Source organism: Phyllobates terribilis, unplaced genomic scaffold (assembly GCF_046119375.1).
Source record: "Phyllobates terribilis strain yellow unplaced genomic scaffold, ASM4611937v1 Scaffold_3__8_contigs__length_932513732, whole genome shotgun sequence".
In the NCBI taxonomy this organism is placed as follows: domain Eukaryota; kingdom Metazoa; phylum Chordata; class Amphibia; order Anura; family Dendrobatidae; genus Phyllobates; species Phyllobates terribilis.
The window spans coordinates 884,831,128-884,975,306 of record NW_027362763.1 but is presented as its reverse complement, the minus strand read 5'-3'; the positions used below and the strand labels follow the sequence as shown (position 1 = coordinate 884,975,306).

Here is a 144,179-nt window from a genome sequence, read left to right as displayed (position 1 = left end):
GGAATGTAAGCAGATAGACAAGTCTCAGGCAGGTATCAAGCAGGAATCTGGCAGGTATCTGGTAACGGGACCTGAGGGCTGAAGCAGAGTGCTAGGCTATGCAACAACATTGCTCGGGCACCTCCATTTTGGAGGAGGTGCCTTATATATGGTGAGGTCCTCCGGCCATTGGCCGGGGACTCCTTAGGACGGCGCGGCCCCTTTAAGAGAGGGGGAGCACGCGCGCGCGCGCCCTAAGCACAGTGGCCGGGAAGCAGCGCGCGCTGCCAGCAGAGCGGGAGGAAGACGCCGGGCACGGAGCGGAGAGGTGAGGGGAACAGCGTCCCTGCCTAGCAGGAGGCAGGGACGCCGACGCTACAGTACCCCCCCCTTTAGGCCCCCCCTTTTTTAGGCCAGACAGAAATTTATCAAGGATGAGAGGGGCATGGATGTTCTCCCGGGGCTCCCACGTTCTCTCCTCAGGACCAAACCCCTTCCAATCCACTAGAAAAAAGGTCTTTCCTCTTACCCTTTTGGTGGCCAGAATGTTCTCTACCTCAAACTCGTTTTCAGCGGAAACCGGAGCAGGAGGCGTACCTGTAGACTTGGTAAAAGAGTTAAGTACCACGGGTTTGAGGAGAGATACATGGAAGGTGTTAGGGATCCGCAAGTTGGCCGGGAGTTTCAATTTATAGGCCACTGGGTTGATTTGTTTGATGACTTCCAGTGGGCCGATGAACCGAGGCCCTAACTTGTAGGAAGGAATCTTGAGCCGGACATACTTGGACGAGAGCCAGACTTTATCTCCACGACGGAATTGTGGAGGATCCAGGCGTTTTTTGTCAGCGTGTTTTTTCATCCGCTCGGACGACTGAAGGAGTGCGGATCGGGTACTCTCCCAAATGGAGGAGAATTCGCTAACGAGAGATTCCGCAGCCGGATTGTCCACCGAGGTGGAGACGGGAAATGGGATCCGAGGATGCTGACCGAAGACTACAAAAAACGGGGATTTGGAGGAAGATTCGCTCTCGTGATTATTGTAAGAGAACTCGGCCCAGGGTAGGAGATCCACCCAGTCCGAATGGTGGGCATTAACGAAGTGCCGGAGGTAACTGGTCAGGATCTGATTGATCCGCTCCACTTGACCATTGGACTGTGGGTGGTAAGCGGAGGAGAAGTCCAGGGTGACGCCAAGCAGCTTACATGTGGCTCTCCAGAAGCGTGAGGTGAACTGAACCCCACGATCCGACATGATGTGGAGGGGCAGGCCATGGAGACGGAAGATGTGGCGGATAAAGTCTTTAGCCAGCTCGGGTGCAGACGGGAGGCCCGGCAGAGGAATGAAGTGAGCCATCTTGGAAAAGCGGTCAGCGACCACCCAAATAACCGTACAACCGGCAGAGACAGGGAGATCCGTTATAAAGTCCATAGCTATATCCTGCCATGGGGCAGCAGGTACTGGAAGAGGAAGGAGGTGACCGGCCGGCAGATGTCTCGGAACCTTGTTGCGGGCGCAGGACACACAGGCTGAAACAAAGTCTATTACGTCCTTGTGCAGGGTAGGCCACCAGTAATGCCGGGTAATAAGCTGGAGGGTCTTTTTCTGACCGGCGTGGCCAGCTAGCTTAGACGAGTGACCCCAGTGTAGGACTGTTACGAACGTCTTACCGGGAGGGAGACGATTTAGATTCACGGGGGCCACCTGCATTACTCTGGCGGGATCAATGATGTGCTTAGGCTCCTCCTCTAGATCAGACACCAGGAAGGATCGGGACAAGGCGTCAGCTTTGATGTTTTTGTCTGCCGGGCCAAAATGAAGAACGAAATCAAAGCGGGCAAAAAACAAGGACCACCGGGCTTGGCGCGGGTTAAGTCTCTGGGCGCTCTGGAGGTAAGCCAAGTTCTTGTGGTCCGTGTAAATAATTACCGGGTGAAGAGCCCCCTCGAGAAGGTAACGCCACTCCTCCAGTGCCAGCTTAATGGCCAATAACTCTCGGTCTCCTATAGAATAATTGCGCTCAGAAGGGGAGAAGAGTTTGGAGAAGAAGCCGCAAGTTACCATTCTTCCGGAAGACGGCTTTTGGGTAAGTACCGCTCCGGCTCCAGAGGAGGAGGCGTCCACTTCCAGGAAGAATTGTTTGTTGCCGTCCGGACGATGCAGCACCGGGGCGGAAGAGAAAGCCTGTTTTAAGGAAAGAAAGGCTTCCTCTGCTTCGGGCGGCCATTCTCTGGGATTAGTGCCCTTACGGGTGAGAGCAGAGATTGGGGCAGTCCGGGAAGAGAAGTGCGGTATGAAGAGGCGGTAGTAGTTGGCGAAGCCCAGGAACCGCTGAATAGCCTTCAACCCCTCTGGTCGGGGCCACTTCTGGATGGCAGACAGTTTCTCAGGATCCATTCGTAGGCCGGTCTGAGAGATTATGTAGCCCAAAAAAGGAAGCGAGGTCTGCTCAAAGAGGCACTTCTATTATTTAGCGTAGAGGTGGTTCTGCCTGAGCCTGAGCAGGACCTGACGAACATCCCTCCGGTGAGTGAGAAGATCCGGAGAGAAGACCAAGATGTTGTCCAGGTACACCACTACGCAGGAGTAGAGAAGGTCCCGGAAGATGTCATTGACCAACTCTTGAAAGACGGCGGGAGCATTACAGAGACCGAAGGGCATTACCAGGTATTCATAGTGGCCGTCCCGGGTGTTGAATGCCGTCTTCCATTCATCCCCATGACGGATACGGACCAGGTTATACGCCCCACGGAGGTCCAGCTTGGTGAAGATTCTAGCCCCCCTCAGACGGTCAAATAATTCCGGAATGAGCGGAAGGGGGAATTTATTCTTCACCGTGATCTGGTTAAGGCCTCTATAGTCTATACAGGGACGGAGTGAGCCATCCTTCTTTTTGACGAAGAAGAAGCCTGCTCCCGCCGGGGAGGTCTATTTCCGGATAAATCCCCGGGCCAGATTCTCCTCAATATATTCAAACATGGACCGGGTCTCAGCAGCGGACAAGGGGTAAATACGCCCACGGGGAGGAGTAGCGCCGGGTATCAGGTCGATTGGGCAGTCGTATGGTCTATGAGGGGGTAATGTCTCTGCCTCCTTTTTATTAAAGACGTCCGCATAAGACCAATAGGGAACCGGAAGACCAGGTAGATTGGCTGGGGTAGGAGAAGGACGGACAGGAACTAAACAAGTCTTATGGCAGTCCTGTCCCCAGCGAAGGACTTCTCCGGTCTGCCAATTAAGCACGGGTGCATGTTTCTGAAGCCAAGGTAGGCCTAGCAAGAGGGCGTGAGAGAGTCCAGGCAGAACATGAAAGAAGATGCTCTCTGAGTGCAGCATTCCCACCTGCAGGGTTATAGATTCGGTGATGAGTTGGATGGGATGTGGTAAGAGGCCCCCATCTACGGCAGTGTCAGATAAGGGTACAGCTAGAGGTTTGGTGGGAATGCAGTTTTTCTCTAACAGGGACTGAGAAATGAGATTTCCGGCAGCTCCAGAGTCAAGTTGGGCTAGTTCAAAATAATGGTTCTCTCCGCAGATGATAGAGACCGACAGCAACAGAGATGTTTACTCTTATCTAGGACGACCTATCTGAGCGATCCTAGACACAGGCATTTCCCGACCTCTCCGGGCAGGAACGGATCCGGTGCTCCTTACTGCCACAGTAGAAGCAGCTCCCCTCGGCTCGGCGCAACTCTTGACGGGTCTTGACCATCTTGGTCTGGTCGACCTGCATAGGCTCGGGTGAGTGCGCCTGGGGAGTAACGGGAGAAGTGACGGGTTTCTGGAAGGTAAGGGCTAGACGTGGAAACCTCCTCTCACGGGTGACCTCTTTGGCGCGTTCCTGGAAGCGGATGTCAATCCGGGTGGCAAGAGTTATTAAGTCGTCGAGAGTGGTAGGAATGTCCCGACCAGCGAGTTCATCTTTAATACGGCCGGACAGACCCTCCCAAAAGACAGACACCAGGGCGTCGTTATCCCAGGCAAGCTCCGAAGCAAGGGTACGGAACCATATGGCATATTGGCCCACGGTGAGAGTTCCTTGACGGAGGCGTAGCAGAGATGATGCGGATGAGGTCTTCCGTCCTGGTTCGTCGAAGACTTTCCGGAAAGCCGTGAGAAAGGCTGGCAGGTTGGACACCAGGGGGTCTCCTCTCTCCCATAGAGGATTTAGCCAAGCCAGTGCCTCTCCCGTGAGATGGGACATGATGAAGGCTACTTTGGCTCGGTCGGTGGAAAACTGGTGTGCCAACAGTTCGAAGTGCAGAGTGCACTGGTTAATGAAGCCCCGTGCCTGGCTGGGATCTCCGCCAAAACGAGGAGGAGCGGAGAGGCGGGGACCGGGAAGAGATGCCATGGTGTTGATGGGCTGCGGCGGTGCCGGGGTAGTAAGTGTGCGTGTGGAGGCAGCTCCCGAAGAGGTAGACAATGTGTCCAGGCGGGAGTTAACACTACGCAGATGACTCAGGATGGACTCCTGTTGGGACCTCTGACGGGAAAGTTCATGACACAAGTCCGAGAGCGAGGGAGCTTGGGTGCCACCGGGTTCCATGGCCCGAGCAAACTGTAACGGGTCTGGGAGGTGGAACCTCTGAGCAACGATACAAAGGGGCAGTCCTTGTAAGGAAGCGGGTGGCTCCCAGGGTAGGCGGGCAGGTAGTCACGGCAAGTGACGGGGACAGTCTCTGGATAGAAGGGCAGGAGGTCACGGCAAGTGACGGGGACAGTCTCTGGGTAGAAGGGCAGGAGGTCACGGCAAGTGACGGGGACAGTCTCTTGACAGGCGGGTGGTCACGGCAAGTGACGGCTAAGCCTCCAGATAGGCTAGCAGGTGGGTAGCAGGCGGACGCTCCCAGGTGAGCGGGCAAGAGTCTCTGGACAGGCAGGTGATCACAGCAAGTGACGGCTAAGCCTCCAGATAGGCTAGAAGGCAGGTAGCAGGTGGACGCTCCCAGGTGAGCGGGCAAGAGTCTCTGGACAGGCAGGTGGTCACAGCAAGTGACGGCTAAGCCTCGAGATAGGCTAGCAGGCAGGTAGCAGGTGGATGCTCCCAGGTGAGCGGGCAAGAGTCTCTGGACAGACAGGTGGTCACTGCAAGTGACGGCTGAGCCTCCAGGTAGACTAGCAGGCAGGTAGCAGGTGGACGCTCCCAGGTGAGCGGGCAAGAGTCTCTGGACAGGCAGCCGGTCACAGCAGGCGACGGCAGAGCCTCCAGGTAGGCTAGCAGGCAGGTAGCTGGCGGACGCTCCCAGGTGAGCGGGTAAGAGTCTCTGGACAGGCAGGTGGTCACAGCACGTGACGGCAGAGCCTCCAGGTAGGCTAGCAGGCAGGTAGCAGATGAGCGCTCCCAGGTGAGCGGGCAATCAGATCCATAGACAGACTGGCAGGGCTGGTAGGCAGACTGTCGGACCGCAGGAATGTAAGCAGATAGACAAGTCTCAGGCAGGTATCAAGCAGGAATCTGGCAGGTAACTGGCAGATAACTGGCAGGTATCTGGTAACGGGACCTGAGGGCTGAAGCAGAGTGATAGGCTATGCAACAACATTGCTCGGGCACCTCCATTTTGGAGGAGGTGCCTTATATATGGTGAGGTCCTCCGGCCATTGGCCGGGGACTCCTTAGGATGGCGCGCGTGGCCCCTTTAAGAGAGGGGGAGCGCGCGCGCGCCCTAAGCACAGTGGCCGGGAAGCAGCGCGCGCTGCCAGCAGAGCGGGAGGAAGACGCCGGGCACGGAGCGGAGAGGTGAGGGGAACAGCGTCCCTGCCTAGCAGGAGGCAGGGACGCCGACACTACAGGGACATTCCTACCACCCTGGATGACCTGGTGTCACTAGCTACCCGTAATTGACATCCATTTCCTAGAACGTGCTAAGGAGACTACCCGGGAGAGATTTCCTCGTCTTGCTACTGTTTTCCAGAAACCGGCTTCCCAACCAACAACTCCCCGGGCACGCTCGCCCAAACCTATGCACATCGACCAGACAAAGATGGTCAAGTCTCGCCAGGAAACACGCCGAGTCGAGGGGAGCTGTTTCTACTGTGGTAGTAAGGAGCACCTGATCTGTTCCTGTCCGGTGAAGCCGGGAAACTCCAGTGTCTAGGACCACTCAGAGAGGTCGCCCTAGGCAAGTGTAAATCCTCTCCGTTCTTGACTTTGTCCGTCTCTATCTCCTGTGGAGAGAACCGCTTCTTTGAAACCGCACATCTGGATTCCGGAGCCACTGGGAATCTCATTTCCCAGTCCCTTGTAGAGAAGTATCAGATTCCTACCAAACCTCTGGCTGAACCATTGGCAGTCGCTTCCGTGGATAGAAGACTCCTTCCGGTGACCATCTTGCTTGTCACAGAGCCCGTAACCCTGCAGGTGGGAATGCTGCACTCAGAGAGGATCCCCTTCCATGTGCTTTCCGGACTCTCTCACCCCCTTTTGCTAGGTCTACCCTGGCTACAGAGACATGAACCCGTTCTGAATTGGCAATCCGGTGAGGTGCTCTGTTAGGGGCAGGATTGCCATGAGACCCGCCTGGTTCCGGTTCGCCTGGCTCAACCTCCATCTACTCCAGCTAATTTACCTGGTCTACCGGCACCTTACTGGTCCTAAGCTGATGTTTTCGACAAGAAGGAGGCAGAGACACTGCCACCTCATAGGCCATATGATTGCCCTATCGATCTGGTACCCGGTGCCATTCTACCCCGTGGGCGTATTTACCCGTTGTCGTTGGCCGAAACCCGGGCGATGTCGGAGTACATCGAAGAAAATCTGGCTAGGCGATTCATCCGGAAATCTTCCTCCCCGGCTGGAGCCGGATTCTTCTTTGTAAAAAAGAAAGATGGTTCACTACGACCCTGTATCAATTATCGAGGACTCAACCAAATTACTATCAAAAATAAATACCCCCTGCCGCTCATCTCTGAGCTGTTCCACTGCCTTAAAGGTGCGAAGATCTTCACCAAGCTCGATCTTCGTGGGGAATATAACTTGGTCCGGATCCGCCAAGGAGACGAGTGGAAGACGGCATTCAATACCGAGGACGGTCACTATGAATACCGTGTGATGCCCTTTGGTCTCTGTAATGTTCCCGCCGTCTTCCAAGAATTAGTTAACGACATCTTCCGTGACCTCTTATATTCTGGCGTGGTGGTGTACCTGGATGACATCTTGGTCTTCTCTCCGGATCTTCCTACACACCGGAGGGATGTTCGTCAGGTCCTGCTTAGGCTCAGGCAGAATCACCTATATGCAAAATTTGAGAAATGCCTCTTCGAGCAGACCTCTCTTCCATTCCTGGGCTATATTATCTCTAAGACAGGTCTACGGATGGACCCCGAGAAGGTCTCTGCCGTCTTAAAGTGGCCCCGTCCGGAGGGGTTGAAGGCGATTCAGCGATTCCTGGGCTTCGCCAACTATTACCGTCTCTTCATCCTATATTTCTCTTCCCGGACTGCTCCCATCTCTGCGCTCACCCGAAAGGGAGCAAATCCTAAGGAATGGCCGTCCGAAGCGGAGGAGGCCTTCCTCTCCTTAAAACAAGCCTTCTCTTCTGCCCTGTGCTGCACCGTCTGGATAGCAACTAACAGTTCTTTCTGGAGGTTGATGCTTCCTCTTCCGGAGCCGGAGCGGTGCTCACCCAGAAATCTCCATCCGGGAGAATGGAAACCTGCGGCTTCTTCTCCAAGCTCTCTTCTCGTCTGAGCGCAACTACTCCATAGGAGACCGAGAACTGCTAGCCATCAAATTGGCACTGGAGGAGTGGCGTTACCTGCTCGAAGGGACTCTGCACCCGGTGGTCATCTATAATGACCACAAAAACCTGGCATATCTACAGAATGCCCAAAGACTCAATCTGCGCCAGGCCCGGTGGTCTTTGTTCTTCGCCCACTTCAACTTTACCCTACATTACCGCCCGGCGGACAAGAACGTTAAAGCCGACGCCTTGTCCCGATCCTTCCTGTCTTCTGATCAAGAGGAGGAGCCTATCAATATCATCGATCACTCCAAAGTGATGAATGTGGCCCCCTTGGACCTGTCTTGTCTCCCACCCGGTAAGACGTTTGTAGTGGTTCCAGATCATAAGAAGGTACTTCACTGGGGTCATTCATCCAAACTAGCCGGCCATGCTGGCCAGAAGAAGACCTTCCTGCTCATTACCTGGCATTACTGGTGGCCTACCCTGCGCCAGGATGTGGTAGATGTAACGGGTCTGGGAGGCGGAACCTCTGAGCAACTATACAAGGGGGCGGTCCTTGTAAGGAAGCGGGTGGCTCCCAGGGAAGACGGGCAGGTAATCACGGCAAGAAACAGGGACAGTCTCTGGGTAGAAGGGCAGGTAGTCACGGCAAGTGACAGGGACAGTCTCTGGGTAGAAGTGCAGGTAGTCACGGCAAGTGACAGGGACAGTCTCTGGGTAGAAGGGCAGGTAGTCACGGCAAGTGACAGGGACAGTCTCTGGGTAGAAGGACGGGTACTCACGGCAAGTGACAGGGACAGTCTCTGGACAGGCAGGTGGTCACGGCAAGTGACGGCAGAGCCTCCAGGTAGGCTAGCAGGCAGGTAGCAGATGAGCGCTCCCAGGTGAGCGGGCAGGCTGGTCCATAGACAGACTGACAGGTGTCGGAAGGCAGACCGTCGGACCGCAGGCTTGCAAGCAGGTAAACGGATATCTGGCAGGTATCAAGCAGGAATCTGGCAGGTGACTGGCAGGTAACAGGCAGGAATCTGGCAGGTGACTGGCAGGTAACAGGCAGGAATCTGTCAGGTGACTGGCAGGTAACAGGCAGGAATCTGGCAGGTGACTGTCAGGTAACAGGCAGGAATCTGTCAGGTGACTGGCAGGTAACAGGCAGGAATCTGGCAGGTGACTGGCAGGTAACTGGAAACAGGACCTGAGGGCTGAAGCAGAGTGAAGGCTTTGCAACAACATTGCTCGGGCACCTCCATTTTGGAGGAGGTGCCTTATATATGGTGAAGTCCTCCGGCCATTGGCCGGGGACTCCTTAGGACGGCGCGCGCGGCCCCTTTAAGAGAGGGGGAGCGCGCGCGCGCCCTAAGCACCGTGGCCGGGAAGCAGCGCGCGCTGCCAGCAGAGCGGGAGGAAGACGCCGGGCACAGAGCGGAGAGGTGAGGGGAACAGCATCCCTGCCTAGCAGGAGGCAGGGACGCCGACGCTACAGTACCCACCCCTTTAGGCCCCCCCTTTTTTAGGCCAGAGAGAAATTTATCAAGGATGAGAGGGGCATGGATGTTCTCCCGGGGCTCCCACGTTCTCTCCTCAGGACCAAACCCCTTCCAATCTACCAGAAAAAAGGTTTTTCCTCTTACCCTTTTGGTGGCCAGAATGTTCTCTACCTCAAACTCGTTATCAGCGGAAACCGGAGCAGGAGGCGTACCTGTAGACTTGGAAAAAGAGTTAAGTACCACGGGTTTGAGGAGAGATACATGGAAGGAGTTAGGGATCCGTAAGTTGGCCGGGAGTTTTAATTTATAGGCCACCGGGTTGATATGTTTGATAACTTCCAGTGGGCCGATGAACCGAGGCCCTAACTTGTAGGAGGGAATCTTGAGCCGGACATATTTGGACGAGAGCCAGACTTTATCTCCAGGACGGAATTGTGGAGGATCCAGGCGTTTCTTGTCAGCGTGTTTTTTCATCCGTTCGGACGACTGAAGGAGTGCGGATCGGGTACTCTCCCAAATGGAGGAGAATTCGCGAACGAGAGATTCCGCAGCCGGATTGTCCACCGAGGTGGAGACGGGAAATGGGATCCGAGGATGCTGACCGAAGACTACAGAAAACGGGGATTTGGAGGAAGATTCGCTCTCGTGATTATTGTAAGAGAACTCGGCCCATGGTAGGAGATCCACCCAGTCCGAATGGTGGGCATTAACGAAGTGCCGGAGGTAACTGGTCAGGTTCTGATTGATCCGCTCCACTTGACCATTGGACTGTGGATGGTAAGCGGAGGAGAAGTCCAGAGTGACGTCAAGCAACTTACATGTGGCTCTCCAGAAGCGTGAGGTGAACTGAACCCCACGATCTGACACGATGTGGAGGGGCAGGCCATGGAGACGGAAGATGTGGCGGATAAAGTCTTTAGCCAGTTCGGGTGCAGACGGGAGACCCGGCAGGGGAATGAAGTGCGCCATCTTGGAGAAGCGATCAGCGACCACCCAAATGACCGTACAACCGGCAGAGACAGGAAGATCCGTTATAAAGTCCATAGCAATATGCTGCCACGGGGCAGCAGGTACTGGAAGAGGAAGAAGGCGACCGGCTGGCAGGTGTCTCGGAACTTTGTTGCGGGCGCAGGACACACAGGCAGAAACAAAGTCTATTACATCCTTGTGCAGGGTAGGCCACCAGTAATGCCGGGTAATGAGCTGGAGGGTCTTTTTCTGACCGGCGTGGCCAGCTAGCTTAGACGAATGACCCCAGTGTAGGACCTTCTTCCGATCAGGTACAGTTACAAACGTCTTACCGGGAGGGAGACGATTTAGATTCACGGGAGCCACTTGCATTACTCTGGCGGGATCAATGATGTGCTTAGGTTCCTCCTCTAGATCAGACACCAGGAAGGATCGGGACAAGGCGTCAGCTTTGATGTTTTTGTCTGCCGGGCGAAAATGAAGAACAAAATCAAAGCGGGCAAAAAACAAGGACCACCGGGCTTGGCGCGGGTTAAGTCTCTGGGTGCTCTGAAGGTAAGCCAAGTTCTTGTGGTCCGTGTAAATTATTACCGGGTGAAGATCCCCCTCGAGCAGGTAACGCCACTCCTCCAGTGCCAGCTTAATGGCTAACAATTCACGGTCTCCAATAGAATAGTTGCGCTCAGAAGAGGAGAAGAGTTTGGAGAAAAAAACGCAGGTTACCATTCTCCCGGAAGATGACTTTTGGGTAAGTACCGCCCCGGCTCCGGAGGAGGAAGCGTCAACTTCTAGGAAGAATTGTTTGTTGCCGTCCGGACGATGCAGCACCGGGGCGGAGGAGAAGGCCTGTTTTAAGGAAAGAAAGGCCTCCTCAGCTTCGGGCGGCCATCTTCTGGGATTAGTACCCTTACGGGTGAGCGCAGAGATAGGGGCAGTCCGGGAAGAGAAGTGCGGTATGAAGAGGCGGTAATAGTTGGCGAAGCCCAGGAACCGCTGAATAGCCTTCAACCCCTCTGGTCGGGGCCACTTCTGGATGGCAGACAGTTTCTCAGGATCCATTTGTAGGCCGGTCTGAGAGATTATGTAGCCCAGAAATGGAAGAGAGGTCTGCTCAAAGATGCACTTCTCATATTTAGCGTAGAGGTGGTTCTGCCTGAGCCTGAGCAGGACCTGACGAACATCCCTCCGGTGAGTAGGAAGGTCCCGAGAGAAGACCAAGATGTCGTCCAGGTACACCACCACGCAGGAGTAGAGAAGGTCACGGAAGATGTCATTGACCAACTCTTGAAAGACGGCAGGAGCGTTACAGAGACCGAAGGGCATTACAAGGTACTCATAGTGGCCGTCCCGGGTGTTGAATGCCGTCTTCCACTCATCCCCCTGACGGATACGGACCAGGTTATACGCCCCACGGAGATCCAGTTTGGTGAAGATTCTAGCCCCCCTCAGGCGGTCAAATAATTCAGGAATGAGCGGGAGGGGGTATTTATTCTTCACTGTAATCTGGTTAAGGCCTCTATAATCCATACATGGACGGAGTGAGCCGTCCTTCTTTTTGACGAAGAAGGAGCCTGCTCCCGCCGGGGAGGTAGATTTCCAGATAAATCCCCGGGCCAGATTGTCCTCAATATATTCTGACATGGACCGGGTCTCCGCTGCGGACAAAGGGTAGATACGCCCACGGGGAGGAGTAGAGCCGGGAATCAGGTCGATTGGACAATCGTATGGTCTATGAGGGGGTAATGTCTCTGCTTCTTTTTATTGAAGACATCCGCATAAGACCAATAGGGAACCGGTAGACCGGGTAGACTGACAGGGGTAGGAGAAGGACGAGCAGGATGAACGGGAACTAGACAAGTCCTATGGCAGTCCTGTCCCCAGCGAAGGAGTTCTCCGGTCTGCCAGTCAAGCATGGGTGCATGTTTCTGGAGCCAAGGTAGGCCTAACAAGAGTGCGTGAGAGAGTCCAGGCAGAACATGAAAGGAGATGCTCTCAGAATGCAGCATTCCCACCTGCAGAGTTATGGATTCGGTGATGAGTTGGATGGGATGTGTTAAGAGGCCCCCATCCACGGCGGCAACAGATAAAGGTATGGCCAGAGCTTTGGTGGGAATGCGGTATTTCTCTACCAGAGACTGAGAAATGAGATTTCCAGCAGCTCCTGAGTCAAGTTGAGCCAGTTCGAAATAGCGGTTCTCTCCGCAGGTGATAGAGACTGACAGCATCAGAGATGGAGAGGGTTTACTTTTGTCTAGGGCGACCTCTCTGAGCGATCCTAGACACAGGCGTTTCCCGACCTCTCTGGGCAGGAACGGATCCGGTGCTCCTTACTGCCACAGTAGAAGCAGCTCCCCTCGGCACAGCGTAAGTCTTGACGGGTTTTGACCATCTTGGTCTGGTCGACCTGCATAGGCTCAGGTGAGTGTGCCTGGGGAGTAACGGAGGGAGTGACGGGTTTCTGGAAGGTGGGGGCTAGACGTGGAAACCTCCTCTCACGGGTAACCTCTTTGGCGCGCTCCTGGAATCGGATGTCAATCCGGGTGGCAAGTGTTATTAAGTCGTCGAGAGTGGTAGGAATGTCCCGACCGGCGAGTTCATCTTTAATACGGCCGGACAGACCCTCCCAGAAGACAGACACCAGAGCGTCGTTATCCCAGGCCAGCTCCGAAGCAAGGGTATGGAACCGTATGGCATATTGGCCCACGGTGAGATCTCCTTGACGGAGGCGTAGCAGAGACGATGCGGATGAGGTCTTCCGTCCGGGTTCGTCGAAGACTTTCCGGAAAGCCGTGAGAAAGGCTGGCAGGTCGGACACCAGGGGATCTCCTCTCTCCCACAGAGGATTTAGCCAAGCCAGAGCCTCCCCCGTGAGGTGGGACATGATAAAGGCTACTTTGGACCGGTCGGAGATAAACTGGTGGGACAAGAGTTCAAAGTGCAGGGTGCACTGGTTTATGAAGCCCCGAGCTTGAGCGGAGTCACCTCCGAAACGAGGAGGTGCAGAAAACCGGGGTCCGGGACAGGATACCATGGTATTGGTGGGCAGCGGCGCTGCCGGCTTGCGAGTCATAACACTAGCGGTGGTTGCAGGTGGAGCAGACAGAGTGTCCAGGCGAGAGTTGACACTCCGCAGGTGACTCAGGATGGACTCCTGTTGGGACCTCTGACGGGACAGTTCATGACATAGGTCCGAGAGCGAGGGAGCTTGGGTGCCACCGGATTCCATGGCCCGAGCAAACTGTAACGGGTCTGGGAGGCGGAACCTCTGAGCAACTATACAAGGGGGCGGTCCTTGTAAGGAAGCGGGTGGCTCCCAGGGAAGACGGGCAGGTAATCACGGCAAGTGACAGGGACAGTCTCTGGGTAGAAGGGCAGGTAGTCACGGCAAGTGACAGGGACAGTCTCTGGGTAGAAGGGCAGGTAGTCACGGCAAGTGACAGGGACAGTCTCTGGGTAGAAGGGCAGGTAGTCACGGCAAGTGACAGGGACAGTCTCTGGGTAGAAGGACGAGTACTCACGGCAAGTGACAGGGACAGTCTCTGGACAGGCAGGTGGTCACGGCAAGTGACGGCGGAGCCTCCAGGTAGGCTAGCAGGCAGGTAGCAGATGAGCGCTCCCAGGTGAGCAGACAGGAGTCTCTGGACAGGCAGGTGGTCACGGCAAGTGACGGCGGAGCCTCCAGGTAGGCTAGCAGGCAGGTAGCAGATGAGCGCTCCCAGGTGAGCAGACAGGAGTCTCTGGACAGGCAGGTGGTCACGGCAAGTGACGGCGGAGCCTCCAGGTAGGCTAGCAGGCAGGTAGCAGACGAGCGCTCCCAGGTGAGCGGGCAGGCTGGTCCATAGACAGACTGACAGGTGTCGGAAGGCAGACCGTCGGACCGCAGGCTTGCAAGCAGGTAAACGGATATCTGGCAGGTATCAAGCAGGAATCTGGCAGGTGACTGGCAGGTAACAGGCAGGAATCTGGCAGGTGACTGGCAGGAATCTGTCAGGTGACTGGCAGGTAACAGGCAGGAATCTGGCAGGTGACTGGCAGGTAACTGGAAACAGGACCTGAGGGCTGAAGCAGAGTGAAGGCTTTGCAACAACATTGCTCGGGCACCTCCATTTTGGAGGAGGTGCCTTATATATGGTGAAGTCCTCCGGTCATTGGCCGGGGACTCCTTAGGACGGCACGCGCGGCCCCTTTAAGAGAGGGGGAGCGCGCGCGCGCCCTAAGCACCGTGGCCGGGAAGCAGCGCGCACTGCCAGCAGAGCGGGAGGAAGACGCCGGGCACAGAGCGGAGAGGTGAGGGGAACAGCGTCCCTGCCTAGCAGGAGGCAGGGACGCCGACGCTACAGTAGACTTCGTCACGGCCTGTTCGTCCTGTGCCCGCAACAAGGTTCCCAGACATCTTCCAGCCGGCCGTCTCCTGCCTCTTCCCGTGCCTGCTGCCCCGTGGCAATACATTGCTATGGACTTTATTACTAATCTCCCTGTTTCTGCCAGTTGTACGGTCATTTGGGTGGTCGCTGACCGCTTTTCTAAAATGGCCCACTTCCTCCCTCTGCCTGGTCTCCCGTCTGCATCTGTGCTGGCTAAGGACTTCATCCATCACATCTTTCGTCTCCACGGCCTACCCCTCCACATTGTGTCTGATCGAGGGGTCCAGTTCACTTCGCGCTTCTGGAGAGCTACATGTAAGCTGCTGGATGTCACCCTGGATTTCTCCTCTGCTTACCATCCGCAGTCTAATGGCCAAGTGGAGGTTATCAACCAAATGCTTACCAGCTTCCTCCGGCGCTTCGTCAACGCTCATCATACCGATTGGGTGGAGCTCCTACCATGCGCCGAGTTCTCCTATAACAACCATGAGAGCGAATCTTCTTCCAAGTCCCCGTTCTTTGTGGTCTACGGTCAACATCCCCGGATTCCGTTTCCCGTTTGCGCTCCAGTGGACAACCCTGCCGCGGAGTCTCTGATCAGCGAATTTTCCACTATTTGGGAGGACACTAGATCCGCAGTTCTTCAATCCTCCGAGCGGATGAAGAAACATGCTGATAAGAGATGTCTGGATCCGCCTCAATTCCGTCCGGGAGACAAGGTTTGGCTCTCCTCCAAACATGTTCATCTCAAAATACCCTCCTATAAGTTGGGTCCACGGTTCATCGGTCCATTTGAAGTCCTCAAGCAAATCAACCCAGTAGCCTACAAGTTAAAACTCCCGGCCACCTTACGGATTCCCAACTCCTTCCACGTATCTCTCCTCAAACCAGTTGTGCTTAATTCTTTTTCCGACAATCCAGGTACCTCCCCAGCTCCGGTCTCCGCGGAGGACGTCTATGAGGTAGAGAACATTCTGGCCACCAAGAGGGTAAGAGGAAAAACCTTTTTTCTGGTGGATTGGAAGGGGTTTGGCCCAGAGGAGAGAACTTGGGAACCCAGGGAGAACATCGACGCCCCGCTTCTTCTTAAAAAATTTCTTTCAGGCCTAAAAAAGAGGGGGCGTAAAGGGGGGGGGTACTGTAGTATTGCCGTCTCTGCCCCCTGACAGGCAGAGACGCCGTCCCTCTTACCGCCGCGCTCCCCGCCCGGCGTCCTCCGGCGCTCCTGCTTCTGCTGCTGCCGGCACGCGCAGCTTCCCGGGCACTGTGCTTAGGCCGTCCTAAGGAGTCCCTGGCAAATGGCCGGAGGACCTCTCATATAAAAGGGACCTCCTCCAAAATGGAGGTGCCCGGGCAAGGTTGTAGCTTTGTGTGTAAAACTCTGCTTCAGCCCTCAGGTCCAGTCCGCCAGCTTGACTACCAGTCCAGTTCGCCAGCCTGACTACCAGTCCATTCAACCAGCCTGACTACCAGTTCAGTCCGCCAGCCTGACTACCAGTCCAGTCCGCCAGTCTGACTACCAGTCCAGTCCGCCAGTCTGACTACCAGTCCAGTCCGCCAGCCTGCCTACCAGTCCTGTCCGCCAGCCTGACTACCAGTCCTGTCCGCCAGCTTGTCTACTCTCCAGCCCGACAGTCTGTCTACAGTCCAGTCCCCAAGTCGGTCTATGGGCCCTGCCCGCCTGCTTACCTGGAAGCACCTGCCTGTTACCTGCCGTGCATGCCAGCCAGCCTACCTGGAGGCTCCTGCTTGTTACTTGCCGTGTCTGCCAGTCCGTCTACCCGAATCACCCGTCAGCCTGCCTGCTGTGCTCATCTTCTGTACCGGTCAGTCCCTGCCTTCTGACCCGTGGGAGTCACCTGCTCTCATTCAAGGTCGGTCCCAGAGTAGCACCTGGTCCCTCTGCTCGGTCCTTCCCTGGTCACGGAGTCGATTGAGCCGCCGTACGACCTTGGTCAGTCCAAGTTGATACCTAGTTACGCCCCTTTGGTCCCTCCTTGCACCGCAGCACAGAGGTTCCACCACCCGGATCTGTAACACCATCATTCAGAGTGGGGAGCTTCTGAGGGCCATCATACAGTGTAGTGGTGTACCGGGGGTCATCATACAGAGTGGGGGCAGCTGGAGGCCATTATACAGAGTGGGGGGGCTACCACAGTGCAATCATAAAGAGTGGGGGATACAGGGGACCATCATACAGAGTGAGGGGCTGTTGGGAACCATCATACAGAGTGGGTGGCTGCTGGGGACCATCATACAGAGTGGGAGCTACTGGGGTCCACCATACGGTATGAGGGGCTACCAAGGGCTATCATATAGTGTGAGGGGCTACGGGGACCATAATAGAGCGTGCGGGTTACTGGACTCCATCATACAGTGTGGGTAGAGCTACTGGGGCCATTATGCAGTGTAAGGGGGCTACTAGGGGCCATCATACAATGTAGGGGAGATATTGGGGGCCATCATACAATGTAAAGGGGAACATGGGGGCCATTACACAGTGTGGAGGGCTACTGAGGACCATCACACAGTGTGAAGGGCTACTGGGAACCATCATGCAGTGTGTGGGGGCTATCATGCAGTGTATGGGGGCTACTGGGGGTCATCATGCAGTGTGGGGGCAATCATGCAGTGTGGGCGTTATAATACAGTATGGAGGCTACTGGGGGTCATTATACAGTGTGGGGAGCTACTGGGGCCATCAAGCAGCGTGGGAGGCTACTGGGGATCATCATGCATTTCAGAGGCTACTTGGGACCATTATTCAGTGTGGGGGCTACTAGGGGTCATCATACAATGTGGAGGGCTACTGAGGGCCATCATAAAGTGTGTGGGCTTTCATACAGTGTGAGGGGATTACTTGGGGCCATTAAACAATGTAGGGGAGCTACTGGGTAGTCATGCAGTGTGGGCTGCTATCATACAGTATAGGGGCCACCATGCAGTGTGGGGGCTATCATACAGTATGGAGGCTACTGGGGGCCATTTGTCATGCAAGGTGTGGGAAAAACTCAGTGCAAAATGAAGGGAAGAGGGGAAGGAAGCCCAAAAACTAGGGAAAGGGGAAGTGGACACCCCTAGGCAGATCTAATAACACCCTGCCTACCCTACCGTCCCTATATTAGTTCCACAAGTTTGTAAAAAAAAAAATGGCGCCATAAGATCAGCTGTTATGTGCCTGAAAAGATTCAGGCTCAGCGCCGGAGCCCGCATCAAAGCGAAGGAGGCGACCTATGACATATAGAGACGTCATAGGCCGTAAAGGGGTTAAGAGACCCTCCCCTATTGGGAGGTGCCTTAGCAACATTAACTATCAGTGCTTATTCCTGTTACCTAGTTGTAAGGTCACTATACCTGTGCTCCCTGAATCTGATCCTGTCCATCCTGTCTGCGCCTGATCCTGTCCATCCTGTCTGCGCCTGATCCTGTCTGTAGTGCTGTAACCTGTTCCTGAGCCCGTCCTTCCGCTACCAAATCCTGAGCCTGATCTGTCTGGTCTGCACCTGTACTGCTACCCTCACCTGTCCAGTCTGAACCAGCACCTGTGATCCTATGTGCGCACGGTGCATATTTGAAGCAGAAATTTCCTGAGCGTTTCTGCATCTCCTTGGCAGGAAAAACGCATGCACTTTTTGGTGCGTTTTTTACATGCGTTTTTTGAAGCCTTTTAAAGCAATTTTGTACATCAATGAATGCTTTTTGGAGCTAAATTAAGTTATTTGGTGGGACATTGCTTAAACCTTTGATTACCATCAGAACTGGGGTGAGTATATTGGTTAATTTGAATGATTAAATAATGTGTCTGTTGTATTTCAAATAAAGTGTTTACTCTGTGTCTGTGTGTTTATTTAACTCTTTACTTTACTTTAATTAGTTTGGTCATGAAAAGGTCTGATTGACACCTTCTTATCACCAAACAAAAGAGCTAGGTGTCAGCTGGTCCCATTCACCCAATCTTCATTAGCATTTCTATTCATGTAATTTATGCGGTTGCTGTGAGCTGCTATTTTTAGCCTGGGAAGGTGCCATTTGCAAACATTTTCCCTGGCAATAATTAACATCTCACAGCTGGTTCGTTCGCCCCTATGTCCCCACGAACAGCAACAAGCAGCGCTTTGGACGCAGAATATTTTTGTGAATGCGCCGCATTCAATCGGTCAAAATCTGCAGTGGAGACTAGCGTGTCTGCTACAGAAATTGACATACTGCAGGTGAGTTTGGGTAGGTCGCCACAATCAGCAGCGGCTGCAGGTTTAAAGATGCGTGTTTATACAGCGCCAAACACACAGCGGCCAAATGTTACAGCATAGTGGATGGGATCTCTAGAAATCCAATGTCCACTATTTGTGCATCAGAGGCTGCGAATCACCCGTGGACACTGACATGCGGCGCGTCTTTCAGGACCGCAGCATGTCAAATTCTCTTGTGGAGTTGCTAGTCTCCGCAACAGAAATTTGGCCACTAGAATGTGTAGAATGCGGTAAATACGCATGGTTCAGTGAACACGTGGATTTACCTGCATTCAATAGAATGCAACGTTTTAGATACAGCAAATAATGTGCGTCCAAAGCGCTGCTACATCTGGATCGTGTGCACAGAGCCTAAAATATAAAAAAAAAAAATGGCGTGGGCTCCCGCATCATTTTTTAACCAGCAGAGGGAAAGCTGACCACTGGGGCTGATATTAGTAGCCGGGGAAGGGGACATTAGCCAAAAATGTTCCCTGGCTATTAATATCAGCGTACAGATGTTTGTTTAGCCTTTACTGGCTAGATTACAGGGGGACCCCAGAAAAAAATTTACGTGTGTTCCCTCTTTAAAATCTAGCCAGCAAAGGCTAAACTAGACAACTGCGGGCTGATATTAATAGCCAGGGAAGGGGCCATGAATACTAGCCTCCTCCTCAGCTATTAATATCACACCTCAGCAGTCCAAGAAAAGGCGCATCCATAAGATGCGCCACATCTGGCGCTTATCCTCCACTCTTCCCACTGTCCTGTAGCGATGGCGAGTGGGGTAATGGGGTCGGGGTTCACATCAGCCTTGTATTGGCGGCTGACGTGAAGCCCAGGTTAGTCATGTAAGACGCCCCCATTAGTAACCGCGTAGTGAAATGGTCGCTGCTTTTTCAATAAAAGACACGGCCAGAATTATTTTAATGAAATAAAAAACACACACGGTTCTACAATTTTTTTATTACCCCGCAGCCCTCGATCTCCTGAAAAAAACATAAAATAACAAACAACCATATCCCTCACCTGTGAGCGGTCAACAACGTAGCCCACGTACCGCCAACGATTGTCCCATGACGATCTACGCCACTTCTACAGCAGTGACATCAGCCATCACTGATGTCACTGCTGTAGAAGATAGCAATGTATACTGACAGGGTGTGTAAAATCACCCAGTCAATATACATGCTGCAGGAGGTCACTGGGGTTGATCAGCTGATCAGCCCCGATGAGCTTACGATCAGCTGATGGTCACGTGACCATCTGCTGATCGGTGATGATAGAGATCAGCTGATGGTCATGTGACCATCAGTTGATCGCTGACGTCACCGATGAGCTGAGTGGTCTCGTGACCATCAGCTGATCGCTGATGTCACTGATCAGCTGATGGTCAGCCTGCTCCCCGTAGTATACCGCCAGGTGGAGAAGATTGCCTCCGGACAGGTGAGTATAGAGGTTTATTTTTAAATTTTTACTTCTTTTTACAGTGTGTGGTAGCTGGCATGGAGAGGAGGACAACTGCTCCTCCTATCCACGCTGCTCCCGCAGTTATCAGGGGGAGCGGCAGTCGGGATGAGAGGAGTTGGAGTCCTCCTCTCCAACCTGGGTACCACACGCACCGCGTTTCTGTCACGAATTTGTGGCCATTGACTTTAATTGAAACGCAGCAAATCCACATATACCTGTGGGTTTGCTGCGTTTCAATGGACTTTAATGGGCACAAATTCGCTGCGGGATCGAGCTAGAAATGGTCCTGCTGTGTATTTTAACGCAATGCGAATTCGGAGCGGAAATTTCCGCATCATGTGCACAGCACATCCGGATTCGCATTGCTATGTATGGCAGACCTATTAACCAGCGTTTTCGCAGCGTTTCCGCGGCGGGAAAACTGCTGCGAAAACGCATCAAAAACGCTACGTGTGCACATAGCCTTAGTCTGCCCTTTGTTCCTGAACCTATCCTGTCCGTTGCTGATCCAGAACCTGTTCTGTCTACCAGCCGTGCAGCCCTATCCTAAACCTGCTGTGTCTAACAAGCCGCACGGTCCTGCTTCCCTGCCCCTTTGGAGGTCAGCTGCTGCGGCTCCAGGGTCTGTCCTGGAGTGGCACCTGGCGTCCACCTGCGTTCAAGTCTAACCACACCATCAGAGGCTCTAGTGAAGAACCAGGTGGTCGCTTAGTTCCACCCCTTCAGGCTTTTCCTGGACTGTTGCACAGTGATTCCACAACCATGTGCGTAACAGCATTACTCCAAGCCTCCTCAGCCCACACTGGATCAACAATATGTGCTATTCCAGTGGGTCAGTTTCTGAGAATGAGGTGAATTTGTTCACCTGATCAATATTTTGAGGGTCAGGCTCTTGACCTTAAAGAGAGATTTCTTGCACAGGGGTACAGTAAAACGAATATTAAGCATTGTTATCATCATGAGAAATGTAACTTGGGGTGACATTTCAGTTCAAGCCATAAGAAACAACACAAGGATCTTGCTATACTTTATATTTCCACATATAACCATCAGTGGAGACCATGCACAATATCCTTGTAAAATATTGGCTTGTCCTTAAGACTGAGCTGAGCCTGTCCAGAGTACTTCCTGATACCCTGCCTCTAAGGACAGGAGAGGTAAAAATTTGAAAGACCTCTTGGTTAGAAGCCACTATGTGGCCAAACCCTTGAATGTATTTAATGCAGGCAGATGAAAATGGGAATGCTATCCTTGTGAGGACTGTCTAGCATGTAAACATATACTGCATGCAACAACATTTACTGAGAGAATTCATTCAAAATTACTGATTGAAATACGTCATTTGTCATCTATTATGCAACCTGTACATGCAAAATAATCTATGTGGGCCTCACCTCTAGGAAACTACATGTTCATACTCGTGAACATGAACGTGACATATTGGAAGCCCATGAGGTAGATGATTTGACCACACGCACATCCATCCCCAGGTATTTTAAGAATGGTCATGATTGCAATCCCAGTGACTTAAAAATTTGGGGCATTGACAGGCTATGGTGTGGCTCCAGAGGGGGTGATACCAAGCGCCTTTTAGCACAACTCGAATGTTGCTGGATCACTACACTGGGTACATTGGCACTCCCTGTCTCTGCGTTTGGATTTAGCTGTCTTTTCTGATGTCATGATGATTACCCTTCTACTGATATGTATGGCAGCCTAGACTGGCATGGCATGGACTACCAAATTACTATACAAAGCCATATGAAATTATCTTGTGTAATCGATTAATATTTTATATATTTTATTTAAGTTCTGCAAGTCTTCGTGTAGCTTGGGCAATTTCTGATTTTTTTTGGGGGGGGGGTGGTTTCTTTACAGCTTTGCATATTATTATGCCCCCATCCTTTTGATATGCAATTGTCACTTATCTTATCCCCGTCTCCTTCTTCTTTCATTTTTATTGTAATGATATGTTTACAGCATATTCATGATCTTTGTAGGGTGGGCTTTTCCTTCTCCATTCATATATTTATTATATTTTCGTTCCCCTATCCTTATAATTGTTTGATACAAAGTTGCATTGTTCTACACTTTATTTTGTGATCGCTCAAAAACTGGATATTTCGGTAGCCATAGAGGCGATATTCAGTGGACAATATACATTTTTTTAACACTTTTGTGGATGACAGTCAAATATTGCATAACCCTATTTCAATGTTTTTGACAGCATAAACACCTGTTAAGTGTACATAATTGTGCTATTTAATAACTTTGCACACATTGATAAAGTTTTACATAGTTTTTGTAGGTACTCCTTTATTTTTTTTCATTTATTTATTTTTTATATAATTTTTCCTTTAATATAGGGCAATTACCACCTGTCTCGTGGGGATTTTGCCTTCCGCTGGATCACCATATTAAGATTCTAGGTTGGATTCCATTGACTTGTGTCAAGAACACCGTCCAGTCACTGCACGTGACCTAAGTGTGCCCCATAGCCAGGTCACACATCCACACCGCACTTCTTGTCACCACTTGCTGTTTTGTTAGGCCAGCAAGACGCCTGCCCTGGGTAACACACTGTCACCCAGCTTTCCCAAGCAACTCACAGGTACACTTTATAAACTCTGGCATTCACAGGATAACACAACCAGGCTATACTTTATTTGAGCTTGTGGGTACGTTTGGTCAGCTGAGAGGGGGGTTGACAGATTGTATGCAAGGCAAGATCGTTGCAAAGACATAATTCTAATGTATGTTATATTTTACCATAGAAAGCTTCTAGTGGAATATGACCTATTTCCGAGCATACTTTCACCATCATAGACATTCCAAACATGACTATGATATATCCAGAATTTGGGTTGATATTACATTCCTGTGGTTACCCAAGGCCAAAAATCCTGGCGCTTGAAACCACAGAAGTGATATCTCCGTATCCCAGATATATTCGCGGATGGTGATGATATCAGTTTATTACAGGTATGGGATGGAAATACTGTAAATGTAATACAGGTGTCGGGATGCAACGCACAGAGATCACGAGGCGGAAAATGTCAGGGGTTGATATAACCCAATTTATATACAGCAATGACTTTAAACAATTAGTAATAGTAACAAGGAAAATCAACAGTAGAACTAATGACAGTAAGCTTGGACTAGCAAAGAAAGTTTTTCACTAATTAACGGTAATGTTCTTTCCACAACGGTGGTGCACCCAGCCGTGGGAGTAACAACGTAAGTTCTCTCTCCCGATCTGGCCTTAGCGGAGGTCACCGGTTTTTCCTGCTAGGCCGCGAGTCTCTCTCTGACAAAGTCTATCAAAGCCCGTTGAGGCTCCCACACACCAACCGGCCCCTCCCAGCCTGTAATCCTAGTCCCAGCCAACCCCACTACTGTAGGTGATAGCTGGAAGTGACGACCATGCTCACTCGCGCTATTCCTCTGCAATCACAGGCATGCCTCTCTTCTTATGGCTCTTCTTGGCTTGACCGTTGGCGGAAGTCTCTTAGGCTTTGGAGGCTTGACCAGCACAGGGGTGGATCCTGGTCTTGATCTCCTTCAGGGGATGTGGATCTTGCCAGGCAGTGATAGGCACCTGGGTGGCACAGACTTCAAGCTGAGGCCTGTCACACTGGTCTCAGCAGTGTCTCTGGCGCACATCTTCTCCGCTCTCTTGCTTGGCGAAAAATCTGCCTGCGGTTTGGCACACAGGGTTTTTATAACAAAGAAGTCTTCCTGTGGGTCACCTGATCAGGTCCAGCACCCGAAGTCACTCCCCCTGCAAATCTTTCAGCACACTTTGGTTCTGCTTGATTTCGCCGTGCCAGCAGATGGCAGTCTTTCCTTACCAATGGCACATCCTGCAAGGGCTCTTCAAGGAATTCACTGCTTCTTATTACAAATATCAAGAGATAACCCATCTGTATTTCCATGATCATTTTTCTTCTTGTGCTGGATGGTAAAGTCATACTGCTGCAAAGCAAGACTTAACCGCAGCAGTTTGCCATTGCCGCCAGTCACCAAATATAAGCAGCTAAGAGGTTTGTGATCGGTCACTACTCTAAAATTAAATCCTTAGTGATATGGTTGCAACCTCTGTAAGTCCTCACAATGGCTAGACCCAGTCCCTAAGTTCAAGGGATAGTAAAATATCCTTGCAATTACTGCTCTAAAAAATACTAGAGAATTAGAGAAGGTTTTATCCAATTAGCGACCACTGAATGGCTGCAGCGGTCACGTGAGTCCCCTAGTAGCTGTATAGGTGAAGGCCAGAGTATGGAGTGTGGATGCGCAGATTGAAATCTCGTCTCCCAGCGGCCATTTTCCCGAAGTCCACTGCAGTGAAAGTGCGGGGACACCTGATATTTTCTGAAAATACGAAGCCCGCCCAACCTTGCACCACCGAACACCCCCTCCACCCAGCCTTGGACCCCACTCCTGCCGCCGCCAGCCTCCTGCAGCAGCGCTCCTGTGCCTTGTAGAGGTTCACAAGTCTGCAGTCACAGATAATGGCAGCCATACTGTACCCCAAGGTACAACCCCTTTAATGAATAGAGACCTTTTTAAAGGGAGGGAAATCTTCAACTTTTTGAGGATTTTCGAGTTTACTTTGCTTCAAAAGCTTCTCAACAAGACTCAGGACCCGATTCATCATTTGTGATTTATTCATGTCAGTTTGTTTTTTCGCCTAAAAGCTTTACACCTCCAGAAACCTTACTTCAGGTTGGAGTTTAAACTTACATTTCATGAATTTGTCTAAAACTTCTGAAAAAACTAGAGCTATTGAGAGAAAAAGACTTAAAAAGTGGTGCAAAACGCATAAAGAATAAGCCACAAATACTAAAGCCGCAAGAAAGGAGCAAATTACTCCGGAGAACGGGACAAATAATGATTACTCTGCTTACTCGGGGCCTCAGTGTGAACACAGCCTTGGAGGTCTGCAATGCGCGAATGTGACTTATAACACTTGTTAATAAAGTTCCATGAAAGAAAAAAAAAACTAACCAGGAAGAAGTGGCGGTAAGGGAGGTGCCGAACCTTACGGCTTGTGGCCGTACGTGACGTCACGGCGCCGCTGTCAGAGAGGCAGGAGACCCGCCCAGGCAGCAGCTTCTCTTCCTTCGAGTGTGGGCGGCAGCGGAGCCCGGGCTGTGGGGCGCAGCACGGCAGTGGACGGGACTTATGTGACGCTACGCGGCCATTGCGGAGTCGTAGCATTAGCGCCAGTGTGAGCGCCGGTCCCTCCTCTCGGCTCCTCATTCTTCTCTATAGGGCTCGGTGGCGGCCGCTCGGTGGTAACCGCGGCCCCTGCTGCGAGGGCGGCCATGGACGAGCAGGCGGGGCCCGGCGTTTTCTTTAACAACAATAACAATTCGTTGCTGTCCGCGGCCGGTGCGGGGCCTGCGGGAACCGGCAAAGGATTTGAGGCCGGGGCTGGTGATTCGGCGGCTGGCGGTGCAGGAGGAGGCGGCACTGGGGCGGCAGGCAGGGCCCAGTACAGCATCCCGGGCATCCTGCACTTCTTACAGCACGAGTGGGCCCGCTTCGAGGTGGAGAGAGCGCAATGGGAGGTGGAGCGGGCCGAGCTGCAGGTAATCACCCCGGACCTGTCAGTGCAGGAGGCGAGCAGTGTATACTGTCATGTACATCTACAGCAGGGGCTGTATATACTGTATACTGTCATGTACATCTACAGCAGGGGCTGTATATACTGTATACTGTCATGTACATCTACAGCAGGGGCTGTATATACTGTATACTGTCATGTACATCTACAGCAGGGGCTGTATATACTGTATACTGTCATGTGCTCCTACAGCAGGGGCTGTATATACTGTATACTGTCATGTACATCTACAGCAGGGGCTGTATATACTGTATACTGTCATGTGCTCCTACAGCAGGGGCTGTATATACTGTATACTGTCATGTGCACCTACAGCAGGGGCTGTATATACTGTATACTGTCATGTGCTCCTACAGCAGGGGTTGTATATACTGTATACTGTCATGTGCTCCTACAGCAGGGGCTGTATATACTGTATACTGTCATGTACATCTACAGCAGGGGCTGTATATACTGTATACTGTCATGTGCTCCTACAGCAGGGGCTGTATATACTGTATACTGTCATGTGCACCCACAGCAGGGGCTGTATATACTGTATACTGTCATGTACATCTACAGCAGGGGCTGTATATACTGTATACTGTCATGTGCTCCTACAGCAGGGGCTGTATATACTGTATACTGTCATGTGCTCCTACAGCAGGGGCTGTATATACTGTATACTGTCATGTACATCTACAGCAGGGGCTGTATATACTGTATACTGTCATGTGCACCCACAGCAGGGGCTGTATATACTGTATACTGTCATGTGCACCCACAGCAGGGGCTGTATATACTGTATACTGTCATGTGCTCCTACAGCAGGGGCTGTATATACTGTATACTGTCATGTGCTCCTACAGCAGGGGCTGTATATACTGTATACTGTCATGTGCTCCTACAGCAGGGGCTGTATATACTGTATACTGTCATGTACATCTACAGCAGGGGCTGTATATACTGTATACTGTCATGTACATCTACAGCAGGGGCTGTATATACTGTATACTGTCATGTGCTCCTACAGCAGGGGCTGTATATACTGTATACTGTCATGTGCTCCTACAGCAGGGGCTGTATATACTGTATACTGTCATGTGCTCCTACAGCAGGGGCTGTATATACTGTATACTGTCATGTACATCTACAGCAGGGGCTGTATATACTGTATACTGTCATGTACATCTACAGCAGGGGCTGTATATACTGTATACTGTCATGTACATCTACAGCAGGGGCTGTATATACTGTATACTGTCATGTACATCTACAGCAGGGGCTGTATATACTGTATACTGTCATGTACATCTACAGCAGGGGCTGTATATACTGTATACTGTCATGTACATCTACAGCAGGGGCTGTATATACTGTATACTGTCATGTACATCTACAGCAGGGGCTGTATATACTGTATACTGTCATGTACATCTACAGCAGGGGCTGTATATACTGTATACTGTCATGTACATCTACAGCAGGGGCTGTATATACTGTATACTGTCATGTACATCTACAGCAGGGGCTGTATATACTGTATACTGTCATGTACATCTACAGCAGGGGCTGTATATACTGTATACTGTCATGTACATCTACAGCAGGGGCTGTATATACTGTATACTGTCATGTGCACCCACAGCAGGGGCTGTATATACTGTATACTGTCATGTGCACCCACAGCAGGGGCTGTATATACTGTATACTGTCATGTGCACCCACAGCAGGGATTGTAAATACTGTATACTGTCATGTGCACCTACAGCAGGGGCTGTATATACTGTATACTGTCATGTGCACCTACAGCAGGGGCTGTATATACTGTATACTGTCATGTACATCTACAGCAGGGGCTGTATATACTGTATACTGTCATGTGCACCCACAGCAGGGGCTGTATATACTGTATACTGTCATGTGCACCCACAGCAGGGATTGTAAATACTGTATACTGTCGTGTGCTCCTACAGCGGGGGCTGTATATACTGTATACTGTCGTGTGCTCCTACAGCGGGGGCTGTATATACTGTATACTGTCGTGTGCACCCACAGCGGGGGCTGTATATACTGTATACTGTCATGTGCACCCACAGCGGGGGCTGTATATACTGTATACTGTCATGTGCACCCACAGCGGGGGCTGTATATACTGTATACTGTCATGTGCACCCACAGCGGGGGCTGTATATACTGTATACTGTCATGTGCACCTACAGCGGGGGCAGTAAATACTGTATACTGTCATGTGCTCCTACAGCGGGGGTTGTAAATACTGTATACTGTTATGTGCTCCTACAGCGGGGGTTGTAAATACTGTATACTGTCATGTGCTCCTACAGCAGGGGCTGTATATACTGTATACTGTCATGTGCTCCTACAGCAGGGGCTGTATATACTGTATACTGTCATGTGCACCCCACATACATGGCTCATGTTTAAGTGATAAATTTACTGTAGTACAGATTCATCTCAGCTAAAAGTCTAGACCCTTAGATCAGGAATAGGACAGACATTTGTAGGACATTTCATAACTTTCCCAAATTCTTCTGAAAAAATATTCCCCACAAACTGCATTGAACTACTGTACCCAATTTATTACATATTTTAGGAGTTGGAGTCGGTCCATTTTATACCGACTCCACCAAAATGGACACAGACTCCGACTCCAAAGCCATGCTGTATATATGTGCCTGCATGTACACCAACAGTGAGGCGCTATATATCCTGTATACTGTCTTGTGCCTGCATGTACATTTACAGTGGGGGGCTGTGTATACTGTTGTGAGAGTACTGAAGGAGCTGCATATACTGTATACATTCATGTGACCATATACCTCCAGGCAATGGTATTGCAAGGTGCAAACATTGTTATTGATAGGGTCTCAATTAAAGGGATATTTGTGTGTAGCACCTTCTGGCTAAATAGCCTGGATAGGCGCAATCAGCCAAAAGTGAATATCAATTGTAAGAGATCATTGGTGCAGGTATTTCAGGATAAAGTGTGGATTTAAATATCCAGACCAATTACCAGAGGTTAAACCTTTTATGGCCTTTGTGCCTCCACTTATCTGTACATTGTTACGCCCCATGGAATAATCGGTGTCCTATTGTGCAGGAATCCATCATTCATCTCCAGTCTGTAATAATAATCCTTCATGCTTTCACTAAATGCATGTACACCTCTGGGATAATAGTTGATGACGTGCAGTGAACTGGTTAGCCGCTGTATATCAATATTTGCCCCCTGGTGCGGAATTTTTTTGGGCCGTTTTCTGTTGATTTTAGTGAAGTTCTTATTACTATGCCATGTAAATAGTGAATTAACTCATGAAGCTGGTGTCTTGTCTGCAGCATGTAGCCAATCATACATCTTCTCATGTACTGACTCCTGATTTCCCATAACCCCATGCAGAGTGCTGCAGATTGGCTGCATCAGTCATGTGACACAACAGTGTCGCGTCACACTCCGGGAACAGCAGCCGCCGCTGCAGGAGTTAAGTATATAGTGTTTTTATTTTCTATGGTTCCCGAACTGATTCAGCTAGGATTGTGCAGTAGTGGACAACTCTTTTAAACATATATGTAATTGCAGATTTATTCAAAACTATGCTCTAAACAGTTGGGTTTTCTGGGGGATTTCACCTTTACGTATAAGGTCCACAGCTACTCTCTAACTAACCTGCTACATACATGCAAGTCCTGCAGAGTTTAATCTCCGCACTACAAGTCGATTTCTGGACTTTAAGTTTGTGCTGTTGAGAGCTGTTCAGATGGTGTTTTGCTTTGCTCCTAACTGTGGGTTTTCCATCTGACAATTTGGATGGAATATCGCCAGTCGTTCCTGTACATGTAATTTTCCCCTTAGGTTAAGTTCAGATGAGCTCTGATTTTTGCAGACCAACCATGTCCACAAATTCTCGATGTGACAGGTTCTGTTGCAGCTTTGTACATGTCATCGCAGTGAACAGGCACGAGCTGCCTACTATTTACATGCACAATGCATGGGGACTTGAGGTATGTGTGGAAAATAGCTTGTGCTCTAGCACATCCATCCATACGCTGTCTGTGTAGGGTCCATTGCGCACATGGATCAAAAATACTTTTGTGTGAGCATACGGTTAAGGTGTGAAGACATGATGCTTGGCGTGACTTGATCGTACAGTTGTTTCTGGTGAGGAGTGTTTGGGTATGGTGTGCCTGGCATGCATTGATATGCAGCGTTGTATTCTCAGATGCATATTCATAGGTCTGCAGAGGGCTTGGTCCTTTTGGCTACTGCTCATGGTGTTATACAGGTTTGTCCAGAATAATATTTTAATGTATTGTTGTATATCGATGGCTGTGTCCAAATAGGTCATAAAATCACTGCGGAGAACTCATAGGAGCCGCGATGTCCGCATACTGGAGAAATCGTGGTACAGTGCTGGCAGTCTTCCCTTGGCTGTGTAGATGATCTTTCTAGATCAACGGTTTTACTTTCTGCCTTTTGAATTGTCCTATTATGTTCACATTGAGATACTGGCTTTAATGGTATAATTGGTTCTGATGCATTTTATGTACTAAAATTGACTACTGGACTAAGTTTAAATGAGTATTCCCATCTCCAAAATCCTATCCCAATATGTATTAGGTGTAGTAGTAGTAATATTATTATTAGCAAATACCTCCAATTAGAAATGTAATATGATTCTTCTGATTAGCTATGTCACTTACTCCATGTGCAGGGCATTGTAGTAGCTTAGGTATCCATGGTTATGACCACCAACAGATAATTGTCACTATGAGTGGTCGTAACCATGGATACCTAAGCTACTGCAATGTCCTACATGTAGTAAGCGACATAGCGAATCAGAAGAACCATACTACATTTCTAATTGGTAGTATTTACTAATATTATTACACCTACTACATTGGAGATAGGAATAGCCCTTTAAGGCTACTTTCACACATCTGTGTGACAGTCCTAATGCTGTCCTTTATTTCTCATGCAGCACACAGACCTATAGAATTTCATTGAGCCATACACACACATTTTAAAATGCTGTCCGTGAGACTCCAAGCATGTCCTATCTCATCTGTTTTTGCGGATCAGACTCTGCCATTAAAGTGTGTGACACTTATAGGGAACATGACAGCTGATACATGCTACCACATGCAGCATGTACCAGACATTGGCTGTATCATGTCAGCTTTGTATGTTTGACTCTGAAATGCTGCAGTCTTTCAGAGATAAATAGACTTTAAAAGCCGCTGGGGACCAAGCTGCACATGGTGACTAGTCAAAAAGGCTGGTCCTCCGGCGTCTTCTCCCCGCCCACTGCCAGTGACTGACAGGTCTCTCCCTATACACGCAGGGAAAGACCTGTCACTCAAAGGGAGCAGGTGGGGAGAAGCCGCTAGGGGAATCGCCTATGCGGCTTTTACAGTTTTTAGTTCTCTTAAATGCCGCAGTGTTTCAGAGTCAAACATGCATAGGTAAATTCATGCAGCACGTGTCAGCTGCCTGGTTCACTGTAAGACATGCTTTATACTACAGAGTTTCATCCGTTTATAACTGATAATTTGTTAACAGTCAAAGCATAAAGTTCAGACAGTCTACCTGCTTCAGAAAAAAATAAATGTAAGCAACTGCATTGACACCTGAGAAAAAAATTCTGCCTGTTTCTCTTGGATGGTGACACTCTGTTAGGCTGCATCATTAGTTAAATTTTAGTTTTATTTACACCTAGTTTTCTATTGCCCATTGACAGTCAGAATAGTGTAGCATTATTCTATATAGTGAATGTATAAAAGAAATTTCACAGAGCCAAAAGTAGTCAATATGATCCCTTGGCCTCCCAAAGATGGTTCATGGCTTCTCCAAAAACAAAACCAGAAACGTGACAAATTTACCCGTTATTAAAAATACTCTCCGTTTTCAAGAATGGGATTTTAAATTTTATAGTGTAGATTGTTTCCTTGGTTACGGGCCACCCTGCTGTCCCAGCCTGACCACTTACCTAGGCAAGGAGGATGCATAGTAAGCAGGCCTATGTGAAACCCACCCATGTGGTGTCCGTTTTTAACACTGAAATGGATAGATGAAGCTGTGCAATTTTTTTTATTTTATTTTTTTTGCAAAGGAAAAAATCACAGATTGTAAAAATGAAGCAAACGCTGATAAAGCTGGTCCAGCACACTGATGAAAATCAGTCAGTTTTTTTCATATACAGCCTAAAAAAAATTGGGTCTGAACGAAGGCTAATTAAGGATGTGTTCACTCTTCATTTACTATGGGCACTTAGCACATACTCCATGAAGATCTGGGTAGACTAGGCATTCCCCAAAATAGTGTACCATGTGATATAGGTTTTTAACATAGGAGCATATGGACACCAGGCCACTGTATATCAGTATAGTGGCATCTGTGGCAGGTATTTTCAAGAAATCTTCCCTATGCATAACTTCAATATACAATGTAGACACAGTGTGAATTCATGGTAAGACCCTGTGAGCGCTGCCATAAGTGTGGTATGGGATTCCCATGTAGTCAGGCTTTTTGCTGATTTTTCGTAGCAGGAACTGAGCGGAAACTCAGTTTTTGAATAGTTTCTGCTCCAAAAACTCCCTAGAATACCTGTGTGCTCATTGCCTAAGACTTTCCTTACATGGTGCAGTGTTACAGCCTTGTGCAGAGATCCTAATCCAGGTAGTTTTAATGCTATCCAAAGTCTAGAAGAATGTTGTTTTAAGTAATCCAGAATCAGCTATGTCCTTGGTTGTAAATTCTCCAATTTCGTTATCTCCCATGAGTCACACAGAAATACCACTCAGTTTAGCAGTATAATTTTCTAGGTATCCAAATGGGATCTCATCTTAGTCTCTACTCTGGTATATGCTTTGTTAATACCTGGGTGCCACAGTTTATTTCCAAAATCTACGCCAACAGGGCACCCTGCCGATCTGCAACATGTGCCACGTATTCCCAGTTGTTTTATATCTTATGTAGAGGTTCCTGTTGAATTCTGTGGCCGCTGTGCCAGCCTAGAAGAGGAAGCTGTGCTTACCTTGCTATATCACCCTCCTGTTATTTGCATATGATAGTTGGATATTTCAGCAGATGGTGCACACGCTGATTATAAATCGAGCTTGTAGAATTCTGCATCGTTGGCTTTTTCATGTCAAGGAAGCGGATCATTTTTATTTTTGTAGGGTTTTCTCCCTCCATTGAGATCATAATTAATTCAGAAGATGATGACAACACAGTGCAGCCTGTCAGAAAATTCATGGCAACAAAACAGAAGGAAGATTTCAACGTACAATGTTACATATCGCATAAAAACGCACCAGTGTCGGCCTGAAATCTGCGTTTATATGCAAATATATTTTGCCAGAATTTAGAAAGGTTGGTCCCATTTTTCCTTTTATTTCCTATTGTGGGGATTCTTTTCCCAATGGTCTCTGATCTAGTAATCACTATATGCTAGTTCAGCCCTATAAAAAAACATGAGCATTGTTTTCCTGTGGCCTTATTGAAGATAAGGTATTTTTCGTCAATGCTTAAATGGACTTCAATGTAAGAATTAAAGGACTGTTCTCTAATACTTTCTATTTCCAAGAACCAGCACCACTTTTGATCATGATATTGACATGGCAAAAAGTTTAATGTTGTGATAATAGAGCTACTCATGTAAATGCACCTTAAAGGGAATCTATCAGCATGTTTTGTTATTTGAAAGACACATAATGTGGGGGCAGAGACTGATTCCAGCGATGTCATTTACTAGTCTGTGTTTTTTCAATAAAATCAGTGTTTTATCAGCATGAGATTATCATTACAGAACTAGATATCCTGTGTCTTAGTCAACTGTTCTGTGTCCCCGCTCCCACCACTCAATAGCAGCTTATTGCCTGTGCACAGTGTACACAGAAAGCTGTCATTCAGTGGAGTAAATGGGGTTATACAGAGCTCAGTAATCTGAGCACTGCTAGATCTGCAGCAGAGAAAACTGATTTGTATCAAAGTGACAGCAAGCAACCCGGTAAGTGACACATTGGTGGAATCAGGCTCTCCTTCCCTACATCATGCCGCTCTCAGATTATATAACAAACATCTGGTAACTGATTCCCATTAAAGGGCTATTCTAGCTGCACTCAGATGCACGGTAGGGTGTGAGTAGGCAAGGTAACATCACTGGCTCTTCTCACCTCCCAATGCAGAAGGAGCGCAGCTAGAATTATACTTGCCTGTCTTGAGGCGACCACACACGCTAGGGAGCAGAAGAGAATGACTCGCTGCAGCGAGCTGATCGCTGCACTGAGCGGTGTCCTGTCACTCACTGAGCTCAGTGCAGGGACCATGCTTTTTGCAGTGAGTGATTCTCCTCTGCTCCCCAGCGTGTGCGGTCATCTCAAGACAGGTAAGAATGTTTTTTTTTTTTATTATATTCTTATTTTTAAAGGTTTTGGAGACATTGGGAGGTGAATACTACTCTCAACGTTATCCCTTGCTAGTTCTGATCGCAGCGCAATCAGGGGACAATGATGAGGCCAGCATTCAGCATTCGGTGCTTGGGAACAGCGCGAACTGTACCTCTGATTTCCTGGTGCCAGTACGTGTGATACTGATGCAGCACACGATTGCCACACGTATCACACACACGTACACACTTATATCTCCGGTACTGTTTTTTCCAGTTCTGGAAATATTCGGATGTGTGAAAGTCCTATAGTAAACTCCGGACCCTTCAATCCCATTCATTTTGCATTTTGGACTAAATTCATATGTAATAAATAGGGTTTTAAAAAAAAAAAAAAAAACGATCTGAAAAAAACGCTATTAACCTGCAGATATGGAGTCAATCTGTAGGTTAATAGCGTTGTGAACCTGCCTGACATCGGCACTTAGTCCCCTCCCTGCTGGGAGGAAATTACATTTATTGCCCCCAGCAGCTAGTTTGTTTCAGTCATGGGGCCGGCGTGGGTTCAGTCACCGTTCTGTGTATAGAGAGAGGCCGCTATAACTGTGCCTCCGCACTGACTGACAGCCGACCCTAATGACAGGTTCCCTTTAACACTGATTTGGTGCTGATTCCATCATCTGTAAGAGAATTGACATTCTGTGGGTTAGAAAACACCATGTTCAAGTCACTGCAGATTTTTTTTTCAGCAATATTTATAATTTGAATGTAAATAGCAAAATCTGTGATATTCTTCAGCACAGTGTCTGAATTCACCATGAACCTTCTGCCTTGTGTGTGTGCTGTCAGCCTTTCCTATACCCGGAAAAGCTTAGCATATAAGGTCTAGTCACCCTGATAAGCTTCTGCTCGCTCTATGCTTAGTCTGGTAGGCAGTCCGATTAAATAATTGACCACTCCTATAGGGAAGGCTGTCAATCATTTAGTGTGATGGACTTCTGGACTCTAGAAATCTCCAATGGGGATATACATGAATCATCTACTATAACTAGGTTATACTGACTTTCTTCCCTATCCTATATACTTTGCGCAATAAAATTCATTATCCCCATCTTTATTGATATGGAGTTCTTACCAGATGTCGGTCCCCTGCCAATCTCATATTGAATTGGTCATTAGTTATTAGCTCCAGAACAACCCCTGTAACCTTCAGATATCAATCTGTCCAGTTAGGAAGTTTAAGCTATTGTGAATAATTGTCGCTTGCTTTAGTGCAAGTGAAAGTAACAGAAGCACTGGAGACTCCACACAAGACAACTCCAAGACGGGAACGGTTTTGTAGGTGGTGGCCACAGACAACTATGCTCTCCTTATCCTTCCTGACTGATCTTTAGTTTAACGTTTTGCCAGTGTCCTTGTGTCACTATTGGCAGCATGAGATTGTACAAGCAGTATATGCAATTGGCACCGATAGTCCAGCTCCTCCAATATGTCACATCCATACATCTATTTGTTGCGTCTCCAACCATTGGAGAGCATGGAAGAGATACCAGGACACCGGAATGCTACTGGGAGCAATAAGGGCTCTTTCACACGTCAGTGTCTCCAGTGGTGACAGTTTGCACACGTATTGGAGACACTGACACACGCAGACCCATTCAAATGAATGGGTCTGCGCACATCTCAGTTTGTGTTCATAGACTGTGTCCGTGTGCTTCACACGGAGACAAGTCCGTTTTTTTGCGGATACATGGTCTGCAAAATGTACCACACGGATGACATCCGTGTGACACGTACCGGCGCCTGGGAATCAGCGCTACAGTTTGCACTGTTCCCAAACGCCGGGTGCTGAACACTGCACTCATCATGGTTCCTTGTCGGCGCTGTGATCAGCAGCAGCTGCTGCTGAGGAACCAGGAGAATGAGCGGCTCCGGAGTTGTGCTCGGTAAGTGACAGGACACCGCTCCTGAGCTGCAGCTCTGGAGCGGCTCATTCTCCCCGGCTCCTCTGCAGCAGCCGTCGCATGGATTACATCAGGGGACACCTAGGAGAGGTGAGTATATGGATTTTATTATTCTTATTTTTACAGATGGGGGCTCAGTGGGATCAGACTACTACCACCCTCATCATGGTCCCTGCTGGTGCTGATCACAGCGCCGGCAGGAACCATGATGAGGGCAGTGGTCAGCACCTGCGCTTGGGAACAGCACTAACTGTACACTGATTCTCAGGCGCCGTCCGTGTGATACTGATGCGGCACATGGTTGCCACATGTGTAACACACTTAGACATACGGGACACGGATATCTCCGGTACTGGAGATATGCGGACGTGTGAAACCGGACTTAAGCGCATTTCCTCCCTGCAGCAGGGCTTTAAGTGCAGGCTCAAAATGTTATTAATCTGCAGATTAACCCCATACTTACAGGTTAATTGCGCTTTTTTTCACGTGACAGGTTCTCTTTAAGAGCATTTTCTTAAGTTCTTAAATGGTGAAAAAACAAAAACATGGAAATTTTCATGTGTGCACCCGTTGTAGGCTTTAGAGCCTGTGTGCACCCGTTGTAGGCTTTAGAGCCTGTGTGCACCCGTTGTAGGCTTTAGAGCCTGTGTGCACCCGTTGTAGGCTTTAGAGCCTGTGTGCACCCGTTGTAGGCTTTAGAGCCTGTGTGCACCCGTTGTAGGCTTTAGAGCCTGTGTGCACCCGTTGTAGGCTTTAGAGCCTGTGTGCACCCGTTGTAGGCTTTAGAGCCTGCGTGCACCCGTTGTAGGCTTTAGAGCCTGCGTGCACCCGTTGTAGGCTTTAGAGCCTGCAAGCCCCACGCTGCAGCTGGCTGGATCCGTCCAGCTTCAGTCCGCATGCTCTTCTCCAGTGTCGTGCAAAAGCTACCTCTGCTAGTAACGGTGGAGCTCTCCGCTTGAACCAGCAGCACAGCCATGCCACGTCTGTACTGTCAATCTTCAGGAGTGGCAGGCTTCTGAACATAGAAGATTAGAACACTCCTATTGCTAATACATTTTTATTTGTGCACTGTGTAAAACTTTTTTTTTCTTATTTCTGCTCTAACATTCAGCTGCATGTGGCAGCATACGCAACGTGACATCACCTCCACAAGTAACAGTATAATCTCCAGGCAACTGTATTTTGTCATCCTTTTTGAAAATTATATCCTCTGATGCGGGGCCAAGAGAATCCCAAATAGTGTCTGTCCAGAGAAATTTGCTACTAAAAAAACAAACAAAACAAAATTAGATCCTCCTGGATCCGCTAATATTTACTGTCTTTTACCATAGCTCCAGAGAGAGACATGGACCGCAGCCTTAAAGGAGCAGCGCGGTGCACCAGCACCCGTGCTGCAAGGCTGAGTCCCTGTGACTCCAGGCTACACCACCCCATAGGCACAGCACCAACAACAAGTAAAAGGAGCTGAAAAACTCCTCTTCCACAGGTTCTCAGACTGTGAACTAAAAGCAAAAATAGGCAAAATCCCACTTGCAGTCTCCTGCTACTTTAAAAACTCCTGTGCCAAATGGGCGCTGCGCTGTGCTAGTCCAAGTCTGCTCTGGTCTTTGAAAAAACAGTAACCTGTTATTCAGTCCCCTGTGTCCTATGTTTGACATCTCATCTTCAGACAAAGGAGGCAGGTGGAGGGGCCGGAGAATCAGACAGGGAGGAGAAGACCCTGTGCAGAGTCCGGCCCCTGTGTACCGAAATCTAATTGGCAGTAAACTTCAAATGCTGATCAAAGAACATCAACAAAGTGGATTACTTCACCAAAGGTATAAATGTAATCACTATTAGTTTCATTCCAGCTATGTTTTTGCATTACAGAATTGCGCTGATAGGTTTTCTTAAAGTGAATTTTCCCCTCCGCTATGTGAGATCATGACCTCACATTGTCTGCAGAGTGAAAAGCATGCAATTGTTTTACTTGCGCTTTGTATCATTTTATAATGATGAGGGTCGAATCATGATCTTTATTGTTGATAAATTTGGATGAAAGTTTATTGAAACAGTGTTAGGGAAGGTGGAGATGCCCCTAGCCACCAATCCGATTCCATCCCTAATTTTTCAGGTACTTTTTTTTTGAAAAATAGCATCTATGGGCAACTGCTTCATTTTCCCTTTGCAAAAGATTTGATAGTTCTGTCCCTGTAATTTATATATTTTAATATGACCAATCTGACATGCATAGATTTTAGTCCTCCACTTTATAGCAGTTTGCCAAATAGCAATGTCATTCCATTTACCAATCACTTATTGGAACTGACTGCCAATATTAATCTTCTTTTGTATGGGAGCCTTAAAGGGAAATGCTAGATGCATATAAAAGTTGAATAAATACAAGTTTCTTATACTGTCATTATCAAATTACCACCAATGTCCCAACAGCTTGAGTGCACTATTTCTACATGTCACCAGTGCTGTGTATGTAGGGACTGCCTGGGCTGGCTCACCTCACTAGCTGTGATAGAAGCGTTCTGGTTTGGCTATTGAAATAAGTCGGGCAACCAGTCGCCCTCACACACAGCACTGGTCACGTAACAACACAGCGAGCTCTTTCCTGCATTAAAACCAAGCTGGATGTGGGACTGCAGGTCATCTGTGGATAGGTGATTGTTGATGATTTGGATGGTATTATAAGGGTATGTGTACATGGATTCCTTTGTAACAGGTCCACTCTGAAAAATCACTCAAAACCACATGAAAGACTCTTCCTCTTAATTTCTTTTACAAGATGACTTTCTGTTCATTCGGTATTTTTAACTAGCTTTAGGTTTTCTAAATCGCCAATCATTTAAAAGGAGTGAGTGTGAAACGCTCCAGGAAACGCTAACAAAAACGCTTCCATACCATAAAAGCATAGAAAACATAGGAAAGTTTCTATGTCAGTTTTTGACCACGTCAAATGAAAAAAAGCTGTTCACATATACTAAATGAGTAAGTTGTATATATTTTATTTTTAAACATAAGATATTTTTTCCTGGCAGGACAACCCTTATAATACTTCAGTTAACTGAAAGACTTCTTTATATGAGCTTCTAGTTAATATTTTGCCAAGGTGGAATGTCACAGCGGAGCTAGGTTGTAATTGTGGATATAAGTTCTTTTGTTTGTAAGGTGATTTTAGTCATAGGTGAACTTCAGGAGGATTTCATTGCTCATATATAGACTGCTATTCCATAAACAGAAAGGAAGGATTTCCAACGCATTTCAGGCCAATGAATATTCTTGCACTTGTCCAGTTGGTGGAGAGCAATGAAAATTCTAATTTTAAAGGGGTTTTTCACAACTGGACAGCCACTGCCTGATCTATTCAGTGCCCTATATAAAATAAAAACAGTACATACTTCTGGCAGCGCCGTTTCTGATATTTTGTTGATGTTGGCACTATTATTATTAGGGTGGTCACGTGTCATGTGACCAGTACTGCTGATCAGTGGCTTCTGATTAGTTGCAGCCATTACTATTCCTTTAGAACGGACATCTATTGTGATACAAGACTGACGGCCTGCATCCGATCAGCAGTCGTAACACAACAATGTTACATTGCCCATCGGCAACAGCAGCTCCGACATCACAGGAACCAGCGCTGGGGCACTGAAGTAATTAAGCAGGCGTTGTCCAGTAGTTGACAGCCCCTTTTAAGAGGATCACAAAAAAATGTGTGTCACACCTGTCCACAGGTTGTTTGGGGCATTGCAGCTCGGCTCATTGTACTTCAGTAAACCTGAGCTGTAATACCCCACACAACCTGTGAACAGGGTGGTGCTGTTTTTGGTAAACCCAGCCATGTTTGTCTTATGCTGACCCTTTTAGTTTTGAAAATACTGTACAGAAATGTAATACATTTTCATTTCTAATAACCCGCGATGGTCAACAATATTGTGGACTTTAGAAGCCTGTTGAAGCATTTCAAGACTGAAGTTAACACCCAAAAATATTTTTTCCAGTACGTCCCCATGACTGCACCATAGGAGGAGTAATCCCATATGCTGTGTAGGGACAGGAAGCACAAGAGGTTAAAAGCCCTCCCACCCCCAACCTCCTCAGTGTTTTTCCTTCCCTACACAGGACAGGGAGTACAGGAGGAGCGCTGGTGCAGGAGCACTGGTGCGAAGTTACATGTACCTCAAGGGAGATCGGGGGGGGGCCACGGCTCTCTCCTTCCCGCCTCCAAGCAGGTCCTGGGCCGACACTCGGGAGTCCCTCAGCCCTCCTGGTGTGCTGGAGCCTCCGGGGGCCGCTTCCCCATCGCCGGGGCTCTCGGCATCCTGCTCCGGGCGGGTCCGGCTTCTGGCTTCAGGACCAACCAGAGTCAAAACCGGAAGTTCGGAAATGACGACTTCCGGTGGCAGGCGCGCCGGAAATTCAAATCGCGGTTCGACCAGACACCAGGGAGCAGGAAAAAAATGACAGGACGACCAGGTAAGGTATAAGAAGGGGGGGGCTTGGGAGCATTAAAGGCAGGCTTACAGCTTGGGCACCCCTGACAGTAAAATGGCAGATGTCTCACCCTCATACCCTCCCTGGATCGCCGCCCCACAGTCATGTAAGTGTACCATTACCTTTTTTATATGGCTAATGTAGCTTGCGCTTACAAGGCCATCCATATTTTATATAGGATATCTCTAGGCAATTACCACCTCCTTCTGAGAAGGATACAGGGAAAAAGGCCACAGTAAAATCCAAGAGGTGTCTGGATTGTAACATAAGACTTCCCGACTCATATACAAAATGTCTGTGCTGAATGTAGAACCTCCATGCTAAAGGAGGAGCACGGGGCTTTATTAAATGAGATGCGTAGTATAATCAAAGAAGAAGTTCAGGCTTCTATTACGTCTCTGCAGCCCCCAGGTTCAGGAGTCCAGGATGTCCAGGGACCCAAAAGATTCAGAGAAGATATAGCACCATCTTCTGAGGGTGAAATCGACCCATCTGGCAACTGACAACAGTGAGACCATTAGTCCACCTCAGAGCGGGGAACGAAAAAAATATATGTTCCACTCAGATGGTATGGATATTCTTCTACGAGCAGTCCGGAACACGATGCAAGTAGAGGAAACAGAGAAGAGCAGTAAAATTCAGGATGAGATGTTTGGTGGTCTTAGAACCCAGAGATCCATGGTTTTCCCTGTTAATGCTCATGTGAAGGACATGATACTGGAGGAATGGGAGGATGCGGAGAAGAGACTCTATACCACGAGACTTCCGCTCCTGACTATCTTTTGACCCAGAGGACACCAACGTGTGGGACACTATTCCTAAAATTGACGTCCCAGTGGCTTAAGTGGTCAAGAAAACCTCTATCCCCTTTGAGGACTCGTCAAGACTAAAAGATCCTATAGAAAGGAAGGCGGATGGACTTTTTTTAAAAAAAGCCTGGGAAGCTTAGGTGCCAATTATTAAATCCAATGTCACTGCTACATCTATTGCCAGATCCATGAGAGTCTGGCTAGAAGAGCTAGAGAGTCACCTACGGGATGGCACCCCGAGGGAATCTCTCCTTCAATCATTGTCCCTATTAAAAATGGCAACGAATTCTATGGCCGAAGCTTCGCGGTATCGGTCAGATTTGCTGCCAGAAATACTGCGCTTTCCAACTCAGCCCGTAGAGCTGTTTGGTTAAAAACATGGTCTGGAGATACAGCTTCTAAGAACAAATGTTTTCAGGGCTTAGAGTATTCGGACCAGTATTAGACAACATTCTAGAAAAAGCGTCCGATTAAAAAGAAGGGCTTCCCTGAGGAGAAAAAGGAGCAGCCCTTTCGCAGACCCTTCCCCTCCCGTAAATATAACACTCAGAAAAAAGGGGGGTCCACAAGCTGGAGTTTTAATAAGGGGAACAAAGATAAGAAATACCAGCCCAGTACTAGCTCCAGTCCAAAACGACAATGACTGTCAGAGTGGGGGGGGCGATTTAAAGTTTTTCAAAAACAGTTGGCATCGGGTCACTCAAAATACCTGGATACTAACAACTATAGCGCAGGGTTACAGAATAGTTTTCTCAAAATCCCCCTCAAAAATTCCGCCTGACAGAGGGTTCCCTTACCTCTCTTTCTTGTCTACGGGCAGACTTAGAGAAGCTGCTATACATCAGAGGGTTATTGTGCCAGTTCCAGAACACGAACAACATAGGGGCCATTACTCTTCTCTGCTTTCAATAAAGAAACCATCAGGGGAGTTCTGTACAATTATCAACCTGAAACCCCTAAACCGATTACACAAAATTCCGCATGGAATCTGTAAGATCAGCCATTCCTCTAATAGACGTAGATGCGGTAATGTGCACCCTGGACCCCAGGGATGCATACTACCACCTGCTTATACATTCCTCAAGTCTGCAATATCTGAGGTTTGCACTACCATCAGGCAGTCAGATTCTACACTACCAGCTCCGATGTCTTACCTTACCTGTCATCTGCTCCCAGAATCTTTACGAAGATCATGGCAGAGGTGGTGGCCTATATCTGACTCAGGGAATTACCATCATTCCGTACTTGGACGACTTCCTGGTGGTGGCGGGATCTCCTCTAAGTATGACGCAACATCTGGAACTTGTCCTACAGACATTTACTAGCCTGGGTTTGATTGTGAACAAAGAAAAATCCAATCTTGTCCCAAGTACTTCACACATCTTCCTGGGAGTCCATCTCGACTCCCGAATGCGAATGTCTTATCTCCCGGAAGACAAGATGCTCTCAATTCCACAAAGGATTCGTACTTGTGCAAGAGAGAAGAAACCTTCGATCCGAAAGGCAATGAGTATTTTGGGAATCATGATTACATGCATCACCTGCGTCAGATGGAGCCAGTTCCATTCCAGGCCTCTACAGAAATGCATCCTGGAAGTGACAGACAGACATCAGAATTACCTAGACAGGAAGATGTCTTTGTCCAGAGACTTCCAAGACTCTCTACACTGGTGGCTCGACCAGAAGAATGTACAGGTGGGAGTCCAGTGGATTCTGGAACCTTGTCTTTTAGTGACCACGGACGCAAGTCTCTCAGGATGGGGAGCTTGAGTGGGAGTTTCTTATCTCCAAGGAACATGGTCCACAGAAATTCAAACCCAATCATCGAATTTTCGGGAACTACAGGTGATCTGGGAAGCCCTACAGAGAAGCCGGGCAGTCTTAAGAGACAGACATGTAAAAATCTTGTCTGACAACATCACGGCAGTCTTTCATCAGACATCAGGGCAGACCAAGACATCCACTTCTCCAGTCCCTGGCCAACAGGATATTCTTAGGTATAGAGAAGATAGTGAGCTCCATTTCAGCAGTTCACCTTCGGGGATCTGACAATCAGCAGGCAGATTACCTCAGCAGGCGTCAGATGAAGGCTTCAGAATGGGAACTGAATGAAGAGGTGTTCCAGTGACTAACTCGCAGATGGGGTCAGCCACACCTAGACCTTTTTGCATCCAGAACAAATACAAAGACGACATCTTTCTTCTCTCTCGACCCAGGAGATCATCCTCTGGCAGTGGATGCTCTCACAATATTGGGGAGAGGGCCTAACATATGCCTTCCCACCTGCTGCTCTAATTCCGAGAATGCTGCGGGAAAATTAAGGAAGATCCGGGCGACAGTCATAGCAATTGTCCTGTTCTCGCCAAGGAGGAGTTGGTTCTCCCTTCTACGTCATCTAGCATTGGAAGACCCAATCATTGAACCATTTCATGAAGATCTTCTGACGCAAGGTCCACTGTTTAATTGGAATCTTCAACAACTCCAGCTCTCAGCTTGGCTTCTGAAGGGGAGATCCTGAAGAACAATGGCTTCAAAACCATTCTTAGCTAGATGGGTCACATCCATGATTAATCTAGCGTATCTTTCAGAAGGACAGCCTCCCCCTGAAATTATCAAAGCCCATTCCACCCGAGCAATTTCCACCTCATGGGCAACTATAGCAGGGGCTACCATTGAACAGATATGTACCGCAGCCACATGATCAGGACATACTACTTTCTGGAAACACTACAGGCTAGATGTTCTCTCACAGCAGAGATCTGCGTTTGGTAGGAAGGTACTTCAGGCAGTTATCCCACCCTAAGCTATGAGTTCTTGGGTATACTCCTATGGTGCTGTCATGGGGACGTACTGGAAAACCGGAATTATTCTTAACGGTAATGATATTTCCAGGAGTCCACATGACAGCACCCTTATTTCCCTCCCTATATTGCTACTGTGACTCTAACATGTCTAAGCAGTCTAAAATATTTTTTTTCGTACCCAGCCAATGTGGTTCTTAGAAAATCACTGAGGAGGTTGAGGGTGGGAGGGCTTTTAACCTCTTGTGCTTCCTGTCCCTACACAAGATATGGGATTACTCCTCCTATGGTGCTGTCATGTGGACTCCTGGAAACCTCATTACTGGTAAGACTAATTCCGGTTTTCTCAGTTCAAAAATCAAAAACGTTCTAGGAGCAAATTTCTAAGGGTATGTGCCCACAATCCGGAGCCACTGCGGCCCCGACGCTACAGCATAGCCACGTAGCTTCCACCCTCATTTATGCAAATGAGCAGCAGCATTATTTTCTCCCCACATGCGGACTTTCCTCATAGATGTTAGTCTATGGGGAAAGTTCACATGCGGACCTGCAGGAGAAATTGACATGCTGCGGTCGGAAAGATGCACCGCATGTTAGTTTCCGAAATCCATCCACTATGCTGTAACAGCTGGCTGCTGCATAAACACGCAGCTTCAAACCCGCAGCGGCTCCCGATTGTGGGCACATAACCTTACTGGTGGGTTCAGAGGATGGTGTTATCTGTCAGTCTGCTGTCTGTGTGTGCAGTGTTAATCCGTGTGCTAGTGCACCGGAGTGATTTAGGTACCAGTGTGGAAGATCACAGCATGTATTATTCTTGTCCTGTGTTTGTTTTTTTTGTACTTTTTTTTTTGTTGTTCAGGAATAGCAGTGTTTTTGATCCAGCTTATTTTCGCTGCGTCCAAAACAGTGTTCTACGTTACAAGTACAGTGGATGGGATTTATAGAAATCCCATGCCCACTGTGCTTCTATTTAACGCTGCACAAACTCACCCGCGACGCGGGTTTACGAGCCGCAGCATGTGAAGTTTTGTAGCAGAGACGCTAGTCTCCGCTACATATTTTCCACAACAGAATGTCATTACATGCAATAAATCCGCATGTTACCTAAACACAAGTGCAGTAATTAGAACGCAGCGAAAATGCACTCTAAAATGCTGCTATTCCTGATCGTGGGCGCGTAGCCTGACTGGCAAGTAGCTCCTGCACTTGTCCTTGATGCGGACCAGTCCACAGGGCAGTACACAAACCCAGACACGTCCTGAAGTTCAAGACTTCTAACATGTTTAACTCTGGCCTTAAAGGAGTATTCCTATCGCAGCAACAGCCGCAGCGATTTTCTGATTCTCTTTCCTCATGTGCAGGCATTGCAGGACCTTAGGTATCCATGGTTACGACCACTAGCAACTAGTTGTCTCTATCAGTGATTGTAACCATGGATACCTAAGGTCCTGCACATGAGGAAAGAGACAGCGAATCAGAAAAACTATACTACATTTGTAATTGGAGGTATTTTCTAATATTATTATTACTACACCTACTACATTTTGGGATCTTGGTGATGGGAATACTCCTTTAAAGTATTGGCTACCTGTTCTCTGGGGTTGGTGTGACTTAAGCTTTGATTTCATTGGCTCTGATAATCGGGGCTTAATCAGATGTCCGTTTTTCTCATACGAAATCTATCCCTGTTTTCTACGGATAGAACTTGTACCTATTATATTCTGTGGGGCTGTTCACATGTCCGTGTATTTTTGTAGACCAAGTGATCATCACAAATCCATGTCCGACTATGATCAGAGTCTTGGATCAAACTTGAAAATACAAGCCTATGGGTCCATGAAAAAATCAGACAGCACTTGTATACCATCTATGTGCTGTCCTTTTTTTCATGGACTGTTCATTATGAGACGTTTGAGGTGGGGGTTTCTTTTAGTTTTGTTTTTTAGTCCTAGAAAAACAGATGAAGCGCTGACCAAATATTGCTAGTAAAAATTGATGCTCTGACCTACCGTAACTGATGGAACTGCTTAAATACACTCAGCCTTAGGGCTCATTCAGACATCCGTGATTTTCCTCATATGCCAAGAACAGTCTGTATTCCAACGGGCATATTTTATGTCCGTCCATTGTTATGCATGTCTGAGGCTGTAAGTTCAGGTCAGGAGACTTGGGTCAGTCCAGGCATTGAGTGCAGTAAATGCTGTGAAATACGCATGTTAAACCTGACCTTAGAATAGCCAAAAGGACTCCATCAATTTGTTAAACCCCAGCCCCACTAAACTACAGAATAGAATATATTGAGTCCTGCAACTGCTTGTCGTTTTTGCATTGTCATTTGGTCAGGTTTATGTTCTGTATCATTAAAATAGTAAGTAGTATCATGTATGATCAGATTTGGTATAGCATTTGTGGTAGTTGTTTGTGTCCATTGGTAGTTTATTTTTATGTCTTCCATGCTTTGCTGTTACATAAGGTAAGACCTGCAATGGGAGCAGAACAATGCTTTCTTGCATGACACGATTGCGGCTTTGGCTTTTGTTCCTCATTTTTGCCACTCTTCTTTGTAGTCAAGTATGTACATATGAAATGACATTTTTCCCCGGCTTTAAGCTGCTTGATGAGTACATTGGTATGGAATTTTATAACCTTCCCGACACCGAATTGTTGTTTTACAAGCCCTAGTTTTATTAGAAATGTCTATAGTACAATATTTTACTGTAGAATAGCAAGTAGTAGTCATCCCTTATTCATTTTATGTGTTTTATTATTTCTTCCTTTTAATATGTTGTAGAAACCGTTCTCATTTTAAATATTGCCCTTTAATAGTTTGGTTTGGCTACTGATATAACCATATGTTAATGGAATGGGTGAAAACTAAGAATAGCTAAGCTGTAAATGTTGTTACTATAGAAACGTAATAAATAGATGAAAATCTCTTACCTTTCAGAATGCCAATATAGCTATTATAAGTACCATCCACCTCCAAGACATCAATTGGACTTGATAGGTTCTAGATTATAAACTTTCCGGAATTATCATATGGTCACTGGAGTAGTATTTAAGAGGTTTTTTCTGGGTCAGCGTTAACTTTGGGGAGACAATCTAAGTAGCAGGTTTTGAATGGCGTGTAATGTACTCACTGATAGGATTCTGCTCTGCCAGCAGCTGGGAACATTCGTCACTTGACTGCTCATATGTAGTTGCTACATGTCTGCTCATATGTGGTTGTTAGATGTCTGCTCATATGTGGTCGCATGCCAACTAGCTTTTTTCCCCACAATGTTTTATAGTAAATCATCTTCAAATTTGTTAAAGGGGTTGGCGATTGAAAACACTTAACTTGATTGGTCCCACCGTTCAGACCTTCACCAATCGGCAATTCGATCGCGGGACAACTTTAATCGCTGTCACAACAGTTCAGACCCCCTACCACCCCTTCATTCACTCTGTGGGGCTGCTGAAAGAAACTGAGCACAGCGCTCAGAAGCCCCGTAGCCAATGAATGGAGTGGTGTTCGAGCATGCGCACTGCTGCCTCATTCTCATGGGGATAAAAGTCCCTCATTCTACGGTGGGACCCCTACCAATCAACTAGTTACCTCCTGTTGATATAGGTGGTAAACTTTAAAGAAGTTGTCCAGCCAATAGAATGGTATATATATATATATATATATATATATATATATATATATATATATATATATATATATATATATATATATATATATATATATATATATATATATATATATATATATATATATATATATTTTTTTTTTTTTAAAAAGGAGGCAAAAGTCATCACTCTCAATTCCCATACCGCTTTTGTACCTGCGGCCCTCCTGGTTTCCATTACCTTTTTTCTCCATACACAGTCCATTATTGGCCCCAGGAGTGACCCGCTTCAGCCAGTGATTGCCTGATCGCTTATCTGCTGTGTGTGTTTAGAGAAATCAGGTAGTAAAGGCCAGCAGGGACCCAAAAGTGTGGGAAGACTGATTTAAATGAAATTCTGACGTTATATAAAAATAAAAATTGGCTGAACAACCCCTTTAAGGGTATGTGCAGACGATCCAGAGCCGACTGCGGCCCCGAGACCGTTTTTTTTGTTTTTTTTTTTCCCTCGCAAGCGGGCTTTCCCCATAGAAGTTAGGTCTGCATGCTAGTGGCCCTGCTGTGACTGCTACATATCTATACCCTTACAATTGCAGCAGGTATATGCTCACCTTTAAACACCACTTTTCAATTTATATATTAATATATAGTAATCTACATCATAAGCTGTCAGTTGTGTGTATGAGAACAATCTTGCTGTTTCTGGACATTGCAGCCTGATCATAGACTGTAAAATTCTGCCTTGTGAATGCATTGTAAATCTAAAGTCAGACCCCTGTGTTTCATGGTCTATATACGGACGTCAATATCCAGACCGATCGCCAGTTTTCTGACCTGAAGACCTGCACGAACTGCCCCCAATATGCCTGTAATTTAGATCAGGAGATCCACGATCACTCCAGGCATTGCAGTCCATATTCAGAACGTGAAACACTGAATTCAGCCTAATTTATCTATTCCAGTAGATGATGCCCTGATGCAGAGAACAACTGGTAAGACTGGTCTTTTATTTGTTTTACAATTAAGAGAGTAGATGTTCTGCCCTGATGAATGGCTGGAAAGTTGGGTTTGAGGGATGTGTCATTCTTAGCTAAGCCCCATTGATGTGATTGGTCCTGTTGTGTGCGATGTTGTCACTGGATTGTATACAGAGATCAATGCAGTGATTATTTACGGAAGTTAACTTTTTTTTTCCTAGCAATTTTTTTAAGTGTTTTGCATGTATATATCATAACGTGTATATATAATCATACCCTCTATCAGCCAGGAAGTTGCATTAATGGTCTGTCACTCTTGAGAACCCTGCTGGTTTGTGTTACAAAGATGGCCTGAGTGTGTCAGGTTTTTTTTTTAGCCTTCCCATTGAGTTATTGTAAAGTATGTAGCTAATGCCTAGCGGAAAATACCTAAAGAAAGGTCGGCTTGCTTGTTTTAAGGGTGCAGTAAGACTGCCGTATTATTTGTGTGAGGGTCGCCATCCTTGGACTGGCTGTCGGCTCTCCCGCTGACTTGAGCTGGAGAGCTGCCTAGAAATGCATGCTGTCACTCTCAGTTGAGGACGGCCAGTCTGAGGATTGCAATGTGATCCTCAGATGAGTAATACGGCAGTCTGACTGCATCGGAACTGGGAACTGTTTGGCTTTTTTGGAAACCTGGAATGGCTAATGAACAGCAAGTTATTTTTATTTAGAAATTAATAGGAAGATTCTTTCACCTGTTTTCTGACCGCTTCCATTTTTCAGAGCAGACCGGCTGAAAAATAGCCAGTAAAAAAAGCATCATGTGAACATAATCTAAAGCTGGACCAGAATTGACCTGCATGTTGCCAATCTGAGTTTGATCAGAAAGAGGGTGTAATCGTGAAAGAACGTTATTGTAGATCCCTTTTATAAATGTACACATTACGTTTTCAAAGGGATTTCTGTAGATAAGACCTGCACACTTGACCCTGAATGGTTCCTGTACAGCGTTCTTGCTTCTGGAGCTGTTTATATTTGAGCTGAAAGATTAATTTTGTTCCTTTGAAAGCATTACTGCCTTTAGGACGTTAGAAAGTGCAGCTAATGGCCAGTACTGTAATATCCATGCTTGCTTATTCATTTGTATGGATTTTGTATATTTGACTGATTTACTAATTAGCCGAAGACTATTGTGTTCATTTTAAATAAGGAAACAAATATCATCCTGCGGCTCAATGTTTTATGTAGCTGTTTCTGGAAATAAATTATCTTCACATTAGAAATCAGTTTTCATTCGACTTTTAATTATATTTTTAGCAATATATGACTCGCAGAAAAATTTTATTCTAAAAATGACTTATTTGGGGAATAAAGATGTGACAGAGCTGCAGTTCGTGTGGGCATTCAGCAATATGCATCTACAGCACTTTAAAGGAGATGTGACCATGTCATTCTAAGGGAAGGTATCCATATTATTTTTACAAATTAAAAATTGTGAAACATTAATTTTTTTTCTATTCTGATTTTGTTTTTCAATTGTAGGTTTTTATTCTATTCACTGTGCATGATTATTATGGGGCGCCACCTTGCCTGAGCTTCTCTTAGAGGCGCTTAGATATCTACTTCACTGCTCCCACATTAGCTGTAGCCTGGAGATGTTCACTGACTTCTATAGGAAAGCTTTCTAGTCTTGGCCTGTGCAGAGGTCATTGTGCAAGGATGGAGAGGAGGTAAGCTCCTGTGTCTTCTATTGTTGATGGTAAGGTAACATAGTGATACTGTTGCCTATATATTATTGTTAGGCTATGTGCCCACGATGCAGAAATGCTCCGGATTTTTTCCTGCGCGTTTCTGCATCTCCCTGGCAGAAAAAATGCATGCGGATTGTACATGTGGATGTGAATCGTTCTTCACATGCATTTCCGCATGCGGGTTGTCAAGCTCTTTCCAAGCGATTTTAGCATCACTTGCAAAACTGCTTGACAACTTGGTCACGCTATATAAATCCATGCAAACGGCATGGATTTATATAGTGTGACCGAAAGAATGGTAAAAAATAAATATACTTACCTTCCGATGGCCCCCGGTGTCTTTATACTATGCGTCCTGGCTTGCCGGCAGCTCGCGGTACACTAAAGGTCCTGCCGACGTCAGCGGTCGCGTGACCCGTCACATGACTAAATGACTTCATGGCAGGTCCTTGAGTCCACCGCGAGCTGCCGGCAAGCTGAGACAAGGACACTGGGGGCCATGAGAATGTAAGTATAATGTATATTTTTTATTTATTTATTTTTTTTACTGGTACTGTGGTACCTGGGTCCGGAGGAGAGTTTCCTCTCCTCCAGACCCGGGTACCATCCGCACATTGAAACGCATGGAATCCACATGTACAGATGCAGGGATGCGGATTCCATGCTTTCCAATGCAAGTCAATGGCGGCGAAAACGCAATGATAATATGCAGCGGAAATTTCCGCAGCATGTGCACAGCACATGCGGATTATCATTGCGGAACATGGCCGACCTTCTACCAAGCGTTTCTGCAGCGGAATTGCCGCTGTGGAAACGCTTAAAAAATGCATAGTGGGCACACAGCCTTAGTGTTACTTTTGATTTGTAATTCTGACTTATGGGCTGTGTGCCAGCTATGCGTTTTTTAAGGGAGATGCGGAAACGCTCAGGAAAAAATCCGTAGCATTTCTGCATCGTGGGCACATAGCCTAATAAGCGGAAAAGTAATCTCTACAGAACAAGTGTTATTCTAATAGGCTTAGTGACCAGTGAAAACTGTGATTTTAAGATTTTTTATTTTTTTTTTTACACAGTTGCAAAAAAAAGTGTAAAAACTTTGTTTACAACTTTTTCTGCCCCTAGGCTTGTGCTTGCAAAAAATGTTAAAGGGACTCTGTCACCACTTTGGAGTTATCAGACCTCTACTATGGCCATACAGGGTATAGAAAAGTAAATCTATACATACCTGTATGGCCCATAGTAGAGGTCTGATTGCAGAGAAAAGCTCTTTAACCAATTCTGTTTTGTACAGGCTTGGCGCCTATGTACTTATTATTCCCCTAAATCCCGCCTATACTCTTAATTATCCCCCCCCTTTCCCTGCACGTCACAGGGCTCATGCAGACGTCGGTGGTTCTTGGTCCGATCACGACTGTCCTGACCTTAGTGTGAAAGCCTTGTAGAAACATAAAGCTGTCCTGCTCCGGGCAGGAGAGCTGCGGCCAGTCTGTGCATTGCGGCTCATGATTGGACCAAGATCTGCGAACATCTCCATAAGCTTTTAGACAAGTAGGGAGAGAGGAGCAATCGGAGGGCTCTGAGGACTGCTTATCTCTTAGAAACGTGATACATTTCTCTCTGATATATATCGGGGTGCAGTCGCGTGGCGCTTTACAGTCGGGGCACAGCCTGTCCTGCCAACATCTGAATATTTATGGAGGCCTTTTTTGTGTTTGCACAATGCACTTGTCACTATTCAGAAACCAGCTGGCATTTGATCTGGTGTGGCCAGTATATTTGGAAGGGAACCATGATATTACAGCAAAAAGACTCCTCGTCGCTCAGAACATGAGGGCTTATGGTGATCCAGTTTTTGTTTGGAAAGACCATGACTATTAAAGTTCGCACAAAAATTGTGTTCTTTTCATTTCCTGTGAGACTATGGTAATCATTCTGAGATGAAGCAGTGATTCACTGGGACTGGAGTCTGTTGTGTAACATTGTGTTGTAAATGGATCAACTTGAAGGTTTGTCATTCTCGTTGTTGATTTCTCATGCTAGGGTGTTAATATGGCCACAAGTTTGTGCTTGTCTATCCCAGCAAAGTTTACTGATTTCATGTGGGTGAACCAAAGGTTAGTTTTTTGTTTTTTGTTCAGCGTTGCATAATTTGTGTTGGATGTTATAATATCTTTGAGGGGTCTACTTTGGTAGTCTGTGTGATTTATTTAATGACACTGCCAAACATTGACCTGCCCCCCACCTCATTTTACTGACAGTGCCACTTGTATGATGGCCTTTACCCTTGCCGATCTCTAGTGCAGAAACCTATTGCCGCTATGTACTGAGCATTCTACACGGAAGCAATGGTTCTCTATTAAAGTATCCAACAGATCATTGGTAATAGATTCCCTTTAAAATCCAAAAAAATATATTCCTTAGGCAGCTCCATTTTATCGTGTATTCTAGGGATTTAGTCTTGCTTAGATGCGCAGTTTGGTGCATGAGCCCAATATTATGTGCACCTGACATTTGTTAGACGTGCACCAACTCACCAACTTTTTCAGGAGGAAGGCTGTTGAGAACACACCAGAGGCTTTTGTCCGTATGGTGTTTTTTTTTGCATATTTTCCATCATTTACTGAGCGCTTTTTGTTTCTTCTTTAGCCGCAAGCTTTTTTTCTGTTTGAACACCGCAAAGAAAAAAGGCCAGATACCCTAGCAATCCACGTGGGGGAGGTGCACAGAACTCCGTCCTGATAAGTTATGATTAAGCAATGAAGAAAAAGCGAGGTTAAGTTTATTCAGTCAATATAAAAATAGTAATAGCTCCTTTAAAAAAACACTCAAATGATGAGAAAGACGTTGCTTTTTCTTTGTTTTGTTTACCTATAAACCAAGTAAAAAATGTGTGAAGTCACTACTTGTAACCAATTAACATCTTTAGAATGAAACCCGCAGCCGCTCCTGACCGTTTGCACATACCCTAAGGCTATGTGCCCACGATGCAGAAATGCTGCATATTTTTTCTGCTTCTCCCTGGCAGGAAAAACACATGTGGATTTTACATGCGTTTTTCCCGCCATGTAGAAGCGTTTGTCAAGCGTTCTTCACTTGCATTTCTGCATGCGGGTTATCAAGCGCTTTTCCAAGCGATTTTAGCATCACTTGGAAAAGTGCTTGAAAACTTGTTCACACTATATATAAATCCATGCAACCGGCATGGATTTATAGTAGTGTGGCCAAGTTAGTTTAAAAAAAAAAAAAAAAAGAATAAGTGGTAAAAAATAAAGATTATACTCGCCTTCCGATGTCCTCCCGGTGTTTTCTCTGCTGCGTCCGGTGTCTTGGGCGGCTCGCGGTGGTGTGAAGGACCTGTGGTGACATCATTGAGTCATGTGGCACATCACATGACTCAATGACATCATGACAGGTCCTTCACAACAACGCGACCCATACAGCAGACCAGACGTAGGGGAGAAAACACCGGGAGGACATCGGAGGGTAAGTATAATATTTTTTTTTATTTTAAATTCTTTTTTTTTTTACAGTTTCTATGGTACCCAGGTCTGGATGAGAGTCTCCTCTCCTCTAGACCTGGGTACCATCCGCACATTGAACCGTGTGATATCCTCTTGTGCAGATGCAGTGATGTGGATGTCACGCGGTCCAATGCAAGTCCTTAGGCTGCGTGCGCACTATGCGTTTTTCAAGCGTTTTTGCTGCGGAATTTCCGCAGAGAAAACGCTTAAAAAACGCTTGGTAATACGTGTCCCATGGTCCCCAATGATCCGCATGTGCTGTGCAATTGCTGCGGAAATTTCCACTGCGGATTATCATTGCGGAAAAATACGCAGCATGTCCATTAATTTTGCGGACACGCAGCGTAATCGCCGCCATCGACTTGAATTGGACCGCGTGACATCTGCATCACTGCATCTGCACAAGCGGATATCACACGGTTCAATGTGCGGATGGTACCCAGGTCTGGAGAAGAGAAGACTCTCCTCCAGACCTGGGTACCATAGAACCTGTTAAAAAAAGAATTTAAAATAAAAAATAAAGATTATATTTACCCTCCGATCTCCTCCCGGTGTTTTCTCCGCTCCGTCTGGTCTGCTGTATGGGTCGTGGTGTTGTGAAGGACCTGCCATGACGTCATTGAGTCATGTGACCTGTCACATGACTCGATGTCACCGCAGGTCCTTCACACCACCGCGAGCCGCCCAAGACACCGGACGCAGCGGAGAAAACACCGGGAGGACATCAGAAGGTGAGTATAATTTTTTTTTTTTAACTAACTTGGTCACACTACTATAAATCCATGCCGGTTGCATGGATTTATATAGTGTGAACAAGTTGTCAAGCACTTTTCCAAGTGATGCTAAAATCGCCTGGAAAAGTGCTTGATAACCCACATGCAGAAATGCAAGTGAAGAACGCTTGACAAACGCCTCTACCTGGCGGGAAAAACACATGTAAAATCCGCATGCGTTTTCCTGCCAGAGAGAAGCAGAAAAAATATGCAGCATTTCTGCATCGTGATCACATTGACTCATTAAATGCTAAGGCTATCTCATGATTCCAAGTGTATTCAGTCTCAGCCCTCCCAGCCTGACTAAATGCTGCAGATTGTACTGAGCAATGTGAGATCTCTGCAGCAAATAAGACACAGAGAAGCGGTCAATCAAACTAAGTGGACGGAGACAGAGCTTACTTACAAAAAGGATTATACAACCATTGTAACGTATACATTTTCAAAGTATGCCACCCTCCTCAATCCTCAACACTTCTGTGAGGTGAACGGCTAGTGATTTTGTGTTTTGTTTCAATAAAGTTACATTGCTGTGTTTTCCCATTTTAGAAAATGGGTTAAAAAGGCCCCACCTAGTGTTGATCTGAGAATTCAGTAATTCCTTAGGCAAGCGATGACATACCACAAGGGGTAATCTGCGGTGCGACTGGCATTTGTGTATGAACAGTGTTACTGAATACACTGAGACTGTTGCGTTCACAATAGTATAATGTACTGCACTACAACTGGTGCGTGCCCACGAACAGTATAACTTAAAGGGAATCTGTCACTAGGTTTTTGTTATGAAATCTAAGAATAGCAAGATGTAGGGACAAAGACTTTGGATTCCAGCGATGTTACTTACTGGGTGGCTTGTGGTCATTTTGACACAATCACTGTTTTCTCTGCTGCAGATCTAGCAGTGCTCAGATTGTGCTGTCTATAACCCCGCCAACACCACTGATTGGCAGCTTTCTGTGTACACTCTGCATTGGCATAATGCTGCTAATCTGTGGTGGTGGCGAGGTTACATATAGCAGTTGACTAGATGGCACGAGGCGCCTAGTCATTTAGTAATCTGCTGATAAAACACTGATTTTATTGAAACAACTCACAGCCCAATAAGTGAAACATCCCTGGCTCTCAGCCGTATACATTAGGGTGCTCTCCGATTACAAAGCAAAAACCTGCTGTTTGATTCCCTTTAATTCACTGCTGAATTTATGAAGACAGAGTACAAAACTGAATCTGTTGCTGTGGTATAGTGCCCACAACACTGATGTGAAAGATCATTTTCCCTGTTTTTGTTATTTTGTTTATCACCTATCTGTTGGCAAGGTGAGTTTGTGTTGACCCCTATTAATGAGCAGAAAGAAGTTTCAGCGTTGGTTACTGCAGTACCGAAGAGCGATACAGGAATCCATGCCATTAGGGTTTTTTTGTTTTTTTTTGATAACTTCAATCGATTCTTTTGAACGGGCTGAACTGCACTACCAGACACCACTGCGACCTAGTCCTTATTGCATTTGCACCTATTTGTGTCAAGTTTTTGGTGTTATTTCACTTTGTTTTCATTTCATTTGCGTCTTTCTTGTTTTATTTAGTTTCATTTATAAAGAGGACGTTTCACTTGGGCGGGGAGGGTACTCATTTTATAGGTGGGGAAGATAGTGCAGATAGTGACCTGGGCACAAATAAAGAAATTGGGGGTGGGGTTAGAACAGTCAATAAAGTAAGACGGAATAGAGGTACAGAGAGATACATAAAATGCATGTACACTAATGCCAGAAGCCTCACCAACAAAATGGAGGAATTAGAATTAATTTTGTTGGAAAATAATTATGACATGGTGGGGATATCTGAGACATGGCTGGACGAGAGCCATGACTGGGCAGTTAATTTACAGGGCTATAGTCTGTTCAGAAATGACCGTACAAATAAGAGAGGGGGGGGGGGTGTTTATATGTAAAATCATCCTTAAAACCCATCTTGCGTGAGAATATATGTGAATCTAATGAAAATGTAGAGTCCCTGTGGGTGGAGATAAGGGGAGGGGGAAAAGTAATAAATTACTGATAGGGGTTTGTTATAAGTCTCCAAAAATAATGGAAGCAGCGGAGAATATCCTCGTAAAGCAAATATTTGAAGCAGCGACTCAAGGAGAAGTCATTATTATGGGGGACTTCAACTACCCTGAAATACATTGGGGAACAGAAACCTGTAATTCCAGCAAAGTTAATAGGTCTTTGACAACTATGAGAGACCATTACCTTTCACAACTGTTTCAGGACCCAACAAGAAGGGGGCACTGCTAGACCTAATATTAACCAACAGGCCAGACCGCATATCAAATATGAGTTGGGGGGTCACTTGGGTAATAGTGATCACAAAATAATACGTTTTCATGTATCCTTTAATAAGATGTCTAGTAGAGGGGTTACAAGGACACTAAACTTCAGGAAGGCAAATTTCCAACGGTTGAGAGATGATCTTAGTGCAATAAACTGGGACGATATCCTGAGACATAAAGCTACACAAAGCAAATGGGAGACATTTATTAGCATCCTGAATAGGACCTGTGCACAATATATACCCCTTGGGAATAAACATGCTAGAAATAGGAGGAAACCACTATGGCTAAATAGAGCTGTAAGGGGCGCAATAAGTGACAAAAAGAAAGCATTTAGAGAACTAAAGCAAGTAGGTAGTGATGAGGCATTAAATAAATACAGAAAATTAAATAAATTCTGTAAAAACCAAATCAAGGCAGCAAAGATTGAGACAGAGAGACTCCTTGCCTGAGAAAGTATTAATTCCAGAATATTCTTTAACTACATAAATAGTAAGAAACTAAAAAATGATAGTGTTGGCCCCCTTAAAAATAGTCTGGGTGAAATGGTGGATGAGGAAAAAGCCAATATGCTAAATGATTTTTTTTTCAACAGTATTTACACAAGAAAAATTCTCCATTAAATGTCACTTGCTTAACCCAGCAGGAAGTACGGCGGCGTCTAAAAATCTCTAAAGTTGACAAATCCCCGGGCCCGGATGGGATACACCCGCGAGTACTGCAGGAATTAAGTAACGTCATAGATAGACCATTGTTTTTAATCTTTAAAGATTCCATAATAACAGGGTCTGTACCACAGGACTGGTGTATAGCAAATGTGGTGCCAATATTCAAAAAGGGGGCAAAAACTGAACTTGGAAATTATAGGCCGGTAAGCTTAAACTCTTAAGAGATGCTATAGTAGAGTATCTGAAGAAGAATAACCTCATGACCCAATATCAACATGGGTTTACGAGGGACCGTTCCTGTCAAACTAATCTGATCAGTTTTTATGAGGAGGCAAGTTCCGGACTGGACCAAGGAAATGCAGTGGATGTGTGTGTATATGGACTTTTCAAAAGCTTTTAATACGGTTCCACACAAAAGGTTGATACATAAAATGAGAACAATGGGGATACTTCTTTTTAACATACACTGCTCAAAAAATTAAGGGAACACTTAACACTATGTAACTCCAAATCAATAACACGTCTGTGAAATCTACCTGTCCAGTTATGAAGCAACACTGATTGTGAATCAATTTCTCCTGCTGTTTTGCAAATGGAATTGACAACTGGTAGAAATGATAGGCAATTAGCAAGATACCCCTTATAAAGGAGTGGTTCTGCAGGTGGTGACCACAGACCATTTCTCTGTTCTCATCCTTTTTGGCTGTTGTTTTGGTCACTTTTTCACTTTGCCATTGCTCTCACCCCTAGAGGTACAGTAGCATGAGGCGGTGTCTACAGTACAACCCACAGAAGTTGCTCAGGTAGTGCAGCTCATCCAGGATGACACATCAGTGCGAGCTGTGGCAAGAAGGATATCTGTGTCTATCAGCAGAGTATCCAGAGCATGGAGCAGATACCAGGAGATGTGGAGGGAGCCATAGGAGGGCAACAACCCATCAGCAGAACAGTTACCTCCTCCTTTGTGCAAGGAGGAACAGGAGGAGCACTGCCAGAGCCCTGCAAAATGACCTCCAGCAGGCCACAAATGTGAGTGTGTCTGCACCAACTGCTAGAAACCGACTCCATGAGGGTGGTATGAGGGCCTGACGTCCACAGATGGGGGTTGTGCTCACAGCCCAACACTATGCAGGACGCTTGGCATTTGCCACAGAACACCAGGATTGTCAGTCGCCACTGGCGCCCTGTGCTCTTCACAGATGAAAGCAGGTTCACACTGAGCACATGTGACAGACGTGGCAGAGTCTGGAGACGCCGTGGAGAGCTATCTGCTGCCTGCAACATCCTTCAGCATGACCGGTTTGGCAGTGGGTCAGTAATGGTGTGGGGTGGCATTTCTTTGGAGGGCCGCACAGCCCTCCATGTGCTCGCCTGAGGTAGCCTGGCTGCCATTAGGTACCGAGATGAGATCCTCAGACCCCTTGTGAGACCATATGCTGGTGTGGTTGGTCCTGGGTTCCTCCTAATGCAGGACAATGACAGACCTCATGTGGCTGGAGTGTGTCAGCAGTTCCTGCAAGATGAAGGCATTGAAGCTATGGACTGGCCCGCCCGTTCCCCAGACCTGAATCCGATTGAGCACATCTGGGACATCATGTCTCGCTCCATCCACCAACGTCACATTGCACCACAGACTGTCCAGGAGTTGGCGGATGCTTTTGTCCTGGTCTGGGAGGAGATCCCACAGGAGACCAACCGCAACCTCATCAGGAGCATGCCCAGGCGTTGTAGGGAGGTCATACAGGCACGTGGAGGCCACACACAATACTGAGCCTCATTTTGACTTGTTTTAAGGACATTACATCAAAGTTGGATCAGCCTGTAGTGTGTTTTTCCACTTTCATTTTGGGGGTGACTCCAAATCAGGCATTCATTGGTTAATACATTTGATTTCCATTGATGATTTTTGTGTGATTTTGTTGTCAGCACATTCAACTTTGTACAGAACAAAGTATTCAATGAGAATATTTCATTCATTCAGATCGAGGATGTGTTATTTGAGTGTTCCCTTTATTTTTTTGAGCAGTGTATTTATTAATGACCTTGTAGGGGGCATACAGAGTAATATTTCAATATTTGCAAATGACACTAGACTCTGCAGGGTAATCAATACAGAGGAGGACAATTTTATATTACAGGAGGATCTATGTAAACTAGAAGCTTGGGCTGATAATTGGCAAATGAACTTTAATGGGGATAAATGTAAGGTAATGCACTTGGGCAGAGGAAATAATTTATAATTATATGCTTAATTGTAAAACACTGGGCAAAACTGTCACTGAAAAAGACCTGGGTGTATTGGTGGACGACAAGCTCACGTTTGGCCACGGTCAGGCAGCTACTACAAAGGCAAATAAAATAATGGGAGGCATTAAAAGAGGCATAGATGCTCATGAGGAGATCATAATTTTACCTCTATACAAGTCACTAGTGCGACCACACTTAGAATAATGTGTACAGTTCTGGTCTCCGGTGTATAAGAAAGACATAGCTGAACTAGAGTGGGTGCAGAGAAGAGCGACCAAGGTTATTAGAGGACTGGGGGGTCTGCAATACCAAGACAGGTTATTACACTTGGTTATTTAGTTAGGAAAAACGAAGGCTTAGGGGAATATCTTATTACTATGCACAAGTATATGAGGGGACAGTCCAAAGACTTTTCTACTGATGTTTTTACTCTGAGACTGGGACAAGGGGGCATCTTCTATGTCTGGAGGGAAGAAGGTTTAATCATAATCAGACGCGGATTCTTTACTGTCAGAGCAGTGAGACTATGGAACTCTCTGCCGCATGATGTTGTAATGAGTGATTCACTACTAAAGTTTAAGAAGGGCATGGATGCCTTTCTTGAAAAGTATAATATTACAGGTTATACAGTACAGACCAAAAGACTACCTCTTGAAGCTCATCAAGAGAATGCCAAGAGTGTGCAAAGCAGTCATCAAAGCAAAAGGTGGCTACTTTGAAGAACCTAGAATATAAGACATATTTTCAGTTGTTTCACACTTTTTTGTTAAGTATATAATTCCACATGTGTTAATTCATAGTTTTGATGCCTTCAGTGTGAATGTACAATTTTCATAGTCATGAAAATACAGAAATTTCTTTAAATGAGGTGTGTCCAAACTTTTGGTCTGTACTGTATATACTAGATTCCTTGATAGGGCGTTGATCCAGTGAATTAGTCTGATTGCCGTATGGAGTCAGGAAGGAATTTTTTTCCCCAATGTGGAGCTTGGGGTTTGCCGCATAGGTTTTTTTTTGCCTTGCTCTGCATCAACATGTTAGGCTATAGGTTGAACTAGATGGACTTAGATCCACTGATTCTGGAAGTTTTTTTTTCCCCTGTTCCCCTCCTGTCCAAAGAATGACCCCTAGTAATAGATACAAATTTTCCCTTCTACTAACTGGGCGTATCCAAGAGAATTTCACTGTGGGCACAGACATATTTTGATTGGCCAACATCTGCGGAGAAAAAGCAAATACCCACAGAGAAGTTCAATGGTATACGCCCAGGAGATTCAAGATAAAATTTGCACCATTATTGACTTTGGAATGGAGGGGTTCAGACTCCGTTTAAAGAGGACCATTCACCCAGGGCTCTGGAATCGGTAAGCCAAACCTTCGACTCCTCATTTTCCATGACACCGACTCCCTCAGACATAAGTGATAAATTTACTGCAGCACAGATTCATCTCCGCTAAAAGTCTAGACCCTTAGATCAGGAATAGGACAGACATTTATAGGACATTTCATAACTTTCCCAAATGCTTATGAAAAAATATTCCCCACAAACTGCATTGAACTACTGTACCCAATTTATTATATCTTTTAGGAGTCAGAGTTGGTCCATTTTATACCGACTCCATGACTCAGACTCCTCAGCCCTGCTTTCACCAAGTTTTTCATGTTGAACTGGACACACAATGTAATAGTGGCTGCAGAGTGGAATATTACTTTTCTTTTCCTCTCTGTTGTGGAGAGATTAGCAATTATTTGGCACCTAATGAGTTAATACCCACTTGGACTTAACAAAAGTTATCAGTTAGTCCTCCTGGGGGCTGTGTACTTCTTCCCCTGTATGATTCTGACCAATAATAAGCGGGGAACAACAGAAAAAGAACACGCCCCACAGTGGCTTAGAGCCTTCTCAGTTTGAGATGCAATCACACTTATGTCTGCTGTGCTCAAGCAATTTGTACTCGCTCTGCAGTGAGATCAGGCTGTCATGTCTCACACAGGAGCTGTCTGTTCTGGGCTACTCCTGTGTGAGACATATGCTCTGATCTCACTGCAGAGCTGAGTACGATAAAAAAAAAACAGTGAAAAGTCCTCTCTAAAGAAGCACTTACTGGAATATTTTTTGTTAAAAAAAAACAAAAACTACTGTGTATGTAATGTGTGTTAATATAGTCCTCTACTACCACTATAGCCATTATCAGCGCCGTTTAGCTCCTCTTCTCAGTGATGTCACTCTGTGTGACCTGAAGTCCGAAGTGTGGTGACGTCACTTAGAAGAGCAGAACGGCGCTGCAACCCGGAGATGGTAGCAGTAGGGGAATATGCTAACACACCCTCCACTGATTTAGCAGAAAAAAACTTCATGCAAGGGCTTCTTTAAGGCTACATCATGTTGTTTCCCTGTTGTGTGTAAAACACACAATTCATCAATCATGTGAGCCATTTTAACCATTTGGAGGACAGTTACGAATGCATGAAGTTAAAAAAGGAAAAGTAACTTACAAAAAAAATGCAAATTATGAATCTGACGGCCCTTAATTCTGTTGACCAGTGGGGGTTCCCATGGGTTTGGAAATACTATGACTAGGAAAAGGGATATCCTGGAAAATTATATTTAATCTTGCTTGAATGTGTTTTAGATACAGATTTCCCTTATGTACAGAACCTGTCATTCTCTGCAGCTTGAAGTGTTTAGAAAAATGGAAAATTCCCCTTTTCAGAGTCCGTTTTGGAAAAGCGAACATATGCAGCAAATAATCTAACATTTTCCTTCTGACCTTTCAGCTCATTTAAGTCTGCTTAAATTAATTGATTTATTTTGCATTTTATTTAGAAAATGTGTTTTGATAGTGTTTAGATGTGAGTGGTTTAATATAGCTTTTTACATCTCCTTTATTTTACATGTCCTTTTCTTTCTTACATTTTGGGACCTTTTGAAAAATCTGTGAAAACCCTTTTAATATCAGCATATCTGATCTATTGTACTTTTTATACCCACTGTAAACTGTTTTCAGGCGCATAGTCATTATCAATCAACCATAAAATGTCAGTATTTTCTTGACAAACAACATGGCTGTTTCTGAGTTTAGCACTGTTGGTTCTACAATCCTAAATCCTTACCAAATTGCTCCGATTCTATTCAGTAATTGTCATCAGGGCTGTGGAGTCGGGAGTCGGTGCTCATTTTGGTGGCGTCTGTATAAAATGGACCGACTCCGACTCCTAAAATATATAATAAACTACTGTACCCAATTTAATGTAGAATGTGCTGAATATTTTTTCATAGGAATTTGGGAAAGTTATGAAATGTCCTATAAATGGCTGTTCTATTCCTGATCTAAGGCTACATTCACACACAGCATTTTTTGAGGATACGTTTTTCAACTGCAAAAGCAGATCAGCTTTTTAAAAAAGGTTTTTGCGCTCATAATGTTTTCAATAGCAAAAGCAGATTAGAAAAACGCCGCACAAACGGACATGCTCATTCTTTGTGAGGATCCGTCTTTGAGCCCAAAAACGGATCCTCACAAAACGATGTGTCTGAATGTCATATCTTGAAACCCATTGACTTTGTTGGGATGCCCAGAGTCACTGCATTTTACTACAAAAAACGGATCCGCAAAAACGCTGTGTGTGAATCATGGCCGTAGCCAGCGAGGGGCAGGGGGGGCAGCTGCCCCCCCCCCCTAGATGCAGGGGCACGCACCTATCAAAACTCACTTGTATGCTGCAGTGCTCCCATCCTGCACTGGCTCCAGACTGCAGGGGGCAATCTCCCCTCCTCTGTCCTGTCTTCTGCCGTCTTCACCAGAGAGAGGAGGGGGAGGGGTGCCTGCCCTGCACAGGATCCGATTCCTGGACCCCGAGCGTGAGAAAGTGAAAGTACTACTGCTCATCTGTCACAGGAAGGTAACTAATGCTAATATTGTAGGTGATTATTATGTGCTCTCTGTACAATGTGTGAACTATATGTGCAATGTACTATTTGCTGTCTGTAGCTGTCATCTGTCTATCACACTCTATCTATCCCTCCATGTATTCATCTATCTAGCTATCCATCCCTCCATCTATCCGTTCATCTATCCTTTCATTTATCTATCCATCCTTTCATCTATCCCTCCAGCTATCCATCCATATGGCTATCTATCATCTATCTATCCATATATTTATCCATCCATCCATCCATCCATGTATCTATCTCTCCATCCCTCTATTTACCTGTCCATCCCTCTATTAATCTATCTATTCCTCCATCCATCCCTCTATTAATCTATCTATTCCTCCATCCATCCCACTATTTAGCTATCTATCCATCCCTCCATCTATCTATCCATCCCTCCATCTATCTATCCATCCCTCCATCTATCTATCCATCCCTCCATCTATCTATCCATCCCTCCATCTATCTATCCATCTATCTATCTATCCCTCTATGACTTTATCTGTCTATATATATCTATCCATCCATTTATCCATATCTATCTATCCATATCTTATCTGTACCAAAAAGAATGAAGCTCTGACTGAGGTAGTGGTTAGGATGAGTGGCCTACAGGAGGACTGCCATGCGCAAGAGGACTTGGGTCCTGACAGAGCTACTGCTGCCATTTCTTCATCCTCATCAGATGAGGAGTTTGACTTTGACAAGTATTTGGATGACATGGAGCAGGCAAAGCGTTGCCGCAAGGAAAAAGATTTCACTCCGTCTCCTATAGCAAGCAGATTGACCATATTTCAGCAAAATGTTTCACTTGCTCTCAAAGAAATAGAATTCAGCAAAACTGACTGTGCATGAGGCAATTCCTTTATACCCTGAAATTGTTAGAGATGTTGCCCATGTGGTTACGGCTTTGCCACCAGTCCAAGTTAGTGTAGAGAGGTTGTTCTCTAGCCTTAAAATAATTAGGTCAGATTTGAGGTCATCTATGAAGGAGGATCTGATGGAGGCGATACTATTTCTCAGAACAAATTCATAGACTGCACAAATGTCAGAGTCGGTATAAGGGAAGTCGAGGAGTCGGAGTCGCAGGTTTGGCTTACCGACTCCACGGGCCTGGTCGTCATACTCTAAATATCCATGAATTTCTCATAATAATTTGCAGGGTCAATAAAAAATGTCTTGTGTAATTGAATGAGAAGACTCGGTGAGGTGAGAGTGCAGTGTTATCAGGGCAGGACGGGTGATATCATTGCCATTGCAAGTTTCTTACTCTTGACTCAACAGTAAAACTTTTCTCCCTGACTGTGAAGCAACAGATGACAAGTCCTGGCACTTTCTTCCTCTGTGGTCTCATTCCAGAATATTTATTATGATTACTTGTAAGGTGCCTACTTTTTCCGTAGCCAGTACTTTATAGATATTATCGTCACTGTCCCAACTGGGGCTCACAATCTAAATTCCTTATCAGGATGTCTTGGGGACACCATGCAAAAATGGGGAGAACATAACCTATCCATGCAGATATTGTCCTTAGTAGAATTTGAACCTGGAACCCCAACAGTGCAAAGCAGCAGTGCTAACCCCTGAGCCGCCATGCACAGACAGAGCCTGCATACCTTTGTCTAGTTGAATTAAATTGTGGATAAAACCCTTTGATGCTCAAGCTTTCTGGGTCCATCTTTTGGAAAGCTAGCCCATTGCGTATTGTACAGTATGGGGAAGCATGTGGCTCTTTCTGGAAACTTGCTTGCTATGCTTTATTAGCTCTGTTAGTCGTGGAAAAAAATCATCACTTCCATGATGGCAAGTGATCGGATTCCCAGCAATCTGTAAGTTATACCTTATCCAATGGATAGAGGATAACTTCCAAACTTTAGAAAACCATTTGAAAGGGAATCTATCACGTTATTCATGCAGGCTGATCTGTGGACTGCATGGGATAGAAGAGTAGCTGAGAAGAATGATATATAGGTGTGTTGAAAAAGATTCTGCATAAGGGTACGGTCACAGCCGTTTCCTCTCTATCCCAGTTATTGTGATCAGACTCTGATCAGAGTGGCATCAGTTATTCTTTGAGTGGAGAAAAAAAAAAGTTTCTCTATTCTGTCAATCCATGAAAATCAGACTGCACCCATAGTCATCTGTGTGCAGTCCAATGTTTTCACGAAACCATAGACTTGCGTTGCCCATTTTGATCTGACACTCAGTTTAAAATCGGACATGTCTCCATTTTTTTTTCCCTCAGACCACTATGGCTGAACAAAAAATTGGACATGTAAACAGCCCCATAGAATACCTCGGATGGCAATCGTCTGATATAATCAATTGTGTGCACGAACCCTAACTTGAATCATTGAAATTCCAGGTGTTTGTATGTATACTAGTCCAATGAGTGGTGCTCCTAGTGATTGACAGCTGTCTCTGCATGCAGTCATACTCTAAAGACTGTCAGTCACTGAATACGACCACCCACTGGACTCGTATGTGTTCAAATAGATGGGATTCCAATTAATTAAATGCAAGTTTCACTGAAACTTTCCCACAAAAATGTACATCAGTCTTGTTAGCTCTTCCTGCCTACAGATTAGATACCATTTTTGACATGATCAGTTCTCTATAAGCATCTGCACCTCTGCTTCATTCATTCTCTATGGGATTGCTGGTGATAGCCGAACACTATACTCTCCTGGAGTCCCATAGACAATGAATGGAGCAGAGGTGTGCATGTTCGACCTCTGCCCACACGCAGACCTCTGCCCACACGCAGACCTCGCTCTTTAGAGCTCTGTTCTCAGGATCATTGGTGGATCTAGCGGTCAAAACCTCAACAACCTGTTGGTTATCTCCTTTCCTATGGTTAAGGCACAACTTCCAATCTTGGAACAACCTCTTTAAAGGGGTTGACCGGTCTCCGAAGAAAACTTTGCCATCTCTCTGTGATTGCACATTGCTCTGATTCCCTGTGCAGGTGGGCACACCAATTAGTGTCACTCAGCTTCTCTTGGTAGAAGGGAATTGAGAGAAGCGGAGTAGTCTATTTGACATGTGAACATGTGCTAATGTGATCACCCACCCAGACTGGGAAAACAGGGTAATCTTGACAGTGTGCGCATTGTCACATAGACTTTTCTTCTAAGGCCACTATCAGTATTCGGTCAGTATTTTTTTTTTCAGCAGTGGGAGCCAAAACCAGGTGAGGAACAATCAGAGAAAAGGTATAATAGAAACAAGTCACAAATTCTGCATTTATCACCCACTCCTGAGGAAAAATACTGACCAAATACAGATAGTGGGGCCGTGGCGTAAGACAACGCCTCTAAGCTGACCATAAAATTAAGATTCTGGTGACAAATTCCAATATCTTGTTCTTTTTTCTGATTTTTGTAATTTGGTAAGAAGTCTTCTGAATACTTGGCTTCCTACTGACAGGTCTGATTTTGAAAATGTATTGAGTAAAATGCTAATATATGAATGTGATGTAGTCATACACTTCATGTGCACAGACTTGTCATACTATTCTTTTCTCCATTTCCTGCTCGTCAGTGCCGTAGAAGTCTATTACTGTTAATGCTATCAAGTTTTACAAATATTTCATGTGTTGAGACATGTGGAGACATTTTTGAAGCCATAGATCGTTGCTTTATTAACTTTGTCATAAAGAGAATGAATTCTAATTATTCCACTTGCCTGACATTATTTAGATAATGTTCTCAAGTGTGTTATTAACTCTGGTTCTGCTCCCAGCTTCATTCTGTGAAATTTTTTTAAGTTTTTATCTCCATGTGAGGGATTGGGGAAAATACTGCAAAAATAGTCAGTCGGGGCAGAATTACATTATAAAGCAAGCACATCTCCATGTATGGCAGCTATCATTGAGAAGAGCATGTACCTTCACTTGGGCCATTGATTCCAGTCAACGGAGCTGGGGTAGTAGTAGAGTGGCCATATTGACTTAAGGGATGTTGCTCTGGACCATCCATGGAACTACAGCTAAGCTTCTTCTCTGGGAAAGCTGCCTACATAGAGATGTACTTACGTCAGAATGTGATTTAGCCCCAACATACACTCTTTGAGGTTTACTATTTCATCAATCTTCAGTTTTGTCTCTTGGCCACTGCTTGGCCCAAAGTATCCTGGATATTACCCTTCAAGAAAAGAAAATACGTTGAAACGGGAGACTTTGTGTGAGTAGAATTGTGACTGTCACTGGAACATGGTCCCAGTTTTATTAGCGGGGGTTCAGTGAATGGTCAGGCAGGCAATTGGTACAGTTCAAGATAGCCTTAAACAGTTGATGAATGCCAGTCAAACCCAACAATTTTGCCAGGATTGGATGAACATCCATGTATTTGGGGCTGTTCCAACATTTATTTAATTTACTCACTTATCTAGCGCCATTAATTCCACATCGCTTCACAGACATTATGGGCACTGTCCCCATTGGGGCTCACAATCTACATTCTCTATCAGTATGTCTTTGGAGTGTGGGAGGAACCCCACGCACACACGGGAAGAACATACAAAGAACACAAACTCCTTGCAGATGTTGTCCTTGGTAGGATTCCCCAATAGATGTTAAGGGGAGGGTTTGTTTAATTTTATTATGCCTCATCTTTATATTTTCTTGCTGTATGGAGGGTCAAGAAGAAAGGTTGTTGGCTAAATGAGCGATCAGCTGCCAGCTGTATGATTCTATGGCCAGCTTAAAAGGAATCTGTAGCACAGAATTACAACCCAAGTACAGGCGCTCACTTAAGTGCAATTTCCCACCTTCTTGTTTTCCTCTCTATCTCCACCATCTCTTCTTTGATTGACAGCTCTGGCTTCACAGAGCCAGAGAAGGGCAGAGATAGATGGAAAACAAGTTGGTGGGAAGGTGTATTTAAATATTTCGCCCCACACCATGATGCACTGAGCACCTGTTCTTGGTTTGAACAGTCATTCTGCCCTGTCAGTCCCTTTTAATGCTGCTTTTACAAGGGCCAATAATTAAGGTATGAGTGTCCCTAGGAGCACTCCACCGACTCTCAGGCCATCTAAACAGGCTGGTAATCGCCTTACAAACAAGAAAAACACTCGTTCGTCAGCTGCAGTGATTTTTTTTTTAGCTGGCTTAAAAATGTTCATTCTCTGTAGCACGACATGCCATGTAAACAGGACGTGCTGCCGAGAACAATATTCTCTGCAGACAGAGTCAGCCGGTCTAGACAGACCATTAAGCGACCCTTGATTTATCTGGCATGTAGCCGATCAATGACTAGATAGCAGTGGACACCATAAACCCAACATAATGCTAATAGAGCAATTAACCAAACTGGTCAAAGCCCACGCGTCACAGCCATGCAAGGAATGTCGTGGATTTGAGGATTGATGGCGGATTATGGGTGGTGGGGAGACTAATAAAAATAATAATATTATTACGCTATTTATTCCATGGCACTTTACATGTGAAAAGGGGTATACATAATAAAACAAGTATAATAATCTTAGACAATAGAAGTCACTGTGCTCACCGGCTACAAGAGATGGGTGAGGATACAGATGACATGAAATATTGTAATTTCTTAACTGTATGTTATGACTGAAGACAGATTCTTAAAGATTCATACCTGCCCCAGTAAAAAAATCTTAGTGATGGATCTGCGCTGTCAGAGGTTGGTAGTGCATTCCTTGATTTTTTTTCTTTTCCCATAATTATGTACAGTTCCACTGTAAACTGGGTGAGAAATGTGACCACACACTGCAGAATAGCTCATCCTGGTAATGTGGGAATAATAACATACAGGTGGCCCCTCTTGATCCCTTCTCACCAACTCCTTTTTCATTTTGTCTGGTTTGATACATATATTGGTGGTAATTGTATTCTCTTAAGGAAACCTGGAACTTGGCAGAATCCAAAGCCTCTATCTCATTAGTTATCAGCTGCATTGGGGAAGTATTTGAGGAATGTAGTTGAATGGGGCCTGTGTAAACACACAATGCTTCTGTATCCAAGTCTGCGCTTAAAATTAGATCATGCTTCCTTTTCTGGCCAGATCCTTGCTCTAAAATGAGGATCACGCGTTCACTTCCTGCTGGAAACGTCTTGGGTAACATTTGTGTGTAAGACTTTAGTGGAGTTGTCAGTCATCAACACTTCAAGATTTTCTATGGGCTAGCAGGCAATAAACATGCAATAAACCATTAGAGGGAAAGCTATGCTGGGAATGTGCAGACAACTGGCTAGATTTGGGAGTGGTCAGTGAAGGACTGGCCAGCTTTTTAGGGTATACCATGGAATTTTCTTATCAACATGCAGTCTATTTATCGAAGGTCTCATTTACAATTACATTATCTGCTGATCTGGCATTTACCTGGTTTCCATTAATGCTGAATTTTGGCTTACTTAAAACCTGCATATATTATCTAGTCATTGATTATGCCTCAGGTAGGAATGATCTGTAAATACGGTGTCCTCTTCTTTATTTCACCACTATGCTTTGTACGTTCCTAACGTCTGTATTTTTTGTTGTCTTTCAGGCTCAGATTGCTTTCCTTCAAGGTGAAAGGAAAGGTCAAGAGAATTTAAAGAAAGATCTAGTCAGAAGAATAAAGATGTTGGAATATGCTTTAAAGCAAGAAAGGTATTCACTTTGTCTGGGTGTAGCTCCACAATACATGACACTGGTTCTGAGGAATGATATTATCCTCTCAGTGGTTGTCAAACTTGTCCTCGTCTTGAACAACTGGTTTATTGTAGACAATAAACATGCTCCTTTTACCTGTGATTCTGGGAGTAGTAGAAACCAGGGTGGAGCATTAGAATCAGTGTTTTGTGTAATGACTTTATTGGGAATACTATAAAATGCTTTACTGATGGGACTAAAGTGAATCTGTCACCCCATTTTCATATTACAAATTTCATACATTATTAAAAGGATCTCTTAGACATGATGAGCCTGGGGGGTACATACTATCAAAATCCATATCAAAACGGCGGTATAATCCTCAAACTAAAATGAGCTGGATTTATAAATTGCTTATTTTAATATTAGGCAAGCATACTTTCATAAAGATTATACAGCCATTCTGACATGGATTTTCATAGTAAATACATCAGATCTAAGAGATCTATTTAGTAATGTATGCAAATTGTAATGTGAAGTGTGGTGACAGATTAGCTGAAGAGACAAGTTAAGCTATTTAACATTCCAACTGTGAACATATAGAACCAGATGGACGGCCATTTATATGGATATACCTAAATTAAATGGGAATGGTTGGTGATATCAACTTCCTGTTTGTGACACATTAGTATATGGGAGGGGGAAAACTTTTCCAGATGGGTGGTGACTTTATTTCTTTCAATGGGAAGAGGGTCATGTGACACATCAAACTTATTGAGAATTTCATAAGAAAAACAATGGTGTGCTTGGTTTTAACATAACTGTATTCTTTCATGAGTTTTTTACAAGTTTATGACCACTTATAAAATGTGTTCAAAGTGATGCCCATTGTGTTGGATTGTCAGTGCAACTCTCTTCTCCCACTCTTGACACACTGATAGCAACACCGCAGAAGAAATGCTAGCACAGGCTTCCAGTATCCGTTGTTTCAGATGCTGCACATCTCATATCTTGATGGTATGGTAAAGTTGTCAAGCACTTTTCCAAGTGATGCTAAAATCGCATGGAAAAGCGCTTGTTAACCCGCATGCAGAAATGTGCCCAACTAATAGTTAAAAAAAGAATAAGAATGGTAAAAAATAAAGATTATACTTAACTTCCGATGGTCCGCGGTCTCCTTTTCCGCTCCGTCCGGTCTCCCCAGTGTCTCACGGTGGTGTGAAGGACCTGCGATGAAGTCATGTGACAGGTCACGCGACCGCCGACGCCTGACCTGTCACATGACGTCATGTCAGGTCCTCACACCACCGCGAGCCGCACAACACATCACACACATCGCTAAGGAGGCCGGGGGACATCAGAAGGTAAGTATAATCTCTATTTTTTATTTTAAATTTTTTTTTTTTTTTTTTTTTTTTTTTTATAGTTTCTATGGTACACAGGTCTGGATGAGAGTCTCCTCTCCTCCAGACTTGGGTACCATCCACACATTGAACCGTGTGATAGCTGCATCTGCAGATGCAGTGATGCGGATGTCACGCTGTCCAATGCAAGTCAATCGCGGCGATTACCCTGCGTGTCCACAAAATTAATGGACATGCTGCCTATTTTTCCGCAATAATTTTTCCGTAGCATGTGCACAGCACATGCGGATTATCATTGGGGACCATAGTGCACTTATTACCAAGCGTTTTCGCTGCGGAAATTCCGCGGCAGAAACGCTTGAAAAACGCATAGTGGGCACGCAGCCTAAAGCATGCGCCAACTCCTGGACAGTCCGTGGTGCAATGGAGCGAGACATGATGTCCCGGATGTGCTCAATCGGATTCAGGTCTGGGGAACGGGCGGGCCAGTCCATAGCTTCAATGCCTTCATCTTGCAGGAACTGCTGACACACTCCAGCCACATGAGGTCTGTCATTGTCCTGCATTAGGAGGAACCCAGGGCCAACCACACCAGCATATGGTCTCACAAGGGGTCTGAGGATCTCGCGTCCAGACCTAATGGCAGTCAGGCTACCTCTGGCGAGCACATGGAGGGCTGTGCGACCCTCCAAAGAAATGCCACCCCACACCATTACTGACCCAGTGCCAAACCCCGGTCATGCTGAAGGATCTTGCAGGCAGCAGATCGCTCTCCACGGCGTCTCCAGACTCTGCCACGTCTGTCACATGTGCTCAGTGTGAACCTGCTTTCATCTGTGAAGAGCACAGGGCGCCAGTGGCGACTTTGCCAATCCTAGTGTTATGTAACAAATGCAAAGCATCCTGCACGGTGTTGGGCTGTGAGCACAACCCCCATCTGTGGACGTCGGGCCCTCATACCACCTTCATGGAGTCGGTTTCTAACCGTTTGTGCAGACAAATGCACATTTTTGGCCTGCAGGAGGTCATTTTGCAGGGTTCTGGCAGTGCTCCTCCTGTTCCTCCTTGCACAAAGGCGGAGGTATTCGTCCTGCTGCTGGGTTGTTGCCCTCCTACGGCCCCCTCCACGTCTCCTGGTGTACTGGCCTGTCTCCTGGTAGCGCCTCCAGCTTCTGGACACTACGCTGACAGACACAGCAAACCACTTTGCCATAGCTCGCATTGATGTGCCATTCTGGATGAGCTGCACTACCTGAACAACTTCTGTGTGTTGTAGAGTCCGTCTCCTGCTACCACGAGTGTGAAAGCACAACCGACATTCAAAAGTGACCAAAACATCAGCCAGAAAGCATTGGTACTGAGATGTGGTCTGTGGTCCCCACCTGCAGAACCACTCCTTTATTGAGGGTGTCTTGATAAGTGCCAATAATTTCCATCTATTGCCTATTTCATTTGCACAACAGCATGTGAAATTGATTGTCAATCAGTGTTGCTTCCTAAGTGGACAGTTTGATTTCACAGAAGTTTGATTCACTTGGAGTTATATTCTGTTGTTTAAGTGTTCCCTTTATTTTTTTGAGCCGTCAATGCTTTAGAAATGGAACAGATAATGCACTCACCAACAGTGTTGCTTGATAATAGTCCTGTTTATTCGGGATTACACATGCAGATTGGTGGTGCAGGTTCTGGAATGCGGGAGTGAGAGGACAACGGCCATTTCGCGCTAGTCCTGTGCTTTGGTAGTGGACCCGTTGATGCACAGGACTAGCGCGAAATGGCCGTTGTCTTCTCACTCCCGCTTCCCAGAACCTGCACCACCACTCCGCATGTGTAATCCCGAATAAACAGGACTATTATCAAGCAACACTGTTGGTGAGTTAATTATCTGTTCCATTTCTACAACATTAACGGCTCAGGTTTTACTTTTATATGGAATTTGCACCACCTGGCTCGCATGTACATGGCTAGTGCCCTGTCTACGTGGTTTTCAGGCTAACACTTTCATATGCAGAGTGCAGCGATTAGTGCTCAACATTTCAAGGCTGCATATTGTGACTGGTGCCTCACTATTTCTTTTTATATGCTGGACACTTTATTTATATATATATAATCTCATTTCAAGATTTTTCTGTATTTTCATGACTATGAGAATTGTACATTCACACTGAAGGCATCAAAACTATGAATTAACACCTGTGGAATTATATACTTAACAAAAAAGTATGAAACAACTGAAAATATGTCTTATATTCTAGGTTCTTCAAAGTAGCCACCTTTTGCTTTGCTGACTGCTTTGCACACTCTTGGCATTCTCTTGATGAGCTTCAAGAGGTAGTCACCGGAAATGGTTTTCACTTCACAGGTGTGCCCTGTCAGGTTTAATAAGTGGGATTTCTTGCCTTATAAATGGGGTTGGGACCATCAGTTGTGTTGTGCAGAAGTCTGGTGGATACACAGCTGATAGTCCTACTGAATAGACTGTTAGCTGCTTTTTTCTTGCCATAATACAAATTCTAAGTAAAGAAAAACGAGTGGCCATCATTACTTTAAGAAATGAAGGTCAGTCAGTGCGAAAATTTGGGCAAACTTTGAAAGTGTCCCAAGTGCAGTTGCAAATACCATCAAGCGCTACAAAGAAACTGGCTCACATGAGGGACCGCCCCAGGAAAGGAAGACCAAGAGTCACCTCTGCTTCTGAGGATAAGAGTCACCAGCCTCAGAAATTGCAGGTTAAGGCTATGTGCCCACGTTGCGGACCTGAAGCATATTTTTTACGCTTCTCCCTGGCGGGAAAATCGCATGCGGATATTACATGCGGTTTTCCCGCCAGGTAGAAGCGTTTGTGAGGCGTCTTTGCATGCATTTCCGCATGCGGGTTATCAAGCACTTCTCCAAGCATCACTTGGAAAAGTGCTTGACAACTTGTTCAGAATGGTAAAAAATAAAAAAATAAACTTTATACTCACCTTCTGATGCATTCTCTGCCCCGTCCGGAGGCTTGAGCGGCTCACGCTGTTGTGTGCAGGACCTGCGGTGACGTCATTGAGTCATGTGGTGGGTCACATGACTCAATGACGTGGCAGGTCCTTCAGACAACAGCGCGACGGAGGGAAAACATCAAAAGATAAGTATAAACTTTATTTTATTCTTTTTTTTACAGGTTCTTTGGTACCCAGGTCTGGATGAGAGTCTCCTCTCCTCCAGACTTGGGTACCATCCGCACATTGATTCCGCAGCGCTTCCGCAAAATTAATGAACATGCTGCGGATTTTTGACCGCAACATATACGCTGCGGAAAAATCCGCAGCATGGGCATTGACATTGCGGAATGCCATTGGGGACCATGGGGTGCGGATATACATGCGTTTTTCAAGCGTTTACGCTGCGGAAATTCCGCAGCATATACGCTTGAAAAACGCTACGTGGGCACACAGCCTAACAGCAGCTCAGATTAGAGACCAGGTCAATGACACACAGAGTTCTAGCAGCAGACACATCTCTTCAACAACTGTTAAGAGGAGACTTTGTGCAGCAGGCCTTCATGGTAAAATAGCTGCTAGGAAACCACTGCTAAGGACAGGCAACAAGCAGAAGACTTGTTTGGGCTAAACACAAGGAATGGACATTAGACCAGTGGAAATCTGTGCTTTGTGCGACGCAGAAAAGGTGAACGGATGGACTCTACATGCCTGGTTCCCACCGTGAAGCATGGAGGAGGAGGTGTGATGGTGTGGGGGTGCTTTGCTGGTGACACTGTTGGGGATTTATTCAAAATTGAAGGCATACTGAACCAGCATGGCTACCACAGCATCTTGCAGCAGCATGCTATTCCATCCGGTTTGTGTTTAGTTGCACCATCATTTATTTTTCAACAGGACAATGACCCCAAACACACCTCCAGGCTGTGTAAGGGCTATTTGACCAAGAAGGAGAGTGATTGGGTGCTACGCCAGATGACCTGGCCTCTACAGTCACCAGACCTGAACCCAATCGAGATGGTTTGGGGTGAGCTGGACCGCAGAGTGAAGGCAAAAGGGCCAACAAGTGCTGGGAACTCCTTCAAGATTGTTGGAAGACCATTTCTGGTGACTACCTCTTGAAGCTCATCAAGAGAATGCCAACAGTGTGTAAAGCAGTCATCAAAGCAGAAGGTGGCTACTTTGAAGAACCTAGAATATAAGACATATTTTCAGTTGTTTCACACTTTTTTGTTAAGTATATAATTCCACATGTGTTAATTCATAGTTTTGATGCCTTCAGTGTGAATGTACAATTTTCATAGTCAAGAAAATACAGAAAAATCTTTAAATGAGAAGGTTTGTCCAAACTTTTGGTGTGTGTGTATATAATATATATATATTCACACCGTTTTTATATGTTGATTCATACTACTGCAGACTGGTACTAAACTACAATATGGTGAGTAATCTAGCAGCACAAACGTGACACAAAATTAGGAAGGAAAGTGTTACCTTTTTGTTTTCCAGTTGTAACCACAGTAAAACTTGGCTAAAAACCCCTCTTAGGCTTAAGTCACACGAGCATGTGTCCTACTCACTTGCTGTCTGTATGCGCATTGGACGGCACATGGACCATTATTAGCCTATGTGCTATTGTACATAGACTATTTTACACACGGACCATTGTTTCACTTGTAGATGTCTCAGCATTTGTTTGTCGGTTCAGATTTTTCTTCCCCCCCCCACATAGATCATAGCACGTTCAATATCACTTAAGCACACAAACACATTGACTTTCATCTCAAGTCTGTTGTGGACACAGAGAACTCGCTACCTGATAATATCCACTTGTAGCCTAATACTTCGGAACCTATTTATTGGGTTATTCGCATGTTCTTATATGGATAAAATAGCACATTGTTATTGGACTTTATTTTTTTTTTTTTTAATAAGTGATTTTTAATGTTTATAGCTCGTTGCCTAGGTTACAGACCACCACTGCAGTGTAGCAGCAGTGTCCAAAAGTATGGAGCGCTTGCAAGCTTTTTCCAACAGAGCTGCGAAGTGCTGCTCTGAAGCCGGCCAGAATTACTGGAGAGTGCAACCTTATCCCAACCAACTTCAGTGTCACTGCTCCATATACCACAGAGCACAAAGTTTGGGCCAGCATCACATTAACGCCACTGGTCCAAGCTGTTGATCAAGCAAGAATGAGTTACCCACCCCTTCCCAATCTCCACACCCCCTCTCTCACAGGAGGAACACTGTACTCCTGCCGAAGATCATGGGCATGCGCCTTTAAGGAAGTCTTTCAACTTAGCTGACATTTGTGTAATAACAATTCTGGCACATCTTTTCTTGGGACATTACTTTGTTCTGTTCCTCTGTTATTCCTCCTGGAAACGTATGTGTTGCAATTGGGGGTCCTTGCACAGCCTGATGCTGTCCAGTCAGTCCTGACAGTGTCACGCTGTATAGGGGGACACCCCTTTAAACATGGTAATACGATTTATCAGGAGGGATATCTGGGGGTCTGCACATTGCAGAGGGATAAAACAGAAATATCTTAAGTGGTGACGTGTATCTATACTTTTAAAACCATCCATCACTCCCACATGGATTTTTTTTGGTATTTTCTTCCCACTGTCTCTTATATTATGCTGCAGAAGGCTATGAAAATCCTATACGTAGCAAAGCTTCAGATTTCACCTTTGCCTTCACTCATCAGTTGTGACATGATTTCTCTATTTTCCAAAAAGGAGGTAAATAATGAAAAAACACTTGAGATATTCCCATGTGGGGGTGATCTGCTGCCGACTGTATTAACAGATAAGACTTCTTAGCTGACAATGGCGATTGTTAGCAGCAGAGCAATAACGTGCCTGTGGGAACAATGACGTCCTTTCCTGACTGCTCTGTAATAATGAGTTTATCAGGATGCTTGTGTACGTTGTATGTGCCAAAAATATCTCATATTCTCCTCTTCTCTACCTCTAGAGCAAAGTATCACAAGCTGAAGTATGGCACAGAGTTACATCAGGGAGACATGAAGCCACCAAATTATGATTCTGGTAAGATGCCCGCAACACAACTGAAATGTGCTGCGTTCAATGTTTTTTTTTTTTTTGCTTTGCAGTTTAATATTTTATACCCATAATATAGGATTATGGGTACAACATGGGGCTAGAATAAGGTTTTAGTCGATAGACATTCTGTACCTTAGTGTGTAATATATAATATGGACGTGACATAGTGCCACTGCTCATCTCCTCTTGCAGGACGTTCCCTCCGTCTACCATACTTTGAATGAAATGTAGTTCTCCCTTTTATCTTTTTTTTCTCCTCTGCTAGAGCAGTGTTTCTCAAACTCCAGTCTACCCGGTCCCCAAAACGTCATTCTTTCCGGATTTCCATAGTACTGCAAAGGTGATGGAATTATTAAGGCATCAGAAGCTGGCACAGGGTCTCACCTCTGCAATACTGAAGAAATCCTGAAAACATGATGTGTTCGGGGGCCATGAGCACAGGGTTTGGAAACACTGACTTAGGATACAGAGAGGTTTAATACGCATTGCTCTTAACAGGTGCAAAACATGGATGTTGGAAGTTCACATCAATGAGTCATAGACGAGTACCACTTTCCTGTTCAAAAAGAGGTTCTGAAGCAGCTCAGAAAGTCCTGAGATTGGTTCTAAAAAAAAAAGTTGCCCAATACTGAAAATCCATGCTTAATCACTTCAGGGCCCCATAGAAAATAGCAAACTTCAGTATTCCAGCGATGTCCATGCTACCAGTGTGTTACACGACCATTGCTGCCAGTCATTGGCTGCAGGCTTTACTATTTTGTCACGTGGCCATTGATATGCTGCAGTGGTCACATAACACCGCAGTGTTACGTGGCTCGCCAGGAAGAGTAATGCCGACATCACTGGAACAGCGCCCCCTGCAGTGGGTTAGTATAGATTAGTTTCTGTTTTCTCTCGGGCCAGTATTCTCATCTTGTGGCCTTGTGCTTTTGTATGGTCATGACATTTATTCTTGTAATTTACAATGTCGTGTACAATAGATCATAAAAATATAGTTAAAATGAGCAGACAATTGACATGCTGCAGATTTAAAAGCACAGAAAATCCTGAAAAAATACTGATCATGTGCACAGCACTTCAGGATTCTTATTGACTTTTGCCAGGGCTGTGGAGCTGGTAAGCCAAACCTCCGACTCCTCAATTTCCATGCCACCGACTCCACGACTCCGACTCCCTCATACATGGCTCATGATTAAGTGATATATTTACTGCAGCACAGATTCATCTCCGCTAAAAGTCTAGATCCTTACATCAGGAATAGGACAGACATTTCTAGGACATTTCATAACTTTCCCAAATTCTTATAAAAAAATATTCCCCACAAACTGCATTGAACTACTGTACCCAATTTATTATACATTGTTGGAGTCGGTCCATTTTATACAGACTCCGACTCCACTAAAATGGGCACTGACTCCACAGCCCTGATTTTTGCAGCAATTTTTCTGTGCGGAATTGTCCCTAAACCGCTAGGGAATCCTGAATTGCTGTGCATATGATCAGTATTTTTTCCTTTCAGGATTTGCTGTGCATTTAAATCTGCAGCATGTCGATTCTGTGCATTTTTGCTTGTGTTTTTCGCCCATTGAATGCACTGAAAAAAATGCAGGCCAAAAAGCTACGTTTTTGAGGCTGCTTTTTCCTGCCAAGAGATGCAGAAACTTCTGCAATCAAATACTCCACTTTTGCACATACCCTAATACAGCCAGTTTAACAAGTCTCTTGTGCATTATTAAATAATAAAACTGTTGGGGTCCTTTCTCATCTGCTGTAGCTGGCTCCTTTAGGCACCTCTGTACTTTGTTTTCCCCTTTAAGAAATCGAGTCCAATGATGAAAAACGCACCCAGTTGTAATCAGTTAGGTTCGTCAGGCACTGATGGGATCCGTCATGTCAGAGTTCCACTATTTGTGAGTAAAATAAATAAAAAAAAAAAAAATATTCCTCTTCTGATCTAAACAATATAAATAACCAACTACTTGTAATCTGAACCTAAATGGATTTTTATTTTCTTCATTGTTTGTGTATGGTAGCTGAGTTTTTTGCTCTCCATTCATAATTCATTTTCTTTTCCCGTTAGATGAAACAAATGAGGCAGACGTCCAACCTCAACCACAGAACAGTCAGTTTATATGGAAACAGAGCCGACAGTTACTAAGACAGTAAGTGACTCGCCATATTACAAAGCATAGGCAGCAAGTGAAGGGTTAACATAATATATATGTGTGTGTGTATTTATATATAATTTTATATATAATATATATAATTTTTTTTTTGTGCACGGCATTGGGGAGTTCTTAAATAGTTTTTACTCTGTGACGGTTTTCTGCTGCTGATACGGTTTCTGATTCTATTTCTCCTTTGTAATGAATGGCGCATTGTACCAGTGACTTCTTTCGCTTTTCAGTGACTGTAGAGGCTGGTAGAGACAATCCTTGCAGCTGGTACCAGATTTATTAGCCTGAGTGGCATGCACTGTGTGCCATTATATAAATGCTTCGGTGTGTTGGAGAGATGTCAGTTGTATTTCTGAGATTTATACTGATCTTATAGATGCTGCCACTTTTCCTCTAGGTATCTACAAGAGGTCGGCTACACAGACACCATATTAGAAGTGAAGTCAAAGCGGGTGCGTGCATTGTTAGGGATTTCTGCTGACTCTTCAGATCGACTCACGGACACAAATCAGGACTCCATGGTAAATGGCACAGAGACTGAATTGCCCAACCCACTGGTCATCGGGTAGGTTACATTTTTAACTTGATTTTTTTTTTGTATATTTGAGTTATTGAAATCTGCTAACACTATAGAGGAGAACTTGTCATTAGACCTTTGTGTATGATGTGAAGGTGTCAGTAGATCCATTGGCATTTAATATTCAATTTTGGTATCATCCCTCTTTTTGAGGATTTTTATGTCTGATACTTCTGTTTTCCAAATGCCTATGTTTTCTGTTCTTGGGAAAAGTCATGTGTAGTAGCATTAGTAGTTTCCATTTCTATATGGCCACTAAGGTGTTAGTGACGATTTTATTTTTATTCTATATACTATTAAACTACAGAGGAATGAAGGTAGTAGCAAGCTGTCGGACATTAGTCGCACTGAACTTTCCCTCTTTCCAGCAACTTGTGCCTGAATTGTGGCTAATGCAGTTCGTTCTTTTCCATTGTAAATCAGGCTGGACATAGAAATATAATATTTCTATCAAGTTTAACCTTTCTCCACCAGTTATACATTCTCTATCGCTGGATTATTTATAACCCACAATGCCATTTATTGTGAGAAAAGCATCTAGCCCTTATTTAAAAGCTGCCATGTTTGGCTTTCAGGCCACAGTTGTTAGCAGATACATATAGCGCTTTACACCAGTAGCACCAGGGTTGTAATGCTACTGATGAAAAACGACACAGACACTAAACTGCATCACTTCTTGACACCAGGATAAGCATTGCATCACTCACATTCTGGATCACTGGCTAAAACTATATTTATCATTTAGCATCCTTACAATAGTTTGAAAAAAAACAAAAGAAGTGGCGGTCGTACATTAACTACGTGGCCTTCCCAGCTGTGTAATTATAAAGTACACTGAAAATCCTGCAGCTCTGTGCTCTGCAGCTAGATGTGGATTCCAGGGATTTGGCCACTATGATTACACATTTATGGCTTGTCCTCGATTGGTTAGATATTTTAAAACCTTGGAAATCCCTTTTACTATACTTGTAAAAGTCAACGTGGGTAATGAACACATTTATCCAAATGCAGGCATCACCCTGAGGAGAAGGCTTGGGTCCTCTGGCCTACATAGTATAGCACTCCACCTACAAACTGTTAAATGGGCTACACATTGCGTGGCTTCTCGGACTAACTAGTTAGTCCACATGATTATCCTCTTATGTTCCTCTAATTGCTCTGAAAGCTGAAATCCGCTTTTGACTTGTGCACGGTTCAACAGATTAAAGTATTGTTAGGGGATTACACTAATTTAATTTAGGTTGTAGGTGTTTTGGATTGATGATTATAGTAAATTGTCTAATTGGTGGCAGTTTTATGGCAATATTTCTATTGTGCCTCATACATGTCTTAACCTATTTTGTTGAAGATGTGTTTAAAGGGAACCTGTCGTGTCCAGAAATACTATTTACCTGCAGATATTGGGCTAATCTGCAGGCAAACGGCATTTAAATCCCCTGCAGACAATTTACTGGAACAGCAGCTACAGGGAGCAAATAGTTATACTCTCCCTGCAGCCGCTTGCTGCCAGTTATCTGTGCGCTGCGGGGAGCGGTTACTGTCACCGCCATACAGTGAGCGTGGCTGTAATCACTCACTAGCACTTTGACAGTTGACGCTGCACACCATCGCGCCAGGGAGTGATTACAACCACACTCATTGTTTAGCGAGCAGTGTCTGTAGCCTCTCTGCACTGCCCCAATGACTGGAAGCCAGCTGCTGCAGGGAGAATAAATCTCCATTTTCTCCCAGTAGCTGCTGCTCTAGTAAGTCGGCTATACAAGATTTAAGCACTGTTTACCTGCAGAATACTCCTATATTTATGTGTATAAATTGTGTTTCTGGACATGATAGTTTCCCTTTAAGTGGGTGAACAAAGCTTGTAAAAGCCGCATGACTACCGATATGTATGACTCAGAAGATGTGTTGTATTAAATCAATATTTTATTTAACCATTTTGCTAAAGTGTCTGTCTGGTGTGATGGACATTTTTTGCATGTGATGATGCTGATTGGTCATTTACACCTAGGAAATCATTTCTGAGATAGAATTTCAGGAGCAAATTAGTGGCTGCTGAGATCTGGACAGTATACTTGGTAACCAGTGTCATTGTGGCTGCAATGTAGGGGAAGCGCTAGTATAAGACCCCCTCCTACACTGATTACAGGCATCCGCACAGTGTAAATGGGGCATCGTGGAGGCTGAACTAGTGACGTCCTGTACCAGTGTCTCACTGCCTGATTCTGGATATTAGCATGGAGAAGGGGTGAATACTTTGCTGAATATTCCGAAGAGCGACCCAGAAAGAATGGGCAGCAACTGTCTAGAGTACTGTCATACTAGTGAAAAAAATGTAAGAAATATGTACAAATGTTATTGAACAGCCCCTCATTGATATAAGAATCCACTGATGATATATTTGTGGGGATGTATGCACCCTGGCTGGTCTATAATTTATTATGCTTGCTTATATTATGCCATCATATTTCATAGCGCTTTACAGACTTTATCATCAATGTCCTAATTGGGGCCCACAATATAATTTCCCTATCAGTATGTCTTTGGAGTATGGGAGGAAACCTATTCAAACTCCTTGCAGACTTTGTCCTTAGTGGGATTTGAACCCAGGACCCCAGTGCTGCAAGGCAAAAGTGCTAATCATTATGCTTGCCAGTCTTCTGTTTTAGGGTTTTTGTGTTTTTTACTTTTTTTGCTTTTTTCATTATACATTGTGAGGCCGGATTCGCATCACGTCTGTCACTGTTAATGACGTTTTCTGAGGCTACCTTCTGAATCCCAGGAAAACTGGATTTCAAGAGTAACCATGGAAGTCAAATGGAGTCCAAAGATTCATATTTTTGGACCATTTGCCTCATCAGTTCTTATTGGCACCATCCGCAGCACTGACATGATATAGTCTGTAGTGTGAGCGCTCATAGCTGTTGATTTAACGTTTCATTTAATGCAGCTGAATTGCCTAGAAGAATGTGGGATGAAAGCAATTGGTTTTGTGTAGGAGACGTGACAAGCTCTAATTACCAGGCTGTTTGAATGACATCTGCCTTTTTGGGTCTTTTACTTCCCATTCGACAGAATTCTTTCAGGTTCTTGTTTTACCATTTCATTGCTCCCAAACAATATTCCCAAATAACCTCTGAATTGTGTTGGCCACCTCTTCCAAGAAAAGGCCGATGTTGCAGTGGTAACGGTAAAATTAGTATTTTTTTCTTCCTGCCTCTTCTGCCTGCTGTTGTTTCAGTGTAAATGGATGATTTGTGTTTTCTTCATTTGACAATAGGAAGCCAGATATGACCGATTCCGCCTCTGTTCTCGAAACGTTCAAATTCCTGGAAAATGCTGCTGCAGAGTTCAGTGACGAAGAGGACGACGATGACAATGATGGCAGAGACAAGACAATTATAGATGCTGCAACGGTAAATCTTCACAAACACTGGTCATAAGTGGGAAAATGAATAGAAAATACTTGACTCTTCATGATGCTGCTGGTTTTATTTCAGAAAGTTCTGAAACTGTCCCAGTTACCTCAATTAACTTGATTCAGGTGAATGGTACAGATTTTCCTTTGCAGAACTTTCAGACAGTCTGTTTTGTGGGAATTGGTGATGCGTGAATGTGCTCAAATAATGGGTTATCAGAGCACGCTCAGGTGCTAACAGAGTAACTTCAGCGCGCTTGGAAAATATGTTTGCGTTGCCGAGTCTGTTTGACAGCTGCGAGACATGCAGGAGTTGCCTGACAAACAGGCAATCCCTGCATGTGTTGCGGCTGTCTATAAGCTATTTTCCGAGCATGCTGAAGATACTCAGTTAGCACCCGAGCGTGCTCAGATAACCCCTTATCTGAGCACGTTTGCGCATCACTAATGGGAATGCACCCAGTTGGTGAAACCTCAACCAAGAGGTTCATGCTGGCAGTCCCATCCCTGACGGGGACCGAACTGCTCTAGAGCAGACTGCCCTTCTGCTGCTTATTTTGCTTAGGTTGGTAATAACCCTTTAAGTGCTGTGGTATAGTTTCTTTCATATCCTGGTTTTAGAAAGTGGTTAACAAAGAAGCTAATTATGAAATAGTCGTCATAACACTCAAGGTATGTCTAGTTTAGAGCCATCCTTATCCAGAGCAAGGCAATACCTTATGTTGGGTACCTTATGGTATTCTTCCCCACACCCAGCCAGCTTGAAGGCCATTCATCTACTATAGCTATTGTCACCACATTCTGATCTGATTCATTTGCTGCTGAATATACAAAGTAACTTTATATTGGTACTTGTTCTCTGCAGGACTTAACACTTAGATTTCAAGGGTTCACACCATTTTTTTTTATTTAGTCTTTGCAAGATGTATAGCCAGGTGTCAAAAATGAATGTATTTAGGTACATCCACAAAAAAAAATCTGTATGGAAAGCTCTAGAAATGTTACAGATTTTAATAGAGAGATGTAGGTTTGATGAGAGGGGCAGTTATCAGAATAATTTAGCACAAGCGTGCACAAACTTTTTTGGTTAAAGAGCCACAATGTTAGATTATACCTCTCTCTGGGGCCTTACTCCGAGGCATGGCTGAATGAACCACATATGAGCACGGTTATCTCCCTTATAGTTTGCTCAGTCAAGCATTTAACGTCCTATATAAAATACATTGGATAGCGACACTTTCCAAATATTCCAGAGCTGATTCCCGAATATAAGGGTGCCAGGAATGATTGGGAATCACACAGAATAGCATTGTAGGCCTCATTTGGCCCCTAGATACTCTAGATTTAGTAGTTTACCCATGTGAGCAAAATGTAGGCAAATGTTTCTTACATTGAGCACAAAATATTGGCCTGCCTTAACGCAACTATTTTCATTGTTTTCTTATTGTATGAAGATTGTGAGAAGACGTGTTATTCCTGACCCTAATGAAGACAGGGACACAGAGGAGGCGCTAAAAGAGTTTGACTTCTTGGTGTCAGATGATACTGATGGCGGGGAATCTAGGAGTGCGGGTGATGGCACTGAATGGGGTAAGTTTCTGGTTATTCTCTCATGTAGTGTACCTTTGTATGACAATATATTCCTCCCTAACTAGTAAAGCTTGTTCTCCATGTTAACAGTATAGACTTCTTCTTTTGTTAGATTTTGAAATAAATATTTTTGGTAACCAGACCACCATTTTGCTCCAATTACTATTTAAGAAATATCACTTGCTGCCCGTTGGGTTTATACATATCCCCTTGTTTCTGATAAATGAGCTGCTGAACACCTGTTTGGTTACAGGACTAATGCCCATAAATTGTACGGTTTCTTACTGGGTATGTCAATGCTGTTCATCCAGGGTTTTTGCATGTATGTTAGCTTATACTGACAGTACATGTTTATTGTGCTCTATGGTAGAGCCTTTGTGTGCCTAGATGTTATTTTTATATAGGCTTTTAGTTGTAGAGCTTTGGCGATGCCCCTGCCCCAACCCTCAGCCTCCATGCCACTTCTCATGCCACTTCGGGACACCCAATGTTTTATGTTCACATCACTTTTTAGGATGTTTATTGCTTATCCTGTGACTTCATATAATTCTGTCCTGTCATGTGACAGCTCTTATAGTCTTCCATACCCAACAATATACGGATGCTCAGTATTTTTTTCTGCCCCAATCTTCAAGGAATTCCAACAAATCTATAAATGTCAACGTTGGGTCATATTTGCATTAGGCTAGTGCCCTATGAGGTTTCTTTATGTATGACAGATGCTCAAAAAGGAGACAGGTTTGTAAGAATAAACAAAAGTTAAGAAAAATGGAGAAGTCTTTAAAAAGCACAGTTTTAAAAAATATATATATAAGAGGTAAATAAGTATAAGGATGTGTGTTTCGCCAATGAACCAGTGCCTTCCTTGGACTCCAATATTATCATGTGCACAGCGTTCACTACTGCCCACTGTCCTCCTCTGTAGGCTCTTTACGACATCAGATGAGGGCTGCTTCTGTACAGATTACAGGAGGGAAGACATGGCTTACTGCAGCTCCTCTACATTGTCTATCAATTCTATCTGGTAGATGGGTAGGTATGACATATTGGTCTGTTGTATGCCAGGAGGATACACGAGGCATACGCCATGCTAAAGAGGACCTAAGTATATGTTTAGCAGAGTTGCCAAGAACTTTCCTGACACACATGCTGAACATGTGCCCAGAGTGAGATCTGAAGAGGAGTAAGGCTATGTGCCCACGATGCAGAAATGCTCAGGATTTTTTCCTGAATGTTTCTGTATCTCCCTGGCAGAAAAAACGCATGCGGATTGTACATGTGTTTTTCCTGCCAGGGACATGTGGATGTGAAGCGTTCTTCACATGCATTTCTGCATGCGGGTTGACAAGCGCTTTCCAAGCGATTTTAGCATCACTTGGAAAGTGCTTGTCAACTTGGTCACACTATATAAATCCATGCAACCGGCATGGATTCATATAGTGTGACCTTAAATAATGTTTAAAAATAAAAAAATAAATCTATACTTACCTTCCGATGGCCCCCGGAGTCTTGCTTTGCTCCGTCCTGGCTTGCTGGCAGCCCGCAGTACACTGAAGGACCTGCCGTCACATGACTATGACGTCAGCGCTGGTCCTTCAGTCCACCGCGATCTGCCGGCAAGGGAGGACAAGTGCAGCGGGGGCCATCAGAAGGTAAATATGATATTTATTTTTTATTTTATTATTTTTTTTACAGGTTCTATGGTACCCGGGTCCGGAGGCGAGTCTCCTGTCCTCCAGACCCGGGTACCAACCGCACATTGAAACGCTTGGATTCGCATGTACAGATGTTGTGATGCGGAATCCAAGCAATTCAATGCAAGTCAATGGCGGCGAAAACGCAGCGCTTCCGCAAAATAATTGGTAGTGCTGCTTTTTTTTCCGCAATGATAATCCGCAGCGGAAATTTCCGCCGCATGTGCACAGCACATGCGGATTATCATTGAGGAACATGGCAGGCCTTCTGCCAAGCGTTTTTTAAGCGTTTCTGCCGCTGCGGAAATGCTTAAAAAAACGCATCGTGGGCACACAGCCTAAAAGTAAGAATCTTGTTGTACATATAAGAAGTATTCATTGTGACTGCAGTCAGTGAGGACAGTCAGGGTTTGGCATTTAGCTTTGGTATTGGAGCTGCAGAAACAGCAGTCTAGTACAATCTCACTCGACACATAGTGAATTTTTAAAGGTGGCTATAGGCTTTTTCAATAGCTGTTGGACGAATGCTCATTCACCGGACAGCTATTCCTCAGGAACTCCCCATAAACACATGCGCACTCCGGTTGGCCGAGCATGCTTGTGTTCTGAATGCGGACGGGAAAGTCTCTTCCAGAAACCACTCACAGTGGGCTTGAGAATGAAGGATTGTGTTTAAAATGATTTCCCCAGAATAAATGTTGTCCAAAAAGCTCTTATATCAAAGTTGGCTGGTTCAGGTTTGGCCAATCTAACACCCTGAGTGGAAGCTGGAAGAATTTCGCCCTCAGGTTCAGATGATTTCAGTAATGTAATTGCTTCACTTTACAAATAATGCATATAAGCTCCTCTTCACTCCACTCTGAGAGGACAGGAGGGTGGAAATTCATAGAAATACTGGGATGTATAGCCATCCGAGCATGTTACACTTTGGAACTTGTTTTGCTCCAGAATACAATCCTTGGAATGAGGAAATACTGGAGAGAGCAAAGCATTACTGATTGAACTTTAGCTGCATTTTGTCCACTTTTTCCAAAGATTAACCCTGTCTAACATTCCCAGTTTTCTAGTATCTCCAGTTTATGAAAGTGGTTAAACGCAAAAAAGAAACCCTATTATATTGAGATTTTATGTGTTGCCATAATTTCTTAAAAAGATTCATACTATTAGTCACATACGCCACACTGTGAGAGTTATAAATGCAATCGCATTTTACAATTTAATTACCTTGCACAAGAACAATTTATTGAATAAATTAATTTACTCCCTTAATATTTTGTTTCTCATATGACCTTGGTGTATGGATGTGCATACCAATTACACAAAGCTGAAAGCTGCTTTGAATACACATTTCAGCCAGGTTGTATATCTAAGTTTACCATTTATATGGAGTTTTAATTAGGACCTTGGTCACTTTATAAAACTAACAAGTGAAAGAGTTATCAAAACTAGTGCCATGTGTAAATGGAGGAGCTGCACATAGGAACCAATTGGGTGGTAAGGTCACTAAAATCTGGTTGCTACAGGCTGACAAGTCATTTTATGTTTGCACTCGATTTGATCAATTGGATACATTGCATTTTCTGGCTAGGACTAAACAGCATGTAATTTGGTAAAAAGGCACTGAAACCAGTTCTGATTCAGAGTTGTCACTATTGTGAGAAGCTGCCACCCAAACCCCCATCAGTGCAGCCTGGCAAGCTGTGATCATTCTGTAGGGCTTCCTCAAAAATATCTAAAATGAGAGACCCAGGTATGTATATACAGTACATTTATAGTCTTGTTCCCATGTTTGACTCCTAACATAGAAAAGCATGAAAACCTACCCTTTATTCCACTATCACAGTGTAGTAGCCTGCCATGGTATGTATCTATTCGTGTGATAAGTGCTTGCCCCTTCTTCTTTGGCAAAAAGGATTCTCCTTCAGTCAGTTATTGATGAAGCCACTTTTATTGAAGAGGAATATGTTTGATCTCTTTTACCGTTTAGAAAAGGAAGACCAGTGCCCCATCCCGGAATCCTGGAATATCGATCAGGGAGCAATAACCAAACTCAAGGAACAATACAAAAAGGAGCGCAAGGGGAAAAAAGGGGTGAAGAGTAAGTGGAAAACATTGCACTTCCAAATCATCAATCCCACCTCTTTCATATATCCTCCCTTCCCTCCAAAGCTATTTTTCATTATTTTTCTTTCAATGTTTTCCTGAACCACTTACTCTTTTACTTTGCTGCTCCTCCTCTTTTTCCTGCTGTTCACCTTTTAACGGGCATTAGAGCTCTGTCATCTTTTGGACAAGTGAGGCTATTAGCAGTAATGTTGTGTGATAAGATGCTTTTAAAGTGGAACTAAATTCAGTAATCGAGTATTCCTATATTAGATTTTTTACTATGTTTTGGTACATCAATAGCATTGGTGAAATCTAACTTCCAAGATCCACCCTGATCCTGAAAACAAAGAGACAGATGTCCTTTCTGCAGTTCTCTTGTACAGCAACACTTGTGCAGAGAACTGCCAGATTATTCCATTTAAGATTAAGAGGACAAAAATAGATTGTAAAGCCTTTCAAGAAATTTCATGGTAGCAGAACTTATGTTAAAGGGGTAGTCCCGGCATATAACATTAGGACCGATTTGAATAGGTCACCAGTACTAGATCAATGGGGGTCAATTCACTGTTTATGTCCAAATGCCACTGGAGCTAATAGGAGAATGTTAAAGGCGCAAGATGTTGGACCCCACCTATCTAATATTGATGACCCTTCAAAAGGAAAGTTTACCGATGATATATGCCCGGGCAACTTGTTTTTAACAAATATTTACAAATTTGCTTCACTTTTGCAGTTTCAGAGCACAGTTATGCGACAATAAGGCTGAGTTCACACGATGCGTATTTCATGCGTTTCCGCGGCGTTTTTGCAGTTGCGTAAACGCCGCGGAAACGCATGAAAAACGCATGGTAGAAGGGAAGCAATGTTCCCCAATTGAAATCCGCATGTGCTGTGCCCATGATGCAGATTTTTCCGCAGCGTTAACGCTGCGGTCAAAAATCCGCAGCATGTCAATTAATTTTGCGGAAACGCGGCGATTTCGCCGCCATTGACTTGCATTAGAACGCGCCAATTCCGCAAGACAGCATTTGTACTTGCGTAATTGGTGCGTTCTAATGTGCGGATGGTACCCGGGTGTGGAGGAGAGGAAAGTCTCATCCACACCCAGGTACCATTAAAAAAGCTGTAAAAGAAGAATAAAATAAAAAATAAATGTATTCTTACCTTCTGTCGGCCCGCACAGCGCTCCCGCTTGGTTCCCGGCACTTGCAGTGAGTTGTAGGACCTGCGGTGACGTCAGAGTCATGTGACGGGTCACGTGACGCTGACGTCGGCAGGTCTTTCAATTCAAAGTTGCCGGCGAGGGAGAACAGATTGAGCAGGACAGCGCGGGCCATCGGAGGTAAGTATATACACTCTCTCGGTTCACACTGTATAAATCCATGCTGTTTGCATGGATTTATATAGTGTGACCTAGTTATCAAGCACTTTCCAGGTGATGCTAACATCGCCTGGAAAGCGCTTGTCAATCTGCATGCGGAAACGCATGTGAATCTGCATGTGGATCCGCATGTATTCTGCAGGAAAAACACATGCACAATCTGCATGCGTTTTTTCTGCCAGGGAGATGCAGAAATGATGCAGAAATTTTCTGCTTCATTTCTGCATCGTGTGCACATACCCTAATTATTTGCATAGAGGTTCTTTCCCATAAAGGAGGTTTCAATGATGTTTGGAGAGTTTAGAGGTTGGGGATTTTAGTAAAAGAAAGAGGCATTTCTTCTAGAATAACACCCAGCTCCATTGTCACCAATATGGTGGTTTTTGCCAGGAATGGAAGTGATGATATCATGACCACTGGGCCACCTGGCACTGCAGTAGCCACAGCGGGCATCAGAAAAGGAGTACAAATGGTGACACATAATGAAATATAGGAAATGGCAATAATCACTTAAAATAGCATAAACTCGTATGTTGCCGTAGCCTGGTTCCTAAAAAAAAAGTGTCTTTCTGCCTCCTCACACCTTGTTTTAACATAAGAAATCTATTGGAGGTGTGCGACCTGCTTCCGTATACATTCTTCTGTGAATGAAAACCTGGTCCTGTCAAGGCAGATACTTGACTAGTGGGAGAGGGGCTCGAGTACTTGGGTATCTACAGCTTTTCGCTAGAGTAGATAGGTGGTCTTAAAAAGAAACTTGGGGGCGGGCGCCACTAAACCTCAAAGAGTAGCTTTTACATGAGTTTTTTTGCCCTTTATAAAGCTGTCCTTCTGCGTTGTAATAGGAGAAGAATTTTGTGAAATAAGCGATTTAATTTGCTTTATGTAAATGACCTGCTGGGGTCAAGAAGGTGGAGCTGCTGTTAGAAGTCACGTTGGCTTTGCCTAAACCCACTCAATATGGCATGATTATTGTCCCTTGGGATGTCATCTCAGGCCTATCCTAAATCCTCTTCTGACAGGCTTGTGTCTTCTGATGAAGCCAATGCAAGTACACCAAGCATTTCTGGCCTGAGATGACGTGCTCTACTTTGACCTGGGATGTCAGTCATGCTATGTTGGGCCCTTTAATTATTAAGTTTAGTTCCACTTTAAAAGCTCCATCGTTTTGTCCTGTTAAGTTTCCAAACGCTATGATTCTTGTTGCATTAAAATAAGTTATGATCCTTGTTTATAATATTGGCTTTTAAATTGCTTATGGCACCTCTGTAGTATCTGCTCAGCCATAATGAAGGAGCTTGCAGGAAGACCTTTCATGCAGATTTTGTTTCTGAACCGATATATGAAGGTCACTGCACATCTAATAAGTGTATGTGTACTCATTATTGCTTCAGTAAGATTTTTTTAGCTAAGGTATAGAAATCATGGAGCTCTTTCTGCCCGGGAAAAGACTAGTGAATTTTGCATTGTGCATTAGATACGCATCATAATTTCCAACCATTGCAGTCTTCATGCTGCGCTGAGATCAGTTGACCATGCCCAATGAATCTGTATGATCATTCAGTCCTAAGCATTACTTTGCATCATTACGTACTGCAATGTGTACATTTGTATGGTACTTTCCTATACTATGTGAATACCTTTATGTTAACATCTCCTGTACAGGTAGAGTATGTCGGCGGCTAATTAACTTGACTTGTAGAAATGAGATTCAGATAGTAGGGACTGAGGGATATTTTTCATAATATTTTTATCATTGGCGGTTTCAACTTTTTTTGTGCCAGTAATATATTACTTTTATGTGCAAAGCTATTTAAATAATTTTTTTAATTAATTTTTTTAGACCTTAAAATGCAGAGTTTTTTTATTTATTGGCCACACAGTAGGGCTTTTAAAAGAGGCATTTTGTGCAGTCTAGGATTACAGGGTCTTGGCATCTTCAAAGCGGTAGTTCTTGTAGGTTTAATGTGAAACTGTGATTAGCATCTACCGTAATTGATCCAAAGAGAAACAACTTGTGAATTGAAGACTTGTTCATTGGCACCCAAGCCTCACTATTCCCATGGGAAGTTAAAGCCATCCTGGACAGATCTCGCAGAAGAACTACTTTAGATGAAAATGATAATTCTGTCTGATGGAAAAGTGTGATGGAAAAACGCAATGTGAAAGCACCCTTAGAACAGACCGTGCACTACAGACTGCTGATTATGGGACCGCGCAACTTTGGATCAGTCACAATGCCCATGAGAACCCATGTCCACTGCCTGAAGTGTGTACAGTGAGCATCAAAACTGCTCCATAGAGTAATAAAAAATGGTGGCCTGACCTAATGACTTGCTGGATGATTTCTTCTGTGAACTATTTTGTGCAAGTGGGTAAGACATGGCACTAGAATGGTAAAAAGGTTAGTGGTCAGAAGCCATTTGATGCTGTGGACAATACTGTGCTGAAAATCCTGGCTCTTATGTGAATGTTACTTTAACACATACCGCGCACCCAAACATTGGGAAACTTTATATAGAGATATTTAGTAATGGCGATGACCAGCAGAATAATGTGCTCTTCCTCACCAAAAAAAATGTACTGGAATATTTTGAGGAACAAGACAAATCGTTTAAGGTGTGGACTTGGCCTCAAAATTCCTAAGCTCCTTTGTCAATTAAACATCAGTATGATGTGCTCAAAGTGCGTTCATGGAGTCCCTACTTCACGACCTACAAAATGTAAATGATCTGCTGTCAGCATTCTGGTGCAGATAGCACATGACGTATTTAGACGTTTCAGAAATCCATACATCAATGAGTCACAGCTGCACAGCGGTGCCAACACATATTGGGCAGAAAGTTTTAAGGTTCTGGATGATCAATGTTTTTACTTTTTGGGCATACAGTCTGATATAGGAATGATAGTGCTGGGTGCAAGTCTGTTTTTCCATCATAATTACAAGAACCTACAAAGGAGACTCCTGACTGAGCCTCAGAATTACTTACAAGTCATAGGTATGGAAGTTGTTGGCACTGTTTTTACGCTACCAATATCATGTGGTAGTGTTACTAGTACTTCTGAGAGGTTGTTTTAGAACTTTTCAAATATAGGAGAAGCTTTTTTTGAGCATTGTTTTTTATTTTTTTCATTTGAAGTTTAACGGAGTTGGCCACTTAACTAATGTACTGGGGACATACATGATTTTGTGGTACATACTAATAAAGATGTATTACGGGTTCTCCTCCTACACTGGTATTGTAGCCTTCCTCTCAGTCTACACAGCTCTCCTATCCACAACAGTGCTGATTATGGAGGAGCATGTGGCCAGGCCTGTCTATCTGCCTCCTTCAATAGAAAAATGGCTTACCCATGTGATAGGCTTTTAAATTGTTGGAGGCTGATGGACAGGTCTTGTCTCATGCTCAATAAGCTGCCATGTTTTGGACAGGAGTTGTGCAGTCGGTCTGAAAGGAGAACCTGTATTACTTTATATATTAGCAAGTGCCACAAAATCATGTTCCCAACACATTTGCTACATTAAAATAAATGAGAGAGGCCCTTTTAAATAGGCATACGATTTTTAATTTTATACTTTCTGTCCTACCCCACCAGTAAGCAGGAACCAATAGGTGTTTCTCATATCCTTATCTCTTAGGTAGGTTACTTAGGCTGGAGGCACACCTGTCCTGGAGTGGTCACATATCCTTCTATCTTTCAATATCCTTTATATCCACCATAGAGAGTGACTTTTAGAAGTAGTGGTATGCATAAATCCAAAGACTACACGTCAGACTTCCTGAACATTGAAATAATCTTTAACAGGCTTCAGATGAACTACCTGACATTGTTACTGGTATTTAATGTGTGTTGTAAATCTGTGTTTGAAAAGCCATTATTGTAATTGGTAGAAAGTTAATGATTTCTGTACCTTCACGGGCAGCAGGAAGTGAACAGAGCTGCTTTAAGAGATCGTGGAATGTCGAAGGCTTTGTGTGGTAAAGTGTTCTTCCTCCTATATCACAGAGTAGGACCAGCCGGTGCAGCTAGCCCTGTGTGGCCAATACTCCACTCATCACGATGGCCAGTTTGGCCCATCGCAGGGGTGCGGAGTATCAGCACCTTGTATTTTCTTGTCGTACCCTATTTTGCAAGGATTTGTTTATTTAGTTGGACCAAATGAGTAATTTTGTTGTTGTTGCTTGGGACATTAGAAAAAACTGTTAAATACATCTGATCGCTAATGAACATAAGTAGCAAACAGTATAAAGGTGCATTACACCAACCTAACTTCACTAAAAAGTTTAGGTTTAGTTTGTAGGGGTCTTGGACCCTCTTCACAATCTGTTTTTTTTTTTTGTTGTTGTTGCCGCGAGCTGCTGGCATGTGCTGATTGCTTTGCTTTGAGTGTAGCAGGCATCTATGCCAGCCCTCTTTAATACCTGTGATGAGCAAGAGACAGGAGATGTTAACAGTCCCATTGGAGCTGTACTTTTAAAGATACTACTCTACACCCCTCCCCCCCTGTTAAAATGTCAGTTTTTTTGTCTTGTAAAAAAATCCTACCAAGAAGGTTTTCAAAACTTTGTACACCTTTGTTGCCTATAATCTGTACAAATCCATTGAGAAACCAAATGAAACCTTTTGAGGGGAAAATAAAACTAAAACAGTGTTTGCACAAGTGTGAGAACCCTCCTAAAATTGGGGATGTGGTTGTGCTCAGAATTAGCCAATCACATTTAAACTCATGTACAGTAGTAGCCGTCATTTACAGTGATTTTGATTAACCCCATATAAAGTTTAGCTGTTCTGGTAGGATTTTCCTGATCTTTTCTTGCTTTTTTGCTGCAAAATAAAAGCCCTGGTCCGTAAACCGGTTACAACACAGCAAAGGGATCTCATTGTTGACGGTTATCAGTCAGGCGAAAGGTACAAACATTTTTTCAAGGCTTTAGATACACCATAGAACTCTGTAGATGGTCATCAAGAAGTAGCTTCAATTTTACACAAGTGACATTTTCTAGAAACCTAGAACTGAACTTCTTTCAAAAATTGCTGAAAAGACAAGCAGAAAATTGGTTTAAGAGGCTTACAGCAATCTTAAAGGAAGATTTCTTGTGAATACTGGTTGTGTACTGCATGTGACAACAATCTCTTGGATTCTTCATATGGCTGGCCTGTTGGGTAGGGTGGAAAGACAGAATCCTTTTTGTACAAAGAAATACATTCAAGACTAAGCAGTGTTTTCCCACAACCTGCATCAAGTTTACCAGACATTGTGGGGATCTAATGAGACCAAAGTTTAAGTTTTTGGCCATAGTTCCGAAAGTTATGTTTGGTGCAAAGCCAACGCTGCACATTACCAAAAGAAAACCATTCCTGCAGTGAATCTTGATGAAGGCAGCATTATGCTTTGGTGCTCTTTTTCAGCATCTTAAACTGTGCACAGATGCCCTCACAATCCGACAGATTTAAGCTATGTGCGCACGTTGAGTATTTGGTTAGAGAAATTTCTGCATCTCTTGGCAGCAAAAACGTTGCTGAAAAAACACGCGTTTTTTTACATGCGTTTTTTGCTTGCCTTTTTGTATAGCCATGAATGCTTTTTAGAGCTAAATACAGATATTTGAAAAAAGAAAACGTGGGACATCGCTTTATCCTTTGGATTACCGTCGGACCTGGGGTGAGTATATTGATTGATTTAAATGATTAAAGAATGTGTCTGTTGTATTTCAAATAAAGTGTTTTATTCTCAGTGTGTGTCTGTTTAACTCTTTGCTTACAGGTTTAGTAATGAGGGTGTCTGGTTGACACGACTTCATCACTATACCTTGGGCGACCCCCTAATCCTATTCAGATATGAAATGTCATTTCTGGGGCAGCTGCAGGGTGCTATTTTTAGGCTATGAAGGGGCCATTAGGCTCACAGCTGTTTGTTTAGCCGCTACGTCCCCACGATCAGGAGCCAGCAGCGTTTTGGCCGTAGCGTATTTTCGCAGTTCATGGTATGTTAATGGTCTCTGTAGTTGCAATAGTTCTTTAGCTTCTGACCAGCTCTAACTCTTTTACCTTTATACAGTGCAACGACCAGAGATACTTTCAGCTCCGTTCATAAAGGCATTATGTTCATTTGATCAGGGCATGACGATAATGTGAACAGAGCCTTAGCTGGATGTCTGCACTATAGATATCCAATACATAATGGGTTATTTTAGTTCTTTGGGCTGAATGCTCTATGAATCTCTATCTTTTTTTATCATTTATACAGGGCCTAGTAAGTTGACTTTTCCCTTTCTTATAGTAAATGTATCTAAGGCTCTGCATGAGGTTTGTGTCTTTTGCACCCCTGGCTTTGCACATTGGCAGGCTTGTACCATTTCATACATTTAGGGTCTTGTTGCAGACACGGGTTCATATTGTTTTGCGCCTCTTTTGCACATTTCCTAAATCTGTAAATTACATTTCTGCTAGTAATGACATATTTTATAATGGTAAATTTGGTAACTGAATCGCATGACTAAAATTCTTTAGAATAAAGCATATTTGCTGATCTAGGAAATGTGTTGGACCGGTGGACAGAACTTTCCGTTTCTTAAAGAACGTTTTGTCCCTAAACTTATAACAGGAAAAACCTCAGAAGAAATGTCTCAGCCTGTGTCCCACATAAAACAGTCAAAACAGGGATGTGGGAGCATGTTGGAGAAGAGCACAGGTAAGTGTCACCATGGGTGCGAAGACGTAGACTATGGATTTGTGCCTCTATTCTGATTGGCTTCCATTAGTGTTTATCATTACCTATGACAAGGAATTGCATTTACTTCTTGATGTAATGTCCTTCTACAATCTTACCTTGGAATGAATGTATCTCTTATTTTTTTCTTTAAATTTTGAAATTCCACAAGTTTAGAATTACTTTGCTCGGCTGAAGCCTTGGCTTTGACTTGACACTAGATTTTTTGATGAAATGATAAAGTAAGATTGTTGCCTGTGAATATTTTATGATCCTTGTCTTGTTTTTTCTTTTTTTTGTGTGCTTAGGGCCAAACAGATCAAAGCTTCAGGATATGCTGGCAAATCTTCGAGATGTTGATGAACTACCATCATTACAGCCCTCTGCGGTGTCCTCCTCAAGGCCTGCAAGCTCCCGACTCAGCGAACAGGAAGTAAACCGAACAGATGAAGGTTAGCGCCTGAATATTGCAGAAAAGCTATTTTTTAGTCATAATTTTTTATGGAAAAGTTAGTAAGTTACTATCCTTTTTGAAATGTCATAATGACTTGTTAGAAGATTTGATTGATGGTGGTCTGGGTGCTGTGAGCCACCATTTGAAAGGACAGAAGCACTCAGCTGAGAGCTCCTATCCTTAGCTAGACAGGGTTTGCTGAAGACTGGTTTGTAAACTTTCTGTGAAACAGTCTTAGGTCTCACTCATACTCCTTCATTTCCTCAATTTGTTGGGATCTCTAGGCCCAGAAACTCCACTGACCAATCTATTTATGTCACTATAACACGTCAAAGGTTTTTTTGAAATGACAACACAATTTCCACTTCTGTGAACAATATTAGGCTATGTGCCCACGATGCAGAAATGCTCAGGATTTTTTCCTGAGCGTTTCTGCATCTCCCTGGCAGAAAAAACGCATGCGGATTGTACATGTGTTTTCCTGCCAGGGACACGCGGATGTGAAGCGTTCTTCACATGCATTTCCGCATGCGGGTTGACAAGCGCTTTCCAAGCGATTTAAGCATCACTTGGAAAGTGCTTGTCAACTTGGTCACACTATATAAATCCAGGCAAACAGCATGGATTTATATAGTGTGACCGTAAAGAATGGTAAAAAATAAAAAAAAAAATCTATTCTTGCCTTCTGATGGCCCCCGGAGTCTTGATTCCATGCGTCCTGGCTTGCCGGCAGCTCGCGGTACACTGAAGGACCTGCCGTCACATGACTAAATGACGTCAGCACAGGTCCTTCAGTCAACCGCGATCTGCCGGCAAGCGAAGACGAGCACACCGCGGGCCATCAGAAGGTAAATATAATATTTATTTATTTATTTATTTATTTTTTTTTCAGGTTCTATGGTACCCGGGTCTGGAGGAGAGTCTCCTCTCCTCCAGACCCGGGTACCATCCGCACATTGAAACGCATGGAATGCGCATCTACAGATGCAGTGATGGGTAACCATGCGTTCCAATGAAAGTCAATGGCGGCGAAAACGCAGCGCTTTCGCAAAATAATTGGTAGTGCTGCGTTTTTTTCTGCAATGATGATCCGCAGCGGAAGTTTCCGCAGCATGTGCACAGCACATGCGGATTATCATTGGGGAACATGGCAGACCTTCTACCAAGCGGTTTTTAAGCGTTTCTGCAGCGCAATTGCCGCTGCAAAAACGCTTAAAAAACGCATCGTGGGCACACAGCCTAAATACAATAAATCTGCAATGGTGTCTCCTGTTCTGTCAGTGACTGCTTCTACCTTCCACATATGGTGAGGCTGAAGATCATTGAAGGTCTATGACCAAAGCTCCCAGTGTCCTCTTCTGACTTGTCTATTCTTACACACTTAATGGAAAACTACTGTATTTTCCAGCCCACATTAACTATAGCAATATCATTAACTATACCAACATGTCTTTAATGAAAATACTGGATGGAGTATCCTAAACTCGGTATATTTATCTGTAAACTTAGTAAATTGTTTCCTAAACTGTCCTTGCTCACTTGGATAGCTTAGTTCATTAACAGCTCTATGTTAGAAATTAATATATTGATTACAAAATGTGACCTCTTTCCTGAATGCAGCTCTGTGTTCCCCTGCTGACATGTAGCTCAGTACATGTCACGTCAGTGGATTATAACCCAGGACATTTTGGCTCCCAGGCTTTTAGATGAAAGTAAAAAGGGACCTCTGCCGAAATGGAGCATATCCTGATTTAGAAGAATATAAAGTTCTTCCTGGCATTACTGGTCCTCTCATCTTTCAGCTGAATGACTGATGTTTTACAGTGAACTAGCATATCCAAATCATTAGCTACAGCTGCATACAGTGATAATAGTAATTTGTGCTAATAAGGTGCCGTAGGTTTCAGGCTTGGAGGATGAGAATAGTAGGAGGTAGGAGATGTCGGTGGCAGATCTGCTCTCGTGATTCATCGGACTCCTCCACACATGTTGCAGGAAGCCCGTTTCCAAGCAACAACCTTCCATACGTTTTCCTTCTCTTTTAATCTTAAACTAAGCATCTGTCACATTTTGTTGTGGCTGTCACTATATTATAGCATCTTTGTGGAGCTGAAAAATAGACATTTTAGGAGCATTTGCTCATATGGAACCTGCTGATGGCTGGATACATTGCAGATTGTGACTAGCTTCTTATTACTTTCTGTTTGCTGTCTCTTTAAAGATGCGCACTGCCAGCTGCTTGTAAGAGACAAGCGTGCATGGCTGGTATCAATGACCCTGTTGTATTAGTCATGTTCTCTTTGGTCTGTTCTACTATTGGTCCATAATATATTTAGCAAGAATTTTGATGTGGGGAAAAAAGCAGTAATATAATTAAATTGTAAGTTCACATTTGCTGTCCGAGAGGTTTCTTATACAAGAAATGGGTATATGCCAACTACCTCTTGTCAGTCATGTATATGGTCATCAAACTAACAGTGTCCACACACATTAGGACAACCTTGTCTGAACTCGCTGTTTCATTGGAATGTTGTGCTTTAAAGGGGTATTCCCATCTCCAAGATCCTATCCCAATATGTAGTAGGTGTAATAATAATAATATTAGCAAATATCTCCAATTAGAAATGTAGTGTAGTATTTTTGATTCGCTATGTCTCTTTCCTCATGTGCAGGCATTGCAGGACCTTAAGTATCCATGGTTACGTCCACTGATGAAGTCAGTTAGTAACTACTTGCTAGTGGTCGTAACCATGGATACCTAAGGTCCTTTGATGCCTGCACAGGAGGAAAGAGATAGCGAATCAAAAATACTACACTACATTTCTAATTGGAGATATTTGCTAATATTATTATTATTACACCTACTACATATTGGGATAGGATCTTGGAGATGGGAATACCCCTTTAAAGCAGGGCTGTGGAGTCGGTAAGCCAAACTTCCGACTCCTCAATTTCCATGCCACCGACTCTTACTCCATGACTCCAACTCCCTCATACATGACTCATGTTTAAGTGATAAATTTACTGTAGCACAGATTCATCTCAGCTAAAAGTCTAGATCCTTAGATCAGGAATAGGATAGACATTTATAGGACATTTTATAACTTTCCCAAATTCTTATGAAAAAATATTCCCCACAAACTGCATTGAACTACTGTACCCAATTTATTATATCTTTTAGGAGCTGGAGTCGGTTTATTTTATACCGAATCCAACTCCACCAAAATGGGCTCCGACTACCACTCCGACTCCACAGCCCTGCCTTAGAGAACCTGTCATCACAGTCATGCTGCCCAAACAATGCACAGCATGAATCAGACACTGGCCTAGTGATTGCAGACAGGTATGTTTTACCCTGAAAGGTAGCAGAGTTTGAGTAAACTTGGATGTACTGGCTGGGGACGGTCTTGCCAGGTACCCATTGACGTCTCTACCTGATCGTTTTACATTCCAGGTCTTTCTGTATGCACACACATAAAGACCTGTCAGTCAGCTGGAGCGAGGCAGGGAGAAGCGGCCGGAGTCATGCCTCAATCTACTCATCTGAGACCCATAATCTCCCATTCGGCTTTCCCAGGCATGTTTGCTCGGGAACACCGCAGCATTTCAGAGTAAGACATACCTGGCCGCATTCGCACAGCCAGGGTCTGATTCGTACTGTCCATGTTTTGGGCAGCATGAATCACATGACAGGTTCCCTTTTACAGTCTTAAAGGAGTTTAGCTATTGCGAGAGATGCCTGATACTTGCTAATTTCTCTCTCCCCATTGAGAAAATGTGCAAGCTCAGCTGAGCTAAGAGTGCATGTCTATGGGGCGAGGAGTTGACACAAATGGAGTACTTAAAAGGTTTATGGGTAAGGTCAGGGTGAAGAGAATGGTAGCCATTATTTGACAGTGTTAAAGGGAGCCTTTTTTTCTTAATCTGAAGCCAGCGTTTAGGGCAATACCATATCAGATATCCTTCAATGTTTAATGCTTGTACATGAATTTAAGTCATGCTAGCTCTTGATCAAAGCACTAACCACTTCATTACCTCTTACAGTAATATTACACAATTTTCAATCTGTTTTAATAATGAATAAGTGAAATATAGGAAGGTGAAGTTCTACAGTCTGATCTATTCTCTGGTTCTTGTATTAGGGAATGGAATAATTGTCAAGCATTTGTCCAGCAGTTATAAATCAGTCCTTAAGACCAACTATAATTAATGGTTATATCTGCCTATTTTGGCTGGACTGCTCTATATAGGGGTCCAGGCAGTTTCATCTCAAACGTCTGCTTCTTTTGTTCTCCTCAAAGAACACACAAACGGTTGGCCAAGGTTTATGCGCATTTCAGGAGCGTTCTCTACCCTAATAATATATGGCTTATTCTAAGATTACTAAGCATGTCTTGTAAACTAACTGCAAAACCAAGTATACTAGAAAGTTTAGTTCAGCTAAGTTATCCGTTAGGGAGGAAGGGGCTAGCTTCTCCTGCTACCTTTGCTGGAAATTTATGTATTAAGCTGCCTTGTACATCATTGCATGAAGTGAACTGTAAAACATGAAGTTTTTCTTAAACTAATGATAATTTTCATTATATACTAAAAAGCACTTGTACTAATCTCTTTAATAGTCCATATTGAAAAAAGACTAAGTGTATACTTATTATATTTTCATTCTTTTTTCTTTTTAGTTGAAGCATTAACGTTTCCACCATCATCTGGGAAATCTTTCATCATGGGAGCAGATGAAGCATTAGAAAATGAACTAGGACTAGGAGAATTGGCTGGACTCACAGTGGCCAATGAGGCAGACTCTTTAACATATGATGTAAGTTATGATGATTGAGGTTTTAGTGTTTAAAGGTAACCTGTCACATTAAAAAACACTGTTAACCTGGAAATATGTGGTTAAACTGCAGGTTTAATAGCTTTTTGAACCTGCCTGGCTCCCGCACTTAGACCCCCACTGCCGGAAAGAAATTAACTTTATTCTTCCCGGTAGCGTTCGTGTTTTAGTCACAGGGGCGGCACTACACAGGTTCTGTCACCGCTCTGTGTATAGAGAGCTGCAGCTCTAACCGCCCCCCTGGCACTGACTGACAGCCGGCCCTACTGCGAAGCTGCTGTCAGTCAGTGGTCCGTATACACAGATCGGTGATTGAACCCGTGGCGGCGCCACCCTCGTGACTGAAACACAAACACTACTGGGGGGAATTGCGTTCATTTCTCCCTGACAGCGGGGCTCAAAGTGTGGCAGCCAGAGGTTCAGAACGCTATTAACCTGCAGATTAACCCCATATCTGCAGGTTAATAGCGCTTTTTCACGTGACTTTCCCTTTAACAGAGTACCATTCCCCATGTCAAGTGGCCAGTTTTTGCTTTTATTTTATTCCTGCTGCTTCTCTGAGTATTGTTTGTTTTTGTTTTTTTAAATCCGCTATACAGTTACAGAGGTATGGACCTTTTTATTCGGTACTAATTTTTCTAGTCTTCTGGTACCAATGAGGCGCGACTCTCAGGATTCCCTGGGGGTGTAACTTTAGGCTTCTCTTCATTATTACTCTGTGACCAGCGCCCCTTTAGAAAAGTCTGAAGAAGCCTCAAGGGAATCCTGTGAGCCATGTCTCATTGGTACCAGAATAGACAATATGGTGGGCCCTCAACGGTAGAAACTTAGTTCTGTGCTCGGTGGTAGAGCGATGCAGATACTATGTAAATACCACAGCACAAAGGAATTTCAGGTGAATCAAACGTGATTTATTTATGCAGCAGGAAGTGTCTGTACATGATTCAGGCTAACGTTTCGGTTGGAGACCTTTCTCAGGGCCACAATGAAGGGACAGCCATACGAACGCTGCAAGAAAAAGTACCACTAAGTAAAAAAGCTCATATCTCTAAAAGCCATTTGGCCGATTTTTTATAAAAAAGGAATAGTCAGGAGCAGCAGAAATAACATAAGAGAAGAAACTGCCCTGTTTTTACCTGTTAAGGAGGTTTTCTTATACAGTGGTATTGATCAGTGACCAGATATGATTAGGTCATCAATATCATTGCAGTGGAAACCCATTAAAATATTTATTCGGACCTCAGGGGTTCGATCTTTTCTCTTTTCCATGTAAATAAATATTCAGTAAAGAACCATTTAAAAATAAAGTTTTTTAAAGATGGAATTTATATCCCAAAGTTCTGTCACTCAAAGCAAACAGGACTTTCTCCTTAAACCAGTGCCACCCTTGTCCATTGGCTGTATCTGGTATTGCAGAGCTAGGGCAGTGTGATAGTCAAAGAACTCGTAAGCTGTCCTTAGAAACCCCTTAGATCAGTCTTCCCCAAACTCCAGTCCTCACGGTCCCCCAACACATCATGTTTTCAGGATCTCCTTAGTATTGCACAGGTGAGAGAGCCTGTGGCAATTTCTGATACCTTGATGATAATTCCATCACCTGTGCAATACTAACGAAATCCTGAAAATATGACATGGGGGGTCGTGAGGACTGGAGTTTGGGAAACACTGGTTTAGGTGAAACCCATTTTTCTACTAAATTGGCTTATGTGCAGTTTTGTAAGTGTTACTGGTTATTTCACAGATTGCAAACAACAAGGATGCACTGAGAAAAACATGGAATCCTAAGTTCACACTTCGAAGTCACTTTGACGGAATACGGGGACTTGCGTTCCACCCTACAGAGCCAGTCCTGATCACTGCGTCAGAAGATCATACACTAAAAATGTGGAATCTGCAGAAAACTGCTCCTGCAAAAAAGTATGGCCTTCATTGTTTTAACTAGAATTTCTAGATCATCTTATTGAACGCTGATAAAACCTGCTGACGTGTGCACATATAACCCCTGTATAGCTGACCGCACCTTTTTTTCAGTGTTTTCATGTGCAGACACACTAAATGACCCACACCCTTACTAGAGGAGACTATGCTGATGCCTAGTACAGTGCAACATTGGAGGCACTTTCAGATTACTACATTAACCACTACACGTTTTTAAAATTTAGACAGTGAATGTGCATTAAGGGTTCTAGTCCCAGCTCTGAAACACCCTTAGGAATGAAGGACATGCATGCCAGGGCTCTAATCATTGTCTATGGCACTGCTGGAGAAAGACTAGCATTGTGCTCCACCATCTTTTTTTAACTTGTCTCTGTGAGACCAATTCTTTAAAGGATACTGCAGAATACATTGGAGCTATATAACTAAAGTGATTATAGGGAGGGATCTGGCACATAGCTAGTAGTGTATATGTATGTATTACCGTATATGTGTTGTTTTAAAATTTGTGTGATCCATCTGTAGTATTGAATCCTTTCTATAGAGCAGCAGGCACAGGCTGGCATTGAGCAGGCTATGGTACATCTGCTGATGGTGACTTAGAGGAGGGACTTCTTAGGAGCTTTTCTGCTCAGACATTTGATATAGAGGGACAGTACCCCTTCATAAATGTCAGTTACTGAACTTGCATTCAGCTAATTATACACAGCTTAGAAATTGGTTGAGTGTGTTTTTATAGTGTTGGCATCAATTACTGGTCATTACTTTCAGCAGCTCAGGATTTCTGGGAGCCCTCAGTATATAGCAGAGTTAAAGGCCTTGCCTCTCCTCTGCAGGCTAATCTGACAGCATACTGTATATTGTCACTGAGGCTTGATTAGAAAGTCAATATAATTGACTAAAATAGTCTTAATGGATGTTAATGGATATTACGACCAGCAAGTCATGTAAATTGCTTCCAGGCATTGATTATTCTGATCTTAAGCAAAAGCCTCACAGTTAATTTTGTCTACTATTGTAAACCAATGGTAGCTTCAGCTTAGTAGCTGTTCAGATCTGTTAAATCTGTAAAAAATCAATATGTTGCAGCTATTGATGGCACAGTGTTTAAAGTATGCGTAGCACTCCTAAACTTTCAGTAGATGCTGGTCAAGGACAAATCATCCTATTGCCCTATTTATGTAGGGCTATATGGGGACTTTAGCGCCAACGCAGGTCACAGCGTCAAAGATAGTTATGTGCAGATGCTGCATCACAAGAGTGATTGGGTTGGATTATGTCTCCTAGGGTATCCTGACAAGAAAGATGCAAAAAAATCCAACCAGGTTGGGTACTTTGGGTGTCACCATGTGACCCCATTCACTTGTATTGCACTGTGATGTAGCAGCTACACATAATGATCTTTGACAAGGTGACCTGTGTGTGGTCAGAGGCACTGTAGCCTTAGGGTAGACAACACAGAGTTGTGGCGTGAATAATTCTGACAAGTTTCACCACCAAAAACATCTGTGCAACTTGTCTGCGACAGTGTGACTATTTTAGAGCTGTGTGACACTTGCAGTTATGTATGACTGTGTTGTAGTAGGTTGCATATCGCTTTGCGACACCATAGGAAATCATTAGATGCAATGTTGCGCTGCCATTTCAGTGTCACATAACACGTCAACGTGTAGCCCTAGCCTTAAAGGGGTATTCCCATCTCCATGTTCCTATCCCAATATGTAGTAGGTGTAATAATAATAATATTAGCAAATTCCTCCAATTAGGAATGTAGTATAGTTCTTCTGATTCGTTGTCATTTATCCCATGCGCAGGGCATTGCAGTAGCTTAGATATCCATAGTTACGACCATTCATATAGTTGACAGTTGTTATTGGTTGTAACCATGGATATCTAAGCTACTGCAATGCACTGCGCATGAGATAAGTGACAGCGAATCAGAAGAACCTCACTACATTTCTAATTGGAGGAATTTGCTAATATTATTATTACACCTACTACATATTGGGATAAGATCTTTAAGATGGGAATACCCCTTTAAGTTCATTATCAGTCCTGTACGATAGCATTATATTATCATTTATGACCAGATAACGTGGCCTAGCCCTTTCAATGTACTGCTGCCCCAAGCTTGCTATGTTGTCAGTCTGACTCCCACAAGTGGACATTGGTGATATATTGTTGGGATATGCTATGGATTTCTTTGTGGTGAGATCTTGTGAGTTAACTGTTTAGAAATTAATTAGAATGAGTTCACAGTAAAAACTGGAATTACTATGAAACCCCAAAGTTTTACCTTGATTTGAGGGAATAGACCCTTTGAGTAATGAATAACATAGACTTGCACTATAAGAACTTTTGAGTCCAGGTTTTTTGTGAGACTTTGATTCTGTAGATTACGATCTGTCTAAGGCTGAGTTCACACGATGCGTTTTTAATGCGTTTCCGCGGCGTTTTTGCAGTTGCGTAAACGCCGCGGAAACGCATTAAAAACGCATGGTAGAAGGGCAGCAATGTTCCCCAATTGAAATCCGCATGTGCTGTGCCCATGATGCGGATTTTTCTGCAGCGTAAACGCTGCGCTCAAAAATCTGCAGCATGTCAATTAATTTTGCGTAAACGCGGCGTTTTCGCCGCCATTGACTTGCATTAGAACGCGCCAATTCCGCAAGACTGCATTTGTACTTGCATTATTGGCGCGTTCTAATGTGCGGATGGTACCCGGGTGTAGAGGAGAGGAGTCTCATCCACACCCAGGTACCATTAAAAAAGCTGTAAAAAAATAATAAAATAAACAATAAATGTATATTTACCTTCTGTCGGCCCGCGCAGCGCTCCTGCTTGGTTCCGGCACTTTGCAGTGAGTTGAAGGACCTGCGCTGACGTTAGTCATGTGACTGGTCACGTGACGCTGACGTCGGCAGGTCTTTCAATTCAAAGTTGCCGGCGAGGGAGAATGGATTGAGCAGGACACCGGGGGCCATCAGAGGGTAAAGTATACATTTATGTTTTATTTTTAACCATTCTCTTGGGTCACACTATATAAATCCATGCTGTTTGCATGGATTTATACAGTGTGACCTAGTTGTCAAGCACTTTCCAAGTGATGCTATCGCCTGGAAAGCGCTTGTCAATCTGCATGCGGAAACGCATGTGGATCCGCATGTATTCTGCAGGAAAAACGCATGCACAATCTGCATGCGTTTTTTCTGCCAGGGAGATGCAGAAATGATGCAGAAATTTTCTGCTTCATTTCTGCATTGTGTGCACACACCCTAACAGTATAACCATTTCTAGTCCTTTTTAGTTATATTAACTAAAGGGTCTGTATATATAACTTTTAATCAACTAGTTAAAAACCTAAATTAGGGAACAGAAAAAGATGATAATAAACACACGACATATACTAGGTGTATTCAAATCAAGTTCTGCTATTTCCCCGAGTAACCACAGTTGGTCCAATTAGGTCTCCCCATTGAATAGAGTCTGTTGTGCTATTTTCCCACTTTGCCCTCAGTACACCCACTGGGGATTTTGTGTGGTTGCTTAGGGAAATGGCATGACTTGATTTTAATACACCTAGTATATGTCATGGGTTTATTATGATATTTGTGTGTGTCCTAATGTAGGTTTTTAAGTAGTTGATTAAAAATTTTATTTTATACGGACCCTTTTGCTAATATTACCTTGACAAGAGGATTTCTCTCTTATTTGCGAAGTTTTATATTTTTATTATACATTTTTAGTTATTGCAGTAACAAATGATGTACTGGGTTTTGTTTTGTCTTTCATTCCCTGGTGCTGACTAGATTAAAATATATAGACATATACCATATTTTTCGGACTATAAGACGTACCGGACCATAAGACACACCTAGGTTTTAGAGGAGGAAAATAGGGAAAAAAATATTTAAGCAAAAAATGTGGTCATGATGCCCTGTTATAGGGGAAGGAGTCTGCTGCTGACACTGGTATTGGGGTAATGTCCCCCAATTCTGTTAATATCCTCCATCCTGGTATGTATGGCCCCTCCTTCCTGGTATACGTGGCCCTCATGCCCATCCTGGAATGCATGGCACCCCTTGATCCCCCATCCTGGTATTCATGGCACTCCTTTGATCTACCATCCTGGTATGCATGGCACCCTCTGATCCCTATCCTAGTTTGCATGGCACCCCTTGAGCCCCCATCCTGGTATGCATGGCACCCCTTGAGCCCCCATCCTGGTATGCATGGCACCCCTTGAGTCCCCATCCTGCTGCCCACAAAAAAAAATGAACACTCATACTCACCTCCTCTCTCCTCCAGCGCTGTCCTGCTCTGCTGCTGACACTCTCACGGTGAGCCGCGCATGGCAGGGCGTGCATAGCGTCCCTGCCATGCGCCCTCACACAGTGTGAGAGCGTGCACACTGTACCGCAGCACGGCTCCTGCTGCCGCTCTGCGATCAGTGTGCCTGCTATTAAAGACCATGGATATTCACTACAACCCATGGGAGTGGGTTGTAGGGAATATTCATGAGCTTTAATAGCGGGCACACAGACCGCAGAGCGCAGCTGGAGCCGATCTGCGGTACAGTGTGTCGGCTATTAAGGAAAATGAATATTCCCTGCTCCCGGCGTGGGGAGAGGGGAATATTCATTTTCTTTAGTAGCGGGCATTGCGCAGGCTGCATCAGTTGGCTGCTGCTCCCCCAGACCTCCTACCACGCAGAGCCACAGTATATTCAGGGAGATAGTATTCGGTCTAGAAGACGCACCCCCCACTTTCCTCTAAAATTTTGGAGGAAAAAGTGTCTTATAGTCCGAAAAATATGGTACATATATGATGCTTCAGCACAATGCAGCTGATGAATACATGAACTGCAATATTGTATACTTTAAAAACATAACGTACTTAGCGTTTTTCATCAAAGAGCGCAAAAGCCATCCAACCAAGTCAAGGTGTACCGTTTAATATCCATGGTCCCTAACCACTACCTCTTCATGTGTCATACCAGCCTCATCTGAAAGAGCATTATAAGGAGATGTATACAATACAATATACAAGACATGGATTTCTACATTCTGTGTGTGGTTTTTTTCTGTTTCCTATTGCTACAGTCATGAATTGAGTTTCTTATAAACCTTTTGTTTTTTTTCCATTTTAGGAGCGCCTCTCTTGATGTGGAACCAATATACACATTCAGAGCACACAGGTAATAAAACTGTCCCAAAAACAATGTGCAGTATTTCATATTGAGATCCACTTCTGCAATGTCTATTATTGAAGCACTTAACAGTGGTGGTTAAGCCTTGGTTCGCACATGCATTTTGATGTTCTGTTTTTAGGAGCAGACAAACACAATTTTTGTAAGAAGTGGTTTAGTGGCCTAAGTGATGCAAAGGACCCCATTATTGGGTCTGTTGTGGTTTCTTTGGTGTAGATTTTTAAAACCGTATAGCAAGTGCATCATAAAGAACTCTTTTTTTTCTTTCTTTCGCTCTAAAAATGGACACACATCCGTATCCAGACTGCCCCCATAATCACTGGGATTTTTCTGCTATCATTTGCATCAATTCAGAGAATCAGATTTTGACTTTAGTTTTGCATGTCTATTCCCGAGAACATAATGGAAAAATGCTATGTGATTTCTTAGCGTTACAGTCCTATTTCCTTTCTCATGTCTAATTTGACTAGTAAATGTATGGTAATTCCCACATGCACCTTTTGTCCGTTTTTTCACTTGTTCTATATGTGTTTTTCACAGAACATGTACCCATTATAGTCTGTCACTGTTCATATGCCCGTGTTTTTTTGGGGAGATTTTTTGTGGTCCTGAAAAATTAGTGCTGACATCCATCATTTTATGTCAAGAAGCAGTCTGTGCTTTTTGTGATTATCAAAGTGACGGAAACCATTATAGATATAGGGCCCAATTCATCTAAGCTGTTAAACCAGAATTCTGACTTAAAAAGCATTGAAAAGTCATACAAATTTGCGCAACCTTATGCGACTTAACGGTTTTATGCCATTGTCGCCCAGCTCTGACATTCCAAAAAGCCTCTGAAAATTGATAACTGGAATTTGTGTGAGCAGTACAGAGACTAGATAAATCTTATGCAGTGATTTGCTGCTGTAGTCATTTTGTTGTCTTAATGAGTCTTTTGTATTCATTTAGTTAAAGTATCAGTATTAATAGAAGCCATTTATCATCCGGCATAAATTAACATCCTTCTTGCTAGCTTATTTTAATACAAAAAAATCATCTTTCGTATGTAGTTTGCAGGAGTTATGAAGTTTTAGTAGGAACAATTTTAAGATGCCTATCACTAGAAGTACTTTATGTTGCTTCTGTCTGCTGTTGATCTTGGATGCCATGGAGGTGGTGGGTGGTAGGAGGGCAGATGAGCACTAGGAATGGCGAGCACCACAGTTTGTGCTGTAAATGTCACGGTCAGATGTTGACAGCAGCATGTAAGTAATTAACGGCAGCATCAGAGCTCATCTCCACTCATTGAGATGCTGACTACAGTAACATGTAAAAGTTTAGGCATGGTCAAAATTACTGTTATTGTGAACAGTTAAGCAAGTTGAAGATGAAATGATCTCTTAAAGGCCTAAAGTTAAAGATGACACACTTCCTCCTTACATTAGATGGTTGTTGGCTGAATGATGCTTCTACCAATAGCCATCTAGCTGACTCTCCCATACACAAAAGTGCTTGTTTGGTAAAGCGCTCCTGTGACCTCTTTGCGTTCGGCCAACATTAGTCTAATGTGCAATGGGGGGCTTTAGAGTGTTAGTCAGTTCTAATAAACATGGTTACTTAGGGAGGCTAGCATTTTCCATTTTTGTTACGTTGGCTATAGCAGCTGATGGTAAAACTTTAATAGACTGTACTTTCTTTAGTCACTTAGAAATGAGCTTCAGATCTAAACAGCTAAAACAATAATCTTTGCATTCAGAAACAGTATATATATGTAACTTTACTTTGAGTGTTGGAGTTCTGTACCTCAGAGTGTTAATTCATACAATCATTCTATTTATTTCAGAGGCCCAGTTCTGTGTGTAGTAATGAGTAATAACGGGGAGCAGTGTTACAGCGGAGGAACAGATGGTCTCATCCAGAGCTGGAACACGCCAAATCCTAATGTGGATCCATATGATTCTTATGGTATGTTCATCCTCAATGCAAATTAAGAACGGCAATAGCATTTGTCCAATTGTTCCTGATTGAAAATGCGATTGAATTGTAGACTTTCTGATTTAATTCAATGGTTTTTAAACAGTTATTTCATGAACTGTTTAGTAAATTCAGCCACAGGCCTGACACAGGCTGTTGCCTCATTATTTCATGACAGATTGAGAAAATAAATGGTTTGGCACTGGCATTGATTTCAGTTTGAATTAGCAATTGGTATCGGTTCATTGGAAATCCAGATTTGGTAGATCCAAAGAGGTGTCAATGTAAGTGAAGAAGGCCATCATTGGGCTGAAAAAAAAGCCTAAGATAAAGAACCTATTTAAATATTGACCAAACTAACAGTTTGCCACATTTTTAAAGGGAATTTGTCACCAGGTTTTTGCTACCCCATCTGTGAGCAAGCATGATATAGGGGCAGAGTCCCTGATTCAAGCAATATATCACTTGCTAGGCTGTTTGCAGTTTTAGTAAAATTACTGTTCTCTGCTGTACATCTCTTCTCTGAATGCTGAGCGGGGTATAACCCCACACTGCTGATTGGCAGCTTTCTGTGTACACTGTGCATAGGCAGAAAGATGCCAATCAATGTTGGGGACGGGGTTACACGAAGCATATAAATATGGAGGACTACATGGCAGCAGATTTACTAGTCCTCTGGTGATGATCTCCAGCTGATGACGGTGGTTTTATGAAAAACATCATCAAGCAGCACAATAAGTGACAGAATGCTGGAATCCGTGAGTCTGTCTTTACATTATGCTGCTCTCAGATTAGGTGGCAAAAACCTTTTTAACCGATTCTCAGCACCTCATCAACAATCAAAAGACCTGTAATAGCACGAAAGATAACCAAAATGGTTGGATTATTTTTTTTCTTGGTAAAGGGGAAAAAAATCTCAAAACATCTAGTCTATTCACAACCACTCTCAAGGAGTTGACAATATACTTGCTATTGTCAAGAATGAAGAGATTTCTTCATTCATGTAAATCCAGAGTTTATCTCTGAGTGTAAACCACTGGTACCACTCAAGAAAGGACAGATTAGAATTTGGTAGAAAACATGTTGTAAAAAATGGATTAGAAGGAAACCAAATGAAGATATAAAGAAAGGACTTATGATTAGTGTTGAGCGATACCTTCCGATATCAGGAAATATCGGATCGGATTGGATCGGGCCGATACCCAAAAAGTATCGGATATCGCTGATTCCGATACCGGAAACCAATGCAAGTCAATGGGACACAAATATCGGAATGAAAATAAACCCTTTCTTTCCTTGTAGGTTAATTCTACATGAAGGAAAACAACTAACAATAATGTAGAATGTATTGGAGGAGGTGGTTGCCCAAATCGATGGGAACAGTGCTCACAGTGAAACATGAAAAGCCGGCAATTCATCAGCGGCATACACCGGTACCCGACAATTTAGAACAGAAAGAATAGAGCTTCACACGTAGATTAGATGGATAGAAACATGTCAGTCACATATATATGAAGTACAGTGACAGTGTTGCTTACTGTACTTGTCATTTAGTGTAAAGGATTTATAAAAAAAAATAATAGTGTTTTCATGCACCGTCTCTTTAAAAAAGCCGTCCGGAAATTCAGCATCTGTACCCGACAATTTATAACAGACAGAATAGAGCTTCACACATAGATTAGATAGATAGAAACATGTCAGTCACATATATAAGAAGTACAGTGACAGTGTTGATTACTGTACTTGTCATTTAGTGTTAAAATAAAGGATTTATTAAAAAAAAAATTGGCGTGGGGTTCCCCATAATTTTAGGCTCTAGCGGAGGTTAAGCAGACGGCTGGGGCAGATGTTTGAAGCCTGGGAAGAGGGTAATACCCACAGAGCTTCCCAGGCTACTAATATCAGCCCCCAGCTGAATACCTAGCCTTGACTAGCTATTAAAATGGGGGCCCCCCCCGAAAAAATGACGTGGGGTCCCCCCTATTTTAATAGCTAGCAAAGGCTAGGCAGACAGCTGGGGGCTGATATTAATAGTCCAGGAAGGGTGCCATGAATATTGGCCCCCTCCCAGGCTAGAAACACCAGCCGTCAGCTGCCCCAGAAATGGCGCATCCATAGGATGCGCCAATTCTGGCACTTAGCCTCGCTCTTCCCACTGCCCTGTAGCGGTGGCAGTGGTGTAATAGGGTTGGGGTTGATGTCAGCTTATAATGCCAGCTGACATCAAGCCCAGGTTAGTAATGGAGAGGCGTCTATAAGACACCCCCATTACTAACCCCATAGTCAAAGTTAAAAAAAAAAACACAAACACACAGAATAAAGTCCTTTAATTGAAATAAAGACACAATTCTTTATTGTTCTAAATGAAACCATACTTATCATACTTCATTTCATGAAATAATTTAAAAAAAGGGCTTCCCCATATTGTTGTGTCCAGCCAGGTACAAATAGGCAGCTGGTGGTTGGGGGCAGCCTGTTCCTGCCTGCTGGACACACATATAGGGTGAAGCCCCACATCAATTTTTTTTTTATTATTTCATGAATTTCCTGAAATAATTAAAAAAAAATTGACGTGGGGCTTCGCACTATATTTGTGTCCAGCCCGGTACAGCAGGCAGGAACGGGCTGCCTCCAACCACCAGCTGCCTATTTGTACCTGGTTGGGCACAACAATATAGGGAAGCCCTTTTTTTCTTAATTATTTCATGAATTTCATGAAATAATTAAAAAAAAAAAAAATACGTGGGGCTTCGCCCTATTTTTGTGTCCAGCCAGGTACAACTAGGCAGCTGGGGGCTGGAATCTTCAGCGCAGGGAGGCCCAAGCTTTCTGGCACCCCCCCCCCCCCGCTGCAAATTGCATTCCGCAGCCACCCCGGAAAATGGCGCGTTCGTAGAAGTGCCATCTTCTGGCGCTGTACCCAACTCATCCAGGGCCCTGGTGCGGTGGCTCACTGGGTAATAAAGAGGTTAGGGCCAGCTTGGTATTATCAGCTGGCCCTTAGCCCGAAATTCATGGGGTCACGCCAATATTAGACATGACCGCAATGAATTTCTAGTAAAGTATTTAAAAAAAAAACACAATACCCAGAATAAAGTCCTTTAATTGAAATAAACACACAATTCTTTATTGTTCTAAATTAAACCATACCTACCATCACGCCCATTCCAGCTGAAGCCAACGATCTCCTGCAATAAAAGAAAAATAATAAACCAACATCATCCTTACCTTTCGATGGTTCCCAGGACAGCTCCAGCTCTGCTACATCGAGATGACAGGCTGGATCGCAGCAGAAAGCTGCCATCCAGCCTGTCATCCCGCAGACACTGAGAAGCGCAGGCATGCTTGCACTCCTCAGTGTCAGGCTGTGACAGCATCCAGATGAGCCAAGTCTCTCTCGCTCACCGCATGCGCAGGAGAATTCTCCCACGCTGTCAGTGACGCGCATGAGGTGAGCTGAGTTCATTGTCGGCTCATAGGGATGCCGTCACAGCCAGACACTGAGGAGTGGAAGCATGCCTGCGCTTCTCAGTGTCTGCGGGATGACAGGCTGGATGGCAGCTTTCTGCTGCGATCCAGCCTGTCATGTGAATGTAGCAGAGCTGAAGCTGTCCTGGGATCCATGGAAAGGTAAGGATGATGTTGCTTTATTATTTTACTTTTATTGCAGGAGATCGTTGGCTTCAGCTGCAATGGGCGTGACGGTAAGTAGAGTTTAATTTAAAACAATAAAGAATTGTGTGTTTATTTCAATTAAAGGACTTTATTCTTGGTGTTGTGTTTTTTTTAAATACTTTACTAGAAATTCATGGCGGTCATGTCTAATATTGGCGTGACCCCATGAATTTCGGGCTTAGGGCCAGCGGATAATACAAAGTTGGCCCTAACCCCTTTATTACCCAGTGAGCCACCGCACCAGGGCCCTGAATGAGCTGGATACAGCGCCAGAAGATGGCGCTTCTATGAACGCAACATTTTCTGGGGTGGCTGCGGACTGCAGTTCGCAGCAGGGGGGGGCCCACAAAGCTTGGGCCACCCTGCGCTGTGGATTCCAGCCCCCAGCTGCTTAGTTGTACCTGGCTGGACGCAAAAATAGGGCGAAGCCTCACGTATTTTTTTTTTTAAACTTATTTCATGAAATTCATGAAATAATAAAAAAAAAAAAAAAAAAAAGGGCTTCCCTATATTGTTGTGTCCGGCCAGGTACAAATAGGCAGCTGGGAGTTGGGGGCAGCCCGTTCCTGGATTCTGTACCTGGCTGGCATACAAAAATATGGCAAAGCCCATGTCAAAATTTTTGGGAAAAATTAATTAAATAAATAATAATTTAGGGACTGCATCTTTATTAACCCCTCAAGTGCCATTTAGTGTTAAAATAAAGGATTTATTAAAAAAAAAAATTGGCGTGGGATCCCCCATAATTTTAGTCTCTAGCAGAGGTTAAGCAGACAGCTGGGGCAGATGTTTGAAGCCTGGGAAGGGGGTAATACCCACGGAGCTTCCCAGGCTACTAATATCAGCCCCCAGCTGAATACCTAGCCTTTACTAGCTATTAAAATGGGAGACCCCCCCCCAAAAAAATGACGTGGGGTCCCCCCTATTTTAATAGCTAGCAAAGGCTAGGCAGACAGCTGGGGGCTGATATTAATAGCCCAGGAAGGGTGCCATGAATATTGGCCCCCTCCCAGGCTAGAAACACCAGCCGTCAGCCGCCCCAGAAATGGCGCATCCATAGGATGCGCCAATTCTGGCACTTAGCCTCGCTCTTCCACGCTGCCCTGGTGCGGTGGCAGGGGGTAATAGGGTTGGGGTTCATGTCAGCGCCAGCTGCCATGAAGCCCAGGTTAGTAATGATGGGCGTCTATAAGACACCCCCATTACTAACCTACAAAGTGTTAAAAATAAAAAAACACACTACACCCAGAAAAAAATAATTTAAAACACACCATTTTATTTAATTCTTAGTTTACTAAAAAAAGATAGTTACCTGTCCACGTTCCTGCGCTGATATCCCATGCACAGCTGTCACATCTGGAGATGGTGACAGCTGTGCATGGCTGCTGTAAGCTCACGCTGCCGGGAACACGTCCGCTCCCGGCAGCTGGAGCCACTGACTGAGGTCACCGGAGTGCATTCAGGCAGCGCAGCTCCGGAGACCTCCTTTACGGCACATTCTATGTGGATGCTCTAAACTGGAGATCATCGTGGGACACTCGTGGACTACTACGGAGGGGTAAGGATAAGGTTGTGGTTTATTATTTTATATTTTATTACAGGAGATCGATGGCTTCGGGGAATTAGGTGTCTAGGTGAGTATAGGTGTATTTTTTTTATTTTTTACTTTATTTTAAGTGGCGATCGGCGGGGACAGGTAATGTATAAACTAATTTATTTTAGGTAACCACTGGCCACCAATGAAATGTATTTAAAATTTATTGGGGACACAGTAGGGCAATTTAAATAGCAGGATCAGGCTGATGGGAACTACTGCTCCCATCGAGCTGATCCTGCTGGCACGAGTGGACGGGGGACAGACATAGGCCGATGGGAGTAGTAGTGTCACATTGGCCTATGTCTGCCTGCACGCACGGACACCCACACACACCAATCATGACGGGCTGATGGTCTGTGAGGTGTGGCTGACCTGTGCGGCCGTGGGAAAGTTCATGTGAGTTCATGCAATGCAGTCAAGCATGAACTCACATGAACCCTCTGAGGGCACCGCGGTGACTTCAAATGAACAGCTGATCAGCATCACCTGATACCTCAGCTGTTCATTTGAAATAACCGTCGGGAAAGCGCAGCACAGAAAGGGAAAGCCGGCTGTGAAGTCTTTTCATTGCCGGCTTCCCCGCCCGGGTCCTTCGCTCCCCGCTCCTTGGTGCTGTGCTCCCCGCCCTGTCCTAACTTACGATCGGGATGGGAGGTGGCGAGGGGAGCGGAGGATCGGAGTGGGAGGCTGCGGGGAAGCGAGTATGGGGCTGAGTGATTGTTTAAAAGCCGGCGGGCGGTAAAAAGCCGCCGGCTTTTAAACAGGAGAATTCTCCCACGCTGGGATGGCATTCTGATGACGGGCTGGATCGCAGCTGAGCGCTGCCATCCAGCTTGTCATCCTTCAGAGACACTGCAGAGCGCAGGCATTATGGGAACTTCCGATTCCGGTATCCGATATTGTAAAAATATCGGAACTCCGATACCGCGAATATCGGCCGATACCCGATATTACAGTATCGGAATGCTCAACACTACTTATGATCCAAAGCATACCACATCAGCTGTCAAATGTGGTGAAGACTGTCATGACATGGGCATGTGGTTGCCAATAGAACTGGGTCACTGGCATTTACTGATGTGATGGCAGAAATGAGTTCCAGGTGAATTCTGAATTGAATAAATGGTGACATGCAAGTTAAATGCTGAAAAACTGATAAGTTATTTACCATACAGATGGATAATGACTAATAGCTTCTTAATGTATGTATAGTAATGGAAAATTCAGTGGCTGTCAGTCTCCTGACTAAATTTGGCACCTATAAACAAGCAGCAACTAAGACTGTGAACACATTTTTTTAGGCAGTTTTGGAATTCTCCAAATCCTCCAAAAAAAAAAAATGTAGAAATTCTGCTCCAAGAACTCTGTAAAAAGTCACTGTGTGCACACAACCAAAAATGTCTGCAAAGCATCTCAAGGGAGGAAACTCAGTAGGTGTTATCCATCTGTTCCAGACTTCATGCAGTCAAATTAATAAAGATAACTGTGAAGACCCGGGGTCTTCTGTGGGCGTAACACTACTCAGACAACACAGGGTGAGGGTAAAACAGCGTGGCAATACTTTATTGAACCGCAAAGTGGACAATAAACACACAGAACAGTCCCAGCAAATACCCATTGGTACAACATTACACAGTCTCACCCTTCTGCTCCGCCCACCTGGGATAGAACAGCTGCAACTTTGGGACTTCCAGGGCCAACTACCTCAACCAGTGGCTTCTCTGAATGTCTCCATGGGTTCCAGGCGACCAGAAGGTCCCACCTAGCAACCCCAAACAACATATCCATGGGGCCAGGTGACTTCATCGTCCCAACCTGGTCTCCCCAAATGTATCCATGGGCTCTCTGATGGTTAATGGAGAAGATCCGAATCTTTCCAGTCAGGGCCTCGTACCCTTAAGCCGAATCATGTGGAATCCAAATCTGTGTCTCTTTAGGTAAAGCCATACTACTAAGCTGATGGTGTGAAGAGAGTCTGAGTGTCCTCTTGCTTCTCCTTGATTCTCTGTTTTTAAGTGTCTCTGCTACAGAAGCACATGTCCTTTTTAAGTATACATCCACAGGTTGGGGGGAAAAGGGCAGCCTCATGTCTCATTGTTTGAGCATTTAATGAATTTGCTTAGTTTGTCCTCCTGTCTTGTCGATAAGCCATGGGGTCCACTAAGGTTAATCAACATAATTAGCAAACATTCATTGTTCCAGAATCAAAGAGGAGACAACAATCAGGGTTATACAAATACTGGTCTGTTCTTATTGACCAGGCACACAAATGCACATAGATAATAGTGTATTTCTCTTGGATTAACAAATTTAAACTTCTGGCTTATTAAGATTATAGGCTGTATTGTCACAATAACTACTTTATCTATAATTGTTAGTTTGTCCAAATACTTTGTGCCTGTGAAATAGGAGTAACTTCTTGAAAAATGGCTATAGTTTCCAAACTTCTAAAGTAGCACTCCAATTTATTTATTTATTTTTTTGCACAGATCATTCCAAGTCAGTTACGTCTATATATTTTGAACCCTATTTTTTATGGGACTCTGTCATGGGATCTCTAGTCTGACTACTGGTCCAGGTCATACATGCTCAAAGACTATCTTCTTGTGAACTACCAGATGACATTATTGCCTATGAAAACTGACAGGGAGAGCGATTATAAGCAGGAGGCAGGCTTTAGCTTGTAATGTTAGGGTGAACACTGATATGTTCACTAGTTGCCTGCTCCTGGCCTAATGGATATGATCAAGTGCATGCAAGAAAGAACAACATCAGACACAGTCAGATGTAAGCTCTCCTTGATCAGCTATGGCACAGCTCCAAGTGTGTTTTATTCAACCCGAACATAGATTTATATAAACTCTGTAAAGGGGCTCGGTTAGCCCTAGAATGGGAGTAACCTGATGTATTCATTGGTTAATGGATTGGGCAATAGGCAAGTCCATGGGCGAATCCATGAGGTCATCAGGGTGGGTTGGTCCATGGGGCCATCAGGGTGGGTTGGTCCATGGGGCCATCAGGGTGGGTTGGTCCATGGGGCCATCAGGGTGGGTTGGTCCATGGGGTAATCAGGGTGTGTTGGCCCATGAGGTAATCCGGGTGGGTGGGTCCATGAGGTAATCAGGGTGGGTGGCTTGGTCCATGAGGTAATCAGGGTGGGTGGCTTGGTCCATGAGGTAATCAGGGTGGGTGGCTTGGTCCATGAGGTAATCGGGGTGGGTGGCTTGGTCCATGAGGTAATCGGGGTGGGTGGCTTGGCCCATGAGGTAATCGGGGTGGGTGGCTTGGTCCATGAGGTAATCGGGGTGGGTGGCTTGGTCCATGAGGTAATCGGGGTGGGTGGCTTGGTCCATGAGGTAATCGGGGTGGGTGGCTTGGTCCATGAGGTAATCGGGGTGGGTGGCTTGGTCCATGAGGTAATCGGGGTGGGTGGCTTGGTCCATGAGGTAATCGGGGTGGGTGGCTTGGTCCATGAGGTAATCGGGGTGGGTGGCTTGGTCCATGAGGTAATCGGGGTGGGTGGCTTGGTCCATGAGGTAATCGGGGTGGTTGGCTTGGTCCATGAGGTCATCAGGATGGGTGGCTTGGTCCATGAGGTCATCAGGGTGGGTGGCTTGGTCCATGAGGTCATCAGGGTGGGTGGCTTGGTCCATGAGGTCATCAGGGTGGGTGGCTTGGTCCATGAGGTCATCGGGGGCTTTGGTCTCTTTCGGGTGTCTCCAAGCGACGTGTCGCGCTGTGATTGGTTAGTCCTTCTATAGAATTCAGCTTCCTCCCGGAACTTCCTGGTACGACAGGATGTAGTTATAAATAAAGTCTCCACCTTTGCCACATGTACAACAGGATGTAGTCATAGGTCCAGTTGCCATCTTGCATAACAGAGCATGGTGTTATGAAACAGGAAATGGCAGCCATCTTTTGATCTAAGCTTATGTAAGGTGAAATAATACACTTTATGGGTAGTTTCTCTCAATCTCCTATTTTTTGAGTTTAATTAAATATTTGATCCTATGTCTCTCCTCAACAGTAATGAGTTGCAGATCGGTTTTAGTGATGTATGGAAGGTGAATTTATGAAAATTCTATCGCTGTCCAAAATCCTCTGGACAAACTAGATTATGTCAATGTAACATGGAGTACATGACGTTAAATAACATCAGTAATGGATAAAGCAATGTATAGTTAAAAATTTTTAGGTGCCCATCAAAAATTGCAAGGGAGTGGGGATTGGTCTTTAAAAAAAGATGTCCAGTAACAATATGTTGAGGGATTGGAAAATTCTCACAGGCGATAAAGTATAGGTGATGAGGTGGTCTTTTGGACTTTACTATTTGAAAAGGTACCCTTCATAGTGTGACTACTGAATAGGGCATACAGGGCTAATATTTTTTATGAACATGCACATGCTGCACAATCATCACCAGTTACTGCATTATCAGTCTCCGAAAGTGATGGGTGCTATGAAATGGCCTTCATGACTTTGGTGTCACTCTACTGAAAACCATTGCCTACAAATGTGTACTCACACTTCCTACTTATCACTTACAATGTCTAGGTATTTGGGACACATGCCTAGTTTGCTGTGACTTAACTTTTTGTTATATTTTTTGCAAGAATTGCTGTTTGTACTAAGACGTGTTAATATTTCTTCCCCTCTCCTAACCAGATCCTTCAGTTCTGCGAGGTGCATTTGAAGGCCACTCTGACGCAGTATGGGGCTTGGTGTACAGCGCAGTTCATCAGCGTTTGCTGTCCGCCTCAGCAGATGGCACGATTAGAGTATGGAATGCATTAGAAGCCGCCCCTGCTTTAAGCATATTTAATGATAACCAAGGTAATGGAGTTAGCGCATTAACAATCAGATAGGTGAATCTGCATTTGGTCATATAGTATTTCCATGTTTTTTTTCAGCACAAGATGAAAGCTGAATATTGTGTTAGTATTTTATGAGATGCTTTTCTCAGTTAGTTGACAGATATACACTTATATGACTGCTTATATAGGATACTTTTGATTCACATTTTATCCAGGGTAAATAATTTTTTACAGTGTTACTATATACTGTAATCGCACATTTTAATAAAATGCTATTTGAAAAAGAGTATCTAAAAATATTCTTACTGATGCCTTTAAATGAACTAGGAGTTATAATCAAGTCAGAATGACTTAAAAAGAATTGATAAAGAGGAAACCACATAAAAACCTTTTTAATGTGAAAGGGAATCTGTTGGCAGGTTTTTGTTATTTAATCTGATTGCAGCATAATGTAGGGGCAGAGAGTCTGATTCTAGTGATGTGTCAATAATTAGTCTCTGTGTTGTAGATTTAATACAATCAGTGTTTTATCAGCAGGAGATCATCACTACAGGACTAGGTCATGCTTTTAAAGCAGAGCAGCTAATCTGTATGACCCTGTCCCCACCTCTGATTGGTAGCTTGCTGACCATGTACACAAGCAGCAGTCAATCAGTTTTGTGGGCGGGGTTATACACAGCTAAGCATTCTGTGAGCCCTGCTGCATATACAGCAGAGAAAACTGGGATCCACCAAGCAGTGCAGTAAGTGATCGATCGCTGGAATCAGGCTTTCTGCTACTACATCATGCTGCTCTCAGATTCCATAGCGAAAACCTGCTTACATATTCCTTTTAATTGACTCAAATTTATTTTTATTGCTTCATTTAAAAAGTTACAGAATAACATTGAAAATATTGTAGCTAAGCCACTCGTCCAGCGCTCCTGATTCACGTTGAGGCTCTTTATGAATCATAGCGTCTGATTCCAGCCCATCATCGCATAAAGTCTGGTGTGAACAACGCTGTTCCTGAATCGGGCTCTCTAATGAGAATATAGAAAATACTTGGTAAATGTTTGAGTGTACCCTCTCTATCTGCCCTCACTCTACCTATGTATCCAGCAGTTAATTTACGGTATATTTGGAATGTATTGTGTTTTATTCCTTTGGAGGTTTTGTTGTACCAACGATTTTGTATTAGGCCACGTTCACAGGTTCAGTATTTGGTCATTATTTTACATCAGTATTTTGTAAGTCAAACATTCAGAGGAAAATGATTATCTTTTAATATTATTATAACTCCATTTATTCCATGGTGCTTTACATGTGAATAATAGAAACACGTCACCACTTCTGCATTTACACCCACTCCTGGTTTTGGCTTATAAGTACTGAACGTATGAACATGGCCTTTATGTAGCTGATCAGGTGCCATCATTGTTATTGATAGTTGGGTACAAATAAATGATTTTTTATACTGACGAGGAGTAGGATCAACTCCCAAACTCGTTGATTTGAGTGCTGTACTTGACTTTTACTGACAGCGCCATAGGATATGGAGTGGAGGTGAAGCAAGCTCCATTCTGTTGGGATAATAGTGCCACGTCCCGGTGGTCTGACCCCTATCGATCGCTCATTCCAACTAAAATACTCCTTTAACACTCTAGTTCAAAAAATATAAGACCACAAGGTGGGGCCTGAGTATTTGGTAAGCAGGAAAATGTTACCATTCAAGGCTGAGGTAACACAATCCCATTTGTCTACTAGCACATCGGCATATATTTATGCTTGAACAAATAATGAGCCACTCTTGTAACAGCCTATTGTGTTCACGGCATTTCACTTGTGTTTTCGAGCATCTAGCATTTATTAAATTACTTCTTACGTATATCATAGGATATATTCACCAAGAATTAATTCCATTTTTTCCCCATTTGTCTTTAGAATTAGGAATACCTTCCTCAGTGGACCTAGTAAGCAGTGACCCAGCTCACATGGTTGCTTCTTTTGATAGCGGGCACACAAGTATTTTCAATATGGAGACACGGCAGAAAGTTTTAACATTAGAGTCTTGTATAGAAACAGGTATGTATTGTACCAGCACTTTCCATTTTTTCTTTTTGTGCGCCTACGGTTATTACTGAGGAAAACTGATGCACCGTACATAGTTGTTACTACAATACCTACTATTGTGTATGACCGAAGCAGTGTCTAAAATGCACAGGAGCCATACTTCCCACTTACGCCTATGGCTGCGTGCACAAATAGAAAAGGCAGCAATCGGCTCACTGTTCGGGAGACTTGCTTGTCTGTGCTCAGCTTTTAGTAAGTTCAGATGATGCAAGTTCTAAACTTGTAGACAAAAGGATGAATGCATAGTAGATTCCAGCTCTAATACGGTATATAAAAAGCTACACTTTTTTCTATGTTCTTTTAAAATAAAGTGTATCTAAAAAAAATCTGCTTTTCAAGCCCATGTTTCTTTTTTCGATACATTTTTTTGCTATGTGCGTTAACTGAATATACAATAAACTTTGACTTTTTATATACCGTATTGGAGCTGCATCTCCTACGTATTTATCCTATGGTTACATGCACGTTTGTTCTCAAAATGACTACAACTAAAGAGACGAATTGTGTCCAAATTACATTAAAATTTGTGTCAAGAAATGGCCTGATTATGCAAACTAGTTGGTTGGATGCAACTGCTCATCTTCGAGCACCCTTTCATAAAAAAAAAAAAAATTAAGTGTATAAATAGGTCTTTAAAATCTTACTCGTGGCAGCTGATCACATCTTTTATTTAACTAAAGCTGGGATTGGTTGCTATGGACAATTAGACGTGTTCTTTTTGATTAGTAAAGGAAGTTGATAACATGAAGAAGAGTTTTTGTATCAAACTCTTAATGGTCACTAGAGACAATTACAAGGGAACAGATCAGTCTTCATGTTCCTATTTGTAAATTCATGTTAAAAAGAAAAAAAAGTTTAACTTTTTCTTGACTGTCCATAGACTATAAAACGTCTGGGAAGTCCACACTTTACTCTGCAGTAATGTTCTTAAATATAATAGCTTTATAAGCTGTGGAGGAGATCCTGGTGTCAGACACAGCCAGACTCCTCAAAGAGAAGGTAAACATGGTTTTATTACTATGTTTGCCTTTTGATCATTGTGTTTCCATTCCTGAACAAAGGGATTGAGTATATAGATATGGAAGCACTGACAGTGTTTCCTCCTCTGGATACAACAGTCATGTGATAGGGGGGAAGCAGGAGCTGCTGGTTCCTAGCAGGAAACGCCTCTAGTGCGAATTGCTGTTTCTAGCCCCCATCTCATAAAAAAATGTACATTTATATAAAAATTTCTAGGGAAAGGGGAAGACTATTTTAAATATTTTTTTTTTTTTGCAGTTTTCCAAAAAAATTGAAAAATAGACATACAGTTCTTACTTTTCTTTTACGGTCTTTTGCTTGTGTTTAGAATGGAATTGCTACCAGGTTTTATAGAAATTAGTTTCTTGAGCTGTTACTTTGTTTTAGTGAATTTTTAAATTCAGCTAAAATCTTGTATGGACTAAATGTTAAAGGAGATACTTGGGTATTGCAGTACTACATACAAATTCTGTGTCTAAAGAGACTAATATGCCTGACTTGTTTCCTGTAGCTTCTAGTTGCCAGATAAACCGAGTAATTAGCCATCCGACTCTTCCAATTACCATCACTGCTCATGAAGATCGTCACATCAAGTTCTATGACAACAATACAGGTATGGATACGATGAAATGATTCCCAGTTCAGAGCTACTCGGCCTAGCTTGGGAATATTAAGGCGTCTGCCGCATTGGTGAATATAGTGAATGATGATTATTAGCAGGCACTATGTATGATGGCAATAACTGAAAATATTGTTGCTGCAGCAAGTACAGAAATACATTTGCTTGGACATCACTGATCATTAGAGGTACACATTATATAAAGAAAGTTTAATCATTTTCCAATCATTTGTTTTGTATTTTTGCTGCTTTAGGAAGTTCTTAGTAATCTGTGCCTGTGTGCAAACAGCTGCAGTCAGAATCTCTTTAACCCCTTCCCGACATAGGACGTAATAGTACATCCAAAGTTCTGCCTGATTCTGTCCTGGTGTCTATTGGGGTCTTTCCCCTCTTCACACATGTGGTGCTGATGGGTTGTCTTGGTGCCCAGGGGCCTGCTGAAGGCCCCCCTAGCAGCTACCTTGATATTCCTGTATATCCTAACCACAGGCTAGTCATCATGGGAGAATGCAGTATATAGAACAAGCGATCAAACTATCGCAAGTTCCAGTCCCCTACAGGGACCAAAAAAGTTATGAAAATATAAATTTTTTATTGCCCCTCCCTTTTCCTCTGGGAGTCTATAACTTTAAAAAACACTATTTAAACTAACCACATGGTCAAATAGCAAATCATACTCTTTGGTGTAATAAACATTGTTTGTGCATAACAAGCAGTTGTCTCTGCGAATGAGGGTGTTCAGCGCACCTTAGGCGGTGCACTAGCGCTCATAGCACAGTTTCACCCCTCAGTTACCGCACCTATCAGCGTCCCCCTGTGTAGATTGATCAGAGTGAGCTGCCTGAAAAGCCAGCCCCAGTGTGCGAGTAGTATTACTGCAGGAGCGCAGCACTTTCTCATTTTTGCTCTGACTGCTCTCTACACTGATATACCACACAGTGTGGCATACAGCAGACATGAGAAAGTTCTGCGCTCGCTCCTGCAGTAACACTGCGTACTTGCATGCCAGACCTTTTTTAATTTTTGAGGCATTGCTCAAAAAAGTGTTTGGTATCACATTGATTGGATTGATCTGGAAAATCAAGTTTCCGGGTCATTTTTCCCACACCAGAAAAACAAAAAAAACATGGCCAGAACTGCATTTTTCCCATCATTTCACTGCAATAACCATTTTTCTTCCCAATTTCCATTATGTTAAATGGTAAAATGAATGCGGTGATTCAAACCTGAATCTCATCTCTAACAAGCAAGCCTAACAAACATATAGATGTAGAGATGTGGAAATAAAGCTAAGGCCCTTTGAAGTAGGGAAAAAACATAACCTCAATATAGAAAACTATCCCTAGAGGTAAGGAATTAACGGGTTTGGCCAGGTTTGAGAGCAAAGTCTGCAGTCACTGTGTGTGCACATGGTCATGATTCCCCAGCATTTCTCAACCTCTACATATAAACAGAGGCATAGATGAGGTTTTTGTCTTTTCTGTCACCTTCCCACAATATATTGCTTGAGGTACAGATTAGATTTTGTTCACCTTTTCATTCTAGTTTTAGTTTAGAATGGAAATCACAACCAATTTCCAATCTGTTGTGTCAGAAACTCGTTACATCGGCAGACCCGCATTAACTTGTAACTGGGTTTGTAGTTTTTTGTCATTCTGGCCATCGTTTTGATGAAAAATTGTAACCGATTAGAGGCCTCTTATGCTGATGTGAATAGTCTATGAAAAAGCCAACAAGATCACCAAGCTATTGTTATTAATGCTCATAACAAATATTAAATACTCAAAACCTGCATGTATTCTAATTTCTTACATTAATTGTAACTTCTTTTTTTTTTCTCCTCAGGAAAACTTATTCATTCTATGGTTGCACATTTAGATGCAGTAACAAGTTTAGCTGTTGATCCAAATGGATTGTACCTGATGTCTGGCAGTGAGTATTGCTAACATTTACTTAGTTAATGAACACTAGTAAAGTAAATAAAGAGGGCTTAATTTAAAAAATATGTTGTATTAACAAATTAATTATTTAATGGACTTTATTTTAAAAAATGCACATTTTAAAGGCAAAAGGAGGTTTATTAGTTCTATTTACTTTGGGAGATGGGAAGACTGTATGGGTCACCCACCCCACTAGGGAACTTGAAGCATCGCTACCTTGACTATTAGGCCAATCCCCTGTATTAGAACAGACTTGGGGCGCTCCTGCTGTCAAACACCTTAGATGCTGCAGTTGCTATTAGTGGTGGCATCTAAGGTGTTAAACCTAAGTAAATGAGGCAGGGGTATTCAGCCTCTTTCCTCCTGTTGGTCTCACAGGTACAGTTGCAGCACGCATAAGATTTTTGGCTTATCTGTCACATGCTTCTAAACTGCACTCACCTGTAATTGCTATATTAGTTTTAGGTTCTCAACCTCTTTGCAATCATATAAACAAATGATATGACTGAAGGTCATATGGAGCACCGGTTCAGCTCCTTGCATAGCGAGGTCTAGCGGTTTTCATTTGTGACACTGCCCCTCTACAGTGCAATCTTGGGATGCTGATGGGTTGTCATGGCTGCCCTATGGCCTTATGATGTGTCTGCCATACTTGTAATCTTACAATACCCTGTCATAGACAAGGTGTCATAGGTAATCTCAAAATTGACAGTATACTACAATACAAAAGTATTGCAGTGTATTGTACATGTAGTCATTCATGTTCGAAGCCTCTAGGAGGACTGTAAGAAAATCAAGAATTCGTTGTAAAAAGTTTATATGAGAATATGCATGTATTACAAAATGGTAATATTTTTTTCACGCTATTCTTGACATGCTTATGTAAGTTTAAATCACCCCCTTTATTCCACTTGTTAAATAAAACGAAATCTAAGGAAAAAAAATAAACACAAGCTCGTAAACTATTATAGTATCTGTCCCTCTCACAGTGGGAAAAAAGGCCAGAATTGCTCACTTTCCATAAATGGGGAAAAAAATACCTCCAAAAGTTACCAATAAAAGTTACAGCTTCTGTTGTAATAACCAAGTTTTAACACACATCCAATGACTGGAAAAAAAACAACTTATGGATCTCAGAATATAGTGACATAAACTTTATTTTAATGAAAGTAGTAAAACTATACTGACCCACTGAACAGTTAACATGTCATCTTTACAACACATTGAGTGAGTGCCGAAAAAAAAATATCCAACAAAATTAAAATTTGTATTTTATTTTTTTTTTTTTTTTTCAATTTCACAAAGAATAATTCTTTTTTTATAGTACATTAAGTGGAAAATAAACACTACCATCAAAAATAAGTTTTCCTGTTTAAAAAAAAAAAAAAAGCCCTCACATGGATCTGTAGATAGAAAAATAAAAACATTCAGCTTTTGAAAGTGGAGAAAAGTGGTGCAAGGGTTATTTGGCATTTAGAAATCATCTGCTCTTGTCTGTGGGCCATATCTGGTGTTGCAGTTGAGCTATGATACGAACAAAAACCTTTGGACAAAAGAGGCACTTGTTTCCTAATCTCAGACAAAACCCTTCAGTTATCCTCTTCTGCCTAAAATGGCAGAACCAGTGATTGTTACCCGTTTCCATCCATCCGGATATATTCCAGCTTGTGAGATTGGTCATGAAACAAGCACGTCTGCTAAATACCATGCATTTGCTGTGACAATCTCTTGCCGTTGTTTTCCTTGTTCATCTTATTACTGGTTTTATTCTGTTAATGTATGCTTCTTTTTCACAGGTCATGACTGTTCAATACGTTTATGGAACTTGGAAAGCAAGACCTGCATACAGGAATTCACTGCCCACCGCAAGAAGTCGGATGAGTCCATTCACGATGTGGCATTCCACCCATCCAAGTGCTACATAGCCAGTGCGGGCGCAGATGCTCTTGCCAAAGTTTTTGTATGACACCATGCTTACCTGTAGTTTTTAATTTACTGAAGCAGCCACACAAAACCAGAGACGTGCTACTAATGACCGAAGATTTGATTTAACCGGCCTTTCTTTTCTTCTTGTGTTCAATAATCAGGATTACATGCAAAAACAAGGTTGTGGGCTTAGTTTTGCGGGGTGCTGTTTTCTAATCTAATGGTTTGTTCAGGGTGCTGTGAACTTATCTGGTGCTTGGAGCCAGGATTCTGTCTTTCAAATGACCTCTGAGCTAAAGTAGCAGCATTTTATTTTTAAGGGCGCACATTTGACCAGGCAGGCCTGGATCAAACTAATTTCCAACGTTTGCAGTTGTGGCAATTGGGACAATGTAAAAAAGCAAAAACGGCCGGTGGGACGGCAACTAACTACAATATAGGAAACACAGCGTGCAAGTACTTAGCACTCCCCTTTCTCACTTAGAGTTCCTGCAAGCATATTTGGTGGAAACTACGGACCTCTTACATGTCAGTTCTCATTATGCCGCCTTCTCAAAGTGGAGCTGTCGATTGAGAAGGGAAGCATTTCCCAATCCATTGGGCTGCTTGTAACACGTGAAATCAATGTACAAACAAGACAAAAGAACACACTTTCTATTTTAACTGCTTTGTTTAGTATCCGTTGTGTTGTGTTCTTTGAATGTACTTCTAGGTAAAAACCAAAATTTCTAAAAAAAGATTAAATAAGCTCAATACATCCAAGGTCCATTTTGAATATTGCCTGCAATTATGGGCATCATTAGAATGGAAGTCCTGTGGCCAACACAATGGCTAAATGTACTGCTTCTAGAGGCTTTTTACCCTGACAGTGATACTTCCCGCAACAGCAATTTCACATTGTTTACTTGCATTATTTTTTTTTTTTATTATTATTATTTTATTTTTGCTTTCAAATTAGAAATACATGAACAATTATGCATCTTCCGTGTAAATAAGAATTCTATTTAGTAACCTATTTGTCACTAGGCACATAAGAAATAAATGACAACATTTAGATCAATGGTAACTGTATGAAAGAATTGGCCCCATGGTGCAGCCACGTTGTGTGTCTGTTATTAGGTGTGCAAAAAACCACACAAACCATTAACATGTTTTGTTGCCATTTAACCATAATACTGAAACGTGCAAAATAACAATGATTACGCTGTAATGTTTACAGGGGGTTTTGCTATCCAAAACCTGCCACATTTCCATGGGCATTACTGCTCCTCAGCCTTAGTTATATGGGGCCGAGCTGCAGTACTAGGCATAAACCATGGACAAGGATGGCCAGTTTAAAAAAATAAATAAAATATAGCCCTATCTTTCTAATCAGACAACCCCTTTTTTAAGGTCACTGAAATATATTGATTAAAATATTCTAGTCCTAAACCACTGTAATAGACACCGCTCATAAATAAAAAATCCCTATACACGTGTTACCTAGAAGATTCAATAGTGCTGTAGTAAATCTATATACCCCACCCCCTCTCCACACCGGCCGCATACCTTCTGTTTCTTATTTTAGTGATTGATGTAATCAATGTCCTCTTATAATAAGGCGCCTGGACTTTGACATTATACACTGATCTTTGGTTGTTGCTAAGTCTTTCCCAAAGTGTTTTGGGAAAACTTAGCCCTTTGCAAAAGTGGTTTTCGTGCAAAATGCATTTAAATGGCTGCAAATCTAAGAAAAGGCAAACTGAAATGCCACTGATCTAACACAATGATTTTAATATCTTTGGCTTGTTTAAAGGAAAGAAATGAAATGTGGCTTTTTACTTAGATATTGAAATTGTGGATTATTTGTGTATTTGACTTTTTTTTTTGTTGAGTTTTTTTTTTCTTACTTTCTTTTTAGACTAATTACAAAGATTTATTTGGAAATTCTAAAAAAAGCTATGTATATTATATATAAATATATATATATATATATATTGTAAACCTATATTAAATGTGTCGAGTATGGGATGACTCAAGGGGTGCATTTTAATCTTTTTTTTTTGTATAGAGTTCGAGTGTACACAAAAATAATGGTATGGGTATGACATTGAGTATTTTGCTGTTACATACTATATCCAATTTACAGCTGTTTCAATTGATGTACATACATCTTAAGTTGGCATGCTTGTTTTACTGACTGTAATATTTAGTTGATTAAAACCTGAATGTAAGTAAAAACTGGCTATTTAAACTCAAGCAAGATAAAAAAAAAAAAAGACCATATCGCCATCTGTTGCAGTTTAATTATAGGCGTAATAGAAGGTGCCTTTAATAGAAAGCCTTATGGCAAAAGTAATCTACTGATCATATACGCAAAAGCAAGCATTAACACAGAAGTCATTGAAAAACTTGTCTCAAGTCATATACGTTTGTTCCAGTGTTCACAACTTTTACAAGAAATTGGAAAATTAACAAAAAAAAAATGTATTCACGTGAGGGCAACCATTTTAGTTTGAGTAAAAATGCACATTTTTGAATTTGTTTCCATTCTAGAACATGCAATATCCAAGACTTTGCATGTTCCACCATTATTTTGTGAATGTGTACATATATAGACAATATATTTGGACTGTAGAAAATTTTGAAACCATTGAAATTAGATTTGAAATTGACCGTGTGGAAACGAAAAAAAAAAAACACATTTTGTTCCAAACCTCCTTTGAATCTGAGTATTGATTATGTGAAATGAAATAAATATGGATGAGTGCTGGGTAAAGTCAACTTGCCATGGTAATTTTTATTTTCAAAATGAATAAAGGGAAAACTATTTGGATGAATACATTTTTATTGATATGTAGATTATTAAATGGCATTTTTTTTTTTTTTTTTATAATTGTACAAATGCATCAAACTTTTTTTTATGCAAAAACAGGTTTGCTGACAACTAGCCACCTCTTAAAGTATACATATCATTTGAATTTTTTTGCAATGTATTGCAGATTTAAATGTGCCACTGATGGCACAAAACACTGCCAGGCAGCGCTAACTTTTACAAGCGGCAGCGCTCAGTTCTTCCTCTATGCATGCGCTTTTGTTGCAGCGGAGTGTAGCACGTTTTGATCTGCAATGCAGTTGCCCTTGAATGCCAGCAGAAGCAACGCACAGAGAAAATGATGTCCAACCTTTCTCACAATCGCATAGAAATACAGAACCAGGGCTGTGGAGTCGGTGTCCATTTTGGTGGAGTTGGAGTTGGTATAAAATGGACCGACTCATAAAATCTATAATAAATTGGGTACAGTAGTTCGTTGCAGTTTGTGGGGAATATTTTTTCATAAGAATTTGGGAAAGTTATGAAATGTCCTATGAATGTCTGTCCTATTCCTGATCTAAGGGTCTATACTTTTAGCGGAGATGAATCTGTGCTGCAGTTTATGTACATAAGTAGTGAAGTGCCTCTTCTACAGATAAGGGCAAAAAAAACAAACACACAGGGAAGGAATGCCTGCACTCGACTCAGAACTGCTGGAGTGAACAGGAAAGCAGGATTAGGCGGTGTGCCCACGATGCGTTTTTCAAACTTTTTTGCTGCGGAATTTTCCTCAGCGTAAACGCTTGGGAAACGCATGGTAAGCCTTCTCTGCCATGGTCCCCTATGTAATTCCGCACTTTCAATGCCCATGCTGTGGATTTTTCCGTAGCGTTTATGCTGCGCTCAAAAATCCGCAGCATGTCCATTAATTTTGCGGAAGCGCTGCGTTTTCGCCGCCATTGACTTGCATTAGAACGCGCCAATTCCGCAAGACTGCATCTGTACTTGCATAATTGGCGCGTTCTAATGTGCGGATGGTACCTGGGTGTGGAGAAGAGAAGACTCTCCTCCACACCCAGGTACCATTAAAAGCTGTAAAAAAAAGAATAAAATAAAGATTATATTCACCTTCCGACAGCCCCCCGTCTCCTTCCCTGTGTTTGCCAGCAGACTGAAGGACCTGCGCTGATGTCAGTCATGTGACGGCATGTCTTTCAGTGCAGTGTCCCGCAATCAGCTGGCAGCCAGGAAGGAGCGCAGCAACACACGCCGGGCCATCGGAAGGTAAGTATCAAGGTTTATTTTTTTTTTTTTAACCATTCTAAAGGTCACACTATATAAATCCATGCTGTTTGCATGGATTTATATAGTGTGACCTAGTTGTCAAGCACTTTCCAAGTGATGCTAAAATTGCCTGGAAAGCGCTTGTCAATACGCATGCGGAAACGCATGTGAATCCGCATGTATTTCGCAGGAAAAACGCATGTACAATCCGCATGCGTTTTTTCTGCCAGGGAGATGCAGAAATGCTGCAGAAATTTTCTGCTTCATTTCTGCATCGTGGGCACATAGCCTTAAGGTAAGTACTTAACCCCTTTACCCCCCAAGGTGGTTTGCGCGTAAATGACCAGGCCAATTTTTACAATTCTGACCAGTGTCACTTTGAGGTAATATCTATGGATCTTTCAACGGATCCCACTGATTCTGAGATTGTTTTTTCATGACCTATTGTACTTCATGATAGTTGTAAAATTTCTTCAATATCACTTGCGTTTATTTGTGGAAAAAATGGAAATTTGGTGAAAAGCTTGTAATTTTAAAAATTTGAATTTTCATTTCCACATGTCTACTTTACATCAGCACAATTTTGTAACCAACATTTTTTTTTGTTAGGAAGTTATAAGGGTCAAAAGTTGACCAGCGATTTCTCATTTTTCCAACAAAATTTACAAAACCATTTTTTAGGGACCACATCACATTTGAAGTGACTGAGGAGCATTTATGACAGAAAATACCCCAAAGTGACACCATTCTAAAAACTGCACCCCTCAAGGTACTCAAAACCACATTCAAGAAGTTTATTAACCCTTCAGATGCTTCACAGGAATTGTTACTTTAGACCCACATTTTTTTATTTTCGCAATGGTAACAGGAAAAAGTAGACCCCAAAATTTGTTCTGCAATTTCTCCTGAGCATGCAGATACCCCATATGTCGGGATAAACCACTATTTGGGCACATGGCAGGGCTCGGAAGGGAAGGAGCTCCATTTTACTTTTAGAATGGAAAATTTGTTTGAATAATTAGCGGACGCCATGTTGCGTTTGGAGAGTCCCTGATGTCCCTAAAAAGTTGAAACCCCCCACAAGTGACACAATTTTGAAAACTAGACATCTCAGGGAGCTTACCTAGATGTGTGTGGAGTACCCTGAACCCCCTGGTGCTTCACAGTAGTTTATAACATTGAGCCATAACAATAAAAATTTTCACATTTGTCCCACAAAATTGTTTTTCGGCCCCCAACTTTGCATTTTTATAAGGGTAACAGGAGAAATTGCACCATGCAACTTGTTGTGCAATTTCTCCTGAGTAAGCCGATACCCCATATGTGGGAGAAAACCACTGTTTGGGCGCAGGGTTCGGAAGGGAAGGAGCGCCATTTGACTTTTTGAATGTAAAATTTGATTAAATAATTAGCGGACGCCATGTCGCGTTTGGGGTGACCGATGCGCCTAAACAGCGGAAATCCCCCTCAAGTGACACCATTTTGGAAACTAGACCCCCTCAGGGAACTTATGTAGATGTGTGGTGAGTACCCTGAACCCCCAGGTGCTTTACAGAAGTTTATAACGTAGAGCCGTGAAAATAAAAAAAATCTAACTTTTTCCACAAATTATCTTTTAGCCCCAAATTGTTTATTTTCACATTGGTAAGAGGAGAAAATGGATCACAAAAACTGTTACACAATTTCTCCTGAGTACGCCGATACCCCATATGTGGGGAAAATACACTGTTTCGGCACTCGGCAGGGTTCAGAAGGGAAGGAGCACTGTGTGACTTTTTGAACACAAAATTGTCTGGAATCGAGAGCGGACACCATGTCGCATTTGGAGAGCCCCTGATGTGCCTAAACAGTGGAAACCCCCCTACAAGTGACCCAATTTTGGAACCTACACCCATCAAGGATTTTATCAAGGGGTATAGTGAACATTTTGAACCCAGAGGTACGACAGAATTTGATAACATTAGGTCATCATATTGAATAAGTTGTCATTAGTCTTGAGCGCAAGTGCTCGCTACTTGAGTTTGTATCGAGTACTCGGGTATACACCATATATCGCGGGTGGTCGAGTGACATGATTGAGTCCCCATCCTGCACTTTTCACGGTTATTAGACACCCCCAAAAAAAACATGCGGGAATCGCTCCACAGCCCAGATGCAGCAGCTTCCATAAAAATATCAAATTAAAATATCAGGATTGGAAGTGTTTCTGCACTCTGGAGTCACGACAAAAACAGTGGGTAAAAATGTAGTTTTTTTTTTTAGACTCGTTCCAGAGTCCACCAACTCCTCCTTCAGGACAATCATACATTAAATAGCCGTACATAAATAAGCTATTTATGTATGGTTGTCCTGAAGGAGTCGGTGGACTCTGAAACGAGTCGACAAACCTACATTTTTACCTACCACTGTTTTTGTTGTGACTCCAGAGTGCAGAAACACTTCCAATCCTGATATTTTTAATCCAATTCATTCCTAAGGACACAAATAATACCAATTGGTATTTTAGCAGTAGACAGAAATTTTTAGGGAAGGGACCAGACCTTTTATTTGGTTGTAAAGGGGTTGCCTACAATTTGGTTACTAATTATTAGTGACTCCAGTGTACTGCATTAATTTAAAAAAATATCTACGCTTGACTTTTTTCTCAGTCTTGTGTCCATGTTGGTCTTTTTACATAAACATTGTCACCAGACCGCTGCAGCCAGTCTTCGATTGCTGATAGGCTGTGACTGTCACATGACATTGTTTTGTTTTTTTCCGGAGACCAGCAGGGAAACTGCTGAGGGGTTGTGCCTTCATCCCTCTCACCCTCAGAGGGGAGTATAGATTTTTTTAAACTTTATTTTCTTTTTTAATATTCTTTTATGTAGCAGCCGGGGCCATTAGTAAGCGTTGTCCAGTAGTGGAAACCCCCTATAACTGATTAATTCGAAATTTTGGATCAATGGACTTTGTTTTTGTCTTTGTTTTGTGTGAATGTTAGGAAAACTGTCAGCCTTAATAGGGCTTATGCAGACGTCCGTGGATCACCATTTCATCAGGGACCTCAATGCATGGACTGGCAGTGGGTCTCCTGATGTGAATTTGACAGTCTCATAGAAATCTATGATGCTGTCATGCCTTGTCGGGAGACCAGCTGCGATCTGTGATTGGACTGAGATCCACGAATGTCTGCATGAGCCCTTATGCTCATTCAATGTGTTCACTCATATGCTATCAAACCATCTGTTTTAGATGCACTTAACTGGTGAAGATTACAAAGGTTTAATATGTTACTCAGGGGCCATTTACACAAGGTGCACAGAAATTCTTGAGAAAAGTAACTACATCCTCTTTGGATTCTATGGTGTTACATTTCAATCCATAATTTATAAAAGGAAAAAAATTGGGTCCTTGAACAGTCTTAAAATTTTTTGCCTCAATCCAGACCCCCAGAGATCAAAACATTATCCCTTATCCCGTTTATATGGGATAAAATTTTAATTTGAGAATACCCCTTCAAGGTCCCATCTTGGAATTTAAATTGGGCTGAAGCCTTGACTTTGACTAGTCCATTGCAAAACCTTTATTTCTGTTCTTTTTTAGCCTTATGTATTGGTATTGTAATTAGAATCCTTGTCCTGTTGTACTATTGTACCTAGTTTTTACCTAGATTTAGCTTTTGGATAGATGGCCTCACATTTGACTCTAGATTAATTTGGTATACAGATGAGTTCATGATCCTCTCAATAACTGCAATGTGCCCAGGTCATGTAGCAGCAAAAGACGCCCAAGCGATTACTCCTCCACCACCGTGCTTGACAATTGGCAGAAGGTAGGTGTTTGTGTTGACATGCTGTTTTGTTTATGCCAGATGTGGCGAAGTACCTTATAGCCAAACCTCTCCAATTTGGTCTTGTACGTTCAAAGGAGAATGCCCCTGTCTATTAAGACCACCATTGTTCACACTGGTCTTGAGTAGGCATGCTGGAGTCAAAGCACCTGATTTGTTAAGAGAGGCGCATGGCTCTTAATCGGGCATGTCTGAAAAGTGGCATGCTCCTTGACACAGATCTTATTCCAGAGACTGGAGTAAGATTTGTGGCATAAGGCACGCCACAGCTTGTTATGAATTTGACAAGTGGGCATTGCTGTGCCCCTTCCTCAGCTCTGCCCATTTTAGTCAGCGCTGGATGAAACGTGTGAGACAGGAACCTTTTTGTTTTACTCCGTGTTGCACAAAAATTTTGTCATTTTTCAGAGCTTTTTAAGCCAGAATTCTGGCATAATCACTTTGATGTCTCGGGGCCATTGTTGCAGAAGTCTTGTGGTTTGTTTAGATGCAAGTTTGCAAATCTTTGCCATGTTAAGGAGGCTTTTTCCTGGCAACCCTTCCAAACAAGCTTCACCTTTTCAGTCTTTTTCTATTTGTACAATCAAGAACTTGAAAATTTAACATGCTTAGGCAATTATACTGTATTCCAAATTATTATGCAAATAATATTTTCTCAGATTTTCCCAAATTACCTATATGAATTGCAGTCATTGTAATTTTCCAGTCAAATAACTATTCAAGTACAATTGAAAGGTTTTTGTACAAACTGCCTATGATAACGGTATATTTTTAAAAAAATAAACTCAAAATGCATGTTCCAAATTATTATGCACAGCAGAGTGTTCAACCTTTTCATTTTAATAAAGAACAAAAAAATGGTCATTTTTGAAATAAGCATTAGCAGGTTATTAGAAACTGAAATCAAACAGTTTTCAACTCAAAACTTTATTCTAGGTGATGTTACATTTGCACATAGGACCCCTTGTTCGAAAGGAGCTTCTGAACTCTCTCGTCCATTGAATTTGTCAGGTTTTGGATGGTTTCTGCTTTAATTGTTTTGCATGAGGACAGAATACCCTCCCAGAGCTGTTGCTTAGATGTGAACTGCCTCCCGCCATCATAGACACTCCTTTTGATGATGCTCCAGAGGTTCTCAATGGGGTTGAGGTCAGGGGAGCATGGGTGCCACAGCATAAGTTTGTCCCCTTTTATGCCCATAGCAGCCAGAGATGCTGATGTGTTATGTGCAGCATGAGACAGGGCATTATCATGCATGAAATGATCTCGATGGTCCAGATGGATGGAGTGGAGGATGGCTTGTTGATGGACACCCCATGCAAACACAGCTACAGCGCTAACAAGGAGGAGGTGGAGTAATATTTTGGGCTGGAATCGTGGGGAGAGAGATTGTCGGCCCTTTTAGGATCCCTGAAGGGGTAAAGATGAACTCCATAATGTATGTTGAGTTTCTCAAACAGCACTTCCTTCCATGGTTCAAGAAGAAGAACCGTGTATTCCGCAGCAAGATCATTTTCATGCATGATAATGCACCGTCTCATGCTGCACATAACACATCTGCATCTCTGGCTGCTATGGGCATAAAAGGGGACAAACTTATGGTGTGGCACCCATGCTCCCCTGACCTCAACCCCATTGAGAACCTCTGGAGCATCATCAAAAGGAGTGTCTATGATGGCGGGAGGCAGTTCACATCTAAGCAACAGCTCTGGGAGGGTATTCTGTCCTCATGCAAAACAATTGAAGCAGAAACCATCCAAAACCTGACAAATTCAATGGACGAGAGAGTTCAGAAGCTCCTTTCGAACAAGGGGTCCTATGTGCAAATGTAACATCACCTAGAATAAAGTTTTGAGTTAAAAACTGTTTGATTTCAGTTTGTAATAACCTGCTAATGCTTATAATTTCAAAAATGACCATTTTTTTGTTCTTTATTAAAATTAAAAGGTTGAACACTCTGCTGTGCATAATAATTTGGAACATGCATTTTGAGTGCAGTTTTGAGTTTTTTATTTTTTAAAAAGTATACTGTTATCATAGGCAGTTTGTACAAAAACCTTTCAATTGTACTTGAATAGTTATTTGACTGGAAAATTACAATGACTGCAATTCATATAGGTAATTTGGGAAAATCTGAGAAAATATTATTTGCATAATAATTTGGAACACAGTGTAGAGTCTGACTTTGGAGCTCCTAGATTTTTCTATCATAGAATAATGAACTCATAATTGTTTGGGAATGGCCGTATAACCCTTCCTAGATTGATAGGATGTAACATTTGCTTTTCTAAGATCATTGCTGATGTTTTTCATCCTTAGCAATGTGTTAAACTCATAAATGCTATAGACGAGCAAACTGCAAAACTACTATTTCTGTACTGTTATGGCCAAAAGTTTTGAGACGAAAACATTGTTTTTAAAAATGTTTGCTGCTTTTAAATCTTTTAGTTAGATGTTTCTATGGTTACTGACGAACAATTATAAGCTTTTTCTGAGTTTTTAAACTTTTGACAAATACATACATTTTATGTAGAGACTCAATATTGACAGTATTGACCCTTAGTGTTCAAGACTTCTGTAAATGGCCTTTTGTATACTGGATATTTTCTGGACCATATCCTGACTGGCAACCCATTCTTGCCTAATCAGGGCATGGAACTATCACTATTTCTGTTTTACTTACCTTTTTTTTTGTCCACCTGCTTTTTGAGGATTGACATAAAGTTCTCAATGGTTTTGAGATCTGGATAGTTTCCTATGCTTATACAGTACAGACCAAAAGTTTGGACACACCTCATTTAAAGATTTTTCTGTATTTTCATGACTTTGAAAATTGTACATTCACACTGAAGGCATCAAAACTATGAATTAATACATGTGGAATTATATACTTAACAAAAAAGTGTGAAACAACTGAAAATATGTCTTATATTCTAGGTTCTTCAAAGTAGCCACCTTTTGCTTTGCTGACTGCTTTGCATACTCTTGGCATTCTCTTGATGAGCTTCAAGAGGTAGTCACCGGAAATGGTTTTCACTTCACAGGTGTGCCCTGTCAGGTTTAATAAGTGGGATTTCTTGCCTTATAAATGGGGTTGGGACCATCAGTTGTGTTGTGCAGAAGTCAGGTGGATACACAGCTGATAGTTCTACTGAATAGACTGTTAGCTGCTTTTTTCTTGCCATAATACAAATTCTAAGTAAAGAAAAACGAGAGGCCATCATTACTTTAAGAAATGAAGGTCAGTCAGTCCGAAAAATTGGGCAAACTTTGAAAGTGTCCCCAAGTGCAGTTGCAAAAACCATCAAGCGCTACAAAGAAACTGGCTCACATGAGGACCGCCCCCAGGAAAGGAAGACCAAGAGTCACCTCTGCTTCTGAGGATAAGTTTATCCGAGTCACCAGCCTCAGAAATCGCAGGTTAACAGCAGCTCAGATTAGAGACCAGGTCAATGCCACACAGAGTTCTAGCAGCAGACACATTTCTGCAACAACTGTTAAGAGGAGACTTTGTGCAGCAGGCCTTCATGGTAAAATAGCTGCTAGGAAACCACTGCTAAGGACAGGCAACAAGCAGAAGAGACTTGTTTGGGCTAAAGAACACAAGGAATGGAGAATAGACCAGTGTAAATCTGTGCTTTGGTCTGATGAGTCCAAATTTGAGATCTTTGGTTCCAACCACCATGTCTTTGTGCGATGCAGAAAAGGTGAACGGATGGACTCTACATGCCTCATTCCCACCGTGAAGCATGGAGGAGAAGGTGTGATGGTGTGGGGGTGCTTTGCTGGTGACACTGTTGGGGATTTATTCAAAATTGAAGGCATACTGAACTAGCATGGCTACCACAGCATCTTGCAGCGGCATGCTATTCCATCCGGTTTGCGTTTAGTTGGACTATCCTTTATTTTTCAACAGGCCAATGACCCCAAACACACCTCCAGGCTGTGTAAGGGCTATTTGACCAAGAAGGAGAGTGATGGGGTGCTACGCCAGATGACCTGGCCTCCACAGTCACCAGACCTGAACCCAATCGAGATGGTTTGGGGTGAGCTGGACTGCAGAGTGAAGGCAAAAGGGCCAACAAGTGCTAAGCATCTCTGGGAACTCCTTCAAGATTGTTGGAAGACCGTTTCCGGTGACTACCTCTTGAAGCTCATCAAGAGAATGCCAAGAGTGTGCAAAGCAGTCATCAAAGCAAAAGGTGGCTACTTTGAAGAACCTAGAATATAAGACATTTTTCAGTTGTTTCACATTTTTTTGTTAAGTATATAATTCCACATGTGTTAATTCATAGTTTTGATGCCTTCAGTGTGAATGTACAATTTTCATAGTCATGAAAATACAGAAAAATCTTTAAATGAGAAGGTGTGTCCAAACTTTTGGTCTGTACTGTAGATCCAAATAATTATTCACCAAACAATTTAGTTACCAGTTTTGCCTTGTGACATGGGGCGTCATCATGCTGCAACAAGCATTATTCATCACCAAATTGCCCTGGATCGTTAGGCGAAGTTGCTCATGGGGGTGTTTAGATACCATGCTTTATTCCTGGCAACGTTCTTTGGCAAAATTGTAAGTGAAACCTCTCTTGGATGAACAGCAACCCCACACATGAATGATGATGATTTAATGTTGGCAACATATAGAATGCATTTTACAGTAGTGCTTCCCTTTTATTTTCTGGACAATCACCCCCCCATCCTCCTTGTTCATTCCCAGCAAGTTCTGCAGGAAATACAGAGATTTGACTGCAGACCATTGGTGCAAAGTCTGGAAAAATGATTGCTTGGAGTAGAAAAGATGAGTGCTACCATGAATCCTATGTCTTGGTAATATTATATAATTCATTTCTACCTTTCTTTTGATTAGTTTGGGTGGGAGGTAGGGCTCTTTTTCCTGTAGGTAGGCCACTGCTGCAGAGGTGAAATATCACAACAAAGATATCCTCAGCAGTAGCCCAGATGGGCTTCATCCAGGGGAAAGACATTTGGGGAGCCAAATCGGCATAACACAATATTTCTGGCTCCCAGATGGAGTGGCTAGGTTCTAGGAAGCTGTAATGTGCACCATTTTCTGCGGGCACAAGTTGTGCCATATTGGAAATATTTGCGCCCTAGTCTGGTGTCTGAGCCATTAAGGTGGTGTTCTCATGACATTCCGAAACATGTACAATGTGAGCAAGATCACACCCTGCACCAATGATGCTTTGGTTAAGAGAGTTGCCCTTAGATAATTGTTGATCACTAAGGGACATTTAAAGATTTAAGCTCCCAGTCTGCTTGCTTTTGTCATGTTATCCTTGGCTGCTTCTCATCCACCGTGAACGCTACAGCCAATTCCAGTGTAAAAACCGCTGATCCAGCATCAATCCAAGGTCTAGTGCAAAGCCTGCCTGCAAGTACTCTAGTAATTATTTCACTGTTGGTCTTTTGCTGATTGTCTCTCAAAACAATAAGAAATAGAACAGAGAGGAATTCTGATAAACTCAAAACCAATGTGTGGGATCTGTTACACGCGGCTTCTTATTTCCTATGCTGTGTAAAACAGATATTGCATCTGTGGTTAAGGAAGAATCTCCTGCTTTTTATGGATAGTAAAACTACTAGGTAGAGCTCCATACTGCCTTATTTTCCTTCTTTGCCAGGTTTGTTTTATAGTCAGAATTAGAGATGAATTTTATGAAATTCACAGGTCCTTGCACATTCAAACAATTTATGATTAGACTCCTGCAAATTGTCAAAATGTCTGCCGTCTTTTTATACAGGTGCATCTCACTAAAATAGAATATCAAAAAGTTAATTTATTTCAGTTCTTAAATACAAAAAGTGAAACTCATATATTACTCATTACACACAGTGATCTATTTCAAGTGTTTATTTCTGTTAATGTTGATGATTATGGCTTACAGCCAATGAAAATACAAGTCATTATCTCAGTAAATTAGAATAATCAACAAAAACACCTACAAAGGCTTCATACTTCTTGATGATATTCTAATTTAGTGAGATACACCTGTACATTGCAGAAGGTTGCATCAGCCCCAAAAGGCTGACCTGAATTCTTTTGCAATTATGAAGGCTTTCCCATAATGACTTGCAGCTACTACATCACATGATATAGCGCAATAAGGAGGGACTATCATAGCCTGAGGCAAGGAAGTGGCAGCCATTTTAGGGTAATTTAGAATATTGTGAGGACGTCAAAGCTGATTGCTTAGCAATAGCTATTTGATAAGAAACCCCTACAGCATTGAATAAATGTTCCAGATGGCAATGAATTATTATTCATAAAACTATGAGATTCAGAACCATTGGATATGAAACACTTGAAGCTCCATTTCTCCTACATGCCAGTATACACATGTTAAGGTGGAATGGAACAAACTGAAAAAAAGTTACTTTATTCCCAAAGGCCTGAATAGGCAATACTCTTTATGACAAGGATTGTGTGGACTGTGA

The 144,179-nt window shown here is 43.6% G+C and overlaps 1 protein-coding gene across 1 annotated transcript; it reads left to right on the top strand.

The window, feature by feature from the left end:
• Window positions 1–25,229: 25,229 nt before the first annotated feature.
• STRN (striatin) lies at window positions 25,230–132,177 on the top strand. The gene is made up of 18 exons (XM_073672682.1): window positions 25,230–25,775; window positions 70,572–70,675; window positions 77,979–78,052; window positions 80,148–80,229; window positions 80,642–80,809; window positions 84,099–84,234; window positions 85,691–85,826; window positions 89,508–89,618; window positions 98,028–98,171; window positions 102,853–102,989; window positions 104,749–104,924; window positions 110,092–110,139; window positions 111,977–112,098; window positions 122,045–122,212; window positions 124,117–124,257; window positions 125,837–125,938; window positions 127,790–127,876; window positions 129,681–132,177. The coding sequence occupies exons 1-18, from the start codon at window positions 25,509–25,511 to the stop codon at window positions 129,848–129,850; spliced, it is 2,373 nt and encodes a 790-aa protein (XP_073528783.1). The 5' UTR covers window positions 25,230–25,508; the 3' UTR covers window positions 129,851–132,177.
• The last annotated feature ends 12,002 nt before the right edge of the window (window positions 132,178–144,179 follow it).

Coding starts and splice junctions, on each gene's coding strand:
- STRN (XM_073672682.1), top strand. CDS start 25,509: ATGGACGAGCAGGCGGGGCCCGGCGTTTTCTTTAACAACAATAACAAT. Junction 80,810..84,098: donor CCCAACCCACTGGTCATCGG/GTAGGTTACATT, acceptor ATTTGACAATAG/GAAGCCAGATATGACCGATT. Junction 124,258..125,836: donor AGAGTCTTGTATAGAAACAG/GTATGTATTGTA, acceptor TGTTTCCTGTAG/CTTCTAGTTGCCAGATAAAC.